The sequence below is a fragment of the Equus caballus genome, chromosome 14 (assembly GCF_041296265.1).
Source record: "Equus caballus isolate H_3958 breed thoroughbred chromosome 14, TB-T2T, whole genome shotgun sequence".
Lineage (NCBI taxonomy): Eukaryota > Metazoa > Chordata > Mammalia > Perissodactyla > Equidae > Equus > Equus caballus.
This window is the reverse complement of record NC_091697.1, coordinates 23,319,760-23,463,938: the sequence shown is the minus strand read 5'-3', so window position 1 is coordinate 23,463,938 and position 144,179 is coordinate 23,319,760. Positions and strand designations below refer to the sequence as shown.

General features: G+C 42.7%; 1 protein-coding gene and 1 long non-coding RNA gene across 5 annotated transcripts; one reads left to right on the top strand and one right to left on the bottom strand.

Moving 5' to 3' along the window:
* Positions 1-42,339: 42,339 nt before the first annotated feature.
* On the bottom strand, positions 42,340-55,169 carry LOC111767724 (uncharacterized). The gene is made up of 3 exons (XR_002799516.2): positions 55,017-55,169; positions 45,288-45,380; positions 42,340-42,554 (listed from the first exon to the last, which is right to left on the bottom strand). It is a non-coding gene; the product is annotated as an uncharacterized lncRNA (long non-coding RNA).
* Positions 55,170-73,945: 18,776 nt separating this feature from the next.
* On the top strand, positions 73,946-137,594 carry CPEB4 (cytoplasmic polyadenylation element binding protein 4). 4 transcript variants are annotated; one of them, XM_001502804.7, is made up of 10 exons: positions 74,016-76,158; positions 92,758-92,839; positions 111,019-111,069; positions 119,841-119,864; positions 121,566-121,739; positions 126,859-126,948; positions 127,308-127,426; positions 128,785-128,899; positions 130,264-130,445; positions 133,173-137,594. In XM_001502804.7, the coding sequence occupies exons 1-10, from the start codon at positions 75,034-75,036 to the stop codon at positions 133,398-133,400; spliced, it is 2,190 nt and encodes a 729-aa protein (XP_001502854.1). In that variant the 5' UTR covers positions 74,016-75,033; the 3' UTR covers positions 133,401-137,594. The 4 variants fall into 4 exon arrangements, with proteins under 4 accessions (XP_005599281.1, XP_001502854.1, XP_023472986.1 ...); XM_005599224.4 differs by lacking the exon at positions 119,841-119,864 and having other exon boundaries at positions 73,946-76,158; XM_023617218.2 differs by lacking the exon at positions 111,019-111,069 and having other exon boundaries at positions 74,262-76,158.
* Positions 137,595-144,179: the final 6,585 nt, after the last annotated feature.

Here is a 144,179-nt window from a genome sequence, read left to right as displayed (position 1 = left end):
TCCCAGAGACACCCTTCCCAGCCAGGCCACTGCCATTTCACCTGGATTCTTCCTTGGAGTAGCTCTGGGTTTATTTTTATTGGATGTGCAAAAACGACTTTGCTTAAGCTCGAATCTGACCTTTTCACTTCCTTGTTGAAAACCCTCAGCCTTGGGATAAACCCCCAGCTCCTCAATGTGGCTTTCAGGCCTGTGTGACCTGGTCCTCTCGCACCTTCCCCAGCCTCAGTCCTCACCCTCGTCCTCTTCACCCTCCTCTGTGCTCCGGAATCTCACACACACTCTTCCTCTCTTCCCCAGGGCCTTGGGTTGTACTGTGTCCTCCGTCTGGGACGGTCTCCTCAGTGGCCTCATGGGCTGACCCTAGGGCTGTCCTTCAGTGTCGCGGAGCACAGGGAACAATGGCCCTCAAGTGCCTAGGCCTGAATTTGGATGCTGGCTCTGCTACTTGCTGGATGGGTGACCTCTTATTCTCAGAGCTTCAAGTGTCTCATCTGTGAGTTGGAACCAACTTCACGGGTCGAGGCAAGGATTCAGCAAGGAAATGGATATCAAACACAAAGGATGCCTAAAAAATGTGCCACTTTGCTGTGCGCTCAGTAAATAAAGCTTTTCTTATTCCTTTGACTAATGTCCCCTCCTTGCACTCTACCCCTAGCTGAATAAAGCAGAGTATAGTTTATTGAGCTTAAGAGGTGACTGACAGCGAGATTCTTGGTCAGGAGCTTGAGTAATAAAACAAAAAGAATGAAAGTGACAACCCTCATTTATTAGCAATTACTGGGAGCTAGGCACCATGCGGGGGCTGGCCGGCGTTAGCTCATTTAATTCACAAATCCCCCAGGAGGGGGTAGTTTCTCTTTATTTATCCGTGTTTATGGACAGCAAAACAGAGGCTCAGAGTTTGTGCCTTATCCGACGTCCCACAGCTTCTAAGTGGCACAGTCCAACCGGACTTCAATCCAGATCTGAGACCAAAGATCATGCAGTTAAACACGCCCACTCGTGGATACACGCATACACATGCTTCACACCCACATCTGCACACGCACTGTCTGTCTCACACACACACGCACACACCAACACACACACACACCAACACACACACATACCCCATTTTGTTGTGCCTTTTCCAGCACCACCAGGCAATTAACTCAACTGTCAGTGGACAATGACTGGGTGTCCTATAATTTAACTCAGTTCTGACACTGTCTACCTGGGGATAGCATCACATCCCACAGGTTAAAAGCTCAGGGCCACAGGACGGCCCCCACTTGAGATGTCATTTGCAAGTCCTCGCTGTCACATGTGCTTCTGGCTGACTGGCTATAGATGAGAGGTTCCCACAATCCTCTCCTTGGGTTTGATTAATTTTCTAGAGCAGCTCACAGAACCCAGGGAAACAGTCTACTTACTAGATCATCAGTTTATTATAAAAGGATATAACTCAGAAACAGCCAGATGGAAGAGACGCAGAGGGCAAGGTGTGGGGAAGGGGCACGGAGCTTCCATGCCCTTTTCGAGCAGCCAGTCTTCCCACGTGTTCACCAACCCAGAAGGAACCCCGTCCTTTGGGATTTTGTGGAGCCTTCACTACATAAGCACAGCTGATTAAGCCACTGGCCATTGGTGACTGATCTCAATCTCTATCCCTCCCTGCTCTTGGAGGTCAAGGAGATGGAACTGAAAGTTCCAACCTATATTCCTGGTGGGTTCCCTTGGCAACCAGCCCCTAGAGGCTTCCAAAAGTCCCCTCACTAACAAACTCAGGTGTGGTGGAAAGGGGCCTGTTATGAACAACAAAAGACGCCATTATCACTCTGTTCACTTGGGAAATTCCAAGTGTTTTAAGAGCCAGAAATGGGGATGAAGACCAAACATATATTTCTTATTATAAATTATAATATCACACACACTCTCTCTCTCGCACACACACACACGTACATGCAAGGAGTGAGCACAGGGACAGGATACACAGGAGATTGGACCTATGGCTGGCTTGGAAAGAGAGAGAAGACATAAACGGGGAAGGGAACAAGTGACACCACGCAGGCACGACTGAGGAGGCGACAGCAGGCTGAATTTAGGAGTCCTGGCCTCTCCCCAACCTTGCTGCATGGACTCTGATGCTGTTGTCACGGGGGCTTAAGGGACCACTTTTTCTCCTAAAACACTGTCCCTCCTCACAACAGTCCAGCCGCTCAGAGCCTCAAAGAGCACAGCCTCCAACCGCGGAGTTGGGTAGTTGGTGCTCCCTGGGGGAGGGGAGACAGGGCCCTGTCCCAGGACACCCCAAACCTTCCCCTCCCGCCTCAGCAGCGCAGACATGCTGACCGATCAGTGGAAGACTTCTCTGATTTCTCCTTTGTTCAGCCTCTTTCTCCGAGCTCCCCGTGCTTGGTTGATTGCAGAGGCGGCTTTCATGTCCATGGACTGTGCTGCACGTGTTGCTTTCATAAATTTTGTGTTGAATCTGATTTAAACAAAGGGAATTTAAAATAATGCCTGTGAATGCCTGTCAGCATTTTACTTTTTCGGACATGTCCTCATTTTAGAAGTGACTGATCTTGTGCCCAACTGGCTGGCCCCTCTGTGGTGGTACTCATTCATTCTTCCAGTTTAAAACTGTATATCGGGCACCTGCCATGAGCTGGACACTCTTACATTCACTCTGATCACAACCATGAACCAAACAGGCAAGGTTCCTGCATCCAAGGAGGCTACAGGGGGAGATGGAAAGCGAGTTAGCGACCAGAGGAACAAGCAGAGTAATTTCAGTGGTGGCATGTTGTAGAGACGGTTCAGAAGGTCGTGTGATACCCCGAAGAACTGACAGGAGGGACTCAAACAGATGCTTGTATGTCAGTGTGCATAGCAGAACTATTCACAAGAGCCAAAAGGTGGAAACAGTCCAATTGTCCATCAACAGACGAATGAATAAGCAACGTATGTCATATACATACAACAGAATATTATTTCATCCTGAAAGACAAGAAAATTCTGACGCATCTACAACATGGAGGAATCTTGAGGACATTAGTCTAAATGAAATAAGCCAGACACAAAAGGACAAATACAGTATGATTCCACTTACGTGAGGTCCCTAGAATAGGCACCTTTGATCAGATAGTGGATGAGAGAGCAGGATCCAGCTGGCTTGGCCCAACCATGGTGAGCGAGGGGACTGAGATCACGGGACAGGTGGGGACGGCCAGCAGCACTCGGGACCCCATCAGCGAGGGCAGGGAGTGCAGCTTTTATTCTAAGAGCAGTGGAAAACTACAGAAAGACTGTGGGTGTGGGAGTGACATAATCAAAGTTACACTTTTAAAAGACCAGTCAGGCTGCCGTGTGGCACACAGACTGCTGGGGGGATACCAAGGGATCAGTAGGGAGGCGATGAGGTAGTGCGGGCAAGACGTGAGGTCTGTCCACTCACACATCTCATTCTCTGAGCCCCTGTCCCCGACTGTGGCCACATCATGAGGCCAGTGGGTCACACATTGGGAAAGGAAGATGAGGAAATTAGAGTGTTGAAATCCGTTGGCGTCTGTGTCAGTGGCGGAGGCTCTGCACTGCTGGGGATGGGGCGTGGCCACGCAGCCCCTCCAAAGCCTGATTCACCCAGCTTGGCAGCGGAGGCAAAGGCATGGCAACCTGAGGGCAGGGGCCCAGGGCAGGCGGGTAGTGGCTTGAAAGAGCACGGGCCTGAAGGTCCGGCAAACGAGCTTACCTCCCTCAGCCTCAGTTTCCTCCTCTGTAACATCAGGATAGTAACAGTCCTTACACTGCAAGGTTGTTGCAAGGATTCAATAAGATACCGTGTGTCACGCTCTTAGCAGGGTCCAGCACAGGGTAAACACTCAGTAAAGGATAGTTAGTGTCGTCACCATCATCATTATTTTGCTATTGTAAATCTAAACCATTTATTCAATCTGCTCTGGGTACATTAAGACCATGAAACTTCCCCATTTGAAGGTTATAAATTGAGTTTAAGTCCCTTTGACTAATAAGGTTGATGTTTTTTTGTGCTCTGTGAGCATCTCAGGGGCAGGATCTGGATATCTTCATCTTTTTTTCCTCCTTCAGGTCACAGGGTAGGCTTCTCCCCTCTGTGTCCTTTAACACCCTGGCCTTTATGCACAGTGCTCAGAACACCTGGAGTTACACATTCAGTCTTGTTCCCTACTGGACGTGCTCCATCAAGGCAGGCCCACTCTCCCCGAGACATCTCTGTGTTCATAGGGGGCTGGTCAAGAATCCAGACTTCACTTACACATCCAAAATCATTGAAAGCAGGATCTTGAAGAAATGTTCACACGCTCACGTTCATAGCAGCATTATTCACAGCAGCCAAGAAGTGGAAGCAACTCTAGTGTCCATGGACAGGTGGCCAGATAAGAAAAGTGCGGTCTAGGCACACAATGGAGTGTTATTCTGCCTAGAAAGGGAGGAAATTCTGACACATGCTACAACACGGGTGAACCTTGAGGATGTCATGTTAAGTGAAATAAGCCAGTCACAAAAAGGCAAATGCTGTATGACTCGACTTCCATGCGGTATGTAAAGTAGTCAGAGTCACAGAAACAGAAAGTAGAATGGTGGTTGCCACAGGCTGAGGGGAGGGGGAAATGGAGAGTTGTTTAATGGGTACAGAGTTTCAGTTTTGCGAGATAAAAAAGTTCTGGAGATGGTTGCACAACAGTATGAATATACTTAGTGCTGAACTGTATACTCAGAAATGGTTACATTGGTAAATTTTATGTTACGTGCTTTTCATCAAAATTACAACGAAACAAACTCCAGGCTTCTGAGAAGAGAGGCCTAGGTTACCACCTGGACTCCAGCATAAGTGGAAATAACAATTGTACTGATCTCTTAGGGTGGAAGTGAGTATCGCATGAGATATTCACATAAAATTCAGTGCCTGGCACGTTTAAGTACGTATTTAAATGTTATCTTTGTTTTTATTATCATAGGTGCCCAATAAACATCTGTTGGAATGAATTTGTTGGAAACTTTTGAAGAGGAAGCAAGTCTTAACCTCCTCGCAAGGAGACTGTGCATCCGGAGCTGTTATTGGTCTTCCCTGTTCACAATGAAGTCCCCTCCTCAACCTGGGACGGCCTCTCCATTGCTAAAGGCAATGGGCCCAGTTTGACTGTCAGTGGCATTTGTCACAGTTGATTATTCTTTCCTTCCTGAAACCCTTTCTTCACCTGGCTTCAGGGACATCACTTAACGTCTAGTCTCCTTTGCTGGTTTCCCCTCATCTTTGTGAGCTCTCGATGCTAATGTACCCAGAAGCCAGTGATTACTTTTCTCTTCTCTTCTCTTCTCTTCTGCTCCCCTCTCCTCTCTCCTCCCCTTCTCTCCTCTCCTCTCCTCTCTTCTCGTCTCTTCTTGATGACACCTAAGTCAATGTCTCCATCCTGGACTTCTTCCCTGAAATCCAGATTCCTATATCCTCTCCCTACGTGACGCCTCCATGTAGATGTCTAACTCCACATTTTGATAAACAAATGGAAGGGATCTAATTTAATATGTCCAAAATAAACTTCCCATCTCAGTAAATGACAGGTCCACTTCCAATTGTTCAGGTCAAAAACCTTGGAGTCATTCTTAATTTCTCTTTTACTCTCTCTCATATTCCACATTCAATGAATCAGTAAATCCCATCTTTACAGGCTTCAAAATATACCTGAAATCTACCCACTTCCTTTCACTGCTACTGTCTTGCTTCAAGCTCCAACACTCCTTGCCTGGATTATTGCTGTTGCCTGAGAGTGTGCTCCCTGATTCTGTCTTGAACACTTTCCTCTCAATAACTTATTTCCAAAACAGCAACCAGAGTGATCCTTTATAAGTGTAAGCAAGAATATATGAAAAACCAACAGTGAATGTCATACTTAACGGTGAAAGACTGAAAGCTTTTCCTTTAAGATTAGGAACAGGGCAAGGAAGCCTGCTTTGCCATTTCTATTCAACACAATACTGGAATTTCTAGCCAAAGCAATTAAGCAAGAAAAAAATATAAAAGACATCCAAACTGGAAAGGAAGAAGTAAAATTACCTTTTTGCAGATGATATGATCTTACATACAGAAAACCATGAAGATTCCATAAAAAAAAGTTAGATTAATAAACGAATTCAGCAAAGTAACAGGGTACAAAGTAAACACACAAAAATCAGTTGTATTTCTGTACACTAACAATGAACAATCTGAAAAGAAAACTACAAAAAAAACTCCACTTACAATAGCACCAAAAAGAACAAAATATTGATTTAACCAAAGAGGTGAAAGACTTATACAATGAAAACTATAAAATATGGCTGAAAGAAATTAAAGACGTAAATAAATGGAGATACAGCTGATGTTCATGGATTGGAAACCTTAATATTGTTAAAATGTCGATACTACCAAAAATGATCTATAGATTCAATGCATTCTCTATCAAAATCTCAGTGATCTTTTTTACAGAAATAGAAAAATCCATCCCAAAATTCATCTGGAATCCCCAGGGACCCTGAATAGCCAAAACAATCTTGAAACAGAAGAAGAAAGCTGGAGGACTCACACTGATTTCAAAACTAACTACAAAGCTACAGTAATCAAAACAGTGTGCTATTGACACAAAGACAGACAAATGTACCAATGAAATAGAATAGAGACCCTAGAAATAAGCTCTCACATATATAATCAAATGATTTTTGACAAGGGTGCCAAGACTATTCAAGGGGAGAAAGGACAGTGTTTGCAGCAAATGGTCCTGGGAAAACTGGATATCCACATGCAAAAGAACGGAATTGGACCCTTACCTTACAGTACATATAAAAATTAACTCAAAATGGATCAAAGGCCTAAATGTAAGACCAAAAACAATAAAACTCTTAGAAGAAAACATAGGACAAAATCTTCCCAACATTGAATTTGATAATGATTTCTTAGATATGACACCAAAAACACAAGTAATGAAAGAAAAAAAATGACAAACTGGATTTCAAGAAAATTTAAAAAATTTGTGCATCAAAAGCCACTATTAACAGAGAAAAAAGGCAACCCACAGAATAGGAGGACTTATTTGCAAATCAGATATCTGATAAGGGATTTTATCCAGAATATAGAGAGAATTCCTAAAATTCAACAATAGAAAGGCAAACAGCCCAATTTAAAAATGAGCAAATATCTTAAACAGACATTTCTCCAAAGAAGATCTACAAACAGCCAATGAGCATGTGAAAAGACGCTTAACTTTTGCTAACGCCATGGCCTGAATATTTGTGCCCCGCAAAGTTCATACACCAAAATCCTAAGCCCCACAGGTGATGGTATTAGAAGGTGGGGTGTTCAGGAGGTGCTTCAGTCATGAGCATGGAGCCCTAGTGAATGAGATTAGTGCCTGTGAAAGGGGCTCCAGAGAGAGCCCGAGCTCCTTCCAGCATGTGAGGACACGGCAAGCGCACTGCAGCCTGGAAGAGGGCCCTCACCCCACCTTGCTGATGCCTTGATCTCAGACTTCCAGCCTCCAGAGCTGTGAGAAATACATTTCTGTTGTTTATAAACCACCTAGTCTGTGGTATTTTGTTACAGCAGCCTGAATAGACTAAGCCACTACTCGTTAGCGAAATGCAAATCAAAAATACAATTGGATAGCACCTCACATTCATCAGGATGGCTACAATCAAAAACAAACCAGAAAAGGACAAACGTTGACAAGGACTAGAGAAATCATAACATTTGTACACTGTTAGCGGGAACGTAAAATGGGACAGTCATTGTGGAAAACAATATTGTAGTTCCTCAAAAAATTAAAAACGGAATTCCCATATGATCCAGCAATTCCATTTCTGGGTATACACGCAACAGAATTGAAAGCGCGGTCTCAAAGAGATATTTGTACACCTCATGTTCATAGCAGCATTTTTTACGGCAGCTACAAAGTGGGAGTGACCCAAGTATCCATCAACGGATGAAGGCATAAGCAAAATGTGGTGCATACATGCAACAGAATATGATTCAACCTTAAAGACGAAGGAGCCTCTGCAGTATGCTACAACACGGATGAAGCTGGAGGACATTGCGCTGACCGAAATAAGCCCATCCCAGAAAGACAAATATGGTATGATTCCACTTCTATAAGGTACTTAGTAGTCAAAATCCTAGACACAGAGAGTAGAACGGTGGTGGCCAGGGGCTGGTAAGTGGGGAGAATAGGGAGTTGTTGACTGTGTATAGAGTTTCTGTTTTAAAAAAATGAAAGAATTATGGAGATGGATGGTGGTGATGGTTGCCCAACATTATGAATGTCTTCGATACAACTGAACTCTATACTTAAAAATGGTTAAGACGGCATATGTTATGTTACGTGTATTTTACCACAATGAAAAAATTTTACAAAACGATATATAAGTAAGATCATGTCTTCTGTCATCAAAACCCTCAATAACCTCTCCTTTTACTTGGGGTAAAAGTGAAGACCTTAGAGAGGCCTTCAGGGCACACATAAGTTGGCACTGTGACCTCCGTGACCCTAACTCCTGCTCCCCTCCACTGGCCCGCTCCGCTCCAGCCTCTCTGGCCTTCCTGCAGCTCTTGGACGGTGGTCAGTAGGCGCCTGCCCCAGGGCCTTAGTGCTTGCAGCCCCTCTGCCCAGAGCCCTCTTCTGCTGGTATCTCTATGGTGTACTCCCTCCATTTTATCAGCTCTCGACTCATGGGTCTTCTTATCAGTGAGGCCCCTCCGCCTCCTCTATAAGGATGACAGCCCTCCGCCAATCCCCTCCCCGCAACTCTGTGCACTTGATCTTGCTGTCTTTTTCTCCATAGCATCTATTGCCATCTGACATGCTGTCTATCTCACTTACTAATCTTGTTCATTGTTGATACCCGCCTGGAAATGTCAGCTCTGTGGGGCAGGGATCCCGCCTGACTCGCACTGCTGTCTTCCCAGAGCCCGTCTCAAGCTCACGGTGGTGGGTCCATGGTAGACGTGTGCCGAGTGACTGAATGAATGGGCTCTGTGTCCACGTGTAAGGAGGTGATGACCCGCAGGAGTTCTCAAGCTGTAAGATCTGTGAATGGTTTAGGTCCACTGCGCTGTCTTTCCTGGACGAAAGAGCATCACAGTCTTAATCACCCTAAAAGCAACTGCTCTGGGTAAGTTTACTAGGTAATCCCACAGCCCCAGTGCAAACTGGAGGATGAGGCTTACTGGGTCTTTTCCCCATTTCTGCAATGACCAACCCAAGTCTCCATCCAACAGCCAGCCCTTCCAGTTGGTGCCTTTACTAACAGGGCTGCTATTTGCCCAGGGTACCAGGATGGACTCCTGGGTCCTCTGGGAAAGGGGCAGTAGAAATGCATCCCCGGGAGGTTGGGTTTGCTGGTCACATGCGGCAGAATGAATAGCAAGTTCTTTACAAGCAGAGCACATACCTCCCCTCCTCTCCCGACTCGAGCCGGGATTTTTCCTTCCTGTACGCTCTGGCAAGCCTGCCCTGGCCATGGCCTCTGGCAACCTTTCCCTAACTCCCCGGCTCTCTCTGTGCACCCCTGGCACTCCAGAGAGATATATTCCAGCAACAGTCATTTGCACATCCGATTTCAAGGGCCTGAACATACACACACATGTGCACACACACACAGCAACCTTGGTGCACTCACTCTAACTGCCCCGTGACACCACAGGCATGAGAATGAGTGAGTCACATGGCAGGTACTTAAGACTCACATGGGCTGCTCATGTGGTTCATGTGCAAAGATCAGGGGGAAATAAGCTTGATTAACAAATGCGATAATCTTTGCAGGAATCTCTCCCTCTCTCCCCGTTGGATTCTGCTAAGAGGCAAAACCAGGAGAGGAAGGGCTTTTTGCTTTGAGGCAAAGCAAATCATTGTTCTAGGTCTGCCCAATAGGGAGAGGAAGACCAATACCTTGCTCTATTTAAGGGTAGCCGTGATCACAGCGTGCCTTGCAGCATGCCAGCTACTTCATCACATAGCTGTAAGAAGGGGATGTCACACTACCAGGCTGGTGAGGGCCCACGCTCTGCTCTCAGCGCCTTCTGCTTCCACGACTTACTGGAGAGGCCTGTGAGGTTGTGGAGGGAGCCATATGCACTGGAGCAAGTGGAACCATGAGGAAAAGTGATGGTTTGGTGTTCACAGATGAGATCTGTACATGCACGAACAGCACAAGGACGTGCCTCGCATACACGCACACATGCATGCACACAGCATATGTACACCCACAGACATCATTTCTGCACACACAGTTGTATATCTATATGCACATACCCAGCCCCACACGCTCTCCACAGGCACAAACAGACCCATATACAAGGAACTTCTTCCACTATACCACACCGATCAAGCACATATTTGCACATGTAGCACATTTGTGTAACAATATACCAAAATGGGACCATTCCGTGATAATTTTACAAAGATCCCAAGAAGCTGAAAATAAACAATAAGTGGCACATTCTCCACCCATTGCAAAATGAGGAGCTACCGCACATATGCAGGACTTGCAGAGGTGGGGGACAAAGCCAAGATTTTCAATCCTGGGTCCAATACCCAGTTTGGGGCATAAAACTGTCAAGGTTGAAGAGGTTGAAAGGGAAGATATTCTTGGGCAAAGTCGTTGGAATGCTGTGGCATCTTCTCATGGCCGCCCCCCCCCAAGGCAGGTGATGGGAGTACTTCCTTCTCAGCTTAAGCCTGTGGCTGGTGACCTTCAGAGGACAGCTCGGAGAGCTTGGCTTGTGTCCCTTGAGTTAGGGGAACACATGGGGCAGGCCCCACATCTAGGAGGTCTACAGGCGAGAAGAGGCTGGGCTGAGGAGAGAGGAGAGGGGCAGAGGGCTGCTGAACTTGGAATGGACAGCACCCAGCATTTGCTGGGGTGGAGAATGCATAAGCATTTCCCACGGATGGGTAGACCTTGCATAATAGAGCTGGATGGAGACTTTACCCAAAAAAGGCCACCCAGGTGCAGGGACCTCAATGATCAGTCTACAAGGAGTGAAGGGGCTGGTACATGGCCAGCCAGCAGGGACAATCCCCGCCTTACAGGAAGTGCAGCTGGGAGATCCCCAGTGATGGGAGGTTCTTATCGAGAACACACAAAGTACCCGGGAGAGAAAGAGTCAGGCTTAAACCTCTGCCAGAGACAGAGGAAACCAAAGCCAGGGACCATGGGTGCCAGGGAGATGGGTCTGCTCCAGCTCCCGCCTCCATTTCACCTGGAGGAGCCACAAGAGGCCTAGGCAGTGGCCTCCCCGGCCCTAGCAGGCCCCAACTTGGGGGAGGAGACCTGCCTTCACATTAGATAAAATTTGGAGTTTCTTCAATTACCCAGAGTGGAAATTTTAATTATGGAAATGAGACTATTCTTGGTGCTCTAAGTGTCTGGAGAGGATTTGTTGTTATGTAAGATGAGTGACCAAAGAAATGATGACTGAGTTTCCACCCCTTGAAGGGTTCATCCAAGGCGGCAGGGAGAAAGGCATCAAGCTAGTGGTTTGCAAGGGCAGTCCGAGGGAAAAACAAAGCTCCTTGGCCGGTGTCTGGAACCTAACTAGTGAGGGTGCTTTTCTACCAAAGGCCACACCTACGGGCAGTCAGCCTGATGAGCAGACCCGGCCATGAGCCTTACTGTTTCCAACCCACACTCCCACCAACACGCGTGCTCTGTCTCTCTGTGACTTTGGGTGACACAATAATTTGATTTCTTCACCTAAACCACACACACACACACACAGACTCACTCACCATTCACACCATGGTTTGGCTGCAAATGGACCACAGCTGACCCAGGAAAGAGGGCTTCAGCAACCACTGCAAAAATACATCATCTTTTTCCTTTCAGATTGAAGGATAACATGGGAAAAAATAGCACATTTGAGACCCCAGATGATGACGTCCTGTCTTTTAACATTTTATATCTTTGGCCAAAAAAAGTTGCCATGTGGCCTTAGGTCATATATTAGATTGAACCATGGAAACTGCAATGACTTACAAAACTATTTCATGTTTTGACCTAATACCATACCTTTTTCTTTTTCATTTTTGAGGAAGATTAGCCCTGAGTTAACATCTGCTGCCAATCCTCTTCTTTTTGCTAAGGAAGACTGGCCCTGAGCTAACATCTGTGCCCATCTTCCTCTATTATATATGTGGGACACCTGCCACAGCATGGCTTGCCACGTCCACACCTGGGATCTGAACGAGCCAACCCCAGGCTGCCAAAGCAGAATGTGTGAATTTAACTGCTGTGCCTCTGGGCCGGCCTGGATAATACCATGTCTTTTTGAGATTCTATGTATAAAATGAGGATAATAACTCATACTTAGCAGGATTGTTGTGGAGATTAAGTGAACAACAAATACCAGGACCTAAGCTGGTAGTCAAGTCCGCTGGTTCTCAAATGTTATCTTTGCCACAGAGCGACAGGAATAAGGTGCCCTGATCCCTGAAGCTTGCTGCTTACTTTTCTGATATGTCACCCTCCCTAGATTCTGGGAGGGCAAAGACCTTTAGAGTCTCTCTTTTCTGTTTGGCTTGTTCCAGAGGCTTTGTTTGGTTGTCTAGTGGCTTTGGCTGGTGTTCATTAAGGGCTGAAAAGCTCTGTGGAAACTCATCGGTGAGACTTGCTGACGGGTGAGCTTCACTCATGCGTAAAAAAGTGGTGAATTGGTTTTGCTCTTAGGCTCATCAGCTTCCCTAGAAAGGAGTCCTCCAACCTCCACCTGGGGACTATTACCTGGTACCCAGTACAGAGCTCTGTATTTAATATGGAGATTTTCATTTAATATGCCTATTTTAATGAAATAAAGTTTTTGCCCCATCCTGGTAGTGTCTCTCCTGTTTATCTTCCCCCAAAGAAAATCATCCAGGCTTTTGTTGTGATAAAGAAGGGACAGCTGTCTGGATATACTCTTTAAGGGAGGGAGTGGTGGTGATGGTCCTGGTGATAATGGTGATGGAGGTGCTGGCAGTGATGGCGCTGGTGGTGACGTGGTGGTGGTGATGATTGCGGCGGCAGTGATGGTGGTGGTGATGGTGCTGGTGGTGACGTGGTGATGGTGATGATTGCGGTGGCAGTGATGGTGGTGGTGATGGCGCTGGTACTTGCTGCCTCCTGCTCTTTCAACCGGTCCTATTATTTTCAGCTCTACTCCTCATGCTGTCTCTGAGCTTCCTGGTGTCTCCAATTCCTGAAATGTTCTGTGGTCCTCTGGCTTCTCTCTTATAGGCTTAAGTTAAAGCTTTCTCTAGTTGGCAAAGCTGGTTACTATTCACCCATTTGCTTTCCTTTTTCATAAAATTAATTCATATCTAAATTCCTATTCTTTTTGTTTTTGTAAACTTATAGCTTTCATATTCCTTTGTCATTTTAGTGGTGTTTGAGGAAGGAGATATAAATGAATTGATTTGATCTCCATTTTAAAATGGAACCCCACTACCCTTTTAAAAAGCTAGATTTTGCTTCTTTTCATCTTATTTTCTGCTTTTCCCTGTCTATGCTATTTTATTTTCAATATGAAGAATAAGGTCCATTTGCAAGCACATTGAATACTCCAAAATGCATTAAGAGCTATGGGATTGTCTCTGCCCCAAATGAACTCAGACACCAGATCCTGAATTTCTCAGGGAATAAAAGGGGCCTGAGCCACTTCAACTTTTTTCATATTTCTGAGGATATTTTTTAAAAATGAAGACACACTGAAACAGAATTTAGGAAAATTAAGATACATTTTAAACATTCGCATTTAACAAATTTATGCTTTCAACTCCAAAAAAATTACAGAGCGATATAATTATGCTATTCACAAGATAATTACAGGATTCATTAAAAATATTAATTCATAACACAGGCAGAGTTGTCCAGTAATGAGACACAAGCTTAAGTCAGTGTGGTGAATATCAGCTTTGGCTTCTATCGCAACACAGCTGGAGATAACCTCAGGCTTCTAAAGCCTAGGATTTCTGTGGGTATGGTGGTCATGGCATCTGCTTCCATCCTCCATGCGCTCCCGCTTCCGTCCAGAACACCCAGCTGTGATGAGATGCTCCCTGGAACGGCAGTCCCAGCAAAAGCAGTGAGGGCAAAGTGGCGGGAGTGGTAGGCAAACACGTGCCCCATACTCGCCCCTGCCCTGTGGGCCAGCTGGGCTGGCATGGGCAGCATTGCACTGCACCACAGCAGAGACTCCTCACTCCTGGTGCTAATCACAGGCCCAGGTCTTGCACATGATCGTCTCTGTGGAGCCGAATGTCCCCTGAGCCCTGAAAGGTAAACAGAAAAGGAGTTAACTGACCGACATGGTTTGCCTCCATTTAAGATATTCAGGGTCCCTGGACTCAACCCCAGAAGGGCTCGGATCCTAGTTGGAGTCCTCTCTTCAGCCCACCCTAACACTTAGAGAAATCGTATACAAAGCAGGAAAATATCACCCACTATCACACTCCTCACCAGCCAGGTCAATCCTCCACATTTACTTTTCCACATTTCCTTCTTGTCTGTCTGTATCATCATAGGTGGACACACACACCACACTCGTGTCTCTTGAAATAAACACAACCCTGGCTTGGCCATCAGAGCTGGATTGAAATCTTGTCTCCCTTCTTCACCAAATGCACTGTCTTGGGTATGTGACCACTTCTCTGAGCTCTAGTTTCTCACCTGTACAAAGAGGATAATAATAGTATTAACATTATAGGGTTATTTCAGAATAAAATCATGTGAAATAATTTTAGGGGAGGAAGACATTTCCTCTACATGCTGTGGGTTCTTCTGGCCGGAGAGCAAATTAAATTCACATGAGACAGAATAACAGGAGAAAATTAAACAAAGCTTCATAATGTGTATACGTGGGAGAGGCTCAGGCAAGCTGAGTAACTCGCCAAAATGGCTGAAGCCACCATCTTAAAAATCATCCTCAGCTCAAGACAAAGGAGGATGTTGGGTGTGGGGGGAGTCAGTTACGGGAGGTTACCAGACAAGTACAGTAAACAAGATTCAGATTTAAGCCCATGCCTTTGGCATAGATTAAGAGTTTCTAGAGATAAGGTCATCCCTCCTTCTTCCTGGTACAGAGAGGGAGACACCTTTAAAGATGGAGATTTCCTTTAAAATGTAAATGCCTCTTAACAAAGGGTGAGTAAATTCTACTTTTCAGAGTTGCTTTCCTGTCTGCAGTTTTTAAAAGTTACCAGCCCAAAATAATCCTCATGCCAAAGAGACATATCTTGTGGTGGCCAATTCCAGTCCCCCACATAATATATGGGAAGTGTCAGTCACCACATCTGCCACATGGTAGGTGCTCAATAAACAGCAGCCAAAATTATTGTCATTGACTCTTTAATTCAATAAACATTTATCAAGCATTTATTAAGTGCCAGGCAGCAGGGAGAAAGGAAACAGAGAGCCTGTCCTCCCAGAATGCACTATGTAGGGCTAGAGGCGGACATGCAGACAGACAAGGAGTGTCTGTGTGCTAAGACCTTCCATCGCCTGTGTGCTGACAATGAAGAGGCCTGAACTGGGCTGCACTGGGAAGACGGGGAGGAAAGGCCAACCGGTCAGGATTCGGGTGACACAGGCTTTGGGGGGTCTGGGACAACTTGCAGAGAGACAATTTGGTGTTCTGCCTTTTTCTACTGAACATCAAATTACTAGCATTTTGATGTTGCTACATAATCTTCCCATCATTTTTAATGACTGCATAACATTACACTGCTTCGAGGTGCTGCATTTTTCTTCCCCTTTCCCCTGTCATTTGGTTTTGAGGTTACCAATTTGGAGCTCTTCGAAATATCACCACAACGAACATGCATGTGACAGTTTTTCCTTTCAGGAATTATTTCTGTAGGATAAATTCTAGGTCAAGGGGTATGAACATTTTTTAACAGCTCTTGCAACTCACTGCCAAGTTGCTGTCAAGTGGTTCATACACTGGATCTTGTCACAACTTCCTCTGTTTTGTCGGAATAGGTAAAATTGGGGCTTCAGTGCTGTTTTCATTTCCATTTGTCTGATGTGTTGTTTGGTGGAGGAAGTTGAATCGAAAGGAGTGTCTAGGATGGAAATAAGGGAAGGAGAGGGCAGGAAATTGTGACGGCAGGTCCAGGTCTGGGAGGCGGACTTCCGCCACGCCTCAGCAAGGTCGGGAGTGGGGGAGGCTCCCACGCTGACACGAATCGTTTTTCTTAATTGCATTGCTTGTATTTCGCCTCTCTTCCATGGCTGACTAAATGAATAATTAACATCCTAATAACCACCACTGAATGTCTGTAACAGGGGAAGAAATTGTCATGTCTAACCCTGACTGCCTTTTCAGGAGGATGCTGACTCTTAAATAAGGATCCTTTGTTCTGCTGAGCACCTTTCTGTCGAGAGGTTTGGTAAAGCGATTGAAACCAGGATGATATTTGTGGACCTTCCATTATTGATTGCAAGTTGTCAGGTTTGTTGTTGTCTGCCTGTCTGTTGCCTGTCTATTGTGGCCTCAGGGAAGGGCAGGGTGAAGCCCACCCCAGGAGGGAGGAGACGATTAGACTTCTACGAAGTCCAGAGCTGAAGGAGGTGTTCCTTCTGCTCCCTGAGATTGTTCCGCGGAGAAGACGGTGGTGGAGGGATGAAGAGGACAGATGGATGTGTATATGGTTCCCCAGATCAGAGAAGATCCCCAAAGGAGGGCATGGGCGAAACATCCAGGTGGCGTGGAGGACCCTGAGAACACGGGATGGGGCTGGTGAGGAGGGACGCTTGTGGCTTGCTTCCCTGGGTGTGGTGAGCAGGTGCATAGCTGAAAGGGGAACCCAAGCAAGGCCAGGTCCAGCTGTGAGGGCTAACAGGGCAGCCTACGCAGAAGCGAGCAGCCGGATAAATGAGGCAGCACCGGGTTTGCAAGGTTTCTGCGAGTTCCCAGGGCCCACAGCAAGGGACGCTGAGACCCCGAGAAGGGCTAGTATGAGTGGACTTCAGAACCAGAGGCAAAAGGCTGGACCACGAATTTCAGCGATAGGTGGCCACAGCACCCTTGGCAGGCTCAACTGTCTGTCCCAGGATGCCATACAAGCATGAGCATTTCCGACGTGCAATGTGACTTGACAACGTTTGGAAGCGCTCTAGAGCTGCTGTCCAATTTGGTGGCCACCAGAAACCAGCAGTTAGTACAAACTGAGGCGTGCTGTAAGCGCAAAATACATCCCAGACTGCAAAAACTTAGAACAAAAACAAGAAATTTGTTAATGATTTATTTTATATTGAGTACATGCTGAAATTTTAATATTTTGAATATATTAAATATGATACTAAAATTATTTTCCCTAGTTTCTTTTTACTTTTTTAATGTGGCCACCAAAAACCAAAATTATGTATGCGGCTCTCATTATATATATGCACAGTGCTGCCCCAGAAAGAAAGCTACTATTTTGCAGAACCAAGGGTGGTTTGGTCTGGTCTGCAAGGGTGGTGTGTGTGAGTGTCTATGTGTGTGTCTGTGTGTTTCTGTCTGTAAGTGTCTGTGTGTATCTGTGTCTGTGTCGTGTGTGTGTGTGTGTGTGTATGTGTGTGTGCACGTAGTTGAGCCATTGAGGGCAGGCACAGCAGATGCAGTGGTAGGCCAAGGCCCTGAACTTGATCTTATAGGAGACAGAGAGTGATTCAGAAGCTTTGAGAGGCAGGTTGACCCCACTAGAATGTTTAGAGTGACACCAGAGCAGAAGGGACGAGGAACCGGGAGTCTCATGAAAAACGAAGCCCTGAGCAGCAGTGCAGGGGAGTTGAAAGAGAAGGAACCCGTTGACGGTCCCACAGCCTGAGTTCACAGGCAGAGGTAGTCAGGCCCAGGCTAGCCTAGTGGTTAGAGTATGGCCTTTGGACCCAGACTACTCACTTTGAATCCTAGCCCTCCCACTAACTGCCTGTGTGACCCTGAATGAGTTACTTAACTTTGCTGTGCCTCAGTTTGTTCATCGGTAAAATGGAGATCTACATCATTTCTAACTATATCATTGGGTTGTTGTGAGGCACGAATGCGTTCCTAGATGCCAAGTACTTACCACAGTGTGTGAGGGTCCTGCTCGCTCACGTGCTCCTCTCTGATTTTGTCAGGAGGATGTGGTCTTCTGATTCAGTTAGCCTGGGTCTCGTGCTCCCCAGATGGACAGGCCGCTGGGTTTGTTACCCCAAGAAAGGCCAGAGGCAAGAAGTGTGCCAGCAGACGCGAACAGCAGCTCCACCCTCCTGGCTCTGTGACCTTGGGCAAGTGGCTCCATGGATCAGAAGCCCAACTTCCACTTGTGTAAAAGCTTCCTGGAGAAATTGTGAGGACTGCAGCACCCCTGCCCCACAGAAGGTGACCAGCAAATGTCCGTCCCTCCACAGGGCAAACCCCTGAAGGCAATGCTGCCCTCGTCCGCAGGAAAGACCCGGGGCTAGACGATTATCCCCTCTGGGGGTCAGATCACACCTCAAACTCTCAAATCAGTGTCAACAGAAAGGTCAGCTGGGACTTTGGGGCTGAGACCTCCTGTGTAGGCCCTGGCCCGGTGTCATTTAATGAACATCCCCCAGCCTCCCGGAAGCCTTCCTTCATGCACCAAGCAGTCTTGGTCCAACCTGTTCTCCTTTTGTAGCTGGGGTTTTGTAAGAGCCCAAATTCCAGGCTGGGGCAGAATAAACAAGATCGCGTGGCTAATGATTGGTGAGTCGGCCTGGAATGCGATTTACTGCAAATGTCAGTGGAGGAGAGTTTGTCACCCCTGGACAGTTGGCAGGGAGGTTGTTAAAACAGGAAGGGGTTCTAGGCTCTACAGGCTGGGTGCCTGGCATCTTTCTCTACCTGTTTTTTTAAGGAATGGGGACACCTGCTACCAGCTGGGAGGTCTCTGCCTCAATTTGCTTTACAAAGAAATCAAAGCCTTACATTTGTCTAATATTCTGCAGCTTACAAAAGATTCTCAATTCTAACGCCACTCCAGTTTTGCAGGTGGGGAAATTGGAGCTCAGAGAGGGGAAGTGACTTGCCCAGGACACACAGCCAGGAAAGGGCAGGGCCAGGATTCGAAAATTTCCACAAAGCAAATCAGCCAAAAACAGTGTTTGTGCTCAGTCTTCCGGACCTGCAGCTAACCCTTCGCTCCGGGTGGGGACACTTGACTTGAATACAACCTAGGGGGGAGCGAGAAGGAGGGCCCTGTGTCCCGATGCGGGTAGCAACTCGATGGGGAAAGATTTTTCCTTTTACCTAGCTCAGAATTTTAGAAATCTGCTCTCTTGAGCCTCTGTCCCCCTTTGCTCAAAACACAGCCCCAGCCTCCCCAACTCGACCATGCTGTGTGCCCATTGCCAAAGGGATTTCAAGGCGGGCAGGTCGGCAGGAAGAAATCTGAGTCCAGTTCCTAGCCTAGCCACAACCCCGCTGCCTGACCTTAGGCAACCCACTAACTCTCTCTGGCCCTCAGTTTTCTCATCCATAAAAGGGGTGCGTAGCTCTAGATGAGCTCTGAGAGCCCAGCCATGCTTCTAAAACTTCTAGTCTGACCCCTGCTTGCAGCTCCACCAGGGAAGAGCTGGGGCCTGGGGCAATGTCCAGCCCTTCCCTGCACCTCAGGTGCCCCGTCCTGCTGGGGACATCTGCAAGTCTCCCCAGGCCTCTGACGGATGGCCCCGGCTGCCCTCTCTGGTGAGCTAAGCAGAGTGTTCGTGAGAACCGATGGTGGAGATAAAGATAGACATGCTGACACGAGGCACCTCTCCCTCTGCCCCCACGCAGCCTTCCTCCCTCGAGGCAGCTGGGACAGGCCTGGGGGAGGACTGGTTGCCATCCCAGGACGCACAGAGCTGGGGTGGGCTGGTTCCGTTAGCTCCTTCTCCTAATTGCTCTGGCTGGTTATTGTTTCTCCTGATTAACTTCCAGTTAGCACGGGGGAGCCCAGCTTGGGTTTGATTCTGCAGGTTTTCTGGAGCCAGTTCTCAGCTATTTCTGGCTCGGCCAGAGCCAGGGCCTTCCTGCATCCACGCTAGTGGCCATTCGGGGCCCACCTTCTAGGCACTTGTACCACGTTGCCACCCTCACGACAACACTGGGAAACTGGTCTCATTGTCGCCATTTTATAGACGTGGAAACTGGGCTCAGTGAGGAGAAGCGACTTGCCCAGGGTTCCAGAGGCAGGAGGCGAGTGGTGAAGATGAACATTGCCTTACAGATTTTCCAACACACGGGCACTCGAGCGGAACTGTGGTCTCCGTGTTCTTCTTTCATTTCACCTCACTCGCTGCCTTGCCGTCGCAGCACTCGAATCATTTAGAAGCAATTAATCCACAAATAAACCTCGGGCCTCGTCTTCCCAATTGGAAACCCAGATCCTGTGACATTCGGGCCATTTCTAAGCTAGCCAGGAAATCTCTTGGTCACATTAGGAATAAACAAAGCCATTTGGGTTTTAATAACATGGTGAGAAAATAGTGTGACTTCAAAGTCTTTATTAGCCCTGGAATGCATTTTCCAAAGCAGGAATTAGCTGACACAGGCAGAGTGTCAGCTGGAAAAACAAGGTCTGGGTTAGGTGGCCCAGAAAAAACCCTGCTTTGGTGCCCAGAGCCTCCCATTGATTTCAATTGCTGGTTAGCACAGGCCAGCAGAACAATTGTCCCATCGGTGAATGTGCCATTAGAAATGACCCCACACAGCTAATGGGGGTTTAATACTGGCTTGCTTGGCCCTTGGTATGGTTCCTATTCTCATTTTTAGTAAGAAAATTACCTGTCTGTCATTCCCTTTAAACTTGTATGGCAATAATTAGCCAGGCCCCAAAGAGAAGCTGGTTACCCTTAACCTTGGCTGGATGAAAGCTCAGTGACCCATTAAAGTCTGGGAAGTCATCTGACCGTGGCTGCCGAGGGAGGCAACGTCGTAGCAGATGCTTGGTAGAAAATTGTTATAATAACTCACATTTGTTCATCATTTCACAATCTTCCGAGCATAGGGTAACCTTGAAGTCGTGAGCAAGGACAAACCACGGCCTCCTGGCCAAATCTGGTCCACCCCATATTTTTTCAAATAAAATGTCATTGGCGTACCTCTATGCCCATTCATTTACGCATTGTCCACGGCCTCTTTTGCGCTACAGCAGATGAGTTGAGTAGTTTCACAAAGACCTGATGGCCTGCAAGGCCTGAAATATTCACTATCTGACCCTTGACAGGAAAAGTTAGCTGACCTCGGCTCTAACTCACAAAGGCCAAGTTACGGTCCTGGATCAACTGCTTACCAGCTGTGTGATCTTGGCCAAATTCTTTCACCTCCATTCTCTGCTTCAGTTTCCTCACCTGTTAGTTAAAGGTGATAATAGCATCTAGGTGGTAGTTGCTCCACTCCCTTGAACTTAGGCATGACTTGCCTTGAGCAATAAAATGTGAGCGGAAGTGATGTGCATGACTTCTAGACAGAAGCACATAGAGCTGGTATGGGTTTTCCATGCTCTCCTTCTCTGCCACACTCACCAGGCAGGCCACATGCCCTGAACACTGCAACTACAAGATGGTCAGCTGGGTTCCCGAATGATTAAAATGAAGAGAGATCCCATCGACTCACAAAGACATCTAGCATGAGTGAGAAATAAATCTTTGGTGTGTAAGCCACTGAGATTTGAGCAGTGTTTGTTACTTCAGCCAAACCTGGCTTATGCTAACTAACTGACCAACTTTGGAGGGTTTTTGTTAGGATTAGATGAGTTACACGTGTAAGATCTTTGGAATGGTGGGGGCCATATAGTAATAAATGCTAACTGAGATTACTAATATTATTGTGTCAATTATTATTAATAAAAATGCACACTATTTTTCATAACACCTCATTTTCAACTTCACAATGACTATGAGGTGGTGACTAGTATCTTCATTTACGTATTTATAAGCATTCAATGGGGACCTGTTTTCTGCTGGGTAATATGGTAGACTCTAGGATACAGAAGTAACTCAGAGACACTTTTGGTTCGAATAGGGGAGGTCCACCTAACCCAGACTTTACAGTGGAAGTGATGTTAAAGGAAGGCGTCACAGAGCTGAACCTTGGTATATAAGTAGGGGTTTACCAGCCAGAGGAGGGAAGGAAGGGCATTCCAGGCAGAGGGAGCCAGCATATGCACTCACATAGCAGTGGAAAGTATATACTTTGGGGGAGGAACATTCATGGAATTGGTGTGTTAGAGGGACAAAGCTTTGGTTGGGGACGTAGCAGACAATGTTGCCCTCCGCTCAACAGACATTTGCAACCCACTTCTCTCCCACCAGCTTTACACTTCAGAGAGAAGCAAGAGACGTGCTTTACCAGCCTCCCTTGCAGCTGGAGATGGCCATGTGACACAGTTTCATCCAAAAAGATGTCCAGAGGAGTCTCCTGGGGAACTTCAGATTAAAACAAAGAAGCCAATGAAGAGAGCTCTTCACTGTTGTGTGTGAGTGCAATGCCTGGAACTGTGGCAGCCATCTTGTGATAATAAGGGGAAGGCCAAGAGAATTGGGGAGACATGGAACAGATAGCTGGACCTTGAGCTGCTACTGAAGCAACTCTGGAAGCATGCACCCCTAGACTTCTTGATAACAATATACATCCTGGTGATTTAAGTGACTGCTCATCTGCTGTTTGCAGCCAAAAGTGTATTAATTAATGGAGAGTTGTGAGAAATGAGGCTGGAGAGGTTAGCAGGGCCTAGATCATACAGAGTCCCTAAAGGCAAAGGGGGCAAGTGAAGGATTTGGCATAGGGAAGGGACACTCAGGCTTAAAGAGGGTCAGTCGCTACCCAGGACTCCACTGCTAATATGTGTCAGAGCTGGGATTTGCACTGAGATCTTCCAAGCCAGGACCAAGTGTCTTTTCCACTGTCGCGTAGGGCATTTTACCTCTTCAACTGAATCGTCCTAGCCAACTCCCGCAGGAGAGGCTTGCTCATGGCTTGTTTTGGCCATGGGCCATTTCTAACCACATGCTGGATAAGTTGAGATTTCGCCAAAGCTTCTTCCTAATTTGGGAGCAGATCTGAGAACTTCATAAGTGAGACTGGAGGAGGTGTGTGGAAAAATTGGAGAAGGTGAGAAGGTAAAGCAGTTGACGTGTGAACTGGACTTAGGGGAAAGACTCACAAAGATCCAGGACATGGAGGAAATTAGACAAAAAGGATGGTGCCAACCTTTCTGCCATCTTGGTTTCATCGGCTGAGAAGAAAATTACAGCCACAGTATCCTCTCCTGCCTCTCCATGATTTACACCTCTCTGACACAGGCTTCTATGAGACTCCAAGCTCCCCAAGGCCAAAATAGTGTCTGACCCATGGTGTTGCCCAGAGACTGGCTCAGTGTGTGACCCACAATGGGTACTTTTCAGCGTCTGCCCGTGTGGACTGAAACTTGAGACAAAGTGAAATTAGGGGTAACCTTATCTCTAGGGTGGCCACCTCCTCAAAAGACAGGGCCACAGCTCATCCCAATTTTTCTTCCTCAGGCTTCTTAAGCCAAGTAAACCCAACTCATGTATCAGCCCCACCCCTCTCACCCCCTCCCTCTGCCGCAGCAAAAAATAGCATCAAAGACCAGCTGATATTCAGTCTAGTTTAATAGTTAAGAGGGCCAGTTCTGAGAACCAAATGGCCTGGCTGTGCCACTTACTAGCTGTGTGCTTATGGGCAAATCGTTCACCGAGTCTACTTCTCGGTTCTCTCATATGTTTAAGAAAGTATTGATTTCATACACTTGTGAGGATGAAGCGAATTAATACATAGAAAATGCTGACATGTACTTAGCCCTTGATAAATTTTATTATTAGGTCAGTTGTTACTATTATTATTGTCATGATTCAAGGCAGCCCTCAGGACCCTGACCCTCCCTTTGACTCCACTCTCACTCGTAGTGCCATGGCACACGGATCTCAAGTCTTCCCCAGTGTACCCGTGACTGCTGACATCTATCCTGCCATTACCCACTCTGGACTGGGAATCCATTTTCTTGCCCCCAGGACTTAGAGCCCAGCATTCTCCTATAGAGCCTGGCATAAGCAGCCCCTCAGTCCCCAGTGTCCCCTGTTGCCCCATAGGACCAGCCCTTACCCCCTACTGCCCCCTCCCCCTTGGGCTTGCCCCCAGCCTGCCTCTTCCTCTGCAGTCTCATCATGGGGGATGCGGGAGGGGAAGTGTGCCCGCAGGCCGGGCTGCCCTGAGCCTGTCTGTGTATTTCCACCTTCACGCTTCGGTTGCGTTCCCCCTGACTCATCAGTTAGTTAACCAGCACCAGAGCCATTCCTCGTGCCTGTGGCACCTCATCAAACAGCCCATCCAGCCTGCGAGAGCGCTGGCTCCACGGGCTGTTTCCATGGGAGAAGTTTGCTTGTCTTTTTCTGACATCTGACCTCCCTTTCTCGTTGCTCCAGAGCATCTCAAGGGCAAAGGCTCTGTCTGTTCTTTCTTTCGCGTCTTGTGAGTATGTGTGAAAATTTTGCTTTTCACAGCGGGGAATCATGGGCCATCTGGCAGGTTGATCAGGAAGGTTATTATTTTTAACAGTAATAATAGTAGCTCACATTTACTGAGCACTTACTATAAGCCAGGCAGTCTGTGGAGCACTTATATGAACTACCCTGTAGAAGGTCCATGATAACCTGGGGAGGGCAGGGGCTTCTTGCAATCACTATTCTATAGATAAAGAGACTGCAGCCTAGAGAATTGGTTGCCCAAGTCATGCAGCTAGTAAGTGACAAAGACAGGATTTGATCTCAGCCTGTCTGACTCCAAAACTGTGTCCTAAATCCGTGCTTCTCAAGCTTTGGGGGACATACAAATCACTCAGAGACCTCGCTAAAATGCAGGTCCTGGCTCAGGGCCTAAGATTTAGCATTCTTAGAAGCTCTCACACAAGGCTGCTGCTGCTGCTGATCCAAGCATGGGCTTTAGGTGGTGGAGGTGTAAACTACCCTGTACTTCCTCTCGCTATGTCAGACTGACTGCAGGACGTCCAATTCAGCTCTTTCCTGGAAGGAATTCCCTGAAATAGAATTATGGAAAAGGTTCATGGCTAGGAGTCCTGGGTTTCAATTCCAGCAGATATTGAGTTATCATGACCCTGGGCAACTTCCAGTCTTGGAAACTCAGTTTCCTCGTCTGCAGGATGAGGCTAATAGTACCACCTGATGGATGATTGTAGCAGACCAGATGTAATGGTGCCCCTGAAAGGGCTCTGTAGACTACACAGAAAGTACGGTTATCACAGTAATTTTTTTATTAAAGTAATAAAACCCAAAATAATATTATTATTAATAACAACTCCCGATTGAATGGACCATGGGTAGAGTCCTACATCGCAGTCATTCAATTTTTCATTCGTTCCCCAAAGTGTTTAAGTTTTTTACCATTTGGTGATCAAGGGTTAAAAGGCTCATTGGCGTTTTATTGCACTAATTAGGAGCCCTTGCTACCTCAGCATCTGAGTCCCATAGACCTCTCTGTGAAGTGTTGTTTTATACTCACGAACCAATTTTCCCAAGTCCTCTCCATCTGTGGCATAATAGATGAAACAGGAAGAAAGTTTGGGCCCAAAAAAAACGAGATCACAGGGAGAGCTTGACTGAGCAGGAACGCTGAGCAAAGCTGACGCCCACCACGGAATCCAGCCATGGAGGTCCGGCGTGGAGTGCGAGAGATGACTGCCACAGACACTGCTAGTGGGACCAACTGACAGATTAATGGGATTTTATGTATTTCTCATTGGGTGCCTTAATTTGTCCTTTGTAATAGATTAGATATGGTGGGTTAATGATGGCTACAAATCCTCACATTGAGGTGAAGTCTAGTCCCCTCTCCTTGAATCTAAGCCGGCCTAAGTTGGCTTTGAGACTCAAGTTATATTAATAGGACGTGGCAAAAGTGACATTCTGGGGCTTCCAAGCTCAGGCCTTAAAAGGAAGACAGACAGCTTCTGTGTCTTCTCTCTTGGAAGCCAGTGGCATGCTCTAAAGAAGCTTGGGACCGACTACTGAGGGGTAGGAGCCATGGCATGGAAAGAGGCCTTGAAGGTGAGAGTCCTTTCTCTCTTGGGCACTGCAGCTCCAGCCAAGCTCCCAGGGGAAGGCGGCCTCCTGAGTGCCCTCAGCCACACCGTGGGGAGTGAAAGAACTACCTAGCTGAGACGAGCCAACACAGGATTGTGAAAAATTGTACATTATTGTTGTTTTAAGTCCCTAAGTTTGGGGAGGGCTAGTTACACAACAATTGACAACTAAAACACTAGACGTTTCTTGAATCTACATTTTTTTTCAGATCTTCCCTTCCATTTATACATCCAACTAATATTTCCTTTGAGTTAAGCCCATAGCTGATGGCGTGGTCCAACACCAGCAGCATCAGCATCACTGGGAAACTTGTTAGAAATGCAAATCCTGAGACCCGCCTCAGATTTGCTGCATCAGAAATTCCGGGGAGGGACCCAGGAACATGTGTTAACAAGCTCCTGGGAAATTCTGATATGACACTCAGGTTTAAGAACCACTGGGCCAAGCCAATGGTTCTCTATCCCACCTGTGCACCACAACCACCTGTGGACTTTAAAAATATACTCTTGCTCAGGGCTCACCCCAGACTGACCGAGTCAGGTCAGGCCTAGCTGTGTGTGACGTTTAAAGAGTTCCATACTGATCCTTCCATGGAACCACGTACCGTGGAGGAGTTAAAGATGACCCTCATGAAGTTGGGCCCTCTAGACCAGGGCTTCTCAAATTTTAATGCATAAATGATTTACCGGAAGCGTTGGCAAAAATGCAGATTCTGATTCAGAATGTCTGGGGTGGGGCCTGAGATTATGCGTTTCTAATAAACTCCTGCGCGAGGCTGATGCTGCAAACCTCCTGTAGCAAAGCTCCAGGGAGTCACCGTCTCTTCTGGAGGGCAAATGGCTTAAAAGGCAGTTTTATATTACACACACACGCGCGGAAACCCACACACACCCTTCTATAAATGCTTCAGGAGGGAGGCATACGGAGTGCTGCTGAGGCAGCCTCACCGTCCCCACTGCACAGTCTTTAAGCCCCTACAGGAGATGCCGCTTGGACTTTGCCTCGAAAGATGAAAGATGAAAAAGATTTTGTCCAAAAGACATGGAGAAGGACATTTTTTATTTTTCCAATTTTTTTATTGTGGTGAAATACACATAATATAAAATTTACCATCTTAACCAGTTTTGAGTGTAAAGCATCGTTCAATGGTACTAAATACACTTGTAATGTTGTACAACCATCACCACCACCCATCTTTTCATTCTTTTAATTCTTTTCGTTTTTTTAAGCTGAGCCTCTACAGCCATTGAACACTAACTCCCCATTCCCGACTCCCAGGCCCTGGCAACCACCATTCTACTTTCTGTCTCTATGATTTAGATTTCTCATATAAATACAATATTTCTTTCTCTGTGACTGGCTTATTTCACTTAGCATAACGTCCTCAAGGTTCATCCATGTTGTAGTATATTGCAGAATCTCCTTCTTTTTTAAAGCTGTAGAATGTTCCATTGTATCTTTAGACTACATTTTGCTTATCCATTCATCCATTGATGGACACTTGGGTTGCTTCCATATTTTAGCTACTGTGAAAAATGCTTCTATGAATATGGTGTACAAATATCTCTTTGAGACCTTGTTTTCAATTCTTTTGGGTATATACTCAGAAGTGGATTTGCTGGATCATATGGTAATTCTATTTTTAACTTTCTGAGGAACTGACAAATTATTTTCCACAGTGGCTGCCCCATTTTATATTACTATAAGCAACGCACAAGCATTCTGACTTCTCTACCTGGAGTAGCCATCCTAGTAAGTGTGAGGTTAAGAGAGGGGCATTCTAAGGCCAAGAGAAGAGCCCTGTTAAGGAAACTCAAAAAGCCACTCAGCGTGGCTGTGGTCTAGCTGGGGCAGCATGGAGAAAAGGAAATGAAGCCAGAAATGGTTTGTGGCTAGATTATGACCACCCTTGAACATCAGGCTAAAAAGTCTGAATTTTGTCCCATGGGCCATAGGGAGCCATGGAAGCTTCTTCAGCAGGAGAGGGTGACATCTCTGTGCAACAAGAACCTGGTTCTCACACAAGGTGGAAGGGCCGCCCTGATTGTTGTCATGACCATGAGATTTGTGACGAGGCAGAGAGACACGAGAATGACTTGGGGGCTTGGAATTAAATGCAACAGACCAATATTTTGAAACCGTGGTGGTTCGTCTTCCTTTAGAAAGAACAGTTCTCCAGTCTCTTTGAGGAATTATCCCAAGGAGGAGGAACAGCAAGGTTTCCACTCCCAGAGAGCAGAACTCTGCTCACGTGTTCCAGTAAGTAATGTTCTCCTTACCACGATGGACAGAAAAATGTGCGTGAAGGAATGAAAATCCCCGCTGCCTGGCTCCCCGTGGGCAGCCCCAGTTACTATGGAAAATTCCTGATTAAAGTCAGCAGAAGAATTTCCTAGCTGGTGACTATTATTAATAGGAGCTTCAGCCTTGCGCTGACATTCAAGACTGGGTTCTTTCATACGTCATTGCACAAGCAGATGATTAAACCCCCATGTTTCTTAAAAACAAAGAGAATGCACCCACCTTTGCCAGGCTGACTATCCTTTTTCATAACCCACGTGGTCCTGCTCAGTTAGCATGAGAACAAAACTGCAACCATGAAATTATTTTAACAAGACCATAAAAAAAACAATTTGCTTGAGTGATGTTTAGGGAGAAGGGGGGGGCCACCCTCTCTCTAAACTAATTAAACTGTACTATATGTCCTTGTGTAGTTCCTGACATTTTTCTGGTTCACTCAGTTTGAATGGTTGCACAAGGATCGGCGCCAAGCTCCCAAATGGCTAACTCAAGACAAAAGCAGGGTCTCCAGAGTATTCTCGAGCATCCAGCAAATTGAGGGGAGTTATTTTGGGTTAATCAATGTGCTCCAGTTGCAATCACATCTTGCCTCACAGAAAAGGCTGAAAACAAAGAATCACTGTTTGAAGTCCAACTCAGGATGAACTAGGAAGTGACATTGACCTTACTATGTTCTTTTTTATTATTTTATTTTATTTTTTCTGAAAATCATCTCCTGCTTTGGATGAAACCAATGACAGTGGTCCTTCATTTTCTATCCACTCAACCCCACCCCCTGATAATTTATGTCTTTCTCACTCACACTGGCTATTACCGGAAGCCACTGGCAGTTTCCTTGAACATCTTTACAGGCAACTGGTTTATTCTCAGCCTGGTAGGGACTAGACATTGATTAATGGCTGGGAACTTTGGTTTCTGGCAAGACAAGCCTTAGTTTATGCTGTAGAGGCGTCTGGGCGTTGGTCAGACTCTCGTCAAAGCCAAACTGAAAAGCATAATAAGTGTCTTGGACCCAGCACAATTGTGTATGTGTTAGACACGAAACCCCTTCTGAAAAATGAGCCCAAATATCATGCCTTTATACTCCTTCAAACTAATGTTTACCGCCCCCTTTGGAGTTTCAAGGAAATATTCCCTTTTGAAAAGGTCTTTAACATTAACGAGGCAATAAAATTTGCAGAGTATCAGCTCCCTTCGAATTCCAAAGAACTGTGAAGCGCAGATAAAACATATAATTCAATTCATCTCCAGTTAAGCAATTTACAGGGAGCATCTGCCATATGAGAGATACGGATGGGGTACTATTCTTTGGGTGAATAAGATGAAACTGATAGAAGTGCTTCCTGACTTCAAGGAAATTACCATGTCCTAATTTAAGAGCGGAATCAGTACGATAAACGCAGAGCTGCTCCGAGTGATAAGCTCTAACGTTTTCACTACCCTCTATAATATGCAAAGTGCACGCATGTGTGTGTACATGTACACACTTCTACCAGGCTGTTCTTATCTCCTGGCAGTAGATGCGGGTGGTTTCTGACTGCTCTCCTACTGGTTCATCCAGATCAGTAGAGGAAAAAGTCAACTGGAGTCATGGGGTCACTGTGGAGGTGAAAACAACCAGGTGATTGACTAAGAAAGTATGGGCTTTAGGAATGACAGAGATATGAATTCTGGCCATGCCACTCACTAACTCTGAGCTTGTCAAAGAAGAGACACAGGCCCACCTCTTGGGGCCATTGAGAGATCTCCAAAATAAAATATCTAACCATAGTGGCCCAAATGCCTAGTGCATGACCACCAGCTCTCAATGGCTGTCATGTCCCTTCCCCTCTTGCATAATTCTTGGTTTATCAATCCCCAGTGTGCCTTGTACAGAAGCGGTGGGCCATCTGGAAGCTCTGCCATGCTGTCCCTTCCCAGAAGCCCTGTCCAGTGCCATGGCACATCCTGTCTCCTGCCCTAGAGCTCCACAAAGGGTGTTGTCTCACTCTTTGCAGAACAGCTGCCTCGCCTCTTTCTCTGAAGGAGGAGCTGCTTGGAAGGGAAGCTGCCAGGAAGAGCAGCAACCCAAGTTGGGCTACTTCCTGTTTTGAAACCCAGGGACCTGCGTGCAATCGAGGATGAGTAGTAGAGGTATGGGGAAGACAGTGCCCAGCATGCATTGAGTCTGCTCTGGCTTAACAGTTCACCCTCCCTCTATGGGGTACGTTTTCTTAGAAATCCAAGATGCCAAGAAGGGCAGTATGTGGTGGCTGATCTGGTGTAGGGAAGAGAGCCTGTTAACTCAGCCTTCTGCATGAGCCCATGTAGAGGTCACTCCCCTCTGGCTGTCTGGTGCGCTCCTTCCCTATCCACTTGGATAAGAAGCAGCAGAGCTCCTAGTCCAGCCGGGGGGACTCATTCCTCCCCACCCACAGTTTGCCAGAAGCACAAGGCCTGTTCCTCAACTCCAGTGCCACGGTCCTCACCATCATTTCTTGCCTAGTTACCTGCAATAGTCTCCTCATCTCTGCTTCTCACGCTCTCATCCTGGCCTTCCTGCAACCCCTACTCCGTGTAGCTGTCAACATTATCTCTCAGAGTGTAACTGTGACCCAGCCCTGGCCAATTGGAATACAACATCCCCCCGGACAGCGTGATGGGTTCAGGGTTGGGCTGTAATCCAAGCTAGTGAATAATTGTAACTCTCATCTAGTAAGCACTTGCTGTGTGCCAGACGTGGGAACACTTAACCTCAAGCATCTCACTTCTTCACCCTCACAATAATCCTGTGGGGTCAGTGTTATTATTATCAGAGGGGGTAACTAACTTGCCAAAGGAATCCAGTGAGGGCACAGCCAAAGAGTTGAACTCAACTCTTTCTGACTCCGGAAGCCAGGCTGACACCTAACGTGTTCTCTGGATGTTTTCTCCAAACAGCAGTATTTTTAATTTTCAGTATTTGTCTTCTGGTGAGGCAGGCATTATGATGCAAAATAGACAAAATTGAGGAAAATGTGGTCCCACTGAACAGCCTGGCTGCCTGGGGCTTGTCCCCCTCTCTGTCCTACCAACAATGTGAAGTTGACATATGTGCTGCCTTACTAAAATGGGCATTGTATTCTTTCTGGATAAAATGCTACCACATTATAGGTAATCTGCTGCGTCCGGGCGGAGTGATCAGTTTCTCTCTCTGAAACTGATGTGGACATTCTTGTGCCTTCATCCTGGGATAAAATCTCCTGCAAAATTCTTCCTTTTTGGTTGGATATGAAATAAATTGGCCTTGTGAGCATCACCCACATCCTCAGTACATTTAACAGACTGCCTAGAGAGAGGAAGAGCCTGTGCTCTGGGGCAGGGGTCTGCGGGCAGAAGGGCCAGCATAAGAGCTCTCTGCTGTCCAGCAAGGGATGGCAATGAGCTCAAGCCATCCATCGACGGGATGATAATCCTACCTCCCAGGTCTGGTGGAGGATTGAACTCATTTGGGTCACCTGCTTAACATGGTGCCTGGCACATAATAAAGGCTCAATAAATTGGAGCTCTTTTCATTCATTTCTCTGCTGAGAGGAAATGTTAATTTCAAAACCTATTATTGGATTAATTCATACCCCCCAAATCCAAGCACACGTTGCTGATACATAAGCAGCCCAGTCCTTCTTTGTCCTTATGTCTCCCTTTCTTAATCAAAGTATTCCTCTCATAAAATGATTGCTCATACAACTCGTATCTATTTTTAACTGGAAAAATGCACATGACATCACTTAGTTCTCTTTCTATAAAAACCCATGTAAGACACTTCTTTCCAATTTAGGTGCCAAGAAAAGTTTTTCTCCTGAGATATTGGTGTACCTTTCCTTATTTGATGCAAATAATGTAGCTGGTGATGTTTTCATTTTTGTTTTGGCCACTAGGAAGCTCAAAGCCAAATTTATGGCTCAACTTTGAAAAATACCTAGAAATTTTCGTTTGCTTATTTATGTTCTAACTTCCTTTCTAGTTTTATCTGTTAAATCTTTCTTTCCCTAATCTTGATTTGGTCTCTATTTACAGTTTTCTACTTTGTTGTATTATTGCACATACATAATATTGTATGTATTATTGTAAGCTGCATGTAGAAAGGGGTCAATTATATATAAATAGTCATTGGGAAGCTGATTTATCAAAATATTAAATAAATTTTTTTAACCTGCCGTACTCATATAATCTGGTAAACCCAGGCGATAACGGAGTGGGGTGGAGGAGGTGTTTGTGTGTGTGTTTGTGTATGAGAGAGAGAGAGAGAGAGGCAGAGACAGAAGGCTCAGCCACAGCATTTATAACTCTACCGAAGACTTGGGTGCCTGGTGACAGTTTGTCACTGGAGAGTGTTGTGAGCTCTGTCTGCTGTCTTCTGAGAAGCCTGAGTGACTCATTCCTCTCTGGCCTGTACTTCTGTCACAGCCTCCCAGCCACTCCCTGGACTCCAGAATGGGCACCTCTGATTCACTTTCTGCTGGATCCCAGAGTGCTTTTCTTCTTGTTTTTAATGCAGATAAGAGCATGTGACTCTCCTGCTTAAACACTTCAGTGTCACCCACAAAGTAAACCTTAAAACATCCTAATTTAGGGCAATCCCCTCATTCTGTAATTGAGAAGAATGAGAGCTACAGAGGTAAAGGGACTTTCCTGAAGTCACACAGAGAGTGAGTGGCACAGTCTCGATCAGGACTGAGGCTCCATTCCTTTGTTCATTCATTCCTGCGTGCATACATTTATTTATTCAAAACACATTTTTGAGGACGAATAGGCATCAGGCATAATGCAGGCTGCAGAGAGACAGCGGTGGGCGAGACTGACTCAGTGCCCACGGTCTTCAGGCTCTAGGGGGACAGTAGGAGAGAAACAGATTAACACAGCAATGGACAACGTGATATCAGATCGCGCTAAGCGCTCTGCAGACTACAAAGGGGCGCCGTGCTAGAGAGTAAGTGGGTTGGCTTGGGGAGGTGGCAGAGGCCACTTTGGGCAGGGTGGCAGGCAAGGGCTGCCTTGATTGGGACATCTGAGCCAGCAGCCAGCCCTGGGAAGATCTGAGTCTGGGCGTGTGCATGAAGTCCCAAAGATGGCACCCACTGGCTTGGCTTGTTCTAGGACCAGAGATGACCTCCCTGGGGCTGGAGCACAGGGAGCCAGCTGGAGGGAGGCAGCAGGAGAGGAGGCCGAAGAGGACGCAGGGCCATGGCAAGGTCTCCTGCTCTGTCATCACAACGCTGGTTTCAGAAGCTCATCACAGGCTCAGGTGTGTTTTCAGACCGAAGGCCTTTGATTGAAAAAACGAGGAGATGGAGCGGAGCCTTTCCTTCCATGTCCAGCCCAACCAGGCTCGTCCCTTCTCGCTGGATGGGATTTACACCCGGTGGTATTTTTAGCCTCCTCTCTCCAGCTCGGCAAATGCACCCCGCATGAAAGAGGAGACGAATTTATCTTTGTGGTTGAGAAATGCTCCCATGTGAGAGGCAGCGTGACAGCGGGAAAGACCACGGGCTTTAGAGTGTAGGCAAGCTGGGTTTGAACCTCAGCTCTGGCACTAAGCCAGTGTGATCCTTAAGCAAGATTACCTCACCTCTCCACACCTTGGTGTCCCATCTGTAAGATGGAGTTAGTAAGAACCGGTGATGTACAGCACTTCTGCAGATCCAGGCATTGTTTCAGGTCCTTCATAAATAGTATCTCGATTCATCTTCCTACGAACCCTCTTATGGTACTGTTACTATTGAGCCCATTTTACCGATGGGAAAACTGAGACCCAGAGAGGGAGACTTGGAATTCAAATCTAGGCAGTCTTGCATCTTATGTGTGCTGCTGCTGTTGGGAGGCTTAAAGGAACTAGGGCCCAGCCTGGGTCCTCACAGGATTTAATCCATCTTCTGTTTACCTGAAGGAAGCAGATGGAAGTGTCACAACCAGACGCTCCATGGTTGCAAACGTGAGGCAGGGGAGGGAGGCAAAGCTGGGTGGCTGCATTGCTCACCACTATCCCCAACCCAGCAGCTAGATGCCCAGGACAGTCCTCCTGCCTGTCTGTGCCAGTGGTCCCTCAGCTATGACCTTTCCTCTGCATTTCAATATTATTCAAAGACCACTGTGTCACAGGCAGAGCGTGCCCCTCCTCGGGGCTCCCACTGCACCATGTACATCCCATAACACGGCCCTTATAAAGCTGGATGGTAATTGCCTTACTTGCCCAGGGCAAGAGCACAATTAGAGGCCCACATATCATGTGTTTAAATATTAAAAGTGATAAATCAAGCTAACAAATTGTTAAATAAAATATGGTCTCTCTGCATACCTTGACAAATATATCTCCCTAACAATCCGGAAGGCCAAGATGGAATTTAGAAATCTCTGATGCCTCTGTGCCTAAGTCTTGGGACATAGGAGAGCTGGTCCCCAGCCCCAGCCCTGGCCCCTGTCCCCACCTTGGTCCCTGTCCCGTACTGAGATGGGCCTGTGTAGGCAAACAGCTGAGAGCACCCTGGCCTCACGGCCAAGCCCCCTCATCCACTCCCTCTCCCCACCAACAGCTGCCCTTTGGCCTCCAGTGGGCTCTGAAGTTTGCACAAGGGCAGCCTGCCTCGGCATCTGGGAGGACAGACCTGGGGGAGGAGTCCATGCAGCCTCCAGAAACAGGCTCTTGGCTGTTTGGGCAAGGCATCCATGGTCTCCATTATGTGTGCATTCAGCGTGATCTAGAACAGTGGTATCCAATAGAAACGTAATGTGAGCCACAAAGCCAGCCACACGTGCCATTTACAATTCACTCTTAGGACATGTTAAAAAAAGTAAAAAGAAACAAGCGAAATTAATTTTAGCAATATACTTTATTTAACCCACTATATCCAAAATACTACCATTTTAACATATAATCAATTATAACAAAATTATTCATGAGAAATTTTACATTGTTTTTTTGAAATCCAGCATTATCTTTGAAATCCAGTATGTACTCTGCTTTGCCAGCACGTCTCAGTTAGGTACAGTCACATTTCAGGGGCTCAATAGCCACTCAACAGCTAGTGGCTGCCTTTTTGGCAGTTCAGGTCTAGAACCTTGCCACTCCAGTGTGGTCTGTGGACCAGCAGCACCTCCAGCACCTGCAGAATCTCAGCCCCTCCCCTGACACAGTCAGCACTTTCGCCAGATCAGCCAGTGATGGGTATGAACATTAAAGTTTAACAGGGTGGCTGTACAGAGACTCCTCGACCCGCTGACTCCTCTGAGAAAGGGCCAGAGCTGGACTGGGAGCAGACGGGGCGCCATGTAAGGGTGGCTTCACCCGACCATTCCCACTGATCCACGGTGCCTCCCCTTGAGGCCCTTCCAATGGGGCAGAAAAAGACCAGCACAGCCTGAAAAAGGAAAACGTGGAGGCCTTGGGAATAGGAAAAGGATTCATAAGAATCAGAAGTGGAGACAACTGTGAAAAGGATAAAGAGGAGAAAGGGCATGGTCACAGGGGGACAGCAGGCCAAGAGTTCCTGAGGCAGATTGGGGAGGGAGGATCTGAGGAGACTCCGACTATGATGGGAGATAATGGTAAACAGTTTGTGCTGGTTTCTGGGCATGACTAGATAGGTGTCTAGTAAACGAGAGGAGCCCAGGTGACCCCAGGAAGGACGAGGTGATGGCAGAAAGGGGGCTCTTCTTCCTCAACGCTTTCTTTTTTATCAAGGAGGAAAACATATCTCAGGAACCTCCTCAGCAGATGTCCCTTTTCAACTCATTGCCCAAACCTGGGTCTCTGCCCATCCTAAGCAAATCATTGGCAAAGTGGAATAGGGTCCCCCCAATGACTTCAGCTGAGCACAATTCATGCCTGGAGCTCACCACTGCTCCTCCAAAGCCTGAACAAAATTATTTTCTGTTAGTGAGAACCAACCAGGGGCTGGGAGTAGGGAATGGCTGCCTGCAGGCAAACAATAGTGTCTGTTACAATTAGTGTCCCCATTTAACAGATGTGAAGGGTAAGGCTCAGTGAAGACCACGTAACTGGGAAATGGTAGAGCTAAGATTCAAGCTCATTTTTTCCTGACTCGCCAAATCCGCCACTACCTCCTTTCACCTGCGGATTTATCAATTATCCAGAACAGGTAAGGTGTAAAAGTTTGACTGTGACCTTCTGCAGTAGCAAACATTCAGATTTGGGTTATAATTTGAAATACATGATGTCAGTAGGAGAGAGGCCACCCGCTGGACACCCGTGGGCCTATGCTTTGCTTGGTAAGAGATGTTTAAAATTTTATAAATTCATGTTCAATATTTAATATTGGGAGATTTCACATTAAAATTCCGATTTCTAGGTCCAGCTGAAGAAACATGAGAAGATCTGGTCACCCTGGCCCGACATTCTCTCGCAGCAAGAATCGGTGGGAGCGCCGTGGCGGCTGCTCCATTTAGATGGAGCGGGGCATCCCCCTTTTCCTCCTTCCCCATGATTCTCTACCACCTTACACACAGTTCTCCTGTTTGCATCCCTGGCCTCATCCCTGTTGGCATTTTGCCCCCTCCCCGCACCCCCAGCCCTGTTCCCACGGGTCCAATGCCTGCAGTGCTGATGGTGGCATCCAGTAGCATCTATTCCCCGCTCCAGCCCCCTAGACCTGCAGCCAGGAGTCTTGGAGGAGAGGCAGGGAGGGGCCGGTGGGAGCTTTTGGAGGAATCTGAGTTTTCCTACAGGGCTAACAGTGGGGACTCCGTAGGACTTCCCCGCCGTCATTGCTCTACAGCAGAGACACGGCCGGCGGTGAGGCCTGGGGCACACCTCACTGGGTGTACAGGGCGGGTTTGGACTCTGAGCCTCCAAGCGTTTTGGGCAAGGGGTCTGGAACTGAGGAGGTAGGGACAAGCTGGCTGCCTTACCTCCCAGAAGCTGGTTTCTGCTGAAGCTCCCCAGCTTTCCCGTGCAATTTCCTCCCTCTCTGAGTCTCCATATGTCCCCTGGGACTTGTTTTAGTGGTACAACACTACCTGGGGACTAATTCTCCTCTCACTTAAACCACTACCAGAGGAAGTTGTGTATAAACGTTGGGCCTATTCCTTTATTTTGTCTTTCAGTTCGGAAACACTGTTTGTTTGTTTTTAAGTACTTTTATGAATTCATTTGGATAGTGTTGCCCCAGGAGCAGTCTGTTACAAAAGGGGAAGCAATGACAACAGCAAAAATGCCGATGCTCACAGTATAGCTAAGAAATGAGGTAACGCAAGGAAAAGCCCAGCCCAGCTCTGCGCCAGCTCTGAGGACACAAATACTCAGGGAATTCTCCATCTGTCCAGTGGGAGAGCCAGTCACGTAAACAGGCCATTACAAAGGAGTCTGATCAGGGCAGCTCCGGAAGTAAACAGACGGTGTTCCCAGATCTTGGAAGACCTGCACCTACCCTGAGATAGGAAAGCTTCTGGACGGGGTGACAACTGAATCTGGACATAAAAAGGGCTATCCTTGCAAAAGGAGCCGTGGTAGCAAAGGCCTGGAAAGAGGCAAGAGCGTGCATGGTGCCTGGTGGGACTGCACGTTCCTGGAACTCACAGAGACAGGTTACGGAGGGAGGGAAGGGAGGCGGCTGGAGGAGTAAGGAGCACGTCACTGAGAACTGTGGATTCATCCTGAAAGAATGGAGATGCCATGAAGGGTCTTCAGTAGAAGTGTGACATAATCAGACATGCTTATTGGAATAATCACATAGGCTTCAGATCTCGCAAGGGTGGTGGACAGATTGGAGGGTGGATGTGAGCTCATCAACTGCTCAGCACTATTGCCCACTAAGGAAAGAAGGAAGCTAATATTTGCCCTCTGTCTCCAGGGTTCTCTGTCTCTGTAACTGGCACTTCCATCCACCCAGCTGATCAAATCAGAAACTTAGACATCCTCCTTAACTCCTGTCTCTCTTACCCCCCATCACTAAGATGTAGAGTCTACATCCTCAATATCTCCCCAATGTGCTCACGGTCCTCCTGCCACTGAAAGTGGACACCGTCATCCCCAGTGGCCTCCTAATTGGCCTCCCTGCCTCTTGCTTCTCCCTCTCGCAGCTTTTCTTCAAGTCACAGCCAAAGTGGTCTTTCTAAAATGCAGACTTATTCTGACACTCCTCAGCAACGAACACCTCCAGAGGTTCCCATCAGTCAGGGTTCCTACTGCAATCAGAACTCTAGCCTATTTAAACAGAAAACAAATTTATGAAAGAGTATAAAGCAGCACATGGAATCACCAGAAGTTTGTTGGTAAGCTATTGTGGGGCAAAGGATGTGCCTTATGTTTCGGTCATCTGACGCTACGTAATAAACCATCCTAAAACGTAGTGGCGTAAAACTACCACCACCACAGACTACCTCTCCTGACTCTGTGGGTTGACTGGGCTGTGCAGGGCAGTTCTTCTGCTCCACATGGTAATCACTGGGGCTGCTGTCATCTAGAGGCTCAACTTGGCTGAGATGGCTCACTCTCATGGCTGGTCATTGGTCCTGGCTGTCAGCTGGGAGTTCAGCTGGGCTGCCAACCAGAGCTTCTCAGCTCTCTCTGTGCTCTCTCCATGTGGCATTGGCAGCTGGATTCCAAAAGGGAGTATTCTGGTGTGAAAGTGGGAGCTGCAGATCTCCTAAGGCCCAGCCTCTGGAGTTACACAGCATCACTTCCGCTGAACGCTGGTAATCAGAGCAAGTCACAGGCTGGTCCAGATGTGGAACAGACTCTTCATAGGAGAAGAGGCAAAAAATATGCAGCCATCTTTGTATGCACCATCCCTTATTTACGTATCCTCCTAAATCATCTAGTACAGAGTAGGAGACATAAGAGGTGCTCAATAAATATTTGTTGGGGATTGATTGATCAATCAATTGAGTCAATCATTTACTTATTCATTTCTTTGGGATTCACTGACCATGAAGCAGATCAATAGTTTTCTTGGACCAAGAGAGAAGGCAGGTCCATGCACTGAAGAGAGCCAGCCAGATCCGTGGTCAGACCTGGTCTCCCTTATGACCTCAGGTAAGTCACATGGTCTTTTTGGAACTCAGTTTGCTCATCAGTAAAATGGGGCTAACTATACCTATAGAGAGAGTAACACCACAACGTCACAAAGTATTTCCATGTTTAGTTGGTCACATGTCGTGGCCCTCCTGGTAACCTGGAGGTGGTATGAAGAAGAAAAGCTTAGTCAGGCCCCAGAGAAACAAGTTTTTTTGGGGGCGGGGGTGTGGGGAAACACACCAATTTCTCATGTTACTTTAGATTTTCATTTGGATCAATGAGAACACTATCAGCCAAGAAGATATTGACGTTTTGTTTTATAAAGATAGTTCACTGAAGAAAACTCGTAAGAGGTTGCCTCTGGGGGACCAGGAATTAGAGATGGAGGGGAAATCTATGCTTTACAGCTAACTTTTTGGCGCTGTCTGAATATTCTTCTGACATACCTGTATTCTTTTTCTCTAAAAAAAACCCCCACAAAACACCCAAGAATTTAAATGTGAGAAATTCACATATGGTTGAAAAAATTTCTTCCTGTTCACAATTACTTGGGTGAGTACATAGTTGGTCTTTAAAATAATTCAGCTAAAAAGGAAAGTGTCAGTCTTATTTTTCCTGTAACAGGATGTCTTCAGAAGAGCACACGGGCAGGGTCCCAGGGTCCTTCTTCTCTCTCCACCCCTGACTCAGTTTCCTCCAGGACCCTCAAGGCTTGGAACGCTTTTGCATTTGTTCATTAAATGCTCACTCAGACTGGAGACAGGCAACGTGGTCATTGCTGAACACGACACATTCTGCGCATGGTTACAGCCTCCTCGCCACACCCCACCTTGGTGGCCCCTGCTTCTGCTTGGCTAAATCATTTCACCTGTGACTTCCAGGCAGCCTAATGCCTAACCTTTTTTTAGCGAGATCACGATATGAGATAGATTGGGAGCCAGCTGAGGAGGGAAGAGGAAGCCTGGAAGAGGACTAGATGGAAGGGAGGGAGGGGGAGGGAGGGAGGAGCTGATTCTTGTGTTTTTGTAGAATGCCTCCAGACCCCTTCCACCTTGCCCCCAGCTTTCCTTATCCGCTCTACCCCTGCAGTCTCCTTCTCTTTCATATTACACACACTGGTGCAGATGAATAAATGTTACTCTGAAAGAGAAAAAAAGGGGATAAAAAAAAAAAGCCTACATCATCCCCCAGTCACGAACACACATGTGCACACACTGAATGCATCCGCAGGTCCCAATAGTTCTGTGAACATGACAATCTGTCCAACTGCCGCTTCTCTAAGTCTCCATCCCACTATCCTCGTCACTCCACATGGGAACATGAGTTGATGACAGCCGATGTGTGTAAACATTTCCTATGGTCATTAAAAAAAAAAAGAAAATGCTGCCCTTAAATGTTTACTGCAGCTCCGGATTGTTTTCTTTTCTTAAATCTTTGTTGCTAAACCAGTCTCCGAGCGGCAGTCAGACCCCCACCAAGTTGATCCCCAGTCTTCAGTGATAGCTCTGTTACAGGTTAAATTGTGTCCCCCAAAAAGACATGTTCAAGTCCTGACCCCCACCCAATACCTTAGAAAGTGACCTTGTTGGGAAATAGGGCTGTTGAAGATGTGATTAGTAAAGATGAGGTCAAACTGGAATGGGGTGGGCCCTAGGCACAACAGGACTGGTGCTCTATAAGAAGAAGAGAAGACACATGGACCCAGAGAGGAGGAGGCCATGTGATGATGGAGGCAGAGGTTGGAGTGATGCAGCTGCGAGCCAAGGGACACCAAAGATTGCCAGCCACCACCAGAAGCTAGTAAGAGGCCAGGAAGGATTCTACCCAGAGCCTCAGAGGGAACATGGCCCTGCTGACACCGTGACTTTGGACTTCTGGCTTTTAAGCGCCCATTGTATGTATTACGTTATGGCGTCCCTGGGAAGCTTAACACAGCTCACCATGGTCATCTTTGAATCTTCAGCTGGACAAGATTCTTTCAAAAGGAATCAGGTGATTGATTTCAGTTGGGTTAACTTGAATAGAGGTTTGGAAGTGAAACGCACATGTTCTCACTGGATTCCACAAAGGCCTGCCTTCTAACGTCCTGTCAGAAACGCAGAGACATTCGAAGATACAATGCAGCTCTCTTTGTCTTATCCTCAAAAAAATAAGCTTCTCAGGATAACAGGGGTGGGAGGGAAGGATGACAGAGACAGTGGACAGATGGAGAGTGTGGAATCTCAGAGCCACCACTCTGTTATCAGCTGCATGCTCTTGGACAAGTGGCTCCATCCCCGTCCTGGAGGAAAGCCATCCACCGCACGGGGTTCTGATGAAGAGACCTCCATTAAGGGACCACATACAGAGGTGCAGAGAGGGTGAGGGGACACGCCAGGGACGTGAGGCAACAGAGGGAAGCAGGGACCAGGCTAGGGTGGAGAGGACACAGGGAAGAAACCGTTTATTGGAGTCTATTGGGAATTGCCGTGATGGAGGGACACAACTCTGTGTAGACACGTGGCGTCCAAGCAGGTAGGGGTGGGGACGAAAGATTTGAACCTCTCTCTTCACTCTGAACTTCGTGTTTTCATCTGTCAAATGGGGATAAGACTACTGCCCTGATAGCCCTGTGAGAAGTTAACCTGGGGAGAAATTAGAAGGGACCCAGCGCCACGCTTGGCACAGAGGCGTGGCCTCGATAAACATCTCGTGAATAAACAATGAATATTTTTATAAGGCACACACACAATCATTTTCTTTTGGTAAAAAAAAGTCTCAAATGATACATTTGGCTAAATTATGCCTCCACTCCACGTGATAAAAGGTACAGAGGGAATTGTACAGCATATTAGAGATAATTAACTCCGAGGTGAATCAGGGCTGCCAGAATTCAGGAAGGATTCCTCTAGTCAATCTTGCCCTAAAAAGGCGCCGAGGCACACATACAGGAAAGAAAATAGAAGCCAATTAATTCAAAACATTTGGTACCTTGTAGCCTCAAGAGGTTCAGACGGAAGCACTTGGTGACTGTGACTGAAATAGCAAGCGCACTGGGGCACGTGGGAGGTTGGCGAGAGCTGACTCGGCCACCGTCCAGAGTAGGCCAACATCATGTCCACTTCTAGAGAGTGTTGACTCAAACGCAAAATGCAGGATGGGGCTTCATTAGGGCCTGTGGGTTTGGAAGGGGAGTTGAGACCAGAGGCTCTTTCTCTCCCTGGGGAACTATGTTCGCGTCTTTCCCCAATTAAAAGGGAGATAGGAATGTGACTGACTGGGCACCTATTAACACTTTGGGTGAGGGCTAGAAGGTTCCTGCTCATTGCTTCTGTGAATCCTCCTAGCACCCAGGAGAGGCAGAAGAGGAAGCATGCTCAGAGAGGGCAGGTGTCTTGTCCAAAGTCCCATCACAGCCGAGTGGCTCAAGAGGAATTCAAACTTGGGTTGCTTTCACTCTACGCCATGAATGTTTTCCACCCTACCAGGGGCCAAACATGTCGGCCCTACTCTTAAGTTCTGGTCATAACAAACCCCACAGAACCTTTCTCTCCATACTGGAAGAAAAAGAGACATCAAACAACAACCTAGGGGCCAGGGTGGAAATTCTGGTTCTAGCTCTGTGCCAGAGGTTGCTACCACTGCATTTCAATGATTCTAACATGCGCATTTTTTTTTTTTCACATTTTAACATCTCAGAAGTCAGAGTATAATTTATAATCGATAGCATGTCATGGCTTGACAGTGGTTATTCTTTCTTAGTGGTTCAAAAAATAATGGTGTTCCTTATAATTGTTGGTGTCTTATATTTACAAAATACATTCTTATTGTCTTCATTTCTTGTGGATGAGTAACTCGGCCTCTTCTTAAGCGAATCGGGGGTCTCCTGCCCATCTCCCCATCTCACCTCCTCCTAGGACACCTTCCTCTTGCCACATTGGCCTGCCCTTCTCATCTCTGACTACCAGCTTGTTCCTGTTTATACTGGGTACTGTTGGCTGCCCTGTTCACACTCTCTCCCCTCCCCCTCTGGCTAACACAACTCCGATTTGATAGGCGTGGCCACCCCTGGGGGGTCGGGGGTGGAGGGGTTATCCTACCCTGTCCTAATTAGGTGCCCTATCCAATCATGGATAATGCCATTCTCTCACTTGTGATTGGTTTGGGGCTGGGCTTGTGAGCCAGTTCTGGTCTAAGGAAAATTGTGCTAGGGGCTCCTGGGGAAAGCTTCCTCTCTTTTGAAAAAGACACAAGAGAAGTTTTTTTTCTTCCCCTAGTCACAGGTCTGAATGTGCTTGGAACTATAGGCAGACATCCTAGGACCACAAGGTGATCCAGTCTTGGGATGCTGGGACTGGCAGAGCAGTGACACATGCAAGGTCCCCAGGCCCTGATGACATGGTGAGCACTGCTGTATCTCCCACTTTCTGCCCTTCTACTTGAGAACTCCCAACTCAGAGAAATCAGAAATTTCCTCATCATTTAAGCTACCTTTGGTTTGGGTCTTCTGTTACTTTCAGCTGGAGGCCTCCTAAGTTACGTACACAGCCTTCTCTGCCTGACCCTCTCCCCCTGGCTGGCTGCACCTCATCCGTCAGGCCCAGCTCTGAGGCTCTCTCCATCACCTCCACGTTGGACGTGCCTCCTGCTAGCTGTCCATCCCAGCCCGTGCTGTTTCCTGCAGAACCCTTGGGACTCATTGAACTTCTCTTGTTTATGGACAGTACCCTCCTCCCCTCCACTAGAATGTAGGCCCCAAGAGGGCAGGGATGTGTCTGTCCTATTCACCTCACGTCCCCAGGACTTAGCTCAGTGCTGGCCTATAGTAGGCACTCCAGAAATCATTTCTGGGTGAGTGAGAAGTGGAGAGCTGGCATTCTAAATGGAAGCACTTCCCACCTTGCTAGAAACTGCCTTTCAGAACCTTTCCCCTCCCTCTTTTCAGATTCAAGCTTCTTGTTTCCCTAGCAGCACAGGCTTCATAGCTCACAGATTCAACTTCCAGTCAATTAACCTCCCTGGCATTTCCCCCTAACAAGCATTCTCTCTTTGCCCTTGAACTCTTAAAAAACAGAGAGCCAATACATAAGCAGCTTCCTGGTCTGCAATTCATCTCTCTGCCCAGGATTGATGACTATGTTCTCTAGGCCGAGATCCTGGGCACAGAACTGGAACGGCTTTATCATCCCCCTGGTCCACTCCCTGCTTTCTCTGCCAGTAGCCCCCACCTAATCTGCTGCTGGGGAAACAAAGTCATGTTGGTGATGGCATCGTGGATCCCAAGAATTCCTCAGAAGCTGGAAATGGCAGCTCAGACAGGGAAAGCGATCCGGTTACAGACAGTAAGTGGAAGACACAGGAAGGGAACCTAGGTTTCCTTTCTCTCCAGGTTCCAAGATCTTTTCAATAATCTGTTACTTTTCTTAGATGGAGAGAGAGAAAACTGGGAAAAATGGAAACCAGAATTTCCATTACCTCCAGGGTAATTCAGAGTACATCAGTTAAGTTATGTGAGCCTCAATTTACCCATTGTGGTGCTCAGCCAGCCCCCTCTCAGTGTGCATGCTTGTACTTCTTAGAAGATCACGCAAGGGCTGATAGAAGGGTTATGAAAACACTAAAGTGGCTTTTCTGCGAAGTCCAGGTTTGAGGGTCCATCTAAATCAGGCACTTAAAAATTTGACCTCTTACAAACATGCGGCCCTGTCCTTAGCAAGAAGCTTAACCTGACACACGCGTCGTCTGCTTGCCTCGTCTCCCGGGCCATCTCTCCCCAACCCCAGGACATTTGGCGCCTGCGGCTGACCCATGAGTTGCCTCTCCTGCCCCCAGAGCAGAGCGATCTGTCCTCCGCCTCGATTCAGGCCACCATGAAATATTTAAGCAGCCCTGACAGCACATAACTTACTTTGACTGGATTCTGCTAGGATCGCATGTTGGGTTACAGATGAGAGGCCTGACCATCTAAGGCACAGAAGTCAGAGGTCTGGTGCGGAGCTGCCTGCAAAATGGGGACCGAACACTAAAAAATAAATCATAACTTAGGATGCCACTTTTTAAACGAACGCAAACTTGGCAAGCTCAAACTTGCTGCAGGCTCCTAAAGAAGTAGCCAAGATCTGAGAATCCATTCCAGGCCACGGAGGATTGCAGTCTTTAGAGTCATAAAGACCTGGATTCACATGCAGGCTGGCCACTTTCTCGCTGAGTGCCTCCGGTGAGACTCACTTTCTCTATCTGTAAGTTGGGGAAAACAAGCCCTCCTCCCCAGGTTGCCGTGAGGCTTAAAGGCATTAAGGTATTTGGAGGTGTCCGGTAGGTGTTTACTTTATGTGAGTTTCCTCCTCCCATCCACCTGGGGGCTTCTCATCTGGATCACCTTTTGGAGCAAGAGACAGCCAGGCATCGCCTGATGGATACCAGTGGCGTGTTAAAGGTCACCTGGCACTGGAACCAAATTCACTCCATCCAGGCAATTAGATGGTACTCTGGATCCTAGAATTCCTTCACCTCTCACCTCATTCCAAAAAAAGGATCTGAGGCTGTTTACTACGAAGTGTGTTTATATACGCTACTGCTAATAAAACAAGAGTGGGAACAATGACAGCTCCTGTTTGCAGAGAGCTTCCTATATACCAGGCACTGAGTTAAGTGCCTTGCCTACATTAATGTTTTCTCAAAGATTAAGAAAAATGCAACCTCCTGGCAAGCAGGTGGAAGCACATCTGCTAAGCACTGACGGCCCTTTCTGGCTTTAAGGCGGCACAACTCCGAGTTCTGGGTCATGGTTATAACATAAATTGTTTCGATGGGAGCCAAAAATAAAAGCATTTGGACTAGAGAGCTCTAGAGTCACAATAACAGAATTAATTTTTCCTACAGGAGTCTCAGCAGTAAAGGTACTTCTGTAGCTGGGAGTTTGTAGCCATAAAACCTAAATGTCAGTCGCTCCCCCAGTGTCACATTACATGCCACCCTCCCCCCACTTATGGCCTCCAGCTCTGACCTTGGTGGATGGCATCTTACATATTTTTTCACCCTCTTTACTATCTTTTCCAGCCAGTGTTATGATAAAGTCAAAGCAAATGTTCCAACTTCAAAGCCTTTCCCCTATTGTCCTCGTGGTCCCTCAGGGGATCCTGTAAGGCCAACTGTATACCATAAACAATCCATTGGGTTATATCCAGTTTGCATATTGGACACTCACACCACAGGAGGAAAGCCTGTGGTTGAGGGTCCGAGGTCTCTCTGAGCTCTCTGGCAGCCCGTTCCCAAAGGGAAACTCAGCGAAGGCTGGAGGGAGGAAGCCCACACTTTGGCTGGTGTCGCTTTGGCTTGGCTCCTTTGAAGGCAGCACCATCTAATAGGCTTTGGGCTGGATAGCTGCTTTTCGCCTCTTTGGCTGTGGCTTCTGCGGGGTGAACACGGGATGTGTCTGCCCCGCTCAGTGCAGAATGCCCGTAGGATCTGGCAGGTCCTAAGCACCCCCCACATCACCTCCAGAATGTGCCGTGCTCTCTCTACATGCATGGACTCCACAAGCTCCATTTCACGGAATCTTGTGTCTACCTCAGTCTCCTGTGAGGTAGGCAGTCCTCCCCCTTTGACAGATGAGGAAAAGGAGGCTCAAAGGGACAAGGCGAGCTGCCTGCAAGTGGCAGAGCCTGGGCTAGCCCCCAGGTCTCCTGAGTCTACATGCACCTTCAGAGAGGCACCTGAGAGGTCACAGTGCCGGGACTCAAACCCAGGACTCTAGACTCTGAGTTCAGCACTCACCAAAGTCTACCACACAACCCCAGGCTTCCAGCCATCCATTCGATCAATATTTACTGCCCACCTTCCAGGGACCAGGAGCTACTGGAGGCCCTGAGGACAGAGCTGTGAGCAAGACAGACAGGATCTGTGTCCCCGTGGGCTCACCTTCTAGTGGAGGAGACAGACTATAAATAAGGAAGCCGATAGGTTGACAAAATCATTCCGGTTGGGACAAGTCTCACGGTGGAAATACGCAGGGGCCATGGAGGGAAGAAGGGCTGAGGCTGTGGGGTCGTTGCTTTAGACAGGAGGGTCCAGGGAGGCTTCTCTGAGGAGGCGACGCATCTGAGAACTGATAAGCCTCATAAGTTGGAGGCAGAGATGGAAGAGAGAACAAGCAGACGGCAGCCTGGAGGTGAGAAGTCTCTGTGACAGGGACCAGTACAAGGGTGGTTGTGGCCAGGAGGTCATGAATGAAGACAAGAAGGGCTTGGTGAAGTTGGACACGGGTTAGCCATGGGCTTGAGGACATGGAGGCTGAATATCTCCCTAAGAGCAAGGCAGAGGCAAGGAAGGGTTTGGGCCTGGAGGGGACAGGACCAGATTTGCATTAAAAAGATTACTCTTGGCTGCTGGGGGTGTGTGTGTGTGTGTGTTTGGGGGTTGGGGGAGCGGGGTGCAGGTGGGGATCCGGGAAGCCAGTGAGAAGCAGCTGTGGGGGCCCAGCACGCCTGCCCTAGGGTTGTGGTAATGAAAATGGACAAAAGGGGCAGATTTGGGTCATGGTTAAAAACAACATCATCAGGACTTATGGGTGGCGTAAAGGTGAGCAGGGAGGGAGTGGGAGGTGTTCAGGACGACTTCCCAGCTCTTGGCTGAGCACACTGTGTGAAGAACAGGGCGGCTATTTGGGGCAGCTGGAACAGGGCTGTGAGGGCAGGACCTGGGGGAAGATGGAGAGCCCTGTGGCAGGCTCAGGTCTGGAGTCCCACCCCGCAGCAGGGGCCTTTCTAGAAGCAACCAGACCCCTCCACCCACGGAACGGGCAGATAACAATCCCCACCATGCCCCGAGCCTTCCAGGAGCCCCAGCCAGCCAGGCCCTGCTGCAGCCAGGGCCCTGCACTCTCTAGATTGGGTTCCTGGAAAAACTGTTCAATTATTGATAAGGAGCCCTCCTGACATCACTGAAAGATGACGAGGCTCTCCTCACTTAAGAAACGCCTCTCCGTCCTGCAGATCTGGGTCCTCCAGCTCAGCAGCTGGAACACGGGGGAACCGGGGGAGGGGACAGTGCAGCAGTGGAGATGCAGCCATAAGACAACACTGTGCACACAACAACAATAAGGACACACTGAAACAGCTGACGCTTTCTGAACACGTGCTCTGTGCCAGGCAGGGGTCCAGGCTTCCAGGAGGTTTTTTCAGAAGATGAATGGGAAGATCCCATCCAGAAGACTAATACCTTCCTCTAAGTTCTTCTTCAGAACTCAAAGAGGGATGTCCTATAATGATTCCCACTTTACAGGAGAGAAAATGGAGGCAAAAGGACGTTAAGTAAGTTGCCCCAGGTCACCCAGCTTGGAAATAGCAAGGCCAGGTTTCAACCCCAACAGCTTGGCTCCAGAGTCCCTGGAAAGCCTCACTCCTCAGGACGGTCCCCATGTGCTGGCCCAGCGGGGAGTGGGAGCTGGCAGCAGACGGGCTCCCCGGCCTGTCCTCATTAGAATGAATTAATGAGATGGAACGACGTGGGGAAATTTTAACTGAGGCCCTGTTAGGGGCTTATATTCACTCCTTTGCTTAATTTGATTTACTAACCCCTTGTGAAGTGAGAAATCTTGTCCTGCCTATTTTACAGATGAGAAAACTGAGGTTAAGAGAGAAGAGAGGTTTTAGCCAAGACTCAGAAGCCAGGAAAGGACAGACCTGGAATGAGACCTTTGGTCGTTTAACTCCAAGGGCAGTGACTTCTCTAATTTTGCAGCACATACACATATATGAATACTATATATATAAATTCCTCAAGTTCATTGAAAAGAATATTCCTGTTTCAGCACAGAGCACACAGCTCTATGCTCCACAGCGCGTTCTGATGCCTGATGTTGGGACTACCTCTGAGTGTGTCCATAACCACAGACAGCCCAGAGAAACATCCACTCTGAAGCTAACATTCGAGCTGCTTCTGTGTGTCTTTCTCTGATCTTGCGTGTGTGCTTTTCTTTTTGTGGCCTTAGAAGAAAGTTATACACTACACCCATTCCTCTAATCTTCCACCAATTTACTGCTTTGAAATATTCTACTGTTTCTCTTTACTTGGCTGTCTTGGAACTTTTTTTCAATATTCCTCCTTCTTCCTCTTCCTTGCTTCTTTCCTTTGTCATTCAACCATTGTTGACTGAGCACTTGCTTGCAGCTGCGATGTTGCAGAAAGAACATTGAGTGGGGCAAAAGAAATCCCATCGCTGCCCTTTCCTAGCTCTGTAGCCTTGGCTCTTTCACCTCTCCCAGCCTCGGTCTCCTCATCTGTAAAATGGGCTAATCCTACAATGTATGCCACACGGGTTGCCACAAAGAAGAAACATGGTCACAGCTGTGAATGCGTCTGATATAAAACTTGGCGTGCAATCGGTGCGTGGTAAATGTTGACAGACACTAAGACTCTGGGTGTGAGAGGAGACCGGAGGATCAGACGCAGACCCTGCCCTTGTGGAGCTCCCTGCCTAGAAGGGGAGATACGGCAGAAATAAACAAGGCAGACTGTGACAAGGAAGGGGCAGATAAAGTGTTCTGAGGACTGGCAGGAGGGAGAAAGCTTGTCAACTAAGTGCCTTAGGTTCTCCAGAACAGCCTAGAAACACATTCCTACCTCTCTCTCTCTGACGGGTCAGGAAGATGTTTTTCTAGGCCAGATCCAAATCTGCCCTGAATCCTCAGTAAAATAGGGCAGAAGGTAATGAGAAGGAATTGAGGCGACACTATGTGATTGAGGCCAGCAGGCTTAGAAGCAGCAGAAAGCTCCCTTGGGCTGGACCCACCCATGGGCAAGAGCCAGAAGTCCAGGTCTGCCCTGAGGCCTGGCTCTGCCACCTCCTGGCTGCGTGGCTTTGGACAAGGGTCCCACCACCCTAAAGCCTCAGGCACATCACCTTATAAAATACAGCTAACAATAGTTCCTATCCTCAGGGATGTGATGAAGACTGAGAGAACCATATGCGAGTTCAGGACACATGCAGTTTGCATAAGGACCAGCTTCTAACTTTTGTTCTCTTTCTGGTAAGCGGGGGTTTGAGGCTTGTCTGAAGCAGGTGGATTTTACTGGCTGATTAGAATTTTGGTCGCTCTATTGTAGGACAACCAAAGGGTGCGCATGTGACAATTTTCTGTTTTCATTATTCAACAGAGGAAGCTGTCAGAAATATGTGTGTTTTGACTCAACGGGAGCAAACCAAGTATGAGAGAGCCAGGCTCCTGCTTCCAGCTCAGAGCCGAGTTCAGGGGCAGCATCCATCCTACTGGACCTCACGCTTATGTCACAGGGCGGGTTTAAGGTGGACTTCATGGGGAGGATACCCATGAGTGCTCTAGCTGGCAGTGGCCATCAAACAGGGACACGCACTGTGAGAGGCAAACACCGTCAATGATGTCCAGGGCTTCACAAAGCACGCAGACACACAGAGGCTCCGCGGGCTCATTCATGCAGTGAGCTCATGCATATGCATGAAGGAACTGTTCAATGACCAGTCAAGGGACACTTTCTGAGCAGGAAAGGAAAGAGCATCAGACCTGGGATGTAGAACTCTGTGCAAATCCAGGTTCTGCCTCTTCATTTCTCTGAGCCTCAGTTTCCTCATTTGTGAAAATGAGGATAATAACCGAGGCTGCTGGGAATATTAAATTAAAGAATTCATATGAAAATGAAGTGCTCGGAAGGTAGCAGGGCTTAATAAATGCTGGTTAAATTGGAATCTGCCGAGGACTACAGGGACATCAAGATTGAACGAATATTTATTGGGATCCTACAGTATGTCAGCCCCATGTCAGGTTCTGGGCATATGGAGATGAATAAAACATGCCATTGTGGGGTCCCTATTTTAGACAGTGGGACAGATATACACAAATGTCCGGAAAGACATCACAGCAGAAGCGAAATTTATGCCAGGTTTGAAGGGCATGAGTGACTGTGCAGTCAGAGACAATCCTGAGCTTGCGAAGTCCTCTTTAGCTATTTCTGGCTTTGAAGAGTATACCCATGGAGAAAAATGAGATTCAATTCCAACTGGTTAAGAGACCCCAACCAAAGGGCAGAGGGACAGAAGGTGATGTCAGACTCCTAGCTTGGCCAGCACAAGTCTAGTCATGTACCAGCCATCCCACTTCACAATCCCAGAAACACGCCACCATCACTTAGATCTTGAACTTCTCCTTGGCTTCAAATCTCCAGTCCCAGGGGGGCAATGACCTCTCTGTGGTTCCCGTTGAGAAGCAATGTTCCACAAATCTTCCCTTTGCCTGTCCAGTCCCACATTCCACCCTCTTCCACCCTGCCCTGTGCTTCTGGGGTGGCTGATCTTGGTGGACTGAATCAATGGAGCCCCTTTGCCCTCTGGTTTCTGGTTGGAGCCTGAGAAGGAGATGGGAAGGAGGGAGGAGACTGAGGTTGGGGTATTTATCCCCCTGCCTCCACCTTGCTGGGCCCCTGTCGGTTGGCTGGGTTCCTCTACTAAAGGCCACAGCTCCTGCCAGGTGGACCTCTCCACACAGTGCTCTGTTTCAGGGTGCAGGTCACCACGCCATCTCCTCACCTTTCAGGCCTAGGGGAGGTGACAGCACCCTGCTATTACCGGCCCCAAGGGACTGCGCTATCCCTGTGGCTCCCGACACCTTTGTAAATAGCTCCTTTATTAGACTCTCCTTAAATCGCCTAATTTGAGTGTGCCATCTGTTTCCTGCCAGCCCCCGACTGACACCTCCAGGTTCTCAGAGACTGCTTCGCTCTGTGCATATATTTTTCTGGACCAGTGGAAAATAAGGCTGGAAATTTGGCCATGACAAGGTTGTCCTTCCAAATCTTTGCTCATCCTGTTTGCTGTTTGGTTTGGGCCAGCCACAGAGTCGCTTTTCCTCCCAGTTCTAAGGGAAAGCGGCTTTCAGGCCTAACCTAAGATCAGGAACCTCAGACGTATACGTGGACAGAATTCACATGAACCACCAAGGCCTGTTCATCTCCCACACGTGGTGATTCTCAGGGTCAATTAGCAATTACACGTGCCGAGCCCTTGGAAGAATATCCGGCATACAGCAGGTACTCTTCATCTTATTTGGTCATACCATTGGCTTGACTTTGTTCCCTAAGGATTCACATAGATATCGTCCCAAACATCCATTCTGCTCTGTCGTCTTGTCATTTATACATCTGCAATGTGTAGAAATGTACTTCACATTTTTTGAGCTCCTACTAGGTGCCAGGCACTTCAGACACATAGTAGAGAGGGGTATTGACACAGTGGATGGACGTGCTTCCTCTACTCATTTCCTGCCTTATCCATTTCCTAGCTTGTGACCTTGAACCAGTTACTTAAGGCCTTGTTAATGTCTCAGTCTCCCCCTGTGTAAAATACATACAATAATTGTACCTACTTCTTAGAGTTGCTGTGAGGAGTAAATGAGTAAGATGTGTAAGGCACTTACACACACTTATTATGATCACTCACATTATTGCATTTAATCTTCATAACAATCCTAGCGGTATACGTGACTGTCACATCTTTGCAGGTCTGTCTGACTCCAAAGCCTGGGTCCAGCAGGCTGTCTCTAAGGTCATGGAGATTATGTCGAGGGGAGTTCAAGAAGAGGTGTAACAAATTATTAACAATGGCCACATGCTATGTGTGGGATCAATACTATGTGGCAGGGCTAGCACCTTACATACATTATCCTGAATAAAACTTACAATGATGCAAGGAAGAAACCATTATCAATTTTACATGAGAAAACTGGGGCACCAAGGGTTAAGTTACATGCATAGAGTCATGCATAGTAAGTGGCTCTGGCAGGATTGAATTCTGGTCTCCCCTGACTCGGAAAATCGTGTTCTTAACCACCAAGAAAAAACGGAGTACCCACTTCTCAACTGACAAAATTGGGGGATCCCACAGAAAGCTGTCCGGGGGATTCTGCACTGTGAAAGCCATCTCAATATAAACCAGGTTGGCATGCTCTGCTGCAGCGACGAGGAGCATAGCTTAGCGCTGCGACTGGCAAATGCAGCATCTGACATAATCTATTCCATTACTGAACACGCAGTGGCTCATGCTAAAAAAAAAAATGAAAAGGAAAGAAAGAAAGAAAGAAAGAAAGAAAAAGGCTATAGAAATGATAGGAAAGCAGGAGATCCAGAACCCGGCCAAATGAAAAGCAGTGGCTGGCACTACTGAAGCTGATCACAGTGGCCATCAAACAGGAAGCTGGGGGGGGGGGACCCTAACTGTCCAGGTCATCACCATCCCCGCTTGTGGGACAATGAAGGATGAGGGCACTTTGACAAGGCCTGGTTCAGCCAGGCTCACACAGCCAGGCCCAGCTGTACAAAGCAGTGTCACTGCCTCAGAGGAGACCATCTGGGGGGACAAGAGCCCCAGTATACAGTTGGTCCTCTGTGTGTGCTGTCATCGTGCGGCTCTGCCTTGACTTGCTGCCTGCACCAGGGCAGGGAGATTGCCCTACTTCCCTCTTAAAGGCGTTCACATGGGGAGGAAGAGACAAACGAAAAGCAATGGGAAAATAGGATCTAGCTTCATCCAACACAAAAGAGGGTGGGAGAAAGCATAATGTGCGTCAAACCCAGCATGCAACAGACTGGGGATGAGGCTGAGATAGGGGCTCTCCTGAGAGAGAAAGCCAGAAGGACCCAGCAGTGGGTACCTGCCACTATGGAGTGCTGAAGACTTGCTAGAACCAGTTCAACTGTGGGATGAGAGCTTTTAGTCTGGATGGCTTCAAGGACAAGAAGCCCTGGATTCCACACCTGGCTCTGTCCCCTGGCTGGGCAAACGTGCCAACGCAGCTGTACCCTGTGATCCCGCCCCCCTCCCCGCCCCCCCCCCCCGGCACGTTTGATTGGGCCACGGGATGAGATCAGCTGACCCCAGATAGACCAATCTCACTGGAAGGGACCCCCCCCCCACCCCCAAGGGCAGGGTTTGTTTTCTTTTTTTTCCCTATTCTGTGCACCGCTATATCCTAAGAGAATGCCTGGCACATAGTAGGTACTCAGTATATATTTAACTGAATCTTTTTCTGTGCTTCAAGTCAGGATTCAGCCAACTGGCCTCTGCGGGGCTGGCACTAAGGTGCCCCCAAACCGGGAGCTGAGGCAGCCTCCTTCTGCAAAATCGATTGAGGGATGTGCAGAGGGAAAAGGAGGAGGGCTAGGAAGCAGAAAGGAGAGGGATGGAGGCAGAGAGTCCGGACGGAACTCCAGAACACCTCCCTGTACCCTTGTGATGATGTTCCCCTCCTTTATCCTTAAGCTAGCTTGAGTGGGTCTTGATATTTAAAACTAAGTCATTCGAACCAAAAGAGCACGTCTCCCTGAAGTCTTCTTTCCCAAAGAGATTGGGGCAAATCCCCGGGAACACTTGAAGTATTCTTAGCTAAGTGCGCTTGGAGGCAGGAGGGCCTTTAGTCCTTCCCCAGATACCTTGTCTGATCTGCCTGCTGAGCCACCGCGGTGGGAAGATGAAATGGCAACTCTGGGGCCTAACTGCCTTGCTCCCAATCCTGGCTCCTGCCCACCCATCCTGCAACCTGTGGCAGGTTATCTAACTTTTCTGAACCTCAATTTCTTCCCTTGTAAAATGGACATTTATAATAGCACCTACCTCTGTGAGTTATTTGGAGAATATACAGTGCTTAGCACATGGTTAGTGCTAGATAAGTAATAATAATGTGCCCAATACGTTGAACAAGCAGGATTCTTCTAAAAGCAACTTTGTCTCCTGTTTCCCTTTAAACCTATTCATTGCGTGCAATCTGTTCCTTGCTCTAGAATGAGAATATGGGCAGACCCATGAGTATTCTAATCACTATTAGGTAATAAAAGGTCCTGTGGTCACTGTAATTCATTACTTACATCTTCTCCCTTCTTCCCGCTAGGGCCTGCTGCCAGGATCCTGTGGGTTTGGTGTATTTGCTCCTCCACTAGCTTGCTAATCTCTCCTCTGGTCCCTCCAAGGATCATGTGGGGAGAGAGAGGAAAGATAAGGGGGATTGGAAAGATCTTGTCTTTCCAATTGTCTGGAGCTGTCAAAGGCTGGCTTTGCCCTGAGTGTGACAGACGTTTTAAGGTGACAGTTCTGCACCCAGGTTTTCTGGAGATGTCCCTGCTAGTCCACCTATGGCTGTAGCTCCCTTCCTGCCGGCAGGCTTTTCCTGTGGGTAATGGATCTCCATTCATTCCTGCTCTTGCCTCTCCCTAACGGTACTTCATTCTGGACAGGGGACAAGAGTCCTCTCACAGTGACCCCAGGCTGACATTCCTACTGCTGTTCTGAAGGTAACAGCCCCTCCCCCCATGTCCCCTACCTCGGACCCGCCATCCCAAGGTCATGTCCCTACTTCCCCTCCTCTGCTGCCATCAGCCTCTGTAGCCTCCGTGAGCATGGGCCAGATCCAGGCCTAGCATATCCCCAGCTGCATGGCACACAAAACCAGCCCTCTGACAGTCCCGATGGACGGGCTGAGGGTGGGAACTCCTCTCCCAAAGAAGGCTTCATAAAATCTTCCCTGAATGTCAACAACACAACCCTTTTCTACCTTCCCCAGCGGTGAAGAACTTTGAGAAGAGTGTGACTGGTTGAGTTTTTTTTGTAAAGTCTGCCCTTGGCCAGCCTCACCTGTGCTGGGGAAGGCAGCAGCTGCTGTGCCTTGGTGCCTTGGCTAACACTTCAATTTTAACTTCCTGTCACGTTAATAATAAATCGACATGTACGTTTAACCTTTCTCATTCACCACATGTGGCCAGGTGCATTATCTCACCTGTCCCTCACAGCAATTCTCTTGAGGTGGCGATTCTGCTCTCCCAGTTTTTCTGATGGGGAAACTGAGGCACAGAGAGGTCAAAAAGGTTGTCCAAAATCACACAGCTGGAGACTCACAGCCAGATTTGCATTGTGTCCCTGACTCCTTCCCACTGCAGCATGCAGCCTCCCCAGGAGGAAGGCATATGAGGGCTCTGTGCCCTTGCTCTGGGTTGCCCGGCACTTGGGTGTGGGCCTCTCACAGCCCCAGGGCACTCTTGATTCAAGGGATGTCCTAGAGGCCTGCCTGGAGGGCAGCAGCCTCAATACAGAGCAACGACCCAGACGTGAGACTTCCTTGAAGCGGATCGGATCGCAGCAGCCAGCCCTGTGACTGGCAGCTGGGTTCAGAGAACCAGCCAAAGAAAAGCCTTGCTTCCTTTGCACATAAAGCATCCATTCTCAGCCGTACACACTGGCACAGACACTCACAGACCAGCGCCTCAAAGGGCTGGACAATGAAACAGACACAGGCAAGAGCAAGAGAGTTTTTTTTTTCCTTTCCAAATGCAAAACCCAGATAATACTCAACATTTATATATAATTTGCATATGAGCTAAAATTTTTATATGAAAGGCAGAAATTTCTTGTGCCAGAGTTTTTGGGGCAGATGGCTGGGGGAGGTGTCTATAAAGACAGCTTTATAGCCTGTGGCCACTTCCTCATGGTGATCAGCACATGGGCCAAAAATACACCAGCGCCCTTTTCCCCCACATTTTTCATCTTCTACCCATCTTCCTCTCTCCTTCTCCCTCTCTCTCCATTAATGATACCTTCTAGTGTCTAGCCCTGGGCTAGCTACAAAGATGATGGATCCTCACACCTGCCTTCCAGGGGCTCACAGTCAGGTAGGGGAGACAGGCGAGGAAAAACCAACAATGAACATACAGGATAATAAAGGTGGAGATACACGCAGGGTGCGGTGGGACCACAGCGTGGCGAGGGGGCAGGAGAGGTCCAAGAGGATTTTCAAGATATTTTACGACTGGCACTGACTGACCAGGCACAGTGGTTGCCCACCTCATCAGAATGGATTCCAGCCTTTACAGGGAACTGGGTGAGTACCAGCTCATGGGGACTGCGAGAGAGCTTCACAGAGAACGTCACGCCTGAGCTGAGTTATGAGGGCGTCTTCATCAGGCAGACAGACTTTGAGATGAGCAGACTCCAGGCTGAAGGAGCGGTAAAGGCAGATGGGCGGGAGAGACAGTCCTTTAGGGGAACTATCGGGACCTCTTCGTCTCTGATCCCTTAGAGGCCTCGAGTGGTCAGGAGACATTTGTTGAATCTGTGAAAGAATGATGAGTGAATGAATGACGCATAGGCTGTGTGCTGGGGAGTCACAGAGGATAAGTGTGAAGAGCAGGAACAAGGCAAGAATATAGCCACCTTTTACCGTAGTCAACTGTGTGCTAGGCCTTTCTACAGACTGCATTATTCCGTCCTCCCTGTCAGGGGTAAATAAATTGCCAAGATCCGAGGCAACCTCTCACACATAGGAAGTGTTATATAGCTGTTAGTTATTATTAACCCAAAGTTACAGATACACAGGTTCAAACTCAGAGAAACAACAGTTTGGACAGCCAGGTCTGTCTGACACCAAATCCCTTTCTCTTAGCCCGTCCCTTACGGGGGAGTAGGACTGTTTAACTCAGGTGAATTCCACTACACACTGTGCACACTTGGAAAACAAAACAAGATGTTAAGAACCTGGGCCATTCCTCTCATTGTAATTCTCAAGGGCCTGTGCCCTGGAGTAACTGGGGTTGCGGGTGGGACTGAATCTGCTGTTCCCCACACGCATCTCTGTTCCCGTGGCCTCGCGTAGTCAGAGCATCTCAGGGTGTTGCGTGTGCTTTCCACATAAGAAGCTTCCTAAATGCAAGCAAGCCTATACTTCATTTTGGGCTCAATCAAAGAAACAGTGATCTGGTCTGACCACGGAAGCTCAACAATCTCACCGAACCCCACACATCCTGGGGTTGACAGGCAAGTTAAGGCATTTTCAAGGGTGGTTTTATAATATACATGACCTCGCAGTGCATGTGTTCCTCCGGTGAGGAGGCAGGAACGATTTCCTCACAAGGGGAAAAACTGAGCTAGAACCAGTTACACTCGCTTTGTGAGTGGAAGAAAAAGCCTGGGGCCTGGGGTAGTGGAGGGTAGTGGGAAGGAGTGTTCACTTTTGTTGGCTATAACACACACATACACACACAGACCTCCCAACACACCGCCTGAACCTGTCAAGAGTAGGGTCCAAACTTAGTGGGGTCTAAAGCTGTGGAATTCAATGGCCCAGTAAGGTGCCGCTGTGCTGTGTGCAGCCTCCCAGGGCAGTAATGGGCAGCTGTCTTCCTGGTAAAGGTCCTTGGCTTGGCAGTCATCCCTATGCCCCTTTGTCCTTGGAGTATCTGGAACTTTCTGAATCTATGTGCCCAAAGCACCCAACTCTTGTCGACACCCAATATTGGTTTTCCAAGCTGTGGGAACACAATGAAAATCTAATAGACCCCACTCCTGTCTTGTGGAGGCCAGCCCCTGGTTCTCCACGGCCCCGGTCTTTCTGTAATTCGTCTTTGCACCCCAGCTATGAAGGCTCCATGACGGCATCGGAAGGTCCTCTCCAGGACAAGCAGGAGCTTCTGAGCTGAGACCTTTGCTCTTGAGAACATGAGCGTCAAATCTCAAACAAGTATAACAGCCATTGCTTGGATCCATTTTCTATAGCGACCCAGCCTCACAGGCACCAAATTACATCCAGATTTTACCCCACACAGCAAGACAGAAGAAAAATAAAATCAGGTGACTTTGTCATTTGTCTCTCATGAACACGGCTTATGAATATTTTTCTTTAAAAGACTAATGTGCTGAGGACTTGGGAAAATGTGTTTGTGTGCATTCATTAGGTCCCCAACTCAGAAACACATTCTGGGACTAATTACCTTTTAACTAACTAATCAGCATGTTTCATTCATAAATTGGGATTTATCTGTATAGCACATGAAAGGAAAGAACATATTATTATTTTAATTTGTTTAATATGCAAAAACGCGCTGTGTTTGTAATGACCTGCTTTCACTGAATAGAGGCAGGCTGGAAATAGTAGCAGCGTCCTCTAATGAGGGTGCTGGCTCCCGGCCCCAGCTGTTCGCCACCAGACACTAGGCTTGCTCCCTGACCCAGCAGTGCATGCGTTCCTCCGGTGAGGAGGCAGGAGCAATTTCCTCACAAGGGGAAAAACTGAACGTCTTGTGTTTGTCTTGTGTTTGTTCTGCTGACAGAACCAGTTACACTCGCTTTGTTAGTGGAAGAAAAAGCCTGGGGCCTGGGGGTGGAGGGTAGTGGGAAGGAGTGTTCACTTTTGTTGGCTATAACACACACACACCCCCTGAACCTGTCAAGCGCAGGGTCCAAATCTATTAATAAGAGATTCCACTGTAATCTAGTGGTTCTTGTCTTCTCTCACCCTATTGTGCCCGCCGTCCCATATGCAGCTTGTCTGCCATCCATGCAAATAAATCCTCTGTTCTGAAGTCCCCTGATAAAGGGATTTATTTATCAGCCCGACCTGAGTATCTCATTTGTTCCTGCAAATGAGTGGCTCCTCCTCACTCTCCTGCACTCTGATTTAGAGCCATGGAGCCAGGGCCCCAGGTTCAGCCAGTTTATCAGGAGCCCGGACTATCTCCCCACCCCCTCCAAGCATCAGGTCCCACAGCTCTGAGCCAGAAGCATGTTGCCCCTCTGGCCTGTGGAACTGCTCTGGCCTCACCTAGAAGTGCAGCGTGGGGAGGGGTGGGGGCAGGAGTCACACTGGCCTTTCTGTGACACACTGGAGCAGGGTCCAACTACATTCTTTCTGTCCAGCCTTGGTGCCAGCCTGCCAAGGTCTCTGCCCGGGGACATCCTGATGTGGCACATTCTATAGCCAGTCGCTGCTTTTGTGTTTTAAAAGGAGAACATTTCCTCTTCTGGGCTTTTTTTTTTTTTTTTTTAATTTTTACTCTAGGAGCTATTTTTAAATTATGAAGGAAATATACATGCTTATTAGAAAATTTAGAAAAAGCAGAAAACTACCCATTAAAAAAAGTCTACAATCCCACTACCAAAAGACAAGGAGTGTATACACTCCCATTTGGGGTACTTCATTCTGACCCTTTGTGCCTGTGGCAGAGCAGGTCCTCTCAGCGAGTGACAGCAGGCGGGGCTTCCTTTATTTGTGAAGCAATACTAAAGGCGGGTGGAAAAAAACTGTGCTGTGTTTTAAATGTTTGCATGCAACAGTCAGAGTCACGTGATAAAGGGCAAGCGCTATCTGTGACTATGCGTAACTATTCAGAGCACCCCTGCGAGTCTTTATATAACTGCACTTAGAGATCATCTCAAAAGTCTAAATTTGAGACCTGAGGTGGACACGAGGGCAAGTCAAATCGCTCTCCTGGGTCCCTGCCCCACCTCCCCGGGTCTGGTGTATGTGTATTTGGGCTTATATCATATTTGAGATCCTACTACGTTCACATCGTTGTATTCTGACTTCCTATTATTTTGTTAACATTGTTACAAGTCTATAAAAATTCTTCTGCCACAAGGTTTTGAATGGCTACCCAGCATTCCATTACGTAAACTTACCATTTAAGTTTTCACCCATTATTGAACATTTCAGATGATTCCTTTTTTTCTTCACCATGATAAATAATACTGCATTGAACATCTTTATATGAAAATCTTTGTGACTCTCTGGGGTTATTTCCTTTGGATGGATTCCTAAAAGGAAAATCACTGGGTCACAGGGTAGGAACATTTTAGTGTCTGGTTTCATATTGCTCAATGTGTTTCTAAATAGGTGGTACTGATTTACTCTGAAGGTTAGAACATCTTCATTGTTTTAATTAATCTTTAATCGCAGAAGTAATTCACAGACTACACACTCCTTGTAAAAGATTTTAAAAGGTAAGGCCTAGAACGCTTTTAGCCACTTGCTCCAATCTCTCAGCCGCTCAGACGTAGCCATGGTTTCAGTTCAGCAGAAGTTCTCTATCAATGCATTCAATTAGTTATCTGTGTGCTTATAGAAAATGCATATCAATCAATTAATAAAAACTCGCATCGGTCTGTAACTATAGAAAACATGGTATTTTTGTGTGTGGATTTTTTTACATGAATGATACCACATTGTATGTATATTATGTGACTTGTTTTTTTCCTTCAGCTATTTGTCTTGGAGGCTTTAATGTGTAAATATAAATACCCCTCACTCTTTCTAACTTACTATACATTTCCATGGGATAGGTATAGCCTAGTTCTGACAGCCATTCATCTATGCATAAATATTTGGGTTGATCCCCAATTTTTTCATTTTTACAAATAGTGCTGCAATGTACACCCTTTCACACCAGCAAGTGATTTGAACAAGTTTTTTCTCTATAGTTGAAATCAAGAAATGGACTTTCTGGGTCATGGGATAGGCACATTTTTAATTTCAATAGATACTGCACATCGTAGAGGATATTTTAAAGAAGAGATCTTCTAGAATGACTTAGATTTAGGTTTAATTATCAGGATGGAGTTCTGAAGTGTGCTGCTGGGTAGGATGTCACCCAAAGTTCTGTCCACATATTCCTTCCTTAGCCCTTCCATCTCTGTCTCCTGAGGACCCTGCATGGGCCCTGATACATACTGCACAGTCAATGAATGTGGGGCAGGTGCTCTCCTCTTCACCAGCCACACCCTCAAGGGGCCTCAACCTGACACCCGATTCCTTTCCGCACCTGCCAACTCTCGGCTCAGCTTTCCAGACAGCACTCAAATATCCCTTCTTCTTGGAAGCCTTCCTGGGAGCCCAGGCTGAGTAAGGCAGTCTCTCTTCCGTGTCCCCATGGCACCCTTTCTCATTGGCTTGTCATGCTTATTGCAATTTGGAATGTAGTCATCTCTCCCCTGTTGCATTGGTTAGGCTCAGGATCTCAATGGTGCACAGCATCTGGGCATCACCTGAGCAACGTTTGTGGACTGCTAACCAAAGAGCAAGTCTGTCAGCTTCGAAAGGGAGGAGGCCAAGTGTATGCAGCATTCTTCATACACAGCTTAACAGAAGAAGGCTGAAAAAAATTAGATGGCTAATAATTGACCCTGGATGGTGAACATGATGTTGATAAAAATGATGAACAATTGGGAAGTAGGGTAAACCACAAACTCTCTCACACACACAAATTTAGAACCACATCATTCACCTCTCTGGAAAGTGTTTATAACACTCCTCACTTCAATATTTCTCCATGAAATCTAGAAGTTTCTCATGCAATTTATCTTCTAAAATGCATCACAAGGAATGACAAACAGCAGCAAGAAAGCTGCTCCAGTAGTTGGAGTATGGCAGCTTATCGTCATAAATCTCTGGGTAGGACCTCAACTATGAAAAGAAACGTATGAAAAAAGACTGGAAATAAATACATCAAAATGGTAATAACGGTTGCACCAGTGGAGTTAGGGTGACGTGAGATGCTTCTTTCTTCTTCTTTTTACTTTTTTATACCTTTCAGATTATTTTACCATGTGTTTAAATTCATTTTAAATCACAAAAGTAGAAATAACCAAAAAAACCTCTGGCAATTAACGAAACTTCTAAGGAGAAACTTTTAAATAATCTGTAATGCATGTACATATATGACAAGAGAAAATAATTCCAAGAGGACCACTATCAACTCTGAGATTACAGGCACTCATTCAGTAGTAGCTGGGTACCGTGGGAGGTGCCGAGGATTGGACTAGGGGCAGAGGATATAGGGGTGAACACCAGGTGCACTTCCCATCCTCACGAAGAGCACAGCCTGGCAGGAGCCACAAACTCAAGTACTAATGGGGGCCAGGCAACAAGGAGAAAGGAGTGAAACTATCAGTGGGCCCACTCCTAATATCTGCTAACATTTGGAGGCCCAGGGAAAGAGTATAAATGGAAGTCCATTTACCATATGTCTAAATATTTATGTTTCAAATCAAGTTAACGAGTTGAAGTAACTTCTAGCCTCCTACCTTGACAAATATACCTGTATAATGACCTGGAAGGCTGAATTCAAATGTATAATTCTCAGATTTCCTCCCCTGAAGATGATGACATGGGGAGAACTGGTCCTCAGCCCAAGGTGCCCCCCGCCCCCAACACACCATCTGCTCTGCTTCTCTTCCCATGTCTGACTCATCTCACACAGCAAGGGGCTTTGTGCAGGTGGATGGACACCCAGGCTGCACATTCAAGCTTCGTTCCCTTCCCTTTCCTTGGGAAACACCCCAGCTTTCTCTTGGCCACCCCTCGGGCACGGAGTGTGCATCCTAGCAGTGCTATTCGCCCTTGGGAGAAGTGACATGTAAAGACGCCTCTGCAGGCTCCGGAAGCAGGCTTGGGTCACGTGGCAGGGAATTTCAGGGTCCCTGGGCACCAGCAGCACGCTCTGCAGGAGGTAGTGCAGGCATTCCTCAGCTCTATGGGCTCCTGGCTGCAGGTGGAAGGGCACATTCACATTTGGAGAGGGGCCAGAGCAGGGCCTCTAAACCCAGGGCCAAAGGCAGGGTCCCACTTGCCTGTGTCTTAGGGCAGCACTGTCATTTGGGCGTGTAGGGACTACGGTGAACTGGAGAGCAGATGCCCCATCTTACAAACAGCAGTGGCCACTCAACTCCAGCCTGAACTTGCCATACGTGAGAATCCAGACGGCCACATCTTCCACTTTTTAAAGAGAAGACATAAATCTGGGTTTTATGAAATTGCGTGGTTTTTACATGTTAGCAAGTAATAATTTTTAAAAAATGTAAATTACTCTGCAGGCTGAACCTAAAATATCCGTGAATCACCTGCCTGTGATCTCTGTGGAAGGAGAAAAGAAAATTAAAACTCCATTTACATGTTGCTTGACCACTATTTGGTTTCAAAACTGATATTCACCAATTTATAAACACCACTTAAGCTCATAAGTAAATGATGCTATGTCTCCATTGCTGTATATATATTTGAATTTCATGCATCTTCTATTTTCCAGCAGAAACCCAATTTACTTTGTACCTTCCAGTACTGATGTATGTCCCCATAAGCTATCTGGAAAGGCCTGATGTCTGGACCTGCGCACTTTTCCTCCCTGATGCTGACTTCCACCATGCTCTCCTGTGGCCCGCCATAATAACCTGGGCACATGCCTCTCACTGCACTTCCCATAGACTGCTATCATTAGCTCCTTACATGTCTGTCACTTCAAGAAGTATCTCCATTTCCCCAGGGCCTACCACAGAGCCTGTCACATGGTAGACACCTAGTCCATTCTGTTTGTTCTGAACTGAAATCATTGGTGGTTGGTTCTCTGTGATGACCCACAACTCCCCAGTCACAAATTAATAATAATCATAGCTGACATTTCTTGGACACTTGCTATAAGATAGGTGCTGTGCTAAGAGCTTTCCAGGTATTACCTCATACGGTCGTCTCAACTAATTGCTCAGCAATTTGCATCCCCATTTTCCAGATGCAGGAACTGAGGTTCAGAGAGACAAAAAGACCTGATCACGAGTCATTCAGCTGGCAAACGGCAGAGGTGGGACTTCAACCAATCTTGGCTGATTCGAAAGATCTGTGCTCTTAACGAGTAAGCCAGTGCTTCCCTAAGAGTCCACTGACAGTCCTGGGGATCCTTTCAGGCAGTGCACACAGGAACTCTTATTCTAATTACCAGGCACTGGTTTGACTCAGTATGTATTTATTTCAGTGTGTGTGAGGAAAAAATAAATGACGGCATCTGTTTATGGCATGACATACTGATTTTTCTATTTACATTAGTGATACAAAATTTTCCTTTTAAACCTATTTGGTTAAGTTCTAAAAATTGAGTCCATTTACAAATAATGTTGGGTGAATAATAACTAAGATAGGAAGTACAATATGACAGCAAAAATGATGTGTCTTAGTATATAAAAAGGACTAGGATTTGAAAAACACTGCCTCATAAACCAACATGTATGGATTAAAAAGAGACACACACACACACACACACACACACACAAAATGAAACTAATTTTTAAACTCACCATGCACTTACAAATTTGTAGAATGTTTCTTAAAAAATCCAGCCCAGACCTTGCCTAACGAGAACTCCAACCAGCCTTTAAACTTCTAAATTTGAAGTGTGTTTATTTCTTTTTCCTTTTCTATTTTTGGAACTTAAATGGCTGAATGGATTAAAAAAAATTGCCTCTAAATAAAAAATGAGCTAGGGGCTGGCAGGTCTCATCTACCTCTTTTCGACTCTGAGCAAATGGTGAATTACAACACCCCTGGACGTAGTGGTTTCTAACTACCAAGCTGCCAGGCTTTTAAATAACAGCAGCGCAGAAGTGTGGCCATAACGCTACCTATTTCCCTTGCTAAATTATTTATGCATTTATTATATTTTACATGGGCTGTTGAACCTGAAGTTACTTCCATGGGGGCCAGGTCATTTCAAGACGCCCATTACTGAGAATCCACTCAGTTACATTAGAAACTGGCACATCCAATTGTATGGGATATTGCTCATTAATATTATAGAATTACTGTCTCTCCAGTTGTTTTGGGGGTGATAACTTTGTGTGTGTGTGTGTGTGCACTATCCAGTGGCTTCAAGGCAATTCACTTCATTAAGAGGCTGTTTAACATTGAGGGTATGTGAATAGAGACTAGCTTAATGCAGTCGTGGAACTGGACCTAAGATGACTCAGCCAAATGAAGCTATTACCCTGTCTAATGTGTTTCACACAAGATTGAAATGGTTTACTAAGTTTATAAAACCACACTCCAGGATTTACAGTGACTGATTTGCCGGAAGATCAGCAGTGTGGTAGAAGTTTTATGCCAAGAGTAACTTGATGTACACTATTAGGAGATTGCTGTATTTTCCCCAAAACAAGAATAAAATCTGGAGTACTATTTGTAAGATTTTCCAAGTATGCTTGTTGTGAAATTCAACCTAACATTTATTACTTTGGACTTACTTGTGCTTTGTATATAAGACAGACAAAAAAACTAATTAATTTAACCTTAATTCAACAAACACTCACTAAAGGCCTACTATGTGCTGGGCATAATGCTGGGTTCAGGGATGCAAAAGAGAAAAGAAAAGAGTGTCTGGTCTGGGGAAGCAACTTTAGTGGGTGGGATCTAAAGAGTCAATTGCATAATAGCCAATGAAGTGGCCAAGTGTCTGGTCTGTGCCAGCCTAGAAGATACCCATCTCTGCGGGGGTCAGGAAAAGCCAGTGAGGGTGCTTGAGTAGAGCTCCCCTGGCACACAAAGTAGGTGTTCTTGGCAAACAGACAGAAGAAAGGCCAAAGGAAGTCGTGTGGTGAGCACAGGACACACTTGTGGACTCCTCCAGAGACTGGCCCTGCTCCTTTGCCAGCAGAATCATGATTTTGTTTTATGTTTCATGTTGGAGTTCTTTGGTTGCAGGAAAGGTGCATGTGACCCAGTTCTGACCAAAAAGATAACAGGAAGTGTGCTGGAGGGCCCTTGGGAAAGACCTTTCCCCCCGATCAGAGGAAAGCTCATGACCAGAAACTCTCAACTCTTTGAAGCCCTCTGTTTCTTGCTTCTGAATGCCACGGTGTGATGACTGGGGCTGTGGCAGACATCTTAAGACCCTGAAGGGAAGGCCAAGAACATCCAGAGATTTCAACCCAGAGCCCTGACATCACGGACCAGCCAGCACAGCGACCAGCCAGCAACAGCGACCAGCCAGCACTAGCAACCACCCACCTGTAGACTTCTCGATGTGTGAGAAAAATATCTTATTGTTTAAGGGCCTCTTACTCAAGCATTCTGTTACTTGCAGCAAATGGTATTTATGACTTCATAAGCTTGTGGAACCTCAAGGTTTCCGGGATGCTTGGAACAATGCTCTCAGAGCTGGACGAGCTGATGCTAAAATGTCACGCAAGTGTCAGGTCGTCAAATGCACGGGATGCCATGTTAAGGAGTCTGGCCGTGCTTTTCAGACAATGGGTCCTTTCCCAGTGGGGTACATTAGGCGACTGCGGGTGGCACAGAGACAAGACAGCATGTAATCTTGAATCACACAAGAAGATATTTAGTTCCTTTTCCATTCTCTTTTAGTCTTTCTAATTATGTAAAGAAACTTTTCAAGATTGGGAAAGTAAGTCTTTGGCACCTCTCTAACCTTATTAATCTTCCTTTTTAACAAAGAGAAAGATGCATACAGGATCCAGAAGAATTCAATACCATTATTTTGTTTTCATTGTTTTAAATGTGATAATTACCTTTTGGTTATCAGAAGTGATACTAGTTTTTCATTTTGGGTAGCAAATCAATGTGCCTTGAATATATATTTATTTAAGTTTTTTAAAAAGGTAAGTCAGCTTATAGAAAAATATTAAGTAATAGTGTAGGAGCTACACCAATATGGCAAAAATTGTGATGCTGGAATGAAATCACTGAAGTTTGAAAAATACAGTTGACTACATCAGGGAGCCACTGAAAGTGTTGAAGCAATGGAGTAATGCGGACTCTCCGTTTACAGAGATTCAGTGAGCAAGGCCAGGTGGTAAATCTGAAGAGGGCTTTTGCAAAAAGTCCAGGTGAGAAATGATCAGGCTTGAACCAAAGCAGAAGATGGAGAGAAAGAGGAGATGCTGAAGAGAGAAAATGAAGAAAACCTATGGACCAATTATAAGAGGATGGAGAAGGAGGAGTTTAGGATGACTCCTAAGTTTGGCTTAGGCAAGCAAGAAAATGAATCATGGTACCACTGAGTGAGCTAGAGAAAATGGGAGGAGAACTAAGGCTGGGAAGGAGGTGATGCGTTCACTTGGCCACAGTGAACTGAAGGTCCTTGTTAAACGCAGATGGGAGGTACTGTGGACACTGCTTCTCAAAGTGTATTCATCAGACCAGCAGCATCAGCACCACCTGAAAACTTGCTAGAAATGCACATTCTTGGCTCTACCCCACACCTATTCAATCAGAAATTCTCGTTTGTTTTAACTAGTTCTGCAGGTGATTCTGATGTGTACTATAATTTGAGGACCACTTGATAGAGGAAAGAGTTCTGAGTGGAAATACCTGGGCAAAATAACTCATTATAGACAAAGCCCTTCCCTGGGCCTCAGTTTCCTCAATTGCAAAAATGAGGGCACTGGGTTGGCTATAAGACCTCAGCTGAGTCACTATACCTCTCTGGGTCTAAGTGCCCCAGCTCCCAATATCCACCTTCCTTTGCTTCTTTGGTAACAGAATGTGATTTTTAATTCACTACATGAGTGTGACGCAAAGACCATAACTTCAAACCTCTTTTGCCACTAGGTGTGGCCATAAGGCCAAGTTCGAGCCAATGGGAGCAGAACAGAAGCGATATGTGTGCCTTCTGAAAAGTTTCCTCAAAGAGAAGGGTTCTGTCCTGCATCTTTTCCTCCTTCCTTTGGTCTGGAATACAGACATGATGGCTGGAACTTGATCAGCTACCTTGGATCAAAAGGCAAAAGTTACATTTTGAGGAGTGAAAAGCAATAAGAGAGAAGGAAACTGGTTTCTGATCACTTCCTGGAACGGCTCCACCAGCCCTATGCTTACGCTCCCAAACTTCTTTTATGTGAGAAAGGAACTTTTTTGTTTTAGCCATTCTTATTTCGGTTTTTCTGTGCTCTGACATTATTACGAGAAAAACCGCTTGTGCCTTATAACTTTGTGAGAAAACTTTATCAGAATATCTTGGGGGACGGGCCTTGGAATCTGCATTTGACGCAGTCCCATGGGGACCGATGCACACTAAAGTCTGAGGTTGGATGCTTAGAAATCAACTCTTACAATCGTTCTTTAGAAACATATATACATTCTAAGACTAGGGGAGCAAGAAATTTGGACATAAAAGGAAAGAACCATCTTTTTGTTTTGTTTATAGATGACTTTGAACCTCTACTAATTAAGGGTTCCGAAGTGAAACTCTCGGTGGTAAAAATTCTAGCTGAAAGGAAATCATCAGGCAAACTGGACCAGCGCCTGTGAGTTTATGGCGATGTTGGGGTTAGAATTTTGCTCTTGGACTCCCGGCTCTCTGACCTCTGGACCCTGCAGCTTCCCTGCAAGCTCTGAAAAGCTAGTCTTTCTCCAGCACTGCTGGTGAAAATCCTCCAGCCTAGCCACAGGGCGTGAGATGGCAGCTGTCCCGCAGCATGGGCACGTTTTTCAGACTGAGAAGTGAAGTGTGTCCAAGCTAAACAGCAAGGGGTAATCTAGGTCAGCTGCCTGTCCACATAGGTGGCTGGAGCCACAAAAGAATCCAAGTCATCCCATGTGATGCACGTCAGAGTTTGGAAGGTCAACCCCCTGTTCCAGCTCACCTAAATCCTTGCCAGGATACAGCAATTTCAAGTGAAGCATGTCTGTGTCCTGGACCTTTCCAAACCATTTATTCAGTAACAATGCATCGGAGGAACTGGCTCCGCCTCTCCCCACCAAAATGGCTTGTTGACTATGAACTCTGTTAATGATAAGACCTTAAATGAGAAAGCAGGAGGGAAACAGTGTTTCAAACGCAGAGGGCTTGCACAGGTTATAAAACAACAAACCAAAGGAGAAACTGTAACCCAGCAATTAGCTGTAAAAAAAACAATGGTGCTTTCTAAGTAAACACACACACTTTCCAATATTGAAACAGGGAGGAGGTCAGAGGTGGGGTTTAATAAAACCTGCTTTGGGGACTTGGTTTTGTTTCTGTCCAGCTCATCTTCTGGTAGTGAGCTGCCAGGGACTCTTGGAAAAGAGGATATTCCAAAAGTAATTCCACTTTTCTCTCTTCCCCTACATCCACAGCGCCTGCCTTTGAATATTATTAGATATTTTTCGGTTCAGTAAAACAGTCTTCCGCCACTACATTAGAATGCTGATTAACGCTGCTAGGCAAAGTAATCGCTGGGTATTAATCTCGTAGGGGACTGGACCATACACCTGCCCAGACTTGTCTTCTCACTACAGCTCACCACCCAAAACAACACCAAGGACACTGTGTCCTTCAGCTCCATTACAGAAAGCTTCTGGGCCACCAACTCTCAAAGGATCAACTGCTTTAAATATTTCTGCATGCGATGATTGTATCCTCATGTAATTTACAGTAGAATCTGGTGGCTTTTTTGTATGGGTGTCATATTTCCACAATGTGCCTCTGTGTCTTATGGAAATGAACAGAAGCAGGGTCACTGCATTATACAACTCCAGGGGGTGGCATTCACATAATAGTTTGTGGTGCTTTATGGAGTTGCACAGTGCACAACCTTGGCGGCCTTGGGTGGTGGCCCTGATTGCTAAACTCATCAGACAGGCCCCCGGGGAGCTTGAGTGTGTGCCATTTAGAGAAGGCTGACAAGGTCTGCTTCAAGGGCAGTGGTGGAGGACATCAGAGCTAGAGTGGGGCAGAGTTGACTCTGCGTGATTATGGGGTGAGATTTATATTGCCTGCCAAGCTTTCAAAGAGGCTGGTGAAGGAGATATTAGGGCTCTGCTTCCTGGGAGGCTCCGGGTTTGGGGTGTGGTTGACCTCAAACCCCAGAGGGGGCTGGGCAGTAGCCAGCAGGGTACAAGCATTCTCTAGCCCACATCTTCTCTGAAGGGTGTCAGCCCTCCCCAGACAGGGAGGAAGTTTGTTTGTTTGTTTAATCTGGTAGCACCTTAATGTTTGGGCAGAGCTTGCTTTCTCTGCAACCCTAAAGCTTCCCAGGGAGCACGCTTCCTGGGAGGGGCTCTCTTCTGCTAGCAGTGTTCAAGCCAGCACTCATCTGCAACTGTAGATCCCTTTGGAGATCCTAAATGGAGCTGCTGAATTGTTGTCATGGTTACCTGGGACAGTTTCTGAGGCCAGCGTGTTTCCAAGGAGGGCAGCCCTGAGCTGGATAGCCTGGGTTTCTGAGTAGGCAACTGACCCAAGAGAACTGCTTCCCCTCCTTCTCCCAGGCTCCTAGTCTCAAACCAGGAGCCTGACGTCTACAGCGAGCCTCTGAGCTTCAGGCCAGCCCAAACCTACTGCCCATACTTGATTTAGCCTTAAAAGATCAGGCTGACTCAGGCGTGCCTCCTCCCTCCACAAGCCAACAGAGGTTCCTGGATTCACTCATGCACACAGCTGCTTCTAAGCAAAAGACACTTGTGAAGTAGCTCTCTGCACTTACCATGTTAATAAGGAACTGACATTTTGAAAACCTCCTTTGAGCCTACCACTTCATGTGCATCTCATGTAATTTACCAACCTAGCGAGGGAGGGAATATCATTCCCATTTTATCTATGAGGAGCCAGGGGCTTGTAGGGGTGATGCCGAGGGCTGCACAACTAAGAAGTAGAAGACCCAGGATTCAAATTATGCTGTTTGGTTCCAAAGATAGTCCTCTTTCCTCCAAGTCATGGCTGCCTTCGTAGCCCCTGAGAACTGGTAGCCGCAAGAGATTCTCAGCCATCTACCGGGCACTGAACACTCATTTGTTCATTCCATAAACGTGACCTGAGTCCACTCTGTGCCAGACCCTCTGCTGGCCACTGGGGACACAAAGATAAATCAGATGCAACCTCTGCCCTCAAGAAACTAACCTTCTGACAACCAGCAGTAATTAAAAGAGAGGAATCTACAAGACGCTAGAGAGAGGGGCAGTCAGGGAGACCATTCTGGAGGAAATGACATCTCTGTGAACCAGCTAAGTCTCAAGGTATGTCCAGTGTGGGGAATAAACAGCAGAGCAAGACCCCATCCCTGCCCTCAAGGGCTGCAGGGACAAGAGTCATGCTCACGATACCATGAAAGAGAATAAAATCACTGATTAACGCCCCAAACAGGTGTTCTACATGGAAGTGCTGGAGGACTGAGAAACCGAGGCAGCAGAAGTTGGGGTCATTGAGCAAAGGCTATAGAAATGAAATGGAAGCTACTTTTGTTCATAAGGTGCTTCTTAAAAGTCTTTGAGCTCTCTTTCTTTCCCTACTCTTGCCATAGTCGCTTCAGGCTCTACTCTGATTTATTTTCCTTTCTCATTTCCTACTAAGGGAAAACATTCACTTACACAACATCTTTAAAGCTTGTGCTGAGAGCAAGGCATTACCCTAGGCCCTGAGGGTGGTCACAGTGGTGGAAATGTACAAAGATGAACAAGAAGACATGGAGTGCCGGAGCAGCAAATGAATAACCTAAATGATGAAAGTTTGAGAGAAGTGGGCTCCAAACCAGGCATGAGGAATGAAATAATTCAGTCTTGGAAAGGGAAAAAGACTTTTCAGGAAAAGACTTCATTATAGTTGGTTTGTTCATTCATTTTTTCGGCTTCCGTTCACTGATGCCTCTTACCTGCAAAGTCCTGTCCTCAAAGAGCCCACAAGTGAGCGCAAGGCCAGGAGATGTAAGCCACCATTACAACAGAGTGTGATAAACAAGCATGAGATGTACACACAGCCATGGACGCTCCAACGTGAGAACTTAGAAGACAAAGTTGGTAGCTTTTGAACTGATTCCTAAAACAAAAATGTTTACCAAGTGGAGAAGAGAGGAAAGGGAAAGTAAAAAGGCACTGAGGGTATGTCTAAACAGCTTGGTGGGGGGCGTTTATAGGGACATGAGGTGTAAAGACACGGTGCCCGCAGAATGGCAAGCCCTGTATACCAGACTAAAGAGTTTGCCTTTTTTCATCAGAGTAATGGGGAGCCATAGAAGAGATGTGAGCAGGTGAAGACCACGATGAAGTTTTCGTTTTGGAAATATCCCTCTGCTGCAGCGTGTAGGACGGACTAGAACGGGATGGACATGAGGACTCAGCCACGGATGCCTACAACAGATGTATCTTCGTGGCTGAGAGACTGCACCAGAAGGAAGCCTAAGGCAAGCTGGGCGGGTGGAGGGGAAGGAAGGAAAGGTGAACGGAGGCTCCCGCGTGAGGTCTGCATTCAGAACAAGGACGTACGCAGTTCTAGGCACCGAACAGCAGCTGGGAAGACCCGCCTCCCCTTCCAGATCCCTCTGGGGCGGAGCTCGGGCCAGAGCACGTGACGCCTGGGGACCCACCTTTACTATGGGCAGTCCTCCCGTTCATCCGAGGTTTGACGGGTCGCCACTCTGATCCCCAAAACCTTGACTCTTTCCCGTGGTGCTCGGGGCATCTGTTCTCTTCCGCGTGTCTCTATACGCATCTCCTGCAAAGTGTGGTTAGGGCGGATAAACAGCGCAGCTGTCCTTTGCCCACACTAAAGATGGCGACCCGCAGCGCTCACTCGGGGTGGGGAGCGGGCGCCGGGCCTCCCCGGGCCAGGCGCAGACGGAAAGGCAGTCTCTCGAGGAGACTTTCCGACCTTCCTGGGCGGGGATCTGAGCCGGGGGCGTGGCCTCGCCTAAAAGCTAGCCGCGGAGTGGCCTTCCGGCGGGTGGGCGGGGCGTCGGCGGCGCCCCGCCCCTCCCTCCTCGAACCGGAAGTGTCTCTCGGTCTTTCCAGCTGGTTGTCATTTCAGTCGGCTCGGTCCTGAGGAGAGGGACTCAGCCGCGGCTGCGGGACCCGGCGCCGGGAGGCGGCGGCGGCGGCGGCGGCGGCGACAGCAGAGGAGGACGAGGGGGAAGAGGGAGAGAAGCAGCGGCGCCGGGCGGAGTCCGCCACCACGACAGCGGGGACTGCGGGACCGGGCGAAGGCGGCGGCGGCGGCGGCCCAACAACCGTGAGGAGAAACAAAAGCCTCCCAAATTGTAGTTTTAAAAAAAACCTGGGGGGGCCAAGAGAGCGCGCGCGCGGGGGGGCGGCCCTTCTCCTTTAGAATCACTACACGAGTGGGCTTTCCTCTTTTCCTCTTTCTGCCCCCGCCGAGACTCGAACTGGGAGGACCGCACGGACCGCGCCTGGGTCCCATGAGGGAGAAACACCTCGGAGCCGCCGAGAGGGGAAGAGGCCGAGCCCGCGGGCCCGTCCAGGCCGCCCCCGCGCCCCCGGGCCGCCCGCTCGCCCCGCGCGAGGCCCGCTGAGCCCCCGATCGCCACCCCCCGAGGGAGAAGCGGGTGTCCCCAGCCCATTTCATGGGGGAGAGGAGGCCGGGGGCAGCCCAGGCACAGCGACCGCAGCACGATCTGCACCCAGAGCCTCGGGAGCAGCCCCGCAGGCCCGACGTGCGCCCCGCGGAGGAGCAGCGACAGGACCGGGAGCGGCGGAAAGCCCGCTGCCGGCGTCTGCCCATCGGCCGGCGCTGACCGCCTCCCCCGCCCAGAGCACCTAATAGAATCTCTATATATAGATATATAATATATAATGTTAAATTATTCCTGATTCTTCTTAACCAAGCTGCCGAGAACACAACGTCTTCTCCCCTTTCGCCCTGTTCTGATTTTTATGTGAGTGAAGCTGAACTGCTGAGGAAGACCATATGTGATTGTTAAATTATATATATATATTTTTACTCCGCGCAGTTCTTACTCTTCTCCGTCCGTAGACGCTTGAGAAGCTGTGTTTTTGTCATTCATGTACATTTTCCTTTGGAAAAAGAAAGCGCCTATTTTACTAACCAAAGACTTGATTTTTACCCCCTTCGTTTTTATTCCCTCCTAGAAATAAGCCCAGTTGGATTCATGTCAATGTTTTAAGAGATTTTTTTTTTTCAGCTTTTTCTTTTCTGTCAGAGACCAGAATTCCAAATCAGAACTATTTAAGGTGATAAGCTGCGATCTTTGAGCTAGCTATAAATAAGACATTTCAAACAAACGACTTAAATTGGGGGTAGAGGATACAAAGGCGTGAGACATCAGGTTGTCCTTTTTTATCGTAAGATTCTGATCCTAAAAATAATAAATGGGGGATTACGGGTTTGGAGTGCTAGTGCAAAGCAATACTGGGAATAAATCTGCTTTTCCAGTCAGATTCCATCCGCATCTGCAGCCTCCACACCATCACCAAAATGCCACCCCCAGTCCTGCTGCTTTTATAAATAATAACACAGCTGCCAGTGGCAGCAGCGCCGGCTCAGCTTGGCTCTTTCCTGCTCCGGCCACCCATAACATTCAGGATGAGATCTTGGGGTCCGAAAAAGCAAAAGGTCAGCAGCAGGAGCAGCAAGACCCTTTAGAAAAGCAGCAGCTCTCCCCCAGCCCAGGTCAGGAAGCTGGAATACTACCTGAACCTGAGAAGGCGAAATCTGAAGAAAATCAGGGGGACACTTCTTCGGAAAATGGCAACGGGAAGGAGAAAATAAGAATCGAATCACCAGTGTTGACAGGGTTTGATTATCAAGAAGCTGCGGGGCTAGGGGCTTCGACCCAGCCCTTGACGTCTAGCGCATCGTCTCTTACTGGTTTCAGTAACTGGTCAGCAGCAATAGCACCTTCTTCCTCTACAATCATCAATGAAGATGCAAGTTTCTTTCACCAGGGAGGGGTCCCGGCTGCTTCGGCCAATAACGGTGCTCTGCTGTTTCAAAATTTTCCCCATCATGTCAGCCCTGGCTTCGGAGGCAGCTTCTCCCCTCAGATCGGGCCTCTCTCCCAGCACCACCCTCATCACCCTCATTTCCAGCATCATCACAGCCAGCATCAGCAGCAAAGGAGGTCTCCTGCCAGTCCCCATCCGCCACCTTTCACACATAGAAATGCTGCTTTTAACCAGCTGCCTCATTTGGCCAATAATCTCAACAAACCCCCCTCTCCGTGGAGCAGCTACCAGAGTCCCTCTCCCACACCGTCGTCTTCCTGGAGCCCCGGGGGAGGCGGATATGGTGGCTGGGGAGGGTCCCAAGGCCGAGATCACCGCAGAGGGCTGAATGGAGGAATAACGCCCCTGAACTCCATCTCGCCTTTGAAGAAAAATTTTGCAAGCAATCATATTCAGCTCCAGAAGTACGCTCGCCCCAGTTCTGCCTTTGCTCCTAAATCCTGGATGGAAGATAGCTTGAACAGGGCTGACAACATTTTTCCTTTTCCGGTAAGATTATGTTCCATTAATAGATTAAGATGAATAAGGAAATGGTTTGGCGTTAATATCTATTTAAAAGTTTGAGTTGTCCACATTCATATCAGAGCTCTTCTTAGAAAATGAGTTAATTGCTAGACATTATTTTGGCAGGAGAGGAGTGTAATTTGGAGCAAAATATTCAACAGTTTCTTTGGTAAATTTCTAATTGTAGTCTTCCCATAGATAATTGTATGAATTGGCATAATTATGAATACCAGGTAGCTAGTGATGTGGTAATTATTAACTGTAGCACCTTTTTAGCCTGACAAGAGAATCAGGGTTGGTTTTTTCCTGCTTATTTAGGTGAGAATAAATAGTATATAGATATAAATATATTTCATTGTGGAAGCTGATGAGCATTTTCTCCCCATATGCAGTAACTATATAACCAAAAAAATTCATTTCTTTCTCCACTGTAAGGTATTGAGTCACTGAAAACCAACTATTGAATTACAGTTTTCTCACTGGTTACATTTTAAACCTGGAACCTCTCTGTACCATGCAGTCTAAACAGTCTGAATTCATCAATTTGGCAATTCCTCCTTAAACCTCTTTGCAAATTCTGGCCTGCCTTATCAGTGAGGATTGCTAGAGAAATGATCTGAATGTTTTTTTCATTCCCCTTTATTTTTGAATACTATGAAACTGTTGATCTCAGACTGACTCTTTTATGATGCCTTTCACCCATTTGTTTATTTTCCAGTGTTAACACTAGGGGTACAGATAATTAAACCATTCCTAAAAATAGATTCAGGCAAAGATCACTTGTGTTTCTTGCTACCAGTGTATCTATATTCTGCAAGAGTCACATTGTTTTATGTTTTTGAATTAATGAGCAGCCAGCCTAGGTGATAGATATGAGAAAAAGGGAATTTCATAGTTATTTGAACATCAGATTCCCCACTAAAATTGTATACTTTGAGGGTATGATCATTTATATGTGTTTGGGAAATTTATATGGAATAATAAGCTAACATTGAGTCAGTCCCCTCAACAACCCCACAAGGTAAGTTCTATTATTATCCCCATTTTACAGCTGAGAAAATTGAATATCAGAAAGATATAATAACTTGACCAAGAGCACACAGCTGGTAAGAGTGCAAACTCGAGATTAAAAAAACAAGGATTAGAACTGTATCTGTATACGTGTATACATACATGTTTACACGTACACATGTGCTACAGCGAGAGGGTTATTTTAGAGAGCTTTCTGCAAGGGCCAAAACAGATTACAAAATAGTTGCAGTGTCCCCAGATATGATGTCAGCACAAGCAGAATTATCTGTTTTAATTAATAATTTGCTTAGTGAGAGAGGAGGTTTGCTAAGAGAACCCTGCGTCATTCCAGGGAATTAAATATCCCTTCTCTAAGGACTCAGGTGTAATGGTTAGGATGTATCTTAAAATATTTGGTTAAATTTAACTTTAGATTTTTAAAAATAATTGTTTGCCTGAGTATCAAAAAGCTGTTGGCTTTTGTTTTCTGAAAGGGTTTTTTTTTTACTCAAACTGAAGAGAGTAGTTATTGTGCTTTAGTGGTCCCGTAAAAGGCTGTTTAGGACATTGGCGATCCCATGAAGTCTATTTTTAAAAAGTTGCTTCTGATATTCCTTTAAACATAAATTTAAGGGAAATTTAATGCAGAGGTAACTTTTGCGAATTATTCATATGTTGCTAATTTAAAAAATCTGAGATGTTATTCCATCCATTTTAACTGGATTAGGATTGGCTCAGAATTGAGTATACTTTTCCTTTTTATTTTGCTGCTATACACTGACAGAATGAACTTATGTGACCTCGTGGTTTATTTTCCATTCTCACTTTACTGACTTTTGATGAAGATTTGCTTTGGGAAAAATGAAAATTTCAGAAAAATGAATAAATGATACATATATGCACATTATTAATATTTTTATGGGGCTAACAGAATGTGTTTAACCTGTGAAACCTTTCCATCAGATGATTTTTGAGAGATTAGGCCGATTTATGAAATAATATAATAAAATAAACTAAGGTTGATACTAAAAGATATTGTTAGAAACTAACTCTTCCCTTAGAATTATTGTCTGTCATGCTGAGGATGGAAAAAGGACGAGTCAGTATACCTGGATCAAATATGGCAGGGTTAGAAAGAAAGTTGTTGATTTCTGCTCACCTTCCCGACTGTTCTTTTAGGAGACTGTGTGTGTGTGTGTGTGTGTGTGTGTCTGTTAGAGAGAGAGAGGGAGATGGAGGATGAAGGAACCCAAGAGCAAGCATTGGGGTGATCTGAAATTGAAAAAATCTTTATGACAAGAAATTCCTAATTGGGCTTTGAAAACATCGTAAGAAGTTATTAAACTGATTACTGTGGTGCTTACTTAAATGCAGTTCTTTGTGTGTTTTTCACAATTATTTTTCTGAATCTTTCGGCAAAAAAACCAGTACCGTTTTAAGTTGGTATGAATTACTTGGTTAAATTTGATATGAAAAATCTTGACGGTACATTTATTTGCCTGAGTGCTGGGAGCCCTAGGTTGTGGTCTGGCCCCTCTCAGTATCGTAGCATTTGGGGGCCTCAGTTTCTTCATAAAATGTTGGAGGTGACCTAGGTGATTCCTGAGTTCCTTGTGATCCTAATGCAAGTTCCTGTGAAATTTGAACTGCTGCAACCACAATGCACACCCTTTTTCTAAACACTGCTATCTTCTTTAAATTTATTACCTTAAGCGCTATTAATTTCAGGGAAGAAATTTTATAGATATTAGTAATTCAATTTCCATCATTATTAGAAAGAATTCCTTAGGTGTTTTGGAGAGATCTTGAAATTTACCACAGAAAATATAGGATAGAGCTTACGTGGCTACATAATCATATTGGTGATCAGTCAAAGACTAGTGTGGTATTGTTCTATTAAAAGGAAATAATTTACCTGAAATGTAATTAATACTGGGCAATGCTTATTTTAATTTGAAATGAGTGAGAATGGTTTTTACGTTTGTTTAATGCAGGTTTGGGTACATACAGCGAATTCATATTAATGATAACATTTTTAATTAGTTTTTTTGGCCAATGTTACCCTTCTCTTTTATCTGTGTTTATGGAGCAGGAGCAAAGATTCCAAATATGTGAATAATCCTCTAAATAATTGATATGGCAAGGCATTATATTTTGGGACATTTTTGTATTAAAATTTGTTTCTAAATTATTTTTGCTTAGCGTAAAGTTTTCATTATGTAAATTTGGACAACATGCCTCAAATCCAGTTTTCACATAGAACTAAACTAATATATATTTAATAGTAGCTAACATGCCTATGATATTCTAAGTGTTTTACATGTATTAACTCATTTAATTCATTCAACAATCCTATGAGGTAGAAATTATTGTTATTGTGTTTATTATTACTATTCACACACAAGATTTGGCTCTTAATCCTTATACTACAGTGCCTCTTAATACATAATACAGGTGACGGTGGGGGAAATGCCTCCTGGAAGCATGTCAAATGAGAGGAACATTTTTACAGTGAATAAGTGATATATGATGATCAAAAGCTGATTATAGATGAAGTTTTGAGAGTAGAAAATAATAGAATATCTTTATTTATCAACTTTAAAATATTAAATAATTTTCAAGTCAGTACTTGTTTGTTTTTAGTTTTTACTATAGACCAGGCACTGAGCTAAGTACTTTCACATATGTTATCTCATTTCTCTATAGGGTTTCTCAACCCTAGGGGGTTTGTCTTTATTGTCCCAATTTCAAAATGAAGAAACAAGGCCCGTATTCATTGTAACTAAAGGCATGATTTGACCCCTACATTAAGGGGAAAAAATCCTACCCATCCTGCAAACACATCCTGGAATTCTGATATCCAAACCAAATAATAGATTGGGACACCTGCCAATAATTATATTTGAATATGGCGCTTTGGAGGGGTGCCTCGATCTTCTGTACTTACAGGAAAGTAAAGGAGAATTGCGTGGTATATATTCTGGTACCCTCTTATCTTCAGTTCAGTTATGCTCCCACTTCCACTAGCTAAGAACCAGCAAGTAGAGAGGAAAAAAAAGACAAAATCTGTCACAAAGATGATCCTAAAACTTGTTTGATAGGGAGACATTTTAGGACTTAGAGCCCATTTGCTCCTACTTTAGACACAGTCATCACAGATTTAAGTTGTCTTAACCAGGCAAGTAATTCATGTCACTTTAATAACTCTCCTTGTGTTGTCGGTTTATTGATCCTTAAAATTACATATGGCATCTTATATCTGTAATCAGAAAGTTACTACATTGCTTCAGTTCTGAAAGTCATGGTAAACTATTAGAATTGTCTGAAGTGCAACTTCATTACGTTTTTTGTTTCTTAATATAGTCCCAAGAGGGATCTTTGCATAGGAAACATTTTCTTTGGCTTTGTATTTATTTATATTAGAAGAGGGGAAACTAATTTTTTTTAAATTGTGAAGTATGCATTGGATAGTTCTGGCTCCAGCAGAATTGAGATATTGGGAAAACTTTGGGAGAAGCCTATCAGATACGATCTTCCCCCTTTTGGTAGAAAGCCTTTTAACTAGATGGAACCGAAACTTGGGTGGGGTAGAGTTTTTTTTTATTATTTTTTGTTGTCTTCAGAGAAGCCATGGAATATGATCAACTCATTGTTCCATCATCTTTCAGGAAAAACCTGTTTATTGCAAGCCTAATGAATGTGGTTGTTGCTAGTTTCAACTAGAAAGATGCTACTCAGTTCCGGAGTTTAAGCTTTTGAGAGGAATCCCTGTTAGTGTTCATGAGAAAGAAATGGAAAAAGTAGCATTAAAATGAACATATCCCTAGTTTGAATTTTACAGTCTGAATTTGTTTTCCTTATGACTTTTCTCCAGCTTACTATATAAGGAAAATAAGCTTGAAAATCCACTATCACAATTTTCAGCACTATGTTGTACCTCAGTTTTTGGTCCCGTCATAAATAAGATAATGTATATAATGTGTTTCTTTTTAAGGCAGAAAGCCCATAATGTGAGCACTCATTTTAATTTTTCCTGACGAAACTCATTTTGTATTTAATTGTTCAAAAAAATTATTCTTGCAGAATTCAAGCATATTTTTACCGTAAATTTATAGTAATGTATAATTTTTTTTACTTCAAATTTACTGTAGAGTATCATCATTTATTAAAAAAAGTTTTGAAACAGGAGTTCCACTTTCAGGTTTTTAGAAAATTCTTGGTAGATAGAAAGATATAGGGGTAGATCCTATTTTTAATCAGTTTCTGAAGGTGAAACTTGCATAATTACTGAGAAAGGCTATTTTGTGAGGCAAAAATGCAGTAGAGTGAGGCACAGGCTCTGGATCCAGACAGACGTAAGTTTGACTCTGAACTCTAATTAGCCGTGTGACCTTGAGCAAATCTCATAAATTCTGGAAGACAATACCTCATTAAGATAATAATACCTAACAGTGAGGGGTTATTGTGATGTGCCTTAGAAGTATGTGGCCATATTAGCCAGCTTAACTTTTTTTTTCAGTTTAAAATATGGCTCTCTAATATTGAGTAAAATCATGAAATTCAAGTAATTACGAGTATAGCTTGGGCATCTATGAAAAATTTTCAGCAGTCCTTTGTATTGCTTATCTTATTATATGCACTTTACTTTTCAGAGTACCTTTTGATAAGCTAAATGCAACCCAGGACAGATAAAACATTTAGCAGAATTAGCAATTTTCTTGAAGAGAAGTTTTATAATTATATATATGTATATACCTAAACTTTCACTAGCATTGGCGGCCTATTTCTTTCAGTATTTTGTAGAGTTTTGCTTATAATTGTTATTTTAAGAAATTAGAACATTTGATTCCTTTTGTATACATTAAAGGAGACTGTATTTTAATGGAGAATTTGTGATTTTCTTTTGATAAGAGAGAGGACAAGCTACCATAGATTTAAATTGAATATATTTTAGTTTTTATCCTGGAATTGTTTTGGTTTTTTAAATATTTTAATTTATTTAGTACACACTTATTGAGCACCTGCTATGTTGTGGACTAGACACAGACTACATAGCTCTTAAAAATAGTTTGTATTTGATTTATAATGTATTTCTGATTTTTGCTAACCTTTAAATGATACTGAACATGCATTTTTTTTCTCATTGTAAACAAATTAGCAACTAGCCCAATACTTTCATTTCATTTTAATCCATGAGCTGTTTAAATTTTAAGGCAAACTAACTAACCTTCAATTTTAGGTATGACAAAAACAGTGTAAATGGTATTTTCCAATATTTTAGTAATATTTTAGTATGTATGTAGTATTTTAGTGATGGTCACATTTATAAATATACACTTGTGTAAGCTACCTTGTATACTTGTACACAACATGTGCTTATTTAAATTTTGTGAGAAAATGATACCACACAAAAGGCAAACTTTAAATTCTGGGTAGCAGAATTCAGGTTCCATTACATATCAAGGAAAAAGTCCGTCAGCCACTTACAGGTCTTCTCTCGTGTTTACGAACTGAATGATTAAAATTTAAAGGCTTAAGCTGTACAAGGACTTTTCGTATTGTAGAGTAATTAGATTGGGCAGTTTCTTTTTACTAAATATTTACCAGATACATCCCAGTCATTTTTTTTTTTTTTTTGCGAGGAAGATTGGACTTGAGCTAACATCTGTTGCCAAACTTCCTCTTTTTGCTTGAGGAAGATGATCCCTGAGCTAACATCCGTGCCAGTCTTCCTCTACTTTGTATATGGGACACCTGCCACAGCATGGCTTGATGAGTGGTGTGTAGGTCTGTGCCTGGGATCTGAACCTGCAAACCCCAGGCTGCCAAAGTGGAGTGCGCGAACTTAACCACTATGCCACCAGGCTGGCCCCCCCAATCATTATTTTTTAATAGAGCTAAACTAAGGTATAGTTAATTCCTGAGTATTATACATATTAAAGCCATATTTATATTTAAATAGTGTCTAATAACTTCTAATAGTTCTTCCAGGTTTTTTTGAGGAATGCATCTGGTGCTAGTCAGTAAAATAGCTGTTGTCATCTTACTGTCTGTAAGAACCTTAAAAAACCTCAATATTAAGAACATGCTACTCAGAAAAATCTCCTAATTATAATATGGAAGCCACATTTGGGTTCCAAATACAGCTCTGCCACTTGCTAGCTATGTGACCTAGGGCAAGCTATTCAACCTTCTTGATCCTTCATTTTCTCATTTCTTTTGTCTGGTCTTTTTCAGGATAAAATGAAATATGTCTAATATTCAGCTTCCAAAAGATTCTGTTATTATAAGAAAGCAATTCATCAAATAGAAATATTAATTAAAAATTTTGTGAATAGCACAATTTCTTAAAGTGTGAAAACCATTGTATAACTGGTGTATGGTAATTTGAGCTTAATTTTAAAGGAAAATTTTATTAACTGAACTATAATTTTTTTAATAAAGTCACTGTACTTAAATAATAGTGGGAGTCAGGCTAGATGATTCTCTCATTTTTTTGAACACTGCTGAAAAATTTAGTGACCAATAGATTTTTTATTTTTTGTCTTTTGGTCAAGTTTTTTCCCCCCTTGTCTTTTAAATTCTTTATTATGGAAAAATTTAAATGGCAGACAAAATAGTATAGCAAACCCCCATGTACTTGTCCCCTGGCTTCAACAATGATCAGCTCCTGGACAATCCTTTTTCTTCTATCTTCCTAACCCTCTCTCTTGCCTTTTGTGTTATTTTAAAGCAATTCCCAGAGATCGTATCATTTCATCTGTAGATGGTTCAGTATGTGTCTATAAAAGATAAGGAGTCTTTTTTTTTCCTTAAAAACAAATATTTTCTAGTTGTTTTTTCAAGAAAGATAGAAACTGAAGCAAGGCCCACATTCCTGGTGCACCTGCTCAGCCTGTTTCACCACTCAACCTGGTGCTAATCTCTAAGGAAACCACTGTTGGCCTCATCTCCTCCCTTCTGGGTGGGGAAGGGAGTTAGTGGTCATGTGGCCAGCAAAAAAACGGAGATCCAACAAAAGCACCCAGACATCAGCTGGTGACCAAAAATTTGGCAGGCAGTTGTCCAGTTTTCCTCTCTCTATCTCAGCCTTCTCCCAGGTTCAGGCTCTGGGGACGTGTGAAAAGGATCTCTGAAAAAAGAGAGAACAGGGCAGGACTGAGAGCTTCCTGGTTGGATTTTTGTTTGTCTGTTTTTGTTTTTTAAGAGGAGTTTAGAGATTTTGGGTCTTTTGTGGGTCTTTGGATTGCATCAAACTTTTTCGTCTCTTGTTCTCTTTCAACCCACAAGTGTTCGATGCTTTCAGTGGCCCGTGTGCTGAGAGCAGGTGACAAGGCAGGTGTGCTCCTTCTCACGAAGTGTGCAGTCTGGGGACCTCTTGCTCTGTGTCTATGTGTTAAGAAATTCCTTCTGCTCAGAAGACCCTGGAGAGCTAAGGATGTGGGGATGGGAGCTCTCAGGGCCCAGAAAGTCTGAAACTGGGCACAGGCTGCTTTTTGACATTGCTGTCAAGGCTCCCAAAAGAGAAGAAAGGCCGTTATAGGACGCAAGCCTCAGTTTAGGAATAAAGACTGTGTACTGAGTGGACCATTCTCTCTGCTGACTCTGGACCCTCATCAGGCCCAGCAGCCATGGAGCAGAGGAACCTGGATGGCCAGTTAGCAGCCAAGGATAGAGGAGTAGCCAGAAGGGTGTTCATGACTTCGTTCCTTAGGGCTGAGTTTTACTAGTTTTTTTACCTACTTCCTTTAATGACCTCTAGCCCTGAATAGTTTATTAGGTAGGAGAAATCTTATACTGATATTTTTGGGTTCACAGCTTTTGGCCCATTTTGATTATCTCTATTAAAATGGGCTATAGGAAATAGCACAAAACAGCTGAATTCTTCTGATACAAATAATACCTAATTAAAAATGTTAGTTTCAGGCTCTTGCCCGAGAGAGAAGGGCCAGAGGGAATGTATAATGAATGGGTCTACTAACTGCTGGGTTGTCACATACACATCTCATTTCTCCTTAGTGCAGTTTTATAAGGGAGGTGTAGGCCTCATATTGCTGATGAAATCCAGGTTCAGAGAGGCTGCAGTGTCAAGATCATTTGTGTAGTAAGTGGTGATTTAAACGCAGGTCTTAGAATAGATTTTGATTATTTCTCTCTTCCAGGCAAGGTGAGAATGAATAGTCAACAAGAAGGGGTCTATTGATCCAGCAACTGAGTAATCAAGTCTAGAATGCCGGTTTGTCTGTGTAATACACGTAAGGGATGACAATAAATGTTTACCATTTTAAGGATTTCTAATGTTCAAAACAAGTATGGTTTATTTAGTGAAGGTGGAGTAAAAGAAAATTTTCTCAAAGGCTTTCTGGAGAGGTCTGATTCGTCAATTCATATGGAACAAATGGAGCTATTGATCCAATCAGGGTAATGCACTGAAGACATTCTTTCATTTATAGTTTATTATTCTGTTAGGGAGTATTTGGTAGCCTAGGATCTGTAAGACTGTCTTTATTATAAAGCGGTCATAATGAGAAAGTACTGACTGAAGAGGGAACCTGCTAAGAAATAGGAGATGCTGCTAAATGTGGTTTCTCCTACTTCAGATAATCACCTCTTTGACTTTAACCTCTGACTCTTGTTCTCTGCATTCAGGCCCCGCTTACAGTGAAGGATTTCATACCTTGCAGGTGTTAATAGACTGAAATTTCTAAGTCATGACAAGGCGTATTTAAATGCAGTGCTTTTCTGAGCTTCTGCTCTGAAGTCAGACTCTGCCACTTACTGTGTGACTTTGAAGGCAATTAGTTAACTTCTCATACCTTAGTTTGCCTAAATGGGGTTGATAATTGTACCCACTTTACATGATGGTTGTGAGGAACTAATGTATGTACATCATACATAATTCATGTAAGATGCACAACACTGAGCCAGGAGTAGCCACTTTAATAATGGTGGTGACGATGATGATGGACTTACTGTATGCTACTCATATGCTGCAGTCTGTGGCTATGGAGATGGGTGGAGCTCGCAGTCCAGTGGGGAAATAACTATAACAGTGCTTGTTAATGTCATGTGGGATGTCAGCATGTTAGGGGGACATGGAGAAAAAGGGACTTGGGCCTGCACAGGGATGTGAGGGTCGTCTGGAAGTGGAATCTTGAAAGTTGACAAGATGGTCAGCTTTTGATGTCTGTGGGTTTAAATAGTTAATCCAAGAAGAATATTTACATTTGGCAAATCTTGGATTAAAACTCCCATAGTTACCTTTGATTAATTATGGGCTCTACTGGCATCTCAAACTTCCTGTTTATTTTGGCAGCTGACACGTTGGCATAGACTTTCTTTTCAGACCAAAATATTTTCCTTTCCCTTCTTTGCCAGGGAGAATTTAAGCCTGAAAGAGAAACTTCGTAGGCTGATACAGATACGTAGCAGTCTGAGAAGTGACCATCACAGTAATGTCTGTCTTTATAGAAAGAATGAGTAAAGGGAGTCCCTGAATTTTGGCTTTGGTTCTTAATAATGTGGTTACATTGAACTAATTACATTTTGTGTTTTAGACCCAGTCTGATAATCTAAAACATACTAAGTCAAGTGTGAAAGGACAAGAACCGGTAACAGAGTGGTCGTGGTGGTTGATCTGTCAAAATTGATCTTGACTGTAATCTTGTTCCCAGTTATGCCCATTAGAGCTTGGAAGAGAGGGCTTTGTTTTGGGTTTGAAAGCAAAGTCCTTCTCTTCATAAGGAAACCTTAAAATCGTTAATGTAAAATATTTAGTTACGCTGTACTGCATCACGACTGGGCAACCAGGATGTAAATGACAAATGACGCCCCCAAGTATCTAATGAAGTTAACCTGATGAATGGACTTGCTTAACTCACTGGTCCCCAAAATGTGGTTCTTCACTTGGAAGCTTGTTAGAAATGTGGATTCTTGCACTCTACCCAGACCTGCTGAATGAGAAACTTTGGGGGTGGACCCAGTAATCTACGTTTTGACATGACCTCCAGATGATTCTGATGTACTCTCAAGTGTGAGAAACACCAGTTTAGATTATCCATCTGGATGTTAAAGGAAAAGAAAGCCCTGAATGATGATTTTAGTTTGTGACATAATTGCAATCTAATTGTTCTTTCTGATAGTAATTGACCAACAGGTTCACGTGCTTCTTGTGGGTACTTGTGGAATATTAGGAAAAGCCGCGTCATCAGTAAATGCCGATGTAAGTCTTCCTGTTTGCCATGGCAGTCGGATTATTCATGTATATGATAAAAGGACAGGTCCTGCTCTTTGAAATACTCATTTGTTTTTTCAGAAGGTTATTTTTATCAGCTTTGATTTTCATAGTGGCTTGTGTGGTTTTTCCTTTAGAAATTGTCCTGTGAAGTAGAGATGACAGAAACTGAAACCAACCAGTTACTCACATGCAACTCAATATATTAAATATAACAGTTAAGATTACAAAATAAAGTGAGGTCTACTAAGCATTGTAATCAAGTTTGCTTTGCTGAGCTTTGAAAATAATTGGTGCTCTTTTATTTTCATTCATGATTATTAAGCTCACATGTTCTAGAGTCAGAGGCCTGTGTTCAAATTCTGCCCCCTCCAGTAGCTTGACATTGATAAAGTTATTTAGTCACTCTAAGCTTCTGTTTCTTCATCTGTGAAATGGGATAATAACTGAATATACCTAATTGTATAGGATTTTTGTAAGGAATAAATAAGATTATGCATGTAAAGTGTTAGAGCTGGATAAATGTTAGCTACTGCTATTATTATTATTATTATTATTATTACTACTACTACTACTTCCACTTCTACTCCTGGGGTTGGCAGTAGGTAACCTGGAGATGCATTTGTGATAAGTCTCTAATTTGTGCACCACATCTGTCTGTCATCACAACAGAAAGAAGGAAGATAAGCCTTCCTTTCTTATGTTTTCAGTGTCTCTGATATCATCCTATATTACTCTTAATACATACATTTTTGTGCTTTCTCTCATTTATTGAGTAATATTTGAGCGCCTGCCATTTGCTGGGCACTACCCAGCACATTCCTGCCCCCAGGACCCTTACAGCAGAGGCTCTCGTTTATTCAAATGTATGTCTCAGTTAGTGTGCTCCCTTGACTTACCTTACCCAAGGAGGCATTGCCTGCTTTGGAGTGAGACTTGGGCTTGAATCCTAACTGAGCTGCTGAACTGTGCAGTAACCTGTCTGTGCAGTAAACTTTGAATTTCCCTTAGTCTTAGTTTTGTCATTAAAATGGGAATAGTGCAGTCTAACTTATAAAGAGGTTTAAGGATTAATTAAGATAGTATTATTGAAGTACTAGACGGTATTAATAAAGTACTAGAATAATGTCCGGTACTTAGTAGATGCTCAATAAGGGTAGTTCTGCTTTTCTACCTTTTCTCTCTGTGGGCTGCCGTGAGAAACCGGCAGTGGTGGGTTGAAGCAAATATAGTTGTCGGTGTTGCTTTCTAATAGATTCTTTGACCTTTTATCTGAAATCAGGACATCTCCCTTCAACAAATTCTTTTAAGTAATCTTTTTCAAAACTTGTTATTTTCCATTGTGTAAAGCATAATAAAAATGCAATGACTGTCCTCTTAAGACTATAAGTGTTCATTTTCTTATTTGTCTCTCATTGACTTCCACTTTTTTGTGGGCAAAAAGTGATGAACTTTGGTTAGTCATTCTCATTCACAGTTTTGGTTCCTGCTGTAGTTTAAACTGTAAATCTTGAAAGAGCGTAGACTACCTTAGAATATTGGAAAGCTAGAATACAAATGTATTTTGGAGCTAGGGAAGGAATGTTAGAGATCTAACCAAACTCTTTCCTTTTTCAGATCAGGCAAGAAGTCTAGAGATGAAAGTGCCCACGCTCAGGTGACATGCCAGTGGCAGAATTGGGGCTTCCTAGGGTCTAATGCTTGTTGCACTGATTTATGCTGATGTTCATATTTTGGTCATCAGCTCATGCTCAATCAAGAAGAGCTGTCACTTAGCAGGGTTTCTATTTTATAGTTAGTTTACTTTCTGGGAAATGGATCCTAGAAAATATATTAGTGGTCATGATATTTGGCCCAATTAGCAATCCAAAAAGGCAAAATCATGGAATGAAATACCGAAATCAAAGCACTCTCGGTTTGACACTGGTTGCTGGGTAGGAAAACTGGCGTTGTCTGTGTCGTTCTTATTCTTTGGGTTTATTTGTGTCTCTGCCCCTCCACCTACTTCCTAATTGCACAGACACTTAAAATTTTTTTAATTAGATGTTTAAAACGGACAGAAAAGATCAGTGAGGGAGTAATTCAAGAATGATAAACTTTGGACCCTCTCTGAGAACAGAATGTACTTGACAAAATATGTGACTTTTGAAGTCTCTGAATTACCAAAGCATTATAGGAAATAAAATGTTATACAAACGTAACATTGTTTATAAGAATTATAATTGCTAATAAGTTTGGATTGTAGGGAGGAGTACATATTAGACCAGGGTTGGCAAGTATGTGATACCTTTTGCCATTGAGTCTTGTATTTTGTACTGAGTAATCATCAGCAATCTGTTAAGACCTTGTCCTTCTGAATCCTTGCAGAGCCTGAAAATCCTTCTCAGCCCATTGCATCTGAGAGGCAATACCAATTGATCAGAGTTTGTATGTTGGTATTTGTCACTCTTGTATTAAATCATGATAAATGAAAGGAAAGTTAGCGTAAGTATAAAAATGATAGATGATTTTTTTTTATCCCACAGAGCATTACAGAAAACTTTAAATTTCATTTAGCCTTTTAGTTTTAATGTACTTCACCAATTTGAAGTCAGTGGTTGTTATTTTAGCAAAAACCTATATGTTCCAGGCAGTATGCTGGGGAGAGGATATGAAGGGGCTTCGTAAATTCTAGTACTTTGTTTAGAAACTTACAGGTACAAAGGAGCTTTCTTTACTTACTGGAAACAGCTGTCATAAAACAAACCAAAAAACACCATGTAATGTTCTTTATCACTTGCTTCTCTTCGATACTCTTATCATTTGATGACTGGCAAAATGCAAGTTCTGGAAATTCACAAGGTTGCTACCGCTTTAGTTGCATTAAAAAAAATAATAAAGTGTCCACCTCCTTCCCCCCCTGATTACAGTTATTTTGGCAAAAACCTACAACTCTATAGCAGGAAAGGGGAAATATAAAAATAAACCCTAAGATAAGGAAGTAGGAGAGAAGAAATATTTTAAATATTTAAAAATTACTTGAAGGAATTCATTCATTGATTTAGCAAACATGCGTGCTTTCTACCTGCCAAATCCTCTGTGAGGCACAGTGATATAGAAGTGTAGGATAAGACTTCTCAATTTGTTGCACATGATGGTACATGTAGAAAGTGGTAGTACTGAAGCAGAAATCGTCTGCCAGGGAGTTCCTGCCACCCCAGGCCCTCTGGGCAGTACTGTGGGCTGAGGAGATGAATATCTCGGCACAGTCACCCTTTGGAGTGATGTGTAGTGGGAACATTTGATGTAAGACATGCTTCCTGCCCTTGGGGAACTGACAGTCAGAGGACGTAGGCAAGTGGACTGAGGCGCTGAGAAGTATTGCCTCCAAGACTGATTTATTGGACATGGAGATAGTGCATGGCCCAGTTATGGGTGTGGTTCATAGACTGCTGAAAAGAGGACAAATCCAGCTACTGTAGATTTGTAGGGTTTTGATTTAAATTCAGTGCTTGAAGTGAGGAAGGATAAAAACAGAACAGTCTCTCCCTTTTGTGAATGCTAACCCTTAGAAATTCTAATTCTGACCAATGTCCTCCTGCCTCTCTGTAGACCATGTTGAGGAGATGAGCATGACCAGGAAAGAATCAGGAGGAAAGAATCAGGAGGAAAAGTGGGAAAGATGTTCTGGAGTGAGTTCTACCACTTTCGAGAAGAACAGCATGTTAAGGCACCAGCTCCCCAAACCATCTTCATCACCCCCTGTCTCCCAGAAAAAAACCTGTAATACTCTCTGCTTTAAATATCCAAATATAACTGCCCTTGATCTCCTCAAGTTACAGAGAGAAAAAAGTTTGTGTCATAAAACAGTTCATTCAGTGAACATTACTGGAAATCTTTGTGGTGGGGTGGGGTCAGAAGGAATGGTCCCTATTTCAGGTAAGTTTAATAATAGCACTGGGTGAGTGGTGTTACAGGACAGAGGATAAATGTCAGATTGATCAAAAAATACTCTCTCCTGAGTGGAGGACATCCTCTGTCAGCCTTCAGGTTCTAGAAGTTATCTAGGAAAGTGGAAAAGTAAGATCCCAACAAGTTTTTTTAAAAAAGGATAAAATTAGGTGAACTTTGTAAAAAAGCCAATCCTTTGAGTTAAAAAATAATGTAAAAGAACATATAATTGAAGAAAAGCTCATAGAATCCTGTTTGTCAAATTCCTTTGAGAGCCCCTTTTTCTTTAATATTCTTGCTGTGGTTTTTGTGTGTGTACATGTTTATTCTTAAGGTGGGTCAGAAACATGTATTAGTGCTTCCTTTCAGAATTTAATTTGAAAGTGTTTTCATCTTCTACTTTTCACTTATCAAGCTAAACTGTAATTTTAGTTATCGCTAGTACTTTTTATCCAGAAGAATTCCAGAGCAGTTGGGTGGTTGTATATTTTAAGATTCCTCACCCACTTTTCAAATGCATTTTGTTAAGCCAGGGTTTAGACCAGCAGAGTTCTCCACACCCTTTCTTCCCTTTAATTTTAAAGGAAGCAAAACCGAGAATACGTTGCCGCTTAGTCGTCTTACTGACATTTGATGACTATTTTCAACCCTTGACTTGTAAGAAAATTCAGCTATTCTAATTAGCACACGTGGCTGCCGCTTTAGTAGATAACTGCTGAAACAGGTTTGGAAAGCTTTGCCCTGTCACTGCAATATTAAGTATCAGAGAAAGAGTATAAATTTTATTTTTACATTTATTTCTTGTCCTTAACTATATGGAAATTAGTTTTAGTTGTTTCTGCTTTATTAGTAAAAGTAATGTTTTTATTGAAATTATTATTAGAAATCAGATCACTCGTTGCTGAGCCCTGGGTACTTACTTTTGTGGTTTTGATGTTTTCTAAGTGTTAAAAATAAAATGTAGTACAGTTGTCCATCAGTACCCGAGGGGGATTGGTTCCAAGACTGCTGCGGATACCAAAATCCAGAGATGCTCAAGTCCATTATATAAAATGGTGTAATATTGTCATGTAATCTACGCACATCCTCCTGTATGCTTTGTCATCTCTAGATTACTTATATGCCTAATACAATGTAAGTGCTATGTAAATAGTTATTAGACTGTATTGTTTAGAGAATAATAACAAGAAAAAAAGTCCGTACATGTTTGGTGCAGACACAACCATCCTTGGTTAGTGGAATCTACGGATGTGGAACTCGCTGATATGGAGACTGAGTATAATGTGCCCTACACAGAGAGGGAGTAAAATTGCCACTTTTTGTTCTGTGTCCCATAAAATGCAGCTTATTGTCTTCTTTTATAATTAAATGCTATTTTAAAAGTGGTTTGTGGCTGTTTGTGTTTACAGGATCGCCCCAGGACATTTGACATGCACTCACTGGAGAGTTCACTCATCGATATAATGAGAGCTGAAAATGATTCGATTAAAGGTAACTTTTAAAATGTCACTATTTGATTTTAATAAATAGTTAAAATTTGTATTATCTATGTGATCTGATGAGCAATATGGCAGATATTATGGATTCATATTTTGTATCTAGTCAGTTCCATCAATTTTATACGTGTATCTCTTTTTGTTAAAAAATCAGACGTATTTGATGGACATCCACTCTGGGCCCATCGCAATACCAATTAAGAGAACTACAAGAGTACTGATTGCTAAGGGTGAGCAATTAACTGAAAAGACATGAACCTACACTTCATTTTTTTTATATCTCTGGCAAAAACTGCTCAGTGCCTCAAACCTGTATGTCTGTCCATCATGACATTGACTATGCACTAGGAAGAATTCAAATGTTGATAGATTTTTTGGCCTAGTTTCACATTTTAAAAAATGGCCAACAGTTTCAAAGTTAAAATGAAGTTTTGTTGTTCTTGAAATATTTTCTGTGTATTATGTTAAGAAAAACAATAGTGCTATTACTACTTGGATTCTGGCTCAGTCCTCTTACTAACTACCCTGTGTTGTCTGGATTAAGACATTTGAGTTTGACTAGGCCTCAGTTTTTTCATCTTTACAAGAAGGAACTTAGAATCACCCTTATAAAAAGAGACTTTCAATGCAGAGCTTTTACAAATAAAATACTGTTGCCTGGGCCCCATCCCAGGTGTGGGCTGGGACTTGGCCTGTTGGTTTTTTAATGTTCAGGTGATGCTCATGTGCAACCAGGATTGAGAATTACCAGACTAGATGTTCTTGAAGGGCCCCTCCAGCTCTGATTTTGTGAAAACTACCCCACAAAATACAAAGTGTTTCTGCACAAAAATCTCCAGTTTACTGGAAAGCAGGGGGTTTTTTGTTTGTTTGTTTTGAGTAATTTGAAATGTTTGGTATATTTTGTCATCCCACTTAAGTTGTTTGTTCCTTCCTTCATTCATTCACTCATTCATTCAGTATTTGTGAGCCTGCTCTGTGCCAGACACAGCTCTGCACTGGGGTCAAAGGTAGCAAAGGCAGCCTGTTGCTTCAAGTGGGCACCAGCCTGGCCTAGTGTTCCTTTGAGTTTGGTTTATCATATTATAGATGCACTAAAACTAAGTATTTTTCAACAGACCAATAATGGTAAATTTTTTCACTAGGAAAGCTTTTTGAGGTCTAGAGAGATGAAAAATAAGGTGTGAAAAAATACGCATCCATCTGATGAGATAACTTTGAAATAAGAATATTTTGAAGGTCTTTGCTGAATTCCTCGTGGAATTCTGATGGATGGCTCTAATCCAGATGTGCACTCTCTTTCTGAGGAAGGATGATCTCTCAGACTTCACTTGAGTTTTGCCATTTCTTATACTCTGACTTTGGATAGTCCTTCAGCCTCTTTGACTCTTCTTTTTATTTTCTCATCACAAAAGCGAGGAGAGTCTAAGGCCCTTTCTAGCACCAGAAAAACTGTTCACTCTTAAAAAGTAGCTAAAGGAGAAATCCGACTAAGGTCTGTGGATTGTACCAGTTCCGTTTTCTGATTTGGTACTATAGTTATGTAAGACGGTACCGTCTGCGTGGGGGAACTTGATAAAGGGTACACAAGATCTCTCCGTACTATTTTTTTTGTAACTTGCTGTGAATCTGTAATTATTTCAAAATTAAAAATTAAGTACAGAAAAAGTAGCTAAAGGACATTTGTTTATTCTTAATGTATTTGATTCCTTCAGCAACCTTTTTTTTTCTTGGAGAGCCTCTTATATACTAGATACTAGGGAGAATAAATAATTAGAACTCATTTTCATGAGTGCCTATTTCTTTTATCAGAGAAAACACAGATTACCAACAGCAGCAGATATAAATAATTTCTTGTGTGATGCTTCTAAGGAGCCTCTCACTAGTACTTAGGTTAGATATAAAAGTTTGCACACATTATTCTAACAGGATTAACAGTAGCGTTTCCTTGGTTTGTCAGATACAGCCGGGACATCTCTCTCAAGTTTATTTCCTCTCTCCTAGTTTGTTCAATTATTGTGTCAAGTCCTGCATTTATTCTATATTCCCTTTTTAATTTCTTCTTACTAATTTTTTACCTAAATTAAGTTTCTTTAGGTTGATTCTGTAGGGGTAATCAAAATTAAGTCTGATGACAGAAAAATTAAATCTGATTAACATAAAGGTTTTGTAAAATTGTGATTTATAAGAGGAAGTGTGGCGGAATGGAAAGACCTATGAGTTTTAGAGTCAGAAGGCTGTGGATTTAAATTGCTCTTTTGCCGCTACAGTTCGTGGTGGTTTGAGGATCAAGTGATATCTGTAAAATCCAGCATACTTCCTAGTTCATAGAAGACACTCCATAAATGGCATCGATTATTACTAAACATCTATTAAGTCTGTTCTCATGCTTATCAAATGAGAAAGCCAGTTTCAATTTAAGTGCCAAGGTGACTTAAGTATATTAAGTGAACTTTGTGTATTTTTTCCTTCAAAGAGCAATGAAGAATTCACAGATGAATTCGTGGTCCTAAAATGCCAGACTAAAGTTAATGCTTGATTTTTTTTTTAACCGAGATGATGAACTTTATATCACTGTAGTCTGTTGCTACCAACATGTAGTTTTACTGAGGGGAATACTTTATTTCTTGTCAGACTCTCTTCTGATTTAGATAGCTGTTAGGAAAACTATGCTTGATTCTATTGTGAGATTGTGTTTAAAAGTGATAATAAAAGTTGAATGTATTTAAAAAAATAACACACTGTCCTTTGATCCATTAAAACCTGCTTAGCCATTTTGAAAATAAATAGCCTCTCCATGTGCTCTGCTTCTTTAGAAACAGAGAACAGAAAGTGGGCATTAATTCTCTGAGACTAGTAGAGAATAATATGCCTTTCAGAAAAAAAAGTATAAAATATAAAAATTCAGTTAAAAGAATTAATTTGAGAATTGTTTAAAAAACCTCTACCATATGGAGGCAAATTTTATATTTGAGCTCATTTTCTCTTAAAAATAATTTCATAAACTATATTACGAATGACATTTATTTTTACCTTTAATTTACATTTCCTCATAGAAATGTGATTTGTGTGTATGTATTTAAATAATAAAACCTAAAATTAATGTAAGAACTACAAGTTGAGTGAATTGATATGGCTATATTATTCGTTTAAATTTAAAAAAGAAAACCCGGCAACTGAATTTGCCCTTTCCTTTTGGGAAAAAAAATCTAATACAGTGGAGTTAAAAAATTTTATTTTTGCCATCAACAGACAAGATGCTTATATAATATGCTAAGGAACCTTCAAATGTAGTTTTTTAGTTTCTTTGTGAATGTGTTGTTGATTCCAGCTGGCTTGTTGGAAACCATTTATCTTTTTTTTTTTTTTTTTAACATTTTAACAAATGTGCAAAAGGAGTACCTAGCCTTCATTTCATAATTTATATTAGCTTTTTCCAGTGTATTTTAAAATCGTTTTTCTAAGAATTTTAAGGCTATTATCATTTTCTCCGTGTCCAGAGGTTTAGCTCTTTGGGAGGAAAAGGGTCCTCCCTCTACCTTATCTCCAAGGCCTTTCTCTGATCAGCTGGAATGTCTGTGTGTTATTTTTATCTGCGAAATTGTGTTGCCTTCTCCATAACCAACGCCAGTGACAATCTGCAGAAGCTCTTCCCCAGAGACCGATTTCATTTCTTTACTGCACATCCAGTCTCATAAGCTAAGAGCCTCTGCTACAGACTAGTTTTGAATTTTGATCTCCCAGGTGGCAGCTTGCGCATTGCTACAATCTTATTAGGCTTATCAAGAATTGTTTTCACCTGGACAGAAAAATCTTTTATAGATGCTCAGATGATTATTTGGGGAATATTGTATCTTACTGTTATTTGTGTTTTTTCTCACCTGTGCAATTGGTACTTATTTTTTAGAAATGGAGCAGCATGAAATAGATTAAGACCAAATGCGAATACGTCTGTTTTCAACCTTCTGAAGCATAGGCTGGACACAGTGAAATAAAGATTCATGAAGCAGTATTATAGTCAGTGTTAGTAGGAGAGACCTCTGAAGACTAAGGAGCCTTTTTTTCTTTCCTGAGTGTGAAGGGAATAAAGGAATATACGTATAAACCAAGAAGTAGTCATTTATGGAATGAAAGCAGAGGGAGACAGCGCTGGAATAGAGAGACAAAAAATAGTACCTGAAAATGATCAGATGTCAGACAGAGTAGAACAATCCATGGTTTCATAATAGTGGTTGAGTATTGTAAATCCTATATATGAAAACAATTTAATATCCAAATTGCTTCCTTTCACTAAAAAGCCAAATGAGACAGCAAAATTATTGAGAGAACAAAGGCAATCTGTAAACTGTCAAAACATTATGGTTGTTCTTCAGATATTAATTAACTAAATTATGAGTCAGAATATCTTCTTATTTTTCCTCAGAATATTGTGAAATTGGAGTCTTTTTCTCTTCATATTGTTATGGAATGTGTCTTGCTTTCAATTTTTGGAAGGAGAATTCAGCGTATCCACCTCAATCCCTCTGAGTTTCAGGCATTCTTAAAATACTTAATTTGAATGTAAGCAATAATGATTGCATTTAGAAATGCAGGTTGTTTAAAGTTCTGGTCTTTTACATATCCCCGTGGTGCCCAAGAAACCTATTGCATATGGAGAGTAAGTAGTGGAGTATGGTATACAATTAGACATTACTGCCTCCCTTGCTGTTCATGCATTCATTTAATAAGAATTTATTTTTAAGAGCTAGATCTACTCCAAAAATACTACGTATTTAACTCCTGACTGCTGAAGGTATTGTGGCCTTGCATTTTAAAATACTTTTGATATTTTTTTTCTTTCTTTATCTACACATTGAATTTGGGAGCCCTTCCACCACTATTTTTCATTGCTGTGGATTTGTTTGAAACAAATGCTTAGATGAGCAGGCAAGTGATGATTCCATCTGGGCCTCTTTTCTTTGATGCTAAGCAAAAAAATTTATAATAATCTCTCTAGAAGAAAATCGTGAAACTCAGTTGAAAGTTTAGTATACAAAGTTTGTTTCATTAATTTTATGTGAGATTTTTTTATGTCACTGTAAGAGTGTGACTGTTGGGATAATTATTTAAATTCTGTATCTTTACAGTAGGGAGAGAATGAAGTTAGTGCTACTTAAAAAAAAGATACCATAAATAATAACCAGGAAACCTTAAATTTTCCTTTGAATACACAGTTCTCTTAATATTCCTGTAAATTGCAGTCACGTAGTTCTCTATTTTAAAGAACAGATGTCATATACTGATACAGATGTTTTAGAACAGACATTGTACACTAACTTTGTGTATACTGAGATGGCTCTGGAAATCTATGAGAGTTGCTGAAAATAAGACTAAATTTTTAATATTCAATCATAAATTTGAATTTGAGTAAATAAAATTTTAAAAAACAAAAGGAACTCTTAACTACGTAAGTTCTGTTGCTATAATATTAAAATGATTTATTTTAAGTAGTAGTGGGGGGGAATCTAATTTCCTAGAGGATTTAACCTTTTTCTGTTTAGATCAGTTTGCCTGTGGCAGTTTGAGTAGTGCTCATGCGACACTCTGACCCCACTCCTCCCTCACCCTTTTAAAAGATTAGATGCACACTTTTCTTTAAGTATATTTAATGGGGCATGATGCAAAGTACCATAAAGAAGAAACTGATAATGCAAACTAATTTTACTTTTTATTTTAATACGTTTAATTTTACTTGGATTCATAATCAAATTTGTCCTTCCAAGTAAATTACCATTATGCGGTATCAAATGTCTTCTGGTGAATTGGGGGATCTTTAAATATTAATGTCTTAAAGATTTGGGGTCCACCAGGACGCTGCCCTGCAAGGGGGCAGGAGCCTTCGAGAACTGGCTGGTTCTTTCTCGCTCTGTTTGGATGATACCAAGTAATTCAAAGCAGCATAGCAGGGGAGTGGCTGAGGTCTCTGGAGAGGAGAAAATTGCTTTACTTGTTGAAGCCTCGTGAGTAATGGAGCAAGGTACATAGCAAAGAATACAACTTAAACTCGGCTGCAGTGACCTTTGTGTGTGTGGCTATTCAGAAGTGGAGTGGTTTCCTCTCCTTCAGTCTCCCTTTCCTGACTGCTGACATGGAACATCCTGAACAGTCTTTCTCTTTTGCTTGGCTTAGCTGTGCTGTAGGATGGGACCTGGGCTTCGTGTTGAGGTAACTTCCTTTGTGAAGAAGGAGAGGGCAGAGTAGCGGGCATGATTTCATCGTGTTCCTGGTGCGGGGTCTGTTCTTAATTTTGAACCGCGGTCTGCTTTCTGGTTTACTGCTGGTCAGAATTTGTTGGATTCCTCACAGCGCTGTGTAGGCAGAGTTTTCAAGGGTATGGATTTTGAACTGTGTGACTAAACATTTTCAGATTGAGGATTGCTGTTGTTTTTGGTTTTGTTTGTTTTGTTTTGTTTTTTAAGGGGAGAAGAGGCAAGGGAAATGCCTGGGAGAACAAAATGTGATGTTTGTGAACGCTGCTGTGCTCATAGCACTGGAGTGAAGTCTTCCTTACTCTAGCCCCTGAACTGAAACCAACTCGGTTCATACTAATCGTTTCTTGTGCCTTGTCCAGATCCTTGTCTGCCCAGTTTGTTTACATAACGTACTGGTGCACAGAAAGGAGGGCTCCTCTGCCCTCTACCCTCCACACATTTGTGATAGAATACTGACCCTTGTTTTTATTTGTTGTGAAAACCATATAAGCAGTTGTCACAAAGGGGGAATCTGTCTTATGTCATCTATGATGTGGGTCCGTAATTACTTAAGCAGACCCCTTATCTTAGTCCTGAACACTGAGCACAAAAAATCTTATTTTGAGTCCATGAAAATTGAGTGGTCATCTTAAAATGTTGTTGCAACTCTGATTATACCTGGGTGAGACGTGAGGGGAAAGGGGGGCAGGGAGGAAAGTGACAGGAGACTTTTCATGTTATTAGAAGGCTAAAGATCCTAAACATTTCTTTAAAAGATTCTTTTAACTCATGAACTTTTTTTCTGTTACAGTTGCGTTAAGGCTCACATATTTTATGGCTGTTGTGACTTAATTTTATTTGGCACATATTCAGGGTGGAGATTTGTAAAGGGATAAACTATATGTGATAATTAACACTTAGAAATAACAAATCCCCAAAGCAGCAGCAATCAGGTAGTAAATTAATACGTGCTTTTCTAAAATGTTTTACATTTTCGCATTAAATATTGTGTACAACTTAAGTATAGGTATTACCATATGGACAGACAATAATATTATTTTCCATTCAGAAATGAAATCTCAGTGACATTTAAGTAGTAGGGTTTTCAGACTTTGTCAGCAGTTTGTAAGTATTACATATTAGGGCCCTCCCTATGGTATAAAAAAGTAGGAGGTCCAGAGCATTTCTAGAGATCCATTTTATTTATGCTCCACATCCAAATTAACGATAGTATATCGTGTACCTTTTGATAGTGTCACTTATTATTTTTCTCTTTTTTCCTTCTATATTATGAAATTATGGACAAGTGACTTGCTATCTCGTTTTCTGAGAGCTCCTAGAACAGCCCTATGTACTAATACCTGCATAATGAAAGCCCTTTTGATTATGGAGTCATATAGAGGGAGCTGACTGTGAAGGTCTTAAGACTTTCCTTGATCCTGTTATGTAATCCTGGACTATGTTATTTGCTGACTTTGAGGGAGGGAAAGCAATGCCATCTGATGCATAGCTGATACAAAAATATCCAAGATTCTCTTTGCATTCAATTTAGCAACAGGAAGGACAGAATAGTTGCACAGTTGTGCCATTTCTTGCTGATACACATGGAATTTCTACCTGAATATTATATACAGTTGATTCATTTATCAGCTGATATGCCTGATTTGTGAATTTCTCTACCCTCTGCTACTTATTTTTTCCCGTTGTGTTGCCACTGTCTTCACTACCAAAGGTAAGAGAAAAGAGAGAAAACTCAGTGCATTGTTGCTGTTCAGCGGTAAAAGTTTGCAAAAGGAATAGTTTTTAACTAGTTTTAAACTAGTTACTACTTTTTGAATCAGATCTTGTGATGGCTAGGCTACCTCCGAGCTTCATTCTTTTGTCTAATTGGCTGATTCTGAATTCAGTCCCACACCAGTGCACTCCGTTCTAAAGCAAGGCTTTGTTTTATTCCGGGTATTACCTGGTAACCAGTCAATTAAGAACATTAGTGGAACTCTGAAGGGAAAGCAGTTTCCATTATCTCTTTGGAATCCGCTTGGGCGGATGCCAGTTGCTATACATTGGGAGAGAGAAGGAGGAATCAACTAATTAGAGGACCCTTTTTTAATTCTTGAGAAACCAACAATAAAGTGCAAATCTTAATTCTGAAGAACAGCCATGATTAGTTGAAGTATAAAAACCTAAAAAAAAAAAATCTAACTTCTACTAGCCGTAATATTCCAAATAATAAATGTCTGATATGGTTTACATCAGCCACCTGATCTCTATTGTAAATGATCAAAAGTTGTTAGATTATAACAGACTTTCCCAAATTATAAGAAATAAAAAAAGAAGCATTTAGTTAGGGTGTGTTCACACCGCGCTCTGCCATTAGCAGTTCCGAGGCCCTGGGTTGGTCACTTCTCTCTAGATCGTGGTTTCCTCACCTGTAAACAGAGGGATGAACTTAATAATCTTGAAGTTACTTTCAGCAGTTCTATACAGTCTTTTTGGCGTGTTACTCCTAAGTGACAAAATTGAAGAATTTTATAGTTTAATCACTGAAAGCAGCATATGAATTTCATGATTGGGTATGGCAATATTTAATAGCGAGTAGTGTGTAGAAGGGATATAACTAGAAATCAGTGAGCTTTAGTCAGTTGAGTGAAGACTGCGTCTAGACTGCATTTGTTCCTTTTGAGATAGGCCTAAAAATACTGTTTAGGAAGCAGTTGTTTAAACTTGGCCTCATGAGGTGTTTCTGTTCTCAATTTGTGGACCACAGGCCTCTTCAGCCATGGGAATTATTTGATGGGCCTATGAACCCATTAGGACCACACATGCCAGTTAGATGATAGATGTGACATTGTTATACATGATTGTCTTCCAAAAACCATGTAGATGCTGATGTCATGCAATTCAATACATTTAAAGGTGTTGCTGAATTCATAGTAGCCTTTTCTTATTAAGGTTTTCTACTGTTGTTGTTTACCCTGTAGTATTCACTGGAGTGGGGGTTGGGGCTCCAGTTGTTGTCATGGTGGGGAGCCTCTCTGAAGTATTTTCATCAAAGTCGTCTTAATAATTATAAAAGGTTATGAAACACTGCCCTAGAGAACTTCTCCAAGTGTTCTGCTTTAGACCTCTGCATTAGAATGTTCCCCATTACCAAAAAGAACATAACATAAAAAGGAATTTAATAGAGGAAATGGTGAGGAGGAGGCCAGAGAGGACTGAGGAGGTCACTTACCATATCCTAGATTATTTTTCTCCACTAAATAGCATTTTGGAACTTCGTCTCTGACATCTGAAGCTGTCTTTTTGCCCTTTGAGGAGCATAGGCTGTTTAGGCTACATCTGGCACAATGCCAGGAGGCAGGGGGAGCCATATGACAAGAAGAGTGCACCCCGGAATTGGGTAATGTGGCAGCCCTTTGTTAGAAGGAGAGATAGCCGCCTTTAATCCATGTGGTTTGGAAGTATCTTATATTTTAGCTTCTGCTTATATTCCGGTTCCACAAACATTTGAGCATATTCCATGTACCAGGTAGTAGTAGATCAAAGAACACCTTTGATGCTGGTCCACACTTTTCTTTTTTGAGGTAGATCTGGACATTCTGTATAGGAAGCAGTGTTAACAACCAGTCCCAAGTGAAAGAGCACTTACTTGTGATACCATCTCTCTGATTTTTATTTTGTGCCCCTTCTGAGAATTATCTATGACTTAAATCCTTACACTAACCTTTTGGTCTGAGTTTTGTGGCTTCCGTTTTACAGTTGAAGAAATTGAAGTTCAGAGAGATACAACAGCTTCTGTAGAGTCACTCAACTAACTGGTACCCAGAGGATTAAGTTAGGAACACTCAGCTTCTGACCCCTGGTTCAGTAGCTTAGGTATTTATTGTGTAGCATTTAAGAGGGAAACAAACATTAAAAAAACTTAAACATTTTTGTCTTAGTATGCTTTAGACAGAGAGTAGGCATTAAAGTTTCTTAATTTCTATTTAGGAGGCAGGGTACAGAATTTAAGATCTGTATTTTAGCGTAATGTTTTGTAAGAGATTCAGATCTCACACCTGCTAGTTTCTTATTGAAGGGTGCCTCACTGCGGTGGAGGTCAAATGGAACCACTGAGGGAACTTTTCCAAGCTGGATTATTCTTTTTCCTGATTCTGATTCACCACATCTGTCATGAGACGTGAGCATGTGTATTCCCAAAGTGATTCAGCTATCCTGCCCTCCCTCCACACTCCATCTTCACTTCACTTGGAGAACCACTTTGGATATTTATGTCAAGTCTAAAGCTATGGGAGGCCATTCATACAGCAAATACATATCAAGCCTCTACTGTGTGCCAGGCACTATTTTAAGCTGTTGGGATATATCAGGGATTAAAAACAAAGACTCCTGGCCTCATGCAGCTTATCCTCCAAATAGTTAGCAGATATCTTTGAGCAGCCTGTTTACTATTGTGTTTTGAAGGCTAGTAAATAAGACCAAGACTCAATGCCTTGAATACCAACAGGAAAAAATAGGAACTGGGCCTTCTGAGAAATAACAAGAGGTGAAATTAGATCAGGTATGAAATTCAAGTACATTCTTCATTAAGCTTCAATGAAGTCATCAGAATTTATATTAAATAAGTGATTAGAGTTGATGATAGGTGTGTATGCAGAAGGCCAACTAGTGACTTTGCTGGTTGCTCTTTGGGGTTTGGACTACAGTAACCAATTTTAAGAGCAGCTTCTCTCTCTTTTCTCTGATTCTGAATCATTTGCAGGCAACATAGCTGATAGTCCCTTAGGATTTCATAAGTTTGACTTGATCTTCTTATATGTTCATGTCAGTACAAAGAGCCGTTTCTCAAAATCATTTTTACCTTGGGGCCAGTCCTACAATTCTTTATGTTTATTCACTGGTTCTTTTAAAATGTGTCTCTTGTAACACTTTTCTTTTAATCAAACTTTTTGCAAGGCAGGAGAATTTTAATTTACTGCTTTGGCTTTTTTCTAGACTACTTAAAACTTTTCTACTACCCGTTGGTCTGTTTTTCCACTTTTCTTTCCATTTTATTATCCATTTCTCTTTTTTTAACTGGCTTTGGCTGGTTTAGTTTAGACAAAAACTATGCCTCGTTTTTTAAAGCTTAAAAAATTGCCATTAATCTCTGGTATCATAACATCCTCTTAAGGCGAGTTATCTTGTTGCTCTGTCCTCTAAATGTAGCATCCAGAGTCAGAAGGCCTCTGGCAGGGATAAAAATAGCCTTCCTGCTTGCTGGTTTGTTGTGAGGTTTACTGGCAGTAGGAAATCTTTTGAATTCCTCAATTGGGTCAGCTCATTGCTAGTTTCTCTCTAGACCTTCCCTTCTGAAATTCTTAGGTGCTTTTATATCTTGCAACTTTGCACCTGCCCTGAGTTATAGTCAAAGCCATCTTTCTTTGTACGAAACCTCCCACAATCTGTAGAAATATGTCCCTGTTGACTTGACTTATAGATAAATGATATTTTCTTTTGCCACTGTTACAGTCTGTTTTTCAACTACCATACCACAATTGAAAAATTAAATCTGAGCTTTTGGCACAAAAGGAAGATCCTCCCTGGCTTTATTAAAAGGAAAATTTTTAAGCTGAATTTCCAAGTTTTCATTTCCTAAAATCCTGCTGCTGCTTTGCCAGTTTGGCTATTAGAAAACTAAGGAATTAGGTTTTTTTCCCTTCTCTCTCCCAGAGAAGAATTATATCCCTGTTTGTAACCAAGAACACTAGCAAATTCTCATTTCTCTGAAGCTGAAAAACCCCCCAGATGGCCACTCCCTTCTCCAAGCTTCCAGTTTGGGTCTTATTTGGCTGAAAGGTATCCTTCCTCTTTCTTTCTCTCACAAGTGGAAAATTGTTGGTTATCTCTGGTTTATAGTTGGAGAGGGAAAAGAAATTAAAATTAATTGAGCACTTACTGTATACTGGGGACTTTTCTGGACTTTCTGCAAAAATTGTCTCATGAATTTCTCCCAACAGCCTTGTGAAGTAAGTGGAAATATCTGTTTTACCTGAGGCTCAGAGAAGCTAAGCAGTGTGCCCTGCCTCACAAGATGGGATTCATCTGACTGCCCTTTTCATTGCATGCTCCATGGCAGAGAGACCACCAGTCGCTGGCTTTGCTTCAGTCATTCATTCAACAGCTATTCACTGAGCACCTTGGTCTGCCTCGAGCTCTGGGATGCAAGACCCGAAATCAGTCCTCAAAGATCTTGTTGCCCTAGAGGTAGAGAGTTTAGAAATAGGTAATTTAAATGTAATGTAATAAGTGTAAAGGATGTTGTATGAAGCACATAGGAACCGGAGAGCAGGTGGCTTGGGGCAAGGAGGACTTTACATAGGATGTGAGGCTTAAGAGAGAAGCTATCTGGGCATGAAGGTGGAGGCTTGAGGGTTGAGACATGGTGGGCAGAGAGAGAGGAAGGCGTTCCAGACAGAGGGAGGAACTCAGAAGTAAAAGTTAATGGGCCAGTAGTTTCGAATGCCTGGAGTACCTAATGTGGGACGGCAAATGGTAGTGTGAAGAGATGAACTGGAGAGATAGGCAAGAGAATTCCGGTATTTTTGTAGGCCCTGGCTTTAAACTGAAAGACAAGTCTGCCCCCACAGAAGAGTTTTGTTGAGCCTAAACTGTGTGTGTATGTGTGTAATTTAAATGGCTCTGTGGGAGACAGGGCAAGACTTTCCACTTGATGTCAGTTCTGGCCAGTTCCTCCTTTGTGATTTTTTTACATGAGACTGTCTTCACTGGAAGTTGGTTGTATCACAGATTGGTCAGCAGGTGGAATAAGCTTGCTGATTTTGATTTGGGGAGTTATTTTTAGGTCAATAGAATAAATTATTAAAAATAATTATTTATATCATTAAATGATAGACCATATTGAATACATTTTTATTAGTTCATATTGATATGTGTTCTGTATAAGTATAAAGTTGATATTCAGAAACTGAATTTATTACACGTTTCTTGAGCTTTGCTATGCGTTGTCCAGGTCCCCACAGCGCCATCTTGCTGCAAGGCTCAGGCAGTTTTGGTAAAAACAGCATATGTGGAAAGGCAGGTGGAACGCCTCCTTTAAGAAATTCTTTATGGCAGTATAGCTTTGACTGACTTAGACGTGAACTAAATAAATTAGCAGGAGCAGAAGCAACAGGAGCACCTCTAGTTAGGCAACAACAGCAAGCATGTGTGTATGTAGATATACGTGTGTGTGTATATTGTGTGTATAAATCTTTGGTCTACCTTAGAAATGGACCTAAGCCCATACTTACTTTTCCCTATTAGAAGTTTTTAATGGTGTCCTCTGAAAACCCCTCCCTTTTCTTTGGACTATCTAAGTTTTTATAGTAAGTCAATAAAAAAAATTAGAATTTCACACTACTTGTCACTTTATAGGACTACATGGCTATATTTTGGACAACCTTGCAGAATTATCCCCTATTATTGGTCCTTGGCCTGCACCATGTCACCAACAATGCTGGCATGACTCTGAAGAAGAGAAGGTCATAGCATGAAATATAATAGCACTGTAGAACATTTGATATTTCTCGGTGTGTGTTTGAAATGGCGGCATTTATTGTATCATTTCTTGCTGAATCATCAGTAGCAATAATATCTGGGTTACTTTTTAGGAAATAACTATTATTTTATCTAATTTTAAAAGCAATACATACACATACTGTTAATATATTAGAGTATTTCCTTCTAGTCTTTTCTCCTTTCATCTCATTGACTGGGATACTTTAGTTAGTGTGTTAAAAGAATATGATAGTCCATACTGTTCTTTTGAGCACCTCCTCCCCCCAGCAGTTCTTAGTCTTGTTAGTAAATATTGGTTCTCTCCAACTTGCAAATGCCTTGCATAGAATTGCCTGGTTGGAGTGTGGATCTTCTAGGCTGTAGAATTTGGTAGTGTAGTTCCCCAGACTCACACTGTATCACTTGCCTATATTTGGCTAGGTTGAGTCATGTCACCAAATATAGTCTATGCCTTCTGCATGATGTATCCAGGCTTCTGGCTCCAGATGCCACAGCTGGCCTCCAGAGACTACTGCTTTCCCGTCGTAAAGTCCCTTAAGATTAGGACTGCTGATCAGGCAGTATTTCTTTGTATTTATAACACAGCCAATACAAAGAACCTTCAAAGAGTGAATTTTATCCACCAGATAGGTTAACTTGCCTGAAATCCTAATGCCTTCCTTCTCCCTTGAGGAATTCAATTCTTAATGTGCCAAAACCTGGGTTTTGTTTATAGATACATGAGTTATCAAAAAAACAAAACCCACGAACACTGGGTTATATTCATATTCAGATAGCTCAGTTATTTTTATTTTACTTCTTTTTATTCACTTGTGAAATGCTGATGTTTTAAGTTCCATGGAATGAGCTCATTGAATGCTTACCTGGTGCCCAATCAAGAAGCTCAAGGGACCAGGAGAAAAAAGCTCTAGTTCCTAAGGGGGCTATAATGTACAAGAGATAAGTTAGCCAGTAGCTGAAATGATTACCTAAGAAGATTGGCTGTTGCAACATAGCTGGAAATAAAATTTGGTGACTTAATCTAAAAAGGAGGTTTCCTTTTTGGGGAAGGTACCCTGGAAAAAGGTGAATCTGAAAAACAAAAAAAAAAGATTTGAAAAATATCCTCCAGAAAGAGGGCCACAGTCTCAGATGAGGGAGGAGGGGGATTGTCAGCGGTCTAGCCGTGGAGTAGAAAATGCAGAAATGCCAGCACAAGCGGGTATGCAGAGAGCACAGAGGCTGGTAGAGCAGAAGTGAAAGGACTGCAAGGAGAGTGGCAAAGCCTGTGGGAGACTTTAAAGGCCCCTGGCACTGAGAATGGGAGCTGATGGAAGATTTCCAGAGAGGAGGTGACGTGTTATCTGTAGTAGATGTGGTGAATGCATGACTCTAGATATTTTAGCTATAGAAAGAATTTACAGAAGGATAGGGCAGACAGGTTAAGGAAGCATTATGAAAGTTAAAAAAAAAAAAGCTTTTTCAGTATAACTGTGTATATTTTAAAATTGAAGTAGAAAGCATTACTGATTGGTTAACAAAATGTTAAACCAAAATACACAGGTGTATTTGCTACTCAGAGGCCAAAGTTGGTTCCAGCCTCACAGGACTCATATCACAAGACCAGGTCAAAAAAATTAAAAATAAGTATCACTTTCAGAGTTAAACTATGAACTTTGCCAGTGCTTCCTCAGCGCCCTATTGTCTTAGTGGAAGGGTAGAATTACTGTATTCAGAAGTCTAAAGAGCAGAAAAAGGTCACCTGCCTTGGGGGTAGAGGGTGGGATCCCTTTAGGACACGTACTTTGAGGCAAACCCTGAGAACTGAGTTAAGGGACATTTTTGTGCCTGTCAAGTTGAAATAGTCTTCTTATCTCCCTCCTTAAAAGGTACCCAGAAGCGAGTTTCTGATAAGGTGGAACTTGATTTGTTAAACTGGACCACCCAGTTTGGGAATTTGTCTTTTGGATCCTCATTATTAGTTATCCCTTCCTGGCGTCAAAATAAGAGGCATTATAGTTTATATGGAACAGCCCTGGTTTCAGTTGGAATGTAAGCGTTAAAAAATTGAATATCTTCTTGGAAATAACAAAACATTTCCTCTTAACTTTGATTAATATGTTAAATATTTTTGTTTCTGTATTGATTTACTTCATCTTTTTAAAAAAGTTTTATGATAAATAAAAATGGTACGTGTGATAGCTCTGTTAGTTCATTTACTAGAGGGTTTTACAACTATAACATTTATACATATGTTCCATTACAGAAAATCACCTGCTACTTTGAGTTAACTGATTCGAAAACAGTACTCACCCCTCCTAAGTTTTTTTTGTGTGTGTGTGAGAAAGAAAGATTCGCCCTGAGCTAACATCTGTTGCCAATCTTCTTTTTTTTTGCTTGAGGAAAATTAACCCTGAGCTAACATCTGTGCCAGTCTTCCTCCACTTTGTATGTGGGTTGCCTCCACAGCATGGCTGATGAGTGGAGTAGGTCCACACCCAGGATCTGAACCTGCAAACCCGGGCCACCGAAGCGGAGTGTGTGGAACTTTAGCCACTTGGCCACGAGGCTGGCCCCATCCTAAGTTTTTAACAGTTAAGGTCATGTTCTTATTCCAGCGTCTCAAGTCTGTGCTTTTTTAAAAATAGACTTGTGACAGGTCATATGATCAGGACTTGTAGTTAAAACAATTCATATGGAATTCACTGGATTTGGATACTTGGATGTGTACATTAGTATTAAATAATGAAGCTGATTTTTAGGAAGCAATTTAAATGCCAAAATTAACTTTTACGTCCACTCTCTAAATAGGAATAAGCCTAAATTTTAAGTGGAACAATTGACAACAATAGTAAAAACAATCCTTGTGTTTGGTTTTAAATTGTAGAAAAATTATTAAGTTCTGATTTTGTTTCATATTAAACTCTAAGTTTTGGATATGGGTTAATTAAAGCTATTAGCTATAGAGAACAATTTTCTCTTTGCATGGCATGAGTTCATTTCTTTGAAGACTATGTCGAAGAAGCAGAATTTTGAGAAATTGAAGGATAGTGAGGCCTGAAGTTCCTTTCTAAACAGTTCTAAATACTCGGCTATTGGATTGATAGGACCCCGTATTAGCTCTGATTCCCACAGTGTTCAGTGGAACTAGGTAGAGTCTTCCTGGCATCTTGGAAGGCTTGCCCCTTCTCATGCCTCAAGGCATGAGAACCTCTGCTAACCCACTTTTTCATAGCCTTGGAGAGTCTGCTATGATTCTATGGGATTGTAGTTTAGCCTGCTGTTTCCTAATGGAATGTTTGTAATTCTGAGTCAATTTTAAATTCTTACAGTACTTCAGATTTATAGAGTGAGTGCTGGACTATGGTAGATAATTAACAATCAAGTTCCCCTATCCATTCCTTAGGTGAGCAAGACTTGTCGAGGGTTCTTCATTGTTCTTATGAAGGTGGGTGTAAATGGGCATGTGGAATATGGAGACTTAAAAATGTTGCCATGATGATTTTTATAACGTATAGCATAGAACTTGGTACATTGTATGCACTAAGAAGTAAGTGCATGGTATGTGGTCTGTGTACCTTAACTTAGATGGAGATGTTCTTCCAAAACAGAAATGTAATTCCTTGTAAATGGAGAAATCCCAGTGCTCTTCCCCCGCTTATGGGTGGTTACCCATTTGGAAGATGGCACATCCTCCAAAAATTTTAGTACTTTACAAATTCTTTTTTTCTGGGCATCCTGGGTGCTCATTTTAGGTTCAAAACTACATTTTGAACCACTTCAAAATTCGAAGGAAACTAACCCAGCATTTATTGAGTACCTGCTGTGCTCTGGGCATTGTGCTGTGTGCTTTGATATTTTCCGTCATGTGAAGCACAATGATGTGTTTTTCTTTACCTTCTATACTTTTTCCCCAAAATGTGAATTTAAACTCATTAATGTGTCTGTACATGTAGGCATAAGCCTGGCACTTTTGTTATGGATCATATAGAAAAATATTCCTGCTAATTACATACATTTAAAAAAACAACAGCAAACTACACACATGCAAAAAATTTTTCACATTTGTGGGGCCAAAAGATGGAAGATTGTTATTATGAGTTGGTATTAGAATATAATGTTATGAAGAAAATTACTTTGTATGGGCACTTGGAAATTAGAATGATCGAATGGTTAAGTATGAAGGATATTTTATTTTCCCACTTTCAAACTTTCTCTTTTTGAATGTTTGTGAACATGCTAATTGATATGTCCTCTGACTCATTGTGTTCATTAGCACAGCAAAGTTTTATCTCATATCTTTTTAAATACCTTTCCTATTAAAGCAATTAATTCAGCTTTGTTATTGAATAGGTTTAAACGATCTACGAAAATAAATTTAGTAACGGCCTTCTTTTACCTTCAGGTCGTCTAAACTATTCATATCCAGGATCCGATAGCTCTCTGCTTATTAATGGTAAGTGATCATTGGTTTACCCTAGTGAAGTTCGCAGAACTGAAACACGGTAGTACTAGGGGAGAAAATGCAGGAGTTGTGCTTCAGCAAGTGGGGAAATGATATTCATTTGTTCTGTAATGGTAATTGCAAGTTGCTGTTAATCTGTCAGCTATTTTATGAATAATTATTTTTCCTCCAGATTGTGACAGGAACTTTTTTAAACTTCGAGAGCCAGCTGATTCTGTCTTGAGATTGGTGACAGTGAGAATAAATGAGAATCCCATAATGATAGGAATGGCTTAATCCACGTTAGCTTCTGTGGAGTGACCTTTGAAATGTCAACATAAAAACCATTTCCATGTAGTTGGAAAAATGTTCCAGGAGAAAGGGAGAGTAATCAGAGATCTCAAACCAGAAAAAGCAGCCTTAAGACCACAGGGCCTGACATTGCAAAGGGCAAGGTCATTCACTGTTTGCTGTCTAATGATTACAAGAAAAGTGAAGTTTTATTGGCCTTTACAGTGCCTTCAGTAAATTCTCCTTGCCTGTTCTAAACATTGCCATTGTGTCATCGAGTTCTCTTTTTATGAGCGTGTGCTGAAGCAAACTGAAGTTCACAGGGGAGGTGGGGACAGCTACTCACAGAAAAAACTCAAGAATCAAAAAAGTGTTTTAGACTACTGTAGTTGAAAATGATTGGGTGGAATACAGAGGTCTTGTTTACTTCTTTTCTGCTCATTTACTATTGAATATGGATTTCAGATTTCTGTGTTCTTGATGCTTTCCATTTGCCAAAACTCATTTTAAGTCCCACCACTTCTAAGAAGTGGTCTTAACTAGGTAGCTATATTCTCATCATTCCAAAAACAAAGTAAGACCAAAAAACTTTCTATTTTTTGTCTATGGTATATTATGAATAGCGAATTAAAAATTATTTTAATGACTGGATCTCTTTTTGGTTAGTGTTTGAAATTCTTGTTCTGTAGAACGTAAGATTGTTGGGCCAGGAAAAGTTAGAAGGAAATTTGATTTATGAGAGTTGCTGAGTGCATTAGATCCTCTGGAGATTGTACAGTTTATAAAAACCTCACTTGTTCATCAGACTTTGGTCTTTTCATGCTACAGCTGCCAGAAATAATTCCAAAATATAATATTTCAGCGTAAATGTGTGTAGACTGAAAACCAAACCCAGTGGTGACAATGGCATCAGGATAAGGGAGAATAATATAACGGTTGCCATTGTAGCGTGGTTTTAGCTTTTCCAGTGGAACGGGTTCCAGTCAGGTCTATGTGCTGGAAATTGTAGTGAACAAAGATTTGAGACACTCTGTGGGATCTTAGGCAAAGTGATCAACTTTTCTTTGTCCCTATTTCCTCATGAAGTTGCTAAATTAGTTCACTTCCCTGTGGAGTTTGTCTTTTTTGAGGTGAGAAAAATAACACTCTTTAGTAGGTTTGCCTTAAAGTTAAGTTAACTTTTTTTGTAGAGTCTATTATTACGAGATTGTCTTTTCTTTTATCCCCTTTTTAATATCCTTTTTTTAAATGAAGAGATGATTTCTAATGACCCTTACTTGGCAAAGAAAAAATAAACTTCTATGTTTTGAAATTTTAGTGGTCCATAGACTCTAGAAGGGGACTAGATGGTTTTTACTGTTGCATACATGGAAATTTTGTATATTATAAAAGTACTGACTGAGGCTAACATTGTCTCAAACTGAAAGATAGGAAGATAAAGAAAGAACAAAGAGATGTCAAAGAGGGGAAACTTGCTGGCTCCTCAAGCAATATCCAAGGTATGGGGTTATGGCTGCCATGGTCTCAGATCTAGTAGTCAGCTTTGCAGGGTCCCAGAACTAGATTTTGTCGTGTTTGATCAACTGTTAGTTCTTAATTACCAAGCACCTAGGACCAGATGCCAATTTATATGTTTATAATGAGCAATAAAACTTCTAGGTAGACCAGATGCTGGAGTTGACTGATAGACCCATTCTCTCTCCAATAGCAAAGTCCAGATTATAGAAGATTGCTTAAAAGTCATGAAATTAAAGCAAGGTAAGGGTGGAGGGGTGTTGAGACAATTCCTTCACTTAGGCATAGGCATTGCCATTCTCTTCAGTCAAATTTATGAAACATTTTCTGTGATGGATTGCTTCTATATAGAAATTCATCTCATTCGTGTACTGATTCTTAGTAGCTTTGTTCTCACTTTAGCTCAGGTTTTGGGGGTACCCATATTGCAAATCTGGTGTAATGCATTAATTGTGCTTAATAAAGACAAACACAAAAATCAGAAATACTACCCATCTCATAGGGTTGTGGTGAAGGTTAAATGCATGTAAATCATTTAGCATAGCACTTGGCACATAGTCAAATTAAAATAATTAGAATGTAATTTTTTTGGCTAGGAATAATAGTGCTAAAGATTTATGAGAAAAAAACACAAGGGATTAAGATGAGTTTGTAAAAATTGTAGTTGAACATGCTTTCTTTGTCTATTAAGATAGATAACCTAAAACTTACTATATTATTGACTTTTAAATGCAGTCCCTTCACATCTTATATCCATGCAGGCTTTTCTTAAAACTGAAAACAGAAGCCTAATATACTGTGTTGCTTGGTATTCATTATTCAATTTTAAGACTTTTAGGAACTACAAGGAGCTGTTCTTCCCTGTCCATTAAAAATAGTCTATTCAGGCTTTTAAAAACCTTTAGAAAGGTGATTATATAGATACTCCATTTTGTTTCAACTGTAACTTTCAGAGCTTTTTCTTCCAAGCCTCTAGAAAGCCATTTCTTGTTTTGTTTGGATAAAAATATGAAAGAGCTGTTCTTTCTCTCTCACGTGAACGTTTGAATTTCAACTGTGATTTTTATTGTATAACTTCTTTTGAAATTTTCAGGCAGTCTCAAAGCTTTTTGGAAAGAAGTAGGGTTTAAATCCTAAATAAATAAAAAGAAAAAAGACTCAGAGTAGTCTACCACCTTCAGCAGTTTATATTGGAAAATATTGGAATTTGCATGTACACAGGTAAAAAGGACTTCCTCATCCAGTGGATCAAATTACTTCTCTTTCCCCTGGCTGTGCTCTATCAGTAGTTGTTACACTGTACAGTGACCTTCATATAACACTCATGACTCGTAAAAGACATTGCCAGTATAATTCAACAAATAATAATTGATGACTATGCTAAGAATGTTGTAGTGCACATTCTAAGGAATTATTCGATGTATTGCTGTGTTGTTAGTTGTAGAGATTTTTTTGAGGGGCATTCTTGGGGGAAATCCTTGGATTTTAAATGTATAAAAACCCCAAACTTTCTAGCTACTTTTTAGATACTGGATTGGTTTGCTGGGGCTGCCATAACAAGTACCGCAGACTGGGCGGCTTAAACAAATTTATTTCCAGTCCTGGAGGCTGGAAGTCTGAGATCAAGGTGTCAGCAGAGTTGATTTCCTCTGAGGCCTCTCTCCTTAGCTTGTAGATGGCTGTCTTCTCTTTCTGTCTTCACATGGGTTTTCCTCTGTGCATGTCTGTATCCCAGTCTCTTATAAGGACGCCATTCATATGGATTAGGGCCCACCCCAGTGACCTCATTTAACCTTAATCACCTGTCTAAAGACCCTGTTTCCAAATACAGTCACATTCTGAGGTTCTGGAGGTTAGGACTTCAGCATGTGAATTTTGCGGATGTGGCATAATTCATCCCTTAATAGATACCTTTTCCTACATAATCTTACATAATAGGAATATAGTTAGAATATCCATTTTATGGTTATGAAAAACAAGCCTGAAACTTACTCAGTTTCTCAGCTCAGTCAGAAAGGATCGCTCAGCGTAGGCCAGACTTACCTCCGATTCGTCTGGTGTGTCTTGGTTTAGCTCTGAGATAGATATCAGATTAAAAGATTAATTTTGCTTTTACCCAGCTTAAAGCTTTTGCCCAAGAAAACTAACATGCATCCACCCCCACCTATGCATAAAAGTGCTGTGCATGGTACTTTTTCCCCAACTTCCCCATTCCACTGCTTTGGCCCTTGGCATTAGCTGCTTCAAAAATGAACCTTGTGGCAGGGAAAGTTATAGAAGAACAACAAAATATATTATATTTCAACAGATTCATGTGTATATTTCCTTTCCTCTGTGGATATCTTTCACTTTGCAGCATCAACTAAAATATTTGCTTGTCCCAGAGGAGGAGATCAGTCAGATATCTTTTAAAGGTTATTTTAAAGGTTAGCATAGAACAGCATCTCTTAATTATAGTTCTTTGAAATGAAAGGAGGAAGATTATTTGCTTAAGGAGGAAGAGGTGCAGAAACCTATGAAAAGGGAGGGTATAATTTACCCAGAAGAAATGTAGATTGTAGTCACTTATTGAAAATGTATATAATATGGTTCTAGTTGCTATACTAAAGAGCATGTTGAAAGAAAGATCCCTTCATGAAAAAGATAATATGAAAACATATTATAAACTCTAAAGTGCTTTACAATTGTTAGCCTTAGAATAGTAATGAAAAGCTGAGAGTGATTGTTGAAGACCAACCTAACCATATCAGTTTACTTTTTAGGAAAGGAGAAAATTATTGTTTACTGAGCATCTGACTATCTGACCATCGTATATACATCTGGTATCCTTCATTATTCTCTTTTCAGCTCTCTGTTTTTATAAATAAGAATCTGAGGGTTAAGGATATACAGAAACTAGCGATACATTTTCTGCCCTTCTCTAAGATAGCTCTTTACAAGTAACAGTCTCATATCTTGATTTTATCTTATCAACATTCTTTTCATATTGTTGAACCAACAAGATAATATAAATACAAGCCAATGTGACATAGGAAATTCTAACTATTAAGCATATATCTAAAATAATTTTGTGACAATGAGTCCATTAAGTTAGGGGTTGATTTACAAAATCATTTAAAATGACTCCTTGCATCTTTGTTGAATTGTCTGCCTTGGTCTTTGTGATGATTGTCTGCTTTTTGGTTCAACCATCTTTATTCTTTTAACAGATTAACTCCTTTTAGCTTCCAGGTCTTGATGTATATCTTTTTAACTGATTTACTAATTTGACTAATTCCCCACATACACTTTTTCTTTATTCCCACTGGAAAAATCAGTTATTTGATAACATCTTTTAATGTGAGCTCTCTTCCCTTGTTTTTCCAAATAGCACTGCTATTTGTCTTCTCATCATGGAGGCAGTGGGAGGTAGATGGAGAGCCAGTGGTAGGCCAGAGGAGCCCGAACAGGATCAATCTTTCATTACATACTAAAGCCTAGTAATATTTTATCCCTCATGGCCTAAGTCCTATTCTTTACGGAATCTATTAGATGCCTTCATTTAGGAAAGGATGCTTTTTTAAATATATCATTTGTTTGTTTTTAATATAAGTACCAAGAAGAAAACCAAAAAGGGACCATTAACGAATATAGTAATACAGTGTACACAATAATAATAAATTTAATAGTACAGAAAGGGGTAAAACAAGAAGTGGAATCCTTTCTTTCCCCATCCCAGTTCCTCTCCCCAAAGTTTCTTGTGGTTGTTTCTAGAAAAAAGATATATGCATCTTCCCACATATCTACTTATATTTTCTTTATTTTTAAATTACCCAATAAGAATCATATAATACACACTTAGACACCTTATGCAAACTACATCTTCGAGAGCTTTAGTGTCAGCCACGACGTGTGCTGTAGTTTTAAAACAGCTGCATACTAGGTATTTCTTCTTATGAGTATCACTGTTGTGACTACTTTGTTTCTTTTTTAACTATAATGAATGTTAGAACAAATGAGAAAAAGATACTGTTTAAGAGATAAATAATATTTTCATTGTTATAATGAAATATATATATGTAATGTATATTGAAAAAAACAGTCTTTCTGTACCTTCTTTGCAAGTCTGGCATCCCAGACTAATGGAATATTTACTAGGGGGGGAATTTAATGATGAATATAGGGCATTTTTAACCAATTCTGTAAAGACATTTTGGAAATAAAGTATTTATCAATAGATCTAACAACAACATGCATCCAGAAGTTATAAAAACTTACAGCCATAATGTTTCCTGTCCTGTTAGAGCATTGTTGAATCATGTCAGTACTGAACATTTAATTAGTGAGGACTTTTATAAATCAAAACTAAGAAATAAAAATAAAAGTAGGTAAACATTATGTAAATAGTATTCATTTTAACTCTGATGGACACTAGAAGATTTTTATTCAATAATAGCATGCATTTTTTAAATCTTTTAAAAATGTACTCTTTGGTAATTAAAGAAATGTTCTGAGCAGAGTTTATTTCATCTGACTTAGCTAGAAGTTTTCCAAAACGTAAATTTCTTTAAACATATTTGAAGTGATTTTGTTTTTACTTGCTACTTCCTGGGATGTTTGAGAAACATCAAGTAATATGCAACACTTAATAATCATGAGTTGGAAATCTGTCTGACATTTTCCTCAGGAAAATGTTGAGGATCTGTGTTACAAGTATTTCATGATAATATGTTTGCACCAAGTATAATTTGAAATAGATGAGAAAGGGTGCTTGGTATGTCTTTCATACATGGGATGAAGTGGCACCATTTACCGTTCTGTTGATATGGGTTCTGGTTACATAGGTGTGTTAATATTATGGAAATTCATTGAACTATACACTTAGGATTTGTGTGCTTTCCTGTATATATGTCATATGTCAAAATCTACACTCACAATAATGTATACTATTAACAGTATTATAGTAAGTGGAAATCAAAAATTTAAACATTTCCATTTTCTGTGCTCCAGAATGTCATTGTTTTTATTTTTTGGGTACTAATTGATATTAATTTCCCTGTTTGATTGGGCAGTTTTTATAGTTATAAGCATTCTACACCTATAACCTATTTTCCCTTAATGTGGGATAATGTTTCTAAATAGTTTTCAGAATTTAATCTCAGACTTTAACCATGAATTCTTTTCTATCACCAGCTTAATTTTGTGGCACAAAATCAAAGTTTGAAAGTACACATTTGAAGACTTTGAGAGTATTTGATTTTTACTTTTGATCTATAGCCTTTACTCTTCCTGAAACTATATTTATTTTTGAAATAATGGAAGCTATGAGAGTTTTTATGTTAATTTTATAGCTTTTAAAAGCCTACTCTTTTCAGATATCTGTTTTCTCGGAGGTTCAAGCAGCATCAACTTTTTAAGATTGATAGAAGCAAGATTGTCAAAGCATTCTTGTCCCTGGACTCCCTTGTTTTTGAAGCAGTTCTATGAATAGAATGTTCTTAAGCATCTGCTTTTGTGGTATCTTTGTCTTTCTAACTTTTGTCAGGCTGACAGAAAATACCTTTCCCTTCCCCACACTTAAGACCTAGTAAAGTGGAAACCTGACAGCTGAAGGAGATTTTATGTTGTTTTAATCCATTTGCCCAAGTACTTTGGTGAGATCCAATGTTATCTAATAATGGTAGAAATGTAGTTTGGTATCAGATGTAATTTCATTTTGGGAAATACGCACACAGTACTTCTAAATTATATTTATAACTCAGTAATAACTGAGTTGTGCTTATTTAGCATTAATCTAGGGGGCTAAGAATTAAAACCCTGACCAGATTTTGTAATGATTTCTTAAAGATGCTATACCTTCTAATTTGAAAACCAATCCCAGCTTTCTCTTTAAACCGAATCTCCAGCCACGATCCCACTTGTTCTGTATGCTTCTGTTCTGGGCACGTTTCCGTGAACATTACAGCACCCATTTGCACTGTTCCCAGGCCTGTAGTGCCTCTTCTCTGTTCTTTCTTTAAGGTCCATCTCTCATGCCACCTCTCCCTCCCCTGCCTCTTTAATCAGAACCCGTTGCTCCTCCTCCTCTGTTTCTGTTGCAGCTAACACATAACTATTCTAGCAATAGGCATGCTGCATTATCATTATTTGCTTATACGGCCATGTAGTCAGGGCCATGTGCTATTTATCCATGGTGCCTAACAAGATCAGGCATTCAAGAAATGTTTGTTGAATAGAATTCAGGTATTTGGACAATCTGGGCTTATAAGTGTCAGTTTGTTTCAGGGAAGATTGTTTTCTCAAATGTCTCCTGATTTCAATTTATACTGCCATTTTCTGAGTATTCAGGGAAACACATATAATTATATAAGTTTATTATATACTTTCCTCTTCTTCTTGGCTGCAGCCTACTTGGTGATAAAATGCCAAACCTTCTACTTTTCAACATTTGGGACATAATGGAAGATTTGATTAGGGACAAGATACCTTTGGCTAAACGCAAGTTTTATAAATTGCCTAAAGATTTGTTATGATATTCTTTATTAGGGATTAATTGAGAGATAGTATAAAATTACTGTTTATCCTGTAGTGGTGAAAAAGCCATGAATTAAATTTTGCAGTAGTTATTGAATCACTAGTTAGCAGAGAATGGTGAGAGAAAATAAGACTAATGTGGTGGTAGTTGTTTTAGATCATGTTACATAACATACTCCCTTAGTTTCATACTAGTTTGGACCTAGGGTTATATTACAGCAAAAAACTTCCCTTAAAACAACTAAGATTCAGTACAGTCTACAGTATCCTTGAAGAAGTTAACAAAAAGAAGGAAAGAAAGAATGCATTAAATTGACCTCTCACCATCCAAATTATTTATTTTTGAGGCAAAATTATATATAGCCAAATTTCTTCAATTTTGGAAGCTGGTAGATGAAATCACAGTTGATTATTTTGACAATGTTTGAAAGGTTGTTTTTTTTTTTTTCTCATTTGACATGCAGCAAGGACATATGGGCGCAGGAGAGGTAACATTATTGTTTCTAACTTTTGAATGTTATCAGTTTTATTTGGAGAGGACCCAAGCTGGCTCAGTTTCTAACCCTTTTGGGGAAAGGGGTGGGGGGCATGATCCCTACATACTTTATGTGTGATAGTTAACGTTATAGACATTCTAATTTGAAGGAGTCAGAACGGTGGGATAATCTCCCTATATTATATTATAAACTCATTTATACCTGAGGATTTGTTTCCTTTTTTCCTTTCTGAAAAGTAAATTTCTTAGGAGAAAAAAATTAAGAATTTGTAGAAAGGAAAATATGAATCTGACTGGTCTCAAAATACCTGATTACAGCATATTGGAGGTTCAGTTATACTTGAATACCTTATGTCTCCTTTTAAAAATTGTCAGCAAAATATATTTGGTTTAAAATGAGATTAGGCAAATGAATGACTAATCCTGTAAATTTCAAACATTGGGGGAAAAAGCTCTAGAAATTTTAGAGAATTTCTAAGAATCATTTCCTAGAGGTGCCTGAATAAACCTTGTTTTTGCCTCCTGTAGTACTTTTGCCTTTTTACAAGAAAGTAAGTTAGACAGTCAAATAGCGCAGCTTTATACTGTAAGTGATTTTTGAAGATGATTCAGGAAATAACCTCCAATTTTACAGTTGTTTTTATCTTCATTATATAACTCTTTTAAGCTGTGGTTTTATAGGATAAATTGGTAACAAATATACTGTTATCATTTGTGTTTAGTAATGAAAGTTGAAAGGAAGACAAGTGTGGCAACAAAAGGACAGTGGAATGTTTCAATAAAGGAAGAACACTGAAGATGCATGTCTGTGGGATCCATTAACAAATTCCCTATGTAGTACCTAGAAGTAAATTGGCAGTCTGAAAAGTGACAAGACAGTGCTTGAGAGATTCTGCAGTTATTTGTGTCTCTGTGTTTTGCTTATGATTTAAAAGTTCGTATTTTGCTCTCAGTTAAATATGGGAAGAATATTAACTACATTGGCATCTCTGGTCTTTTCTGCTTATATATTCTATATGATATGATTTGCAAACCACAAACTTAATGACTTGTTTTTAGAATTAAATAGCACCTGTAGCAGCTGATAAGTACTCAACTAAAAGAACATAGATTTTCAACATGCCCCCAAATCTTAAATTCTATGAAACTAGACAGTGAATTTGGATAACAGCATTAAATGGATTTTGATTATATCCCATTAGTTAAGGTAAACTAAGCTGAGTGCTCAATTTAAAAATTGACTTGTTCGTTTTGAGGACCTTCTTAGAGGCTAATTGTGCAGGCTATATTATTCGATGTTTTAAGGGAATTTAAGTGATCTAACATCTGATAGTCCATTTAATACTTAGTGTACGTGTCTAGGTTGCCAATGGCCCAAGGGCCCTGCCAAGGCAGTGTGCTGCCAACTGCTTTCAAAAGAGTGTTCTCTCCTACTGTACTTCCATTGTACCTCACTGAAGTTTCTGGATCCCAGTGGGATAGTTGAGCAGCCCTCTGTTTAACCATGTGCTTTCTCCTGAGTCAATTAGACCTTTAAGGTGATGGAAATTCAAGAGCATATCTAAGTGATCCTATTCAGTGAGAAAAGTGAAAGCAGCAATTTTATTGCATCTGCTATTTTCCTTGTTTTTGTGTGAGATAACTAGTGGCAAGGAACATTTTCTGTTAGCTTTTTTCCTGCTTTCTGTTCCAGGTCAGTCTTCACTGTTTCCAATGGAAGATGGATTCTTGGATGATGGCCGTGGGGATCAACCTCTTCATAGTGGCCTGGGTTCACCTCACTGCTTCACTCACCAGAATGGAGAAAGAGTGGAACGATATTCTCGCAAGGTGTTTGTGGGTGGATTACCTCCTGACATCGATGAAGGTATATTTAGAAATCACTGTTTATAGCGCCGTGCCCAGACTGTGGCGCATAGTAGATAGATAGCTCATAGATAGTGGTTGCTTTTATTATAACAACAATCTTATCTGCTCCTGGTGTTCAGTTTTTTGTTTTTTGGATTTTTTTTTTTGAGCAAGATTAGCCCTGAGCTAACATCTGCTACCAATCCTCTTTTTGCTGAGGAAGATTGACCCTGAACTGTGCCCATCTTCCTCTATTTTTCTCTGTGGGATGGCTGCCAAAGCATGGCTTGATAAGCGATGCATAGGTCTGCGCCTGGGATTGGAACCATGAACCCTGGGCCACCAAAGTGGAGCACGCGAACTTATCTGCTGTGCCACCAGGCTGGCCCCTCCAGGTGTTCAGTTTTGGTTGCATTGTTCTCTTGTCATATCTTCCTATCATAGCATGTAAGATTAGTTCACAGAAGGAAGAGGATCAGGACTTGGGGAACCCACTGAAGCAAGTGATTGGACTAAGTGAAAAAGAGAAAATGTCACTGGGAAAACTTCTCAAGGGTTCTATTGTGGGCAAAGATAGATGCTAACTACGTTTTTGTCTTGTTTGCTGCCTTGGCCAAATTCACTTATGTATTTTCCTATTTCTTTCCTGCCTTTTTTCAGTGCTCTGTAAGTGTAATTGTTTAAAAGCTTAAAATCTTATATTAAGCATGAACTTTTGAAAAGTATAGCCTACAATTTTAGGGGATCTTAAGAGTTCTATCACTTTGTGAGTATTTTTTCACTTCGCAAAATTTACATGCTTTCTAAATTCCACGCCCTCTTCTTAGGCTCGTTTACAATAGTAAGCAAGATAGGAAGTCCCTGCTCTCATAGAGTTTACGTTCTAGTGGGGGAAGGCGGATTAAAAAACGTGGTGTAAACAGGCAAGAAAATATTAGAGAAGCAGTGCTGCAAACGGAGTGATGTGATAGACGACGCAGGGAGTCTTCTTAGAGTAGATGGTTGAGGACATCCGCTGAGGAAGTGGTGTTTGAGCTGAGACCTGAACAAGGAGCCAGCCGTGCAAAGCTTTGGAGGGCTAGTTGTCCAGTAATAGTTTATTCATCTGTGGGTCTAAGTCACTCTAATAAAAATCAACATATCGGACCATATAGCAACCATATACTCCTGGGTTGCTGTTTTCCGTAATCTCTTTTTCGTTAGTTTCCTGAGTGGAGCTGGAAATAAACTAATTAATGTTATGGAGAATAGAAGAGTTTTCTCTAAAAATCTATAAGGTCTAATAATAAAGTTTAATAACTTCCTATTTAGACTGAAATTAACCTTATCGAGCCACTACATTTCCTTAAGATTATCAGTCTTTTGGAATGTTGAGACAAAAATGGTTTCAAAAAGCCAAAGATTGAAGTCAACACAGGATGTTTTTGTCTATGGTAAAATGTCTTGAAGAAAGCTGTGCTGCAGTTTCAGGCTAGACTGAATCAATGTCCATCCTGTCCACAGAGGGCATAGCTTGTGTTCAAACTGTTAGTCCTGGGCTGACCATCTGATCACAATGTTGTCCACTCTAGTAAGCTCCTGGGTGTGGCCTTCTCTTTTCTTTAGCTGGAATCCTCATTTTCCTTAGTATTTTGGATTCTAGGGTTTTTGATGCTTTAAAGTCAAATCTTCAGCATTCCTGAGCCTCAACTGGTCTTTGATGAGTAAATTACATGCTTACATACAAAAGGAGAAGACTGAATTTTATCTGACCTTGCATGAGATAAACTCCTTCTCTGGCCTAGATAGTCTATATCTTTTTGGAAAATTACTGATCACTCTTAAATGTACAATTCCTAAAATTCTTAGAGGCTGGGTAAATTTGACCAGCTCGGCAAAGCAGAAGTGGTTAGATGGAGCAAAATTAACGGGAATTGTGTTAGTCATCTTGCCTTATCCTTAAGACCAACTATGTTGATAAGTCAGTAGCAATTTAGGTAGGCAGTCCTTTCTACTGTAATGTAAAATATGTATTCCTGTAGAACATTGTGTTCTGTAGAATTGTGCGCTAAAAATTACAGAGTTTATGGGAAAAATAGAGTTAGAGGCAGATCTTTCAGAACCTAATGAGCTTTGTACCAGAAGCACTAACAAAAAGAGAGTTAGTACCTTGGAAATAACGTGGACAGTTCAGGCAAGTAGCTCAGCATGGTTAGAAGCTGCCACAAGGAATGCTGAAAATGCACAAAACCAACAGAGTGGAAATGCTGGTCTGCGAGCTTGGAGGCAAGGCGGGTGGAAGTGGACCCCTGAGCACCTGAGGAAATGTAACCTCCCAGGAGATAAGAGCCCTCCAAGGTTGGGAGGACATGTCTTTGGCGAAAGAGCCCTGGTCACTGTGCTCATTTTTGGTTTTCTTATAAGAGAGCTGAGAGGGCTCCTGCCTGCACATCAGACAAGCTGGGGGTTTTTCCTTTCCTGATAAGGGTTATAATTTTGTTCCCACTATGGTAGCTCACCATTTGTGAACCATACAACTTCCAGGTTACACTGACATCATTCCACTATTTAAAAATCTCACATGAACTAAATGGCACTATAGAAAGCAGATCATAGCAGGACACACTGTACTGTTTCACAATCTGGAGGAGACAAAAACAGTTCTCCCACACTGGAATTTAAGCATCTTCCCCATCTCACTTTCTGTTCCTCTATTCTGCACTGCTCCCAGATCTTACTTACACATTACTTACTTACTCTTTCCAGGGATTCCTTGGAAATTGATTTTCCTATAGTTTACTCATTAGTTGTCCAAATATATAACACAGTATCATTTAAATTATTGGTAAAATACGATCAGATCTTCCCTGCCTATCCTCTCCTGTGTGTCCTTCCTTTCCCATCCTCACGAGACTCAGAGATATTGGCGTCCAAGGAAGTGGATTGGCGAGGGGGAATAGGGTGTCAATGGAGGGTGTGTGTGTAGGTATGTCTGTGGAAGGGGCCTGCTCCGAGGCTTCAGCAGCAGTGTGTGTGATGTTCAGTAAATTAGGGCAACAAGGGCTGGGCTGCAGAGGCGGAAGGTACAGGAGTCCCCCAGGGTAGCTGAAGATTGCTGACGTTGAACAAGTAAATAAACACAGACAGTCCCTGACTTATGATGGTTCAACTTACAATTTTTCGTCTTTACGATGGTGCGAAAGTAATACGCATTCAGTAGAAACTGTACTTTGAATTTTGGATTTTGATCTTTTCCTGGGCTAGCAATATGTGATCTGATCCCCTCTGGTGATGCTGGGCAGCAGCAGCGAGCACAGCGCCCAGTCAGCCCCGTGATCACAAGGGTAAACCACCAATACACTTACACCCTTTCGATACCCACACACCCATTCTGTTTGTCACTCTCAGTACAGTAGTCAATAAATTACATGAGATATTCAGTACTTTATTATAAAATAGGCTTTGTATTAGATGATTTTTCCCAACTGCAGGCTAATCTAAGTGTTTTGAGCACACTTAAAGTAGGCTAGGCTAAGCTATGATGTTTGTTAGGTTAAGTGTACTAAATACATTTTCAACTTACAGTAGTTTCAACTTACGATGCATTTATTGGGACATAACCCCATCGTTAGTTAAGGAAGATCTGTATATTGAGGCTAATGGGAGCTAACTTTCTCACAGTGAGAGGAGAATTTACAAACATGACAAGGGGGAGGGCTAGAAAAAACATGAAATGTTAGAGTAGAATTGGAAGTATCAATATGAACTCACTTTTATAAACATACACACAGCGAAATAGTTATGTGTATATTCATGTATTTCCTAGCTTTGTCCACTGAGAACACTTGGAAATAATAAATATCCACTAGCAATGAGCATATGGATTACCCAAGTCTTAGTTCTAAATATCTTATGTCACTGAAAGGAAATAGGACTTCTTGAAAAAAAAAAAAAATGGCTGATTCTATGGCTAGGGCAGAGAAAGAACAAGATGAAAGCCTGGGGTATTTTCTTGGGTCAGAAAGTATTGAAGTGCTTAAAGAATGATGAGGATAGGTCAGAAGGACATGGGAACTCCCACTGGCCGAATTAGGGACAATTTGGTGGATAAATTTATCAAAATAAATAAGGAGAGAATCAGATTACAACTCATTGAATAAAAGGTCTATACTGATGTAATGAATAAATACATGACTAAATGAATGGGAGAGAAGGGAAGACTCTTCCTTATTGTATAGTACTAACTAATAGATGTGGAAGAAATGACGGAAGTAGATAATCACCATTTCACAACTATCATTGTAGCAGTTGATATAGGCAGGAGTCTTCAATGGATGCCAAGGCTAAGGAGGGAACAGGATATTGATGGATAACACAATATCCCACTACAAAATACTAATCAAATACAAAGGGAAAAATGGTTTCTTTTTGGTAGAGAAACCAGGCAGATACCAACTTGACGAGGTGATCTAAATTAAGATGCTAGTAGTAGGACAGGATGACATGGCATATTATGGCAATATTCCTCTTTAGAGTGCATAGCATGAGTCTGGTCATGCGGAAACAGAGTACGGACCAAGGCTGAGAGTCATCCTACAGAATGAATGGCCTGTCAAAGACGTAAAAGACAGGAAAGAATGAGGAGCTGTGCCAAACTGAAGAAGGCTGCTGCCCTAGGGACATGACAACTAAATGTCACATGTGTTCTGAATAGGATTCTGGATCAGAAAGAGAAAAAGAGATGCTGTTGGGATAGTTTGAAATTTGGATGGAGTCTGTGAATTGGGCGGTAGTAGTGTATCAATGTTGATTTCCTGATTGGGAAGTTTATATAGTGGCACATAAGGAAGTGACCTTGCCTTGAACAGGCAACAACAGTTAGTTGTGTTTTGGGGTCACAGAGTGTCGTGTCAGAAAACGATGGTAGATAGATCGACTCATGCACACATACCGATAGGAGGAGGAAGGGGAAGAGAGAAGGAAGAGGGGAAGCAAATGTGCACAATCTTATCAGTTGGGAACTCTGGATGATGGGGATACAGGAGTTCTTTGCACTGTTCTTGTAAATAGTAGATGTAAACTTTTTTTTTTTTAAAAAAAACTACTTCTAAAAAATAATCATAAAAATATTAATCTACTTTTTTGCTGTTATTCATTAGATGAGATCACAGCTAGTTTTCGTCGCTTTGGCCCTTTGATTGTGGATTGGCCTCATAAAGCAGAGAGCAAATCCTATTTTCCTCCTAAAGGTAATTCTCAAGATTCAAGATTCAATATACATGTATAATTTATCCTTATATTGTTTAATATTTAGCCTTTTCATAAATGTTTACCTTCATTATAAAATTTTCTATTGTTAAACTTTTATTTTCCCAAATGCATCTTTAAAATTTCTGCCTAATATATGCTTTCAATTCAGATACTCTAAAAAATGTTTCAAGATAGCAAAATGAACTTAATGTTGATATTATCAGACTTTGGGTAGGAATATAAAGTTTTCATTTTTTACTTCCTTTTCCTTTCCTTAGTTTTAGTTTATGCTTCCTTTCTCTTGAAGAATGACAAAGAAAAATTAGGAAAACATATGCTTTTTTCCCCTTTTTATCAGGCTATGCATTCCTGCTATTTCAAGATGAAAGCTCTGTTCAGGCTCTCATTGATGCGTGTATTGAAGAAGATGGAAAACTCTACCTGTGTGTGTCAAGTCCCACTATCAAAGATAAGCCAGTAAGTGTAGTCTCGCATGAAAATGGCTTCTTGTTTTTGCCGCCTCCTTTGCTTTGTTTGAAAAACCCACAGACGTCTTGATGTGTCTGTTAATTGACGCATTTGTAAGTAGAATCGAAGCAAAATTTTGTTGTTGTCAGGCTCCTAACATTGACATTCTGTATACTTGTGCACATTATTTTGATACCAAATTTTTGGGTAATTAAAATATTGGTAAATCTTTACTATTAGAAGTCTTCACTTTATAATACATTTGATAAAGATAAAGTAGCTGAATTTCCTCTGAATAATAGAACTCAAATCACAAATTTATGTCTTTCTCTTTCTCCCCTCTGTTTGATGAAGATTTTACCCAATTCTATCCTTTAGGATAGAACCAATTTACCCTTCTATCCTGTACATTTCGTATTGTGTTTTGTTTGTGAAAAAGTTTTTCTTTATCATAGAATTTAATCTTTAGGGATGGTAGCAACTGGCCTGTTTTGATGAATCTGGAAAATCAGCAGTTTAATATCACTCAGCCAGCACCTAGTGATGGGGTACAGTGCAGAATAGAGTTGTGAATGGGCTCATTTCAAGCAGTAATTTGTGGAGCTCCCCGTGGTGTCTTGGGGTTGTCATGGAGTTCCTATCACCTAGACTCTTTCTACTTGACTTGTTTATGTTCCCTGCCAGTCCCCATAGGTATTTGAATTTGGTACCTCTGACCTTAAGACTTCATTGATGTGCGTGTTGGGAATACCCTACTATCAACACATAGCCTTTGGTGTGGGCATTTGTAACAATTAATAAATGCCAACACTTAAAATGAGCTACATGACTCTTGGCTGACTGGTCTAATAGACATACTAAAGTGCTTTACCATAAGTTTATTGTAAATATCAGTAATGTTTTTATTGTGAAATAATGCAACAGACTTGTTAGTGTCAGGAGCAGTTTGCATTTCCTGGACCTAGGATTGGGCACACAATCCTAGTTTAGTTAGCACTGTGTACTAATCAACATCAGCTCCCATGCTGAATTTAAATTCTGTGGATATTGGGGTATTGGGTAGGGTAGAGGCCCAAATGAGCTGAAAACAGCTAATTGGCTTACAGACAGTTAAGGACATGTTAGTGATTTGGCTTATAATAGGCAATTAAATTAACTTTCCATCTTGGTTTAGTTTACTCTTAAAAATAAAATGAAGAGTTCGGATATGCTATTTTTAATTTTTTTCTAATTTCAGAGTTTTATTGATTTGTAATGGTGTGGATTATTGCTTTTAAAAGTAAAATACTCTTTAATAATTTTAAACTTCTTTTCCCCATAAATTGTCTGCATTGAGAATGAGACCTTTTGGTTTGCTTGCTTTCTAGGTACAGATTCGGCCTTGGAATCTCAGTGACAGTGACTTTGTGATGGATGGTTCACAGCCTCTTGACCCACGAAAAACTATATTTGTTGGTGGTGTTCCTCGTCCATTACGAGCTGGTACGATTAAACAAACCAAAAAAGCCCTCTTTATCCTTTAGTGTAAGAAATATGAAGATTTTTCAGGATAAATTCTCCATAAGCATTCGAGTTATTGTCTTAGAATGAGAGTTCTAGAATCAAAGTGTGTGAGTTTGAATTCATGTATTCTGCTCCCAGTTAATAGCTGAATGACCTTGTAAAAATTACTTAATTTCTCTAATTCTCAATTTCCTCATCTTTCAAATGGAATAATAAATATCTACTTTATATAGAGTTGCTGTGAGGATTAAATGAGATAATCAATGCGAAGTGCTTAGTGTAGTATCTCATGTTAATGAGCATCACTCTCATCATCATCCAAAAAGAAATCTCTTCAAGAATAGATTGTGTATTGAGATATTCAGTGTTTGTTTCCATGTCCTCATTTGCTCAACAGCTATTTACTGAGCTCTGAAATATAATAGGGTTCTCAACAGTGCAGCATGTTGTTAGAGGAGTACTTACAGAAGAAATTACATCCCTAATTTCAAGTAATTTGAGGTCTAAGTATAAGTGAGATAAAGAACATAAACAAGAATGCAGTTTCAAAATTATAACATTTCATAGAGAAGATAGACTCATTATTTCAACTTTTTATATGAAAAATTGACAGTTAGCTAGACTGTGGGGAAAGGTAACAAGGTTTTGATGGAGATAAGCTGGAAGGACCCCCTAAACAAAGAGTCTACGAATCAGTTCTCTAGTGTTCAAATGATTATTTATATGAAGCAATACATTGCTAACTGGTAAATATATGGCGGCAACATGGTACAGAGCAGACAGACCCGGGTGCCCAGCCCAGCACTATCACTTATCTGTTTGTGACCTTTGACAGATTGGTCATCCTCTCCATGCCTCATTTTCCTCAGGGAGTTAGTACCTACTTCATACGGCTGTGAAGATTAAAAGAGAACATATGTAAAACACCCAAAGCTCCTGCTCTTAGTTAAAAGATTAAAGATGAGCATAGTGGACAACTGGTTGTAATAACAAGTTTGATTTTTTTTTTTTTGCTTTTTCTCTCCAAGTCCCCCCAGTACATAGTTGTATATTTTAGTTGTGGCTCCTTCTAGTTGTGGCATGTGGGGTGCCGCCTGAGCATGGCCTAACGAGGTGTGCCATGTTCGCGTCCAGGATCTGAACCAGCAAAACCCTGGGCCGCTGAAGCAGAGCATGCGAACTTAACCACTTGGCCATGGGGTCAGCCCCCAACAAGTTTGATTTTAATAATCATTATGATGACGTGAGCTCAGAGTTCGGATGAACAGCTTTTGATGAAACTTTTGGTGAGCCAGATGGATTTTCCCGATTTCAAATATCCCCTCTGCTCCTGTCTTTTTTAGTGGAGCTTGCAATGATAATGGATCGGCTGTATGGAGGTGTGTGCTATGCTGGGATTGACACCGACCCTGAGCTGAAGTACCCAAAAGGAGCTGGGCGAGTCGCATTCTCTAATCAACAGAGTTACATAGCTGCTATCAGTGCCCGCTTTGTTCAGCTGCAGCACGGAGAGATAGATAAACGGGTAAGTCCTAGACTGCATTCTGGAAAGTTCTACAAATGGCCCTCTAATGTGTCATTACCAAGGTTGGAATAGGGGAATTTTATACAACAATAAATTGGCAGCAGATAGTTAGACCTATGGGACCAATTAGATGCATGCTCTATAATATATCTAAGAATTTCCTCTGAATTTCTTCTCTCTCTTAATTTTTTGGGTAGCCTAACCAGAACACTATAATCAATTTACTTGAGTCAATTTAATCCTTCCTAAGCTGTCACCTCCATCCATTCATTTATTCAGTTAGTCAATCATTCAATAAATATTTACTAAATCCTTTGTACTATGTTATACTGAGTATACAAACATGAATGCCCTTGAGATCTCCTGACCTTTTTTTTTTTCTCAATCCTGGGACATCATGAATACCTCAACAAGCCCTATTTTCCAAGATACTGTGTAACAAATGTTTGAATAAATTCACTTCTTGGACTGCATGTCTTAGAAATATTTCATTTATAACAGATTAAGTAGAAGAAATCACAATCTTTCTATTTGTAATCTGTCCTACCACCTGAAATTAGGTAGTAATTAGTTTGCATTATTTTCAGCACTTGTTAAATTCCTCTTGGTTTGGATTTATGCTCTGAATCAAAGACTGGAGAAACCGCAAAGATAGCTCTTTGCTCTGTTTTCTAATGTGTTGTATTTGAAACTGTATGTTCCATTATAAGTCTTGTTTCTTTGCCCTCACAGATTTATTTCTCGTCTTTGTGTTTCATGCATTCAACAAATGTTTTAGTGCCCAGGACAAGAAGTCCCGTCCCCAGAAGTTTAGTTCTGGTAGATAGAACTCTATCTTATACCAATACTGCTCAAAGTGTGGCCTATGAACTGACTGCCAGAGGGCAAAGAGTTTGTTACTGGTTTGTGGTGAGATAGGAATTTACACCAGAATGTGAATCAACTACATTAGTAAGCACAATGTTTAGGTCAGGTGACATTTTTTTTTTTCATAGAAAGACCTTGATGAAGGAAGAGTGTGTTGATTTATATTCTGGTGTCAGTTCCACATGTCACGGCAGACTGGCACGTGTATTAGGACTGACTTAGGTCTCCTACACCCTGAGGCACTGTGCTCAAAAAAGTTGTGATTGATGGATTGTGTTCAGCTGTTCTCAATTCAAGTTGTAGAAACTATCAAGTCAGTACCTAGTGGCTTACACTTATGTTTCATGTCATGTATCTTCTATTTTAGTAGCAGTATAAAATTTAAGATCATAGTGGTCATCATACTATACTGTGACTATATGAAAGAGAAAGGTGTAGATTCCATTATAAACATGGAGTAAGGGGGCAAGATTAGTTGCATAGTACGTTAACATGCCTCCTTGTGTTTTATTCACACTAAAAAATAGGTACATCTGAGTAATAGTCTCTCATGCCTCGCTGCTTCATCCCAACGTAGGTTTCAGAGCTGTAAGGTTAGTCGTTAGGAGTTCAGACTGAATTTGTACTCCTCTATGATCAGGTTCTTTGACCAGTGTTCGTGCCAGTCTGTAGATGTCACGAATGGCCTCAGGGCCAGAAGCCTAGTGCTCTGGTTCTGTCTGCGCTTTCTGCCTTCCATGTCATTCTTTTGTTCACAGCTAACCTTTGTCAGGATTCCTTGTCAGAACTGGATGGCACCACTGGTAGTGATAACCTGGTGTAAGGGATTTCAACCATGAGTCTCTCCAAGACTAAAAATAAACAATTCTTTCCCCCGGTAAATTAATAGCCAGGTTATTTTGAATGCTCCAGAGGCTCAAGTGACAGGTTGGCCCATTGAACACTGGAACAGCCCCAGTTTCATAAATTCACGTCTGACTCTTAGGCTGAAGTAAACCATTCTTACTGACTGACAAAGAACAAAGCAAGGCTTTAGATTGTGAGTACCGTGCATCTCGTTTTTGCAGAGTTCCAGGTTTGTGGTTATAACCCAAGATGTGTTCACTGTAAATAGAAACCGTGACCCCAGGCATTATTACAACTCAGAAGCTTGTGACGCAGAAGTCAGGCGTCTTCCCTCTGGTTTGAATATTGAAGTGCTATTTTGTGGAACTGGGAAGCTCTTAGTTGGTTTTGCTTAATTTGTAATTCTGCATGTGACAAAAAGCCAGATCCTCTAATTGAAGCGATGATTTGTGTCTATGAAAACTCTCTGTGGGTTTAATCTCATACTGTTCTAGTCTAAGCAGTTGGCTTCACTTTATTATTTCTGGTGGAATCCTTTTTTCTTTTGAAAAGTGTTTAATAAGACAAAAATGTAAAATGATGGGTATAAAAACCTTACCAGAGGGGGCCAGCCCGGTGGCACAGCGGTTAAGTGCACACATTCCGCTTCAGCGGCCGAGGGTTCACTGGTTCCCGGGTGTGGACATGGCACTGCTTGGCACACCATGCTGTGGTAGGCGTCCCACGTATAACGTAGAGGAAGATGGGCACGGATGTTAGCTCAGGGCCACTCTTCCTCAGTGAAAAGAGGAGGATTGGCAGCAGATGTTAGCTCAGGGCTAATCTTCCTCAAAAAAAACCTTACCAGATTCTTAAAAGATGGACTATCTTAGTTTCAGTAAAAGAATTATCAACCCTTCCTTTTGAGCACCTTGGCACAGATTCATTCACACAGTAGGTGGAAATGTACACACACAGTAGAGTTGCCCGGTCCATTCACTGAAAAATGTGAACTCCTTTTATTTTTGGTTGCAGGTGGAAGTTAAGCCATATGTCCTGGATGATCAGCTGTGTGACGAATGTCAGGGGGCCCGTTGTGGGGGAAAATTTGCTCCATTCTTCTGTGCTAATGTTACCTGTCTGCAGTATTACTGTGAATATTGCTGGGCTGCTATTCATTCTCGTGCTGGCAGGGAATTCCACAAGCCCCTGGTGAAGGAAGGCGGTGACCGTCCTCGACATATTTCATTCCGCTGGAACTAAAGGATAACTACAGTGCTCATTTTCAGGCCTCAGAATAAGTGCACTCTTCTGTTAATTCTGACCCCTTCTGCAACCTCTTCATGCTGGCATGTCCTTTTGTAGCAGTCTGTTAACTTAACAATAGTATAATGAAAAGAATGACCTATAATATAGGTGTTTTGTAGATTCTTGTGTCACTGAAAATATGTATGAACTCCTTTTTGGTATTGCCATCATGTTGCATGGAAGTTTTATTCTCTTGTTTTGCTGGAGACCAAGAGGATCCAAACTTCCTGCAACATTTTCTTAGAGGAGAGAGAGAACTATTAAAAGAGAAATGAAACAATAGAGTATTTTGGGTTTTTAATTAAATTATTGTTAATAATATAACATATAAGACTACTTTTATGAAAATAACCATGCAACAGTAACACTATCAGTCTATCCTGACCCAGTTTCTCCCCCAGGGAAGTGCTTTGGCCTTTTCCTTTTGTTCCCTTTCATCTTTTTTGCCTCTCTTTTTTCCATCCCCTTTTTATTCTTTCAACAGCAGTGGAGGAAGTTAACAATCATTAACAGGAAAGAGCATGTTAAAGCAAACACAAATGCACAAATGCATGAGCAAGATTGAAGCAGCATTATAACTAAGTCTAAGGGTTTAGAGGCTGAATATCATTTCATTGTGCCTCACAGTTACTACCACATCAGAAAAAAATTAGAAAAGTAGGCAGAAAAGTAGGCAGAGCTAGGTTTATTTTCTTTTACACGCTTTTTAAAATTTAGAATGTAAAAATTGGGTAAATGTACTACTGAGGGGAGTGCACTTATTTATTTTTAAACTTAGTTATCTGGTCACAGCCCCAGGAAACCTACCAAAGCTAGAATTAACTGGTGGGAAAACTAGCATTTCCTCTCCTGAAGAACAAATGTATAAATTTTATTTTTGATGTTATATATAAACTCTATATCCTAATTTACTAACACTCATCAGGTGGTCAGCCTTTGCTCTCCATTTTGACGTTAAAAAAAACAACCCAGACCTAGAGATACCTCAAGGATATCATTGTTGATTTCGTGCTATAGTACACTTGTAGCCAGAACTGGAAGACAGACCCATATACAGATCGGCTGCTGATTGGCTTCCTTTCAGATTGAAAGTTCCTTTGGGTATCCTGTAATTTAGTTGTAACATAGAAAATGAAAAAAAGTTAAGTAGTTGCAAAGTGTTTTGCACTGTTGAACTAAGTAACTGTGTAAATCTGTGCAAAGGTACGTATGTTTATCTTACTCTTCCTATAAAATAAAATAACATTACAGTTTCAGAGCTTAGCATGGGACATAGTCAGTGTTTGAAGTGCCAACTTCATCAAGTAATGCATGCTTTATTATAAATACAATTCTAGCTTTGAAAGGCGTTCTTATGTGTTGAACAGTATGCTTCAGGGGTAAATTTAAAATAGTCTCTTGAAGCCCTGGTCATGGAAGTAAGTAACTTTTATTTTAATCGACATTCTCTTATTAAATGCCCTATCCACCATTAAGAGGATTATTATCAGTGTGCAGAACTTTAAAGAAAATCGAATGGCAATCTTGCTAGTTGTGCTACCTAACAGTACCATCTCGGATCCTTCAAAACCAAAGACTTGCCCCAGCACGAGGGTGGGACCACCTGGCTGATGACCCCACTGACTCTTGAGGAGAAGCAGCCCTTTCTGTGTAAGTCAGGCTTTAATGAACTGCCTGTCTATTCAATTCCAAAGGTCAAAATGGAGGCATTTGCTGTCTGATTGTCAAACCTGGAAAGGGAGCTGCTTCTTTAAAGACTCCCCTGCAAATGTTGAAAGCAGTCATGCGAACCAACGGAGGGTGCTCTTGTGTAGCTGGTCAGGGACTTTTTTTTCTTTTCTCCTGAACTACATAATTCTAATTGGAATATTCATTTGCCTCTTTTTCATTCTTTTCGATGCTTGTAGGTGGCTTGGGGTGTGCTATTGTGCTGTTCCTACTCAGTAAACAGGTGTGATGAGTTAACAAGAAATAACACTGTTTGAGAACTAGCTTTGAATAATAATTTTTCCCTTTGTACATGACCTGCTGAATTTCGGTACAGTGTTTTTGTAGCTAACTTATTTTGTCATGCACATAATGTATATTTGTTATGCACTACTTTTGTATATCTTGTTTTTCCAACAGTGAACATTTTTAGGCACACTTTTCACTGACGGGATATCTCTTTATGCAATACCTCAATTTTTCATATTGCAAAGAGTAGCTTTTTGTACTTTTATTACTGAGAGATCTTCATATACTTCATTTTTTAATATAAATAATTTTAATAAATTTTATTTTCTTATATTCTGCTTTTTATACATTTCAGTGCTCTGCATACATTTTAAATTATGAATGTTGTGCACTGGCAATGCTATTTTAGAGTCTGCAGAGAAGAGAAAGCATGTTGCTTAAACATCCTTCCCCAACACCAGCTATTGGTGTACCTATAATTTAAGAAATAGTCTATGTAAAGTCACAAATTAATGAAAAAAATTCGCATGAAAATGACAGATAACACTGTAGTTCCTAAAAAAAAAGAAATTAAATGCATAAGCATAGGGTGATGAAATTTAAAATAACAAAATTGTCTACAGCTTCTTACTAAGTTTTTAAAATTATTCATAACGCAGACATTTTTGGTGAATGTTTAGCCATTTTTAATATTAATAAATTGCTGTTAAGTGTTTGATTCAGAGATGTCTGCTCTTTTAAATTATATATAAAGAAAAAAAATTAGCCTGCCGTGGGACAGGTGTGTAATGTTAGTATGCATGACTAATGTAAGAAATTGTTATTCTACTAATATTTACTTGTGATTGTGTGACAAGCGTGTTTACAGATTATTTGGTTACACTTCAATTTACAGGGCATAAACAATTATTATCTATTACTCTGAACTTTATTGATTACATGTCCTTCAGATTACATGGGATTGTAGTTGGGAGTTACCATGTAACTCAAAACATAATTAACATGTAACTAGTTTACAGATTTTAGGGTATCACTTCAATTTACCAAGCATGTAGTTCTAGCGCACTAGCATGGCACCAGCCATGTACTTACAATGTAGTTACAGAGTAATTACATGGTTATTTTTGCAATGTAAAATAAAGTGTTTCTGATTATTTTCTATGTAAAGGAACCCTCCTCCTTCCCCCCCTGGTCCCCACGCTTTGGTATAATATATATACTTCTCCATACACAGACCTCTGCAGAATGCAAATAAAACTTGCAGTGAATGAATTTCGCATTTTCTGAGAGTGCTGTTGGAAAGACTTGATAACGCACCCCTTTTGTGTTGAAGAGTTGAATCTTCTGTTAAAAGGTGATTTAAAACTTGAATGTGATGAATTGTGGCAAGTTAACTTCAAGTTATGTGCAATACTTATTTCAAACTTTTGAAAGATCTTTGCAGTGTAATTCTTTGTTTTTAATTGCAGACATTTAAAAATGTCATTTTCTACTGTTAAGAGTAATCCTCTTTCTTGCTGGTGTTTCTAAAGAAAAGAATCAGAAATCAATCTTTCTACTAATGTAAATTTGAGATTATTTTTAAAAATGGAATAAAAGAGGTTTTGGTCATTTGCTTTATTTTATTATCTTATTTTAAAGCTACTGTGATTGATAGCATTGTAAGAATTGGGACAATATTGTATTCAACTGTTTTATTTTTTATATTTTTAAAATTTAAAGTATAATTAGTTTTTATAATTTTCATCAGATTTTTGTTATATTTTTTGGAAGTGAAACTTTTAGCAAGTGGGTGTCTAGTTTTTACTAATCCCTAATGTGTTTTTTTTTCCAGTGTATTGCTCATATTATCAGAAGGAAAAGTTATTTAAGTATGTCAGTTAATTGTACTACTTGGCTGAATTTCCATATAGTTTTTACTGTGTATGGGGAGGTTGTAGTATTTATTATAGCATTTTAAATAAGGGTAATTCATTTTTTATTAAAGTCATTTTCACGTTAAGTTCCTATTTTTGTATGTTCTACTCTTAAGTTATATAACACAGTTCCTTTTTTAAAAGAGTTCATTTGTTGAAGTGCTAGTGGAAAATTAATGTTATTAAATAGTTTGCAAATGACTATTTATACCAGTATGCATATAATTTTTAAATATTTGTAATGTGAGATGTTGAATGAATAAAACTTTTAACTCAGCTTTCTTTTAATATACTTATTTATTTTCAACATAAGTAGATTATGCTTCCATGATTGGGAATATAACATTTAAAAAATATTAGGAATATTCTCCTGGGCCAGGGCAGAACAAACCAGTATGGAAAGACGTCGAGTCACGTAAGTGCCGGTAGCAAGTGTGCCTTGCTCACGTAAGCCCCCAGATCGTCAGGCTCTGGTTGTCTTTGCCCTGCACCGTTAGTTCACATGCTGCCCTGCAGACATGTTTTTATTTGTAGCCTTCAGTAAGTGTGTGAGGCCCAAGTCCAGGGTCCAAGCGTTCAGTCACCTGCGTAAGGCCAAATATCCAATAAAAGGGAACAAATGCTTATTTAATAGGGAAGGTCAATATTTGGGAGGTTTAGTTTTGGGTCTTTGTCAGTGAAGAGCCTTGATTTTGGGCCAGTCAACAAGAGCATCTTGGTTAAAAGTCTCCCTTGACTTTCAACCCCCAGTTCTTCCCTGGATCCTGACATCACAGGATGTGGCCTCTGGGATGATAATCTTTATAGCAGGTGAAGTGAAAGTATTATCTTTGATTTGGTCCGTTAATCGTGTGGACTACTGTGTACTATGATGTATTAGTATTTGTATTGTAAATTGCATGTTCAAACTTTAACCTAAGGATTATTATAACATAGACATCCCATTTTGTTAGATTTAATTCCTGCTCTTTCTCACCTCGAGTGTAGTATTCTTAAGACTAGAAGAAGCAGCTCTTGCCCTGAGACAAATGGACTGTCGAGGTCTTTTGCTTCTAAACTGTCTTCTCCAACGTGCAACTCTTCCAACTAAAGTGGTTCCTGAGGGTATGGCTGAACCAGCAGTGCTCAGGATCCCCCAGAAGGGTATAGAAGCTTTGGCTGGCAATAGCCAAAACTTCTGTTCAGTGTTCAGTGAAGGGCCTCTGAGGAAGCCCCAGGGATACTGGAGATGTGAGTGGCATCTGCCTGCCACCTCTGTAATACCCCTGGGCATTCTGGGATGGTTTCACCACTGAGGAGAAAGAAGAAGAAAGACATGAGTAGATTTGTTTTCTTCATTTCAGGAGATATTTATTTACAACTGTATCTTGAAATAATACTCTTAGTGTTTAAATCACAGTATAGTGAATCTGGAAAGAGTGGGAAAGGCTGTCTCGGCTGCATTTCCTAATTCACTGGTACTTCACCTAAATCCTCCCAAAAAGGAAAGTTCTCTACCCTGTTCTGAACCATCCTTAACAATCAAGTTATTTCAAACCTCTTTTGGTAATGGGTTCATATCCACACCCGGTTCAGAAGGAAAATAAGGAATTTTTTTAGTTGTTTTTTTTTTTAAGCTTAAGAAATACTCCCTTAAAGTCTGATCAAAAGTCTGGGGGAAAGTAAATTCCTGATTTTAAAAATTAAAGAACAATGAAGATGTCAATGAAGTGAGTTAAAAACATTTAAAGGGTAATTTTTTCCCCCCTGAAGTATGTAATGAGAGTAATAAACAAGAAACTCTAATATTTATTTCCCAAATTATGATCTTCAGAGTACTAAGTCCTCACCACAAGAAAAGGACAAAAAATAAAAAATTCTGCCATTAAGTAAGCTTAGAAACTAAGGCACCCTGTGCCCTGGGAAGTCAAGATAGGAATTAGCTGATTAAGGCTTTGAGAAGTTCCACAGTGAAGAAGCCTATTGACTTTGTTGGAAGTGTTTTACCCCCTAAATGTCTTTGACTCTAAACTGTTTACAGGTAACACAGGATTCCATGAACAGACGGTGGGATACGTACACTGGTCTATTTTAGTATGTTTACTGGGGTCAGGAAGCCTGAGAACCCCACTTTGTTTTTTGGTCTGCAAGGTTCTCGGTCCCTCCTTAGTCATACCTGGGTCTGTTGCCATTGTCTCCATTTAACTTTACTGGGGTTCTACGTAGTTGCCTAGCTTCTAATCCCTGTCCCATTTTCAGTTCAGCTCCTTAATTCCCTTCTTCCTCTACTCCCACCCCGGAAGCAAAAAAGAAAAGTTGCTCCGCCAAATGAACCATCTCCTTGCAAAGCTATTTTGATGAAGCTCCTCACTGGCTCAGATCAGCCCTTACTTCTCACGAGTGCCACAAATACCATTTCACACAAGCAGCCTGTGCTTTGAATCTGCCATTCCATAATAACATTCTATTTTTCCAATAATTCATATCATTTCCCTCCTACAAAAATTTTCCTTTGCAAATATCCTCCAGCAGCACCCCCCCCACCCATGCTCTGAGAATAGGGACCACAGACTTTGAATAACTCTAAGAATTCAGAAAATGAACATTTGTGCCCTCCTGTGAACTCTTTATCCAGCAGTACCAGTTCAGCCTCTCTTACTAGAGAACGTTTTGATTTGGCGTGCCTCAGTCTTGTTGGGATATTTTAAGTTTGAATCTTATGCTAGTCAAATTGGGTGGTGTTGGCTAGCTGGAAAAAGTGTCTTTGTGATTCAGTGTGGTTACCAGGGTTGGAAAAGGACAGTTTGTCTCAAGGAAGTTAAAAATGAACAGCAGCCTCCAAATCCAGTGTGTGCGCAAGCCGCCAGTGTTTTCTATTGCACACGATCTGATTAAGTGTCAGTGAAAAATCGCTTGTGGGTAGATGGGGGGGTGGAGCGTGGTGAATCAGTGAATACAAATGCCAAGAGCTAAGCCCGAGCTTGCTTTATCCTTTTCATTGAAGTTCTATTTCAGTAAGCAGGCCTTCGATACCATAAAAATGTCAATGTGATCAAGCAAATGTCACAATTTCAAACAGATTATTTTCAACTCTTCTCCCACCCCCAGCCCCCAACACCAAAAGAGAGAGAAAAAAACCAAACATACCCAGGAACGAACCTGCCAGAACTCAGTAAAGGCAACAGGGCATTTAAGATTTATTCTGAAATAATTTCCCCAGGAAGAGAACTGGTGGCAATGTGAATCCGTGAAGCTGCAGGCAAGGCCTCAGGCGGGGTCCAGGCAGCTACCCTGTGTAAACGGATGCAGGTGTAACTCCCCTCTCAGATCTGGGGGAACAGTGCAGCGGCCCCAGGTGTGTTTGAAGAGTGGATTCCAAAGACCGCCTGCGGGAGGTGTGTGGAATGGCCCCATGTCTCAGGGGACTCAGCTCTCCTGACTCTGCAATGACGGAACAGCTTGGTTGTGGAAGAGGAAACTAGTAACTGCTGACCACCTGTGGGGTGTCAGGCACTTACATACACTAGCATGGTTCACACCCCGGCCGTGCTGACCAGAATGTGGAACCATCTCATGGAGCCATTGGGTGACTTGCAAGGCCACCCAGTGAGCATGGGGGAGAGCCTGGATTCCAATCCCCAGCCACCAAATCCCACATTTTTCCCCTTTAAACGTCACTGCCACTAGAATAGCAATGGACAGGATTTTAAAAAAAGTTGGGTTTTGTTTTTAAAACAGAAGTTTCATTCCTAAACGTAATCTGGGTGCAAAGTATCATATTTGAAAGTATAGAATAGGATGATGAAACAGAATTTGCTAGAGAGAGTGTGAGTTTTGATTGTGAGTCGTAAAGTGAGGCCACCTGCTCCCTAAGAGCTGACTCTTGGCTAAAGGATTCGCTCAGGGTCGTAGAGTTGGGTAGCAGAGGCCAGGGAAGGAGGCCAGATGGAAGCTCTTCAGTGGGTCACGCCCGGTGGCTCAGGTCTACCTCCGCAGCTCTCGTCTGCCTTATTGGCCTCCCGTAAACGTGTGTCTGTGGTTCAGTGGCCAGACTGGGGCATACATTTCCAGGAGTAGGGGCAAGGGAGTTGACATGTCATTTTTATTCACTTTCAGGAACTATGGGCTTCTTAGTGCATATCCTTTCTCTTTGACTTCACCACCAGGGAAAGACATATCAGTTTGGGGCAGCAAACAAGGAAAAAGGAGGGTCCTTTTCTCTAGTACTGTGAACCCCCAAATTCCAGGAACACAAACAGTTCTGGGAGTGAGAAGAAGAACTGCATGGATGGAGTGCTTACTTAGTGCCGGGCACTGTGCTCGATAGGCTTCTCGCCTTTCAACCACGCCACACCCCATGAGATAGGTACTGTTCATACGGGCATGTTAAGGTGGCCAAGGTTCCGAGAGGTTAACCAATCTGCAAAGTCAGGATTCAAACCCAGGCACACAGAATCGAGGTCCTGTTTCACCTCACCCCTTAGGAGGTTCCAACCAAAGACGGAGAAATTTCATTAAAATTTCATTTTCCCCCTGCATTGACTAAGAAATCACCAAGAAGATATTCTGAAAGGATACCTACCATTTTACAAACCCATAAAAAAATCATTTCCCTTTACTTTGTTGACAAGGATGGATTTTTTCTCCCCCTAAAGATTGGCACCTGAGCTAACAACGGTTGCCAATCTTCCTTTCTTTGTTTCTGCTTTTACTCTCCAAATCCCCCCAGTGCATAGTTGTATATTTTAGTTGTGGGTCCTTCTAGTGTGGCATATGGGACGCCGCCTCAACGTGGCCTGACGAGCGGTGCCATGTCTGCGTCCAGGATCCGAACCAGCGAAACCCTGGGCCGCCGCATCTGACCGCGCGAACTTAACCACTCGGCCATGGGGCCAGCCCCAACAAGGATGGTTTTAACAATAATGTGAGAGCTGTTTTTTGTGGTAGTTATGTTGTCTCCTAAATTGTCAGAGAACAAGAAGTGTCCCAACCAACCAAAATCACGTGCGTGCCAAGAAAGGATATCCAGGGAACTAGGTGGATGGATGGATGGAGGATGGATGGATGGATGGAGGATGGATGGATGGATGGAGGGAGGATGGATGGATGGAGGATGGATGGATGGAGGATGGATGGATGGATGGAGGATGGATGGATGGAGGGAAGATGGATGGAGGATGGATGGATGGATGGATGGAGGATGGATGGATGGAGGATGGATGGATGGACGGATGGATGGATGGAGGGAAGATGGATGGAGGATGGATGGATGGATGGATGGAGGATGGATGGATGGAGGATGGATGGATGGACGGATGGATGGATGGAGGATGGATGGATGGAGGGAGGGAGGATGGATGGATGGATGGAGGATGGATGGATGGAGGATGGATGGATGGAGGATGGAGGATGCATGGATGGAGGATGGATGGATGGACGGATGGATGGATGGACGGATGGATGGATGGACGGATGGATGGATGGAGGATGGATGGATGGAGGGAGGGAGGATGGATGGATGGAGGATGGATGGATGGAGGATGGATGGATGGAGGATGGAGGATGGATGGATGGAGGATGGATGGATGGATGGATGGATGGAGGATGGATGGATGGATGGAGGGAGGATGGATGGAGGGAGGATGGATGGATGGAGGATGGATGGATGGAGGATGGATGGATGGATGGATGGAGGATGGATGGATGGATGGAGGGAGGATGGATGGATGGAGGGAGGATGGATGGATGGAGGATGGATGGATGGATGGAGGATGGATGGATGGAGGGAAGATGGATGGATGGATGGAGGATGGATGGATGGATGGAGGGAGGATGGATGGAGGATGGATGGATGGATGGAGGATGGATGGATGGAGGGAGGATGGATGGAGGGAGGATGGATGGATGGAGGATGGATGGATGGATGGATGGAGGATGGATGGATGGATGGAGGGAGGATGGATGGAGGATGGATGGATGGATGGAGGATGGATGGATGGATGGAGGATGGATGGAGGATGGATGGATGGATGGAGGATGGATGGATGGAGGGAGGATGGATGGATGGAGGATGGATGGATGGATGGAGGATGGATGGATGGAGGATGGATGGATGGAGGATGGAGGATGGATGGATGGAGGATGGATGGATGGATGGATGGATGGAGGATGGATGGAGGATGGATGGATGGATGGAGGATGGATGGATGGATGGAGGGAGGATGGATGGAGGATGGATGGATGGATGGAGGATGGATGGATGGATGGATGGAGGATGGATGGATGGAGGATGGACAGATAGGTGGACAGGTGGATGAGTGGGTGGAGAGGTAGATAGGTAGGCAGACAGACAGATGGATTTAGATACATATATACATCTGTCCATCAGGGTTTTTTTTTAAGATTCAAGGAAAATCCCACCAAGGAGAAGGGATTTTACTTCTTTCTATAGAACTATAATTGAACAACACATTCTATATAGAAATCAAGCCTCTTCCTTCTCCCGCATCTCATCCTTTGAGACTCTGCACAATCTCTGTAACTCACAAAAATCTCCCGGAAACCGAAGGAGCAGGGAGAGGCTTTCTCACTGATGAGTATTCCTGGTGAATTTTTAAACAGCGCTTAGATATTCTGCTTCTGGACTGAGATGTCAGAAGCATTAAAATAGATTTCTTCAGAGAATTTATGTTCCTGATTTTATATATATATATTTAAAAAAAGAAAGAGAAGACGTGTTTGCCGCTTTTAGAGCACCGGAGCTCTGGAATGCAAGCTCTGCTCCTTGCCGCAGCCTGAACAGCTGGTCCTCAACAGATGTGATGCTGCAGAGCCTGGAAGAACCAACTTAGAATGTTTGAACATAGATTTGCAGCAAAACATC

Excerpts from the sequence above, each read along its gene's own strand:
- CPEB4 (XM_001502804.7), top strand. The coding sequence starts at position 75,034 with ATGGGGGATTACGGGTTTGGAGTGCTAGTGCAAAGCAATACTGGGAAT. Across the intron at positions 121,740-126,858 it reads ACCTCCTGACATCGATGAAG|ATGAGATCACAGCTAGTTTT; the intron begins GTATATTTAGAA and ends GTTATTCATTAG. Across the intron at positions 130,446-133,172 it reads ACGGAGAGATAGATAAACGG|GTGGAAGTTAAGCCATATGT; the intron begins GTAAGTCCTAGA and ends TTTTGGTTGCAG.